The sequence below is a fragment of the Caretta caretta genome, chromosome 2 (genome assembly GCF_965140235.1).
Source record: "Caretta caretta isolate rCarCar2 chromosome 2, rCarCar1.hap1, whole genome shotgun sequence".
NCBI lineage: Eukaryota > Metazoa > Chordata > Testudines > Cheloniidae > Caretta > Caretta caretta.
Genome location: NC_134207.1, coordinates 157592662 through 157697383, shown reverse-complemented (window position 1 = coordinate 157697383; position 104722 = coordinate 157592662). Strand labels below are relative to the sequence as shown.

General features: G+C 42.3%; 1 protein-coding gene across 2 annotated transcripts; it reads right to left on the bottom strand.

Annotated features, from left to right (window-relative positions):
- Positions 1–11922: 11922 nt before the first annotated feature.
- Positions 11923–103629, bottom strand: LOC125631914 (palmitoyltransferase ZDHHC11). 2 transcript variants are annotated; one of them, XM_048839384.2, is made up of 11 exons: positions 103477–103629; positions 59405–59626; positions 50709–50887; positions 49652–49753; positions 46839–46963; positions 45211–45366; positions 38469–38590; positions 35311–35369; positions 27461–27569; positions 21079–21166; positions 11923–14081 (listed from the first exon to the last, which is right to left on the bottom strand). In XM_048839384.2, exons 1-11 carry the CDS (start codon positions 103510–103512, stop codon positions 13732–13734), a joined length of 1548 nt encoding a protein of 515 aa, XP_048695341.1. In that variant the 5' UTR covers positions 103513–103629; the 3' UTR covers positions 11923–13731. The 2 variants fall into 2 exon arrangements, with proteins under 2 accessions (XP_048695341.1, XP_048695340.1); XM_048839383.2 differs by lacking the exon at positions 103477–103629 and adding an exon at positions 84391–84726.
- Positions 103630–104722: the final 1093 nt, after the last annotated feature.

The following is a 104722-nucleotide window of genomic DNA, read 5'->3' as shown; positions in this document are numbered from 1 at the left end:
GGATATGCAGAGTGTATCACAGTGTCCCTTGGTTACCAATACCCTAGCAACTAAAATCTACAAACAGCCGCTGGAAAGCACATTCTTTCATCATTTCATTGAATTATTGATTTGTTTTTAACACAGAGAATACTGCACCCATTTACAGGGATTTTTTTTTCCCAGTGTAAACAAGTCTCATTAGAAAGCTCATAAAACAAACATTTCAGATATAAATGGGTAATTCGGGCTTGGAGCGTTGCCCTGTGCAGATGTCAGAGAACACAGGGCCTTATCTCCTTTGGATAAGGAATGATGTCAACAGTAGCTGTGTTAACAAAGAGGTCAATAATGACCAGCAAACGTAACCCAAACAATTGAATAACTGAGTGGAGCATCTGGGGGGAGGGGAGGCTGATGTTATCAGAACGGCTTTAAAACAAAAAACGTCATTGCTTTTGTTGTGAAAAACACAAGACCGGGAAAGGCTAAAAGGATCAAGTGAGCTACAGATTTTATCATGGCAGAGAGATTTATAAATCTCATGTATACACCATATCACATCTATTCCCAAATACTATTGAGGCTGAAGGCCTCACAAATAGACTCTCACCATATAAAGTAAGAGGTGCTGTGGCTGTGGTCAGGACCAAGATGTGCTGATAGGACTGTGTATGTGAAATCAAGTCACTTAGGAAAACACTAAGATCTAATTAGATCACAACCCAGATTCTAACAATAGTTGCCATTCATGTAGAAAAGCAATTCTGTCCTCACCCTCCCACCCCCTTTGTCATCAGCCAGTTCTTCAAACATTTCTAGGATTCCTCACCTTGTATTCCCCAGCTCATTTTTTCCTTTTCAGACTTTTCATAATCCATTCCTCTTTCTCCTAGGTTACATCTTCATGGCCAAGATCACACTATCCCAGGAGGCAGGTGAGCAAGTGGTTTCTTTTACAAACCGTGCTAGTAAGAATCTGGAAATCAGTACAAAGGTGCTCGGAGGAATCATCACTATTGTGCAATGCTGTTTAGTGCCACAATCCTGATGTGACAGGCTCACGGCCACTTGAGCCACGCATCAGTGTGCTGCCACCAAGCCATGTGGCCGGCACCTCTTGTCATCAAGTCAGAGTGAAAGATTATGCCCTTATTCTTGGAATTTTCTTGTTAGTTGGCTGAAACCTTAAAGAAAACTAATCAATCAAACTGGTCACTTACAGTAGTCATTAAATCTCCATTATTTGCCAGCAGTTACCACATACTGGAATCTGAAATCCTGCAGTCTTTCCCTATGGTAGGAGATAGTGTTAAGTTGGCAAAAGTTGAATTTTTAATGGTTTCCATTGTAGAAAACCCTTTTACAATCTATCTTCAAATTTCTGAAGAAACATTCAAGCACACCTTTAGCTGTTGAACATAACCTGCAGTTTTCTTCTCCCTCCCTTTTTCCTGTCCCTCCCAAAGTGATCTACCCTACATTCCAGTACCTCTGCAGGTTTAATACATCGGCAGCGCTGCTTTTACTTTGCACATGTACTGTACCACTGAAGAATATGTATAGTGAGATGTTTGTCTCTTTGTTAAGAGTTTTGAGAAGTAGCTAAAATGGGTAACCAATCTTTGATAGACATGGCACTGCAAAACAGAGTGGAAAAGGGCCATAGAATTATTTTGAGTGCTTTCAAAGGTGTGTACACTTCAAACCCAAATACTTCAAGCAGATGATTGCATGATGTATTTACTTGAGAATTTGCCAAAAATTTCTTCAAGTGGCTAGCCCAGTTTCTCTTTTATTGTTCTATCTAACTGCCTTCTAAAAGGTCTGAGTCAGGGCATACAACAGGGAAGAAGTCTAGAGGTTAGGCTGCAACTCAAAAGGCTAAACCCTCAAACAGGATTATGGATTTATTTCCTCAGTTTCTAACTGTTGAAAGAACTAGCCTTTTAAAAATAAAAATAATTAAGGCCTCTCTTGCAAACCCACTCCTTAGTCATTTTATGCATGACAGTAGTCCCATTAAACTCAGTAGGATTTCTCAGCTGTGTGCAGATACTCCTGTGTTTAACTGTCTGCAGGACTGAACCTAAGCAAATTGATGCCTAATTCAAGAGAGTATCCCAATTCAGGAAAGCACTGAAACTCACCTTTAAGTCCCTGTGACAGAATACATCCCTGTATTCACACCCAACACACTACTGTAATCATCTTTGTACAAGGTTTGCCTTGTAAGATATTTGAAAACTCAATTTGCTGGTCAGTATTGTCCTGATAAAATGGGTGGTAAACATTGTATGTGAAGTTATAAAAGTTCCCTGTGTGATGTTTTTAACGCATGTTCCAAACCCCACACCCGTCTAGGCAGAAGACAGGTTTGTCTTGAACAAAGGAGTGTATATTTACTGCTTAAATGCAAAGTAAGGCAAACAGCATAGGCACCGACTCCATGGGTGCTCCAGGGCTGGAGCACCCATGGGGAAAAATTAGTGGGTGCTCTGGTGCATCAGCAGCCAAGTTCCCCTCATCCCACCTCACCTCCTCCCCCTCACAAGTGCGCCGCGTCCCCACTCCTCTGCCTACCTCCCAGTGCTTAGGACTTTGCAGGAGGGAGGGGGGAGGAGCGGGGACATGACACGCTCAGGGGAGGAGGTGGAGAAGAGGTGGGGCAGGAGTGGGGACTTGGGGGAAGGAGTGGAATGGGGGTGGTGCAGGGCCGATGCGGGGGCAGGGCCAGGGGTAGGGGTGGGGTCAAGCACTCACTGGGAACAGTGGAAGTCAGCGCCTATGGTAAACAGAGTCATCAAGCAGAAAGGGAAAAACCAAGGAAGTTCAAACAGGTGGAAAAAACCATCACGGAACAGCCTGGTTCCCAGCTGGAAATGTTTTCAAGATGGGGGTTGAAACTACAAAAAGAAGGGGCAAACACCCCAAGACACCTTCCCATCTCTCACTTTTTGTCTCTGGCATTGCACCTAAAATGACAAAGGAAAATAGACATTGGACTCCGTGGTGGGGGGCGGGTCCTGACCTGAAGAATATCGTCAGTAACCTTGCTGGCAGCGTGTGGTTAGAAATTCTGCTAGACTTTAATGTAGTTTAAGTTGGGCACTAGTAAGTGTTTTATTTTTATTGTAACCATTTCTGACTTATGCCTCATTACCTGTACTCAAAATCTCTCTTTTTTAGTTAATTAACTTGTTTTATAGTTTCATCTAATCCAGTGTGTTTAAGTTGAAGTGTCTGGGTAACTGTATTTAAGATAAGATGGTATAACATTCCATGAAAGGAATAATGGACTTGAAATATTTGTACTATCCAGGAGAGGGCTGGGCAGTATAGGACATACATTTCTGGGAGAAGAGCCAGGACTGGGGGTGTGTTGGGGTCACCCTGCAGTATAACCAAGGCTGGTGAGAGGGTATAATTGGTAAGCTGCTGTTAAACACAGACACTCGGGCTTGGTCTACCCTACCAACTTATGTCGGTATAACTATGTCGCTCAAAGGTGTGGAAAATCGGGAGAAGCTGTTCCGTCGGCATCAGTAGTGTCTTAATGAAGCACTCTAGTGGTGCAATTGCACTATGCAGCTGCACCATTGCAGCAGTACAAGTGTTGACAAGCCCTCTACCTGTGGCTTTCGTGCAAGTCTGTCTGAGAGGCCCACATGGGAGCTACTTCAGCAATGCTTTGTAAGGCACCCAAGGTTACAGAGCAGAGTGATGCAGCCCCCCACTAGTCTGAATTGTATCCTGATATGTCACAGTCTCTCTGCTGCAGGTGTATAAGGTGCTTTAATGGTCAAATGCATAACTGAGACCTGTTGGCTGCACTTGTCTGCTGTATCCATCTGCCACACAGATTATAGCATGTGCAGGAATGCCTTAAGTGAACTCTGTCCCTCCCCTGTGTTTCATTCTGGGTCAGGCAGGACCGCAGGTAGGGCTGTGGTGGGCATTTAGCCTCCACCTCACTGAAAATGTCAGTAAGCATTAGCTAGGCAAGTACTGCAAATCATTACAGCAAATATTCACTTATATTTAAACAAGATAATTGAATTTGTTTGGCTCTTGTATGTGTACAGTTTCTATGACTATTCCAACCAATTAGCTTCCTGGCAGGAATGCTTGTCAGAATAGAGGGTTTTAAGCCTTTAATACAGAATAGTCACCAAAAGTACATTTCAAACTTGTAACCTGATTTTAAAGGTTAAACGTACCCACTCAGGGAAAAGCAACTTGAATTTTGAATGCTCAAAGCTAATTGCTCACAAACAACATACAGATCAAGAAATCATTCACAGACAGTATTGAGGGTGAAATTCATCCAGGATCTGCAAGAGGCCTATGTACCACTTATGCCCTCAGAATAGGACTTAAATCCAATTTAATTGGTGCATAGACCTTTGCACTAGGTGAATTTCACTCAGGAAGAGCGGCCACTACAGGAATTTTGACTTACAGTGAATCATTTCAAATTTGCCAATTTGCAACCAGAGTAAGGTTAGGGTGACCAGATGTCCCGATTTTATAGGGACAGTCCTGATATTCAGAGCACTTATTACCCCTCACACTCTGTCCTGATTTTTCACACTTGCTATCTGGTCATTCTAAGTAAGGTAAACAGTGAATACACTATTCATGTAGATTATTCACCAAGAGGACATTTTGAAATTCATAACTTTGTAGATGCTAAAAATCCTGGTCTTAGGCTGTAGTGTAGAGAGAGAGCCTATGTTGCTCATGAGTGTGAATAAACCACCCCCGAGCGACATAAGTTACACTAGCATAAGCGCTTGTGTGCCCAGTGCTATGACTCCCACCGACATAGCTTCTGCTGCGTGCAGAGAAGCAAATGAGTGGGCACCTGGCCAAAAGAGCCAATGGGAAGGTAGAACTTTTAAAATTGGAAAAGAAACTTTCCTTTTGTTGTTCTCTGGGCTGCAGGGATGGAGCAGCAATGCTGTGTATGGCTTGAACTAGGTATGAAAATTCATCTTCCATACCTAGAAGAAATTATTTGAATAGGGAATGTTTAGTTAGACACAATCAGGTTTATATTTTATTTTGGCTTGTGGATCTCCTCTGTGCTAACCCCTGATACTTTTGTTTGCTTGTAACCTTTAAGCTGAACCTCCAAGGAAGCTGTTTTGGGTGCTTAATTTTTGAAATTGTTTCTTTTAAGATCCAACAAAAAGCCTAAGTTCCAGATGTATTTTTTTCCTTTTTGTTTTTAATAAAATTTACCTTTTTTAAGAACAGGATTGGATTTTTGGTGTCTTAAGAGGTTTGTGAATATGCTGTTTGATTAGCTGGTAGCCACAGCTAATTCCTTTGTTTTCTTTCTCAGCTCTTCCCTGGAAGGGGGTGAAAGGGCCTGAGGGCACCCCCCAGGGAGGAATTCCCAATTGCTCTTTCCTGGGTTTAAAGGGGTTTTTTTGCACTTGGATGGTGGCAGTGTTTACCAGGCCAAAGTCAGAGAAATGCTGTAACTTTGGGAGTTTAATACAACCCTGGAATGGCAAGTATTAATTTTTAGAATCCTTGTGGACCTCCACTTTCTGCACTCGGAGTGACAGAGTGGGGATTCAGCCTTGAGAGTTGTACAGCACCACCTAGCAGAATGGTCCATGAACAGGGCTCCTAAGCCCTGTGGTAATACAAACAACAAATAGTTTCAGTATTGATTATGTGCTTGAAGTAAAATGCTTTAAAACTTACAGTTTCACATTTTAGAGAGTAATTTCCATCAGTAATGCATTACAAGAAGTCTTTGTACATTGTTTTTAGAGCAGAGTTTTAGAAAATATGCCATTCCCCTTTAATTTAATGGGTAGCAACTTTCCCATATCAACTCCTACTAAGCCAACAAAAAAGCGATGCTGTCACTAGCTGTAGCATATCAAACTATGAGAAACTCAGGAAATGACTGATATGATCATTCCAGTAGCTAAAAGAATTTTTTTAATAAATAAGTGTTGAGAAATCTAATACGTTTCCCAATAGAGGTGGAAATATTGCCTCTGGTTTCATTATTGAAGAAGCAGCAGCTAATCTTAATATCAGACTCTTCATTATGATAAAAGTTGTGTAAGTACTAGCCCAAAAAATGCAGTCTAGCTTATTCTGAAAACATCTACATTCATAGGAAGGCACCAACTTCTTGGTGGGGAGGATTGGTACTGTATTTACAAATTCCCAATATTTAAAAAAATAGCTTTCCTTATTAGAGAATAATTTATTTACAATGGTCAGTTAAAAACCCAACATTTGTACAGGTACCACATAGTAGGTATCTGACCTTACCCCAGCTTTTGCCTTTACTCAGGACAGGAAACAGCTCGAGAAATAGCTGAGCAAATTTCATATATGGCAGTGGGGTAATTGTTCCTAAATATTGGAAGAATGCATTCATTTATTATTTTATAAATGAGCCCCTAAGTAAGCCTCCAATCACATGAACAATAAAACACACAAACATCAGTTACACAGTTACCTCTGAATAGGGTCAAATGATAAGCTCAGGAGACGTTCATAATAGGAAAAGACAGAGACCAACGTTCCCTCTATTTTTTCCCACCCATGTGCGGAATGAATTTTGCTATGTGCACCGATATGGAGGTGTGGCAGGGGCGGGGCTGAGGGGTTTGGGGTGGGCTCAGGGCTGAGGCAGAGGGTTGGGGTTCAGGGGGTGCAGGCTCCAGGTTGGGGTGCAGGCTCTGGGGCAGAGGGTTGGGGGGGGTGGGGTGAGGGCTCCAGCTGGGGGTGTGGGCTCTGGGGTGGGGGTAGGGTGCAAGCTGCCCCGGGGGCTGCAGCAGAGAGAGAGGACTCCCCTCAGCCCTCTCGTCCCACAGCAGCACCTGGGCTGGGGGACAGCATCTCTCCCTGCTGCAGCAGCGCTGGGGCTGGGGATGAGGCGCCTCGCCCTGCCACAGCCCTGGAGCTGAGAGGGAGAGGTGTCTCGCCCCGTCGCAGCCCCGGAGCTGGTGGGAAGCGTGCGTCCTCGCCACACCGCAGCCGGGTTAAGTGCGTGGCCCCCTGTGCCGCTGCACAGGAACGCACCTCAGAGAGAATTTAGACAGAGACGTGATAACAAGAAAAAGCACAAAGAAGAATAAAATCAGAAGTACATAAAAATACATCCCAGCCAAAAAATTAAGTATCAGATATGAATGTGTAAGAGGCATGAGACAATTTACTACAACTAGGGTAGCAAAGCATTAGGGACATCAGTTTGACAATTTTCCCCATTTATTTTGCCTAGGAGACCCATTTCACTCAGCCTGGAGGCCAGAGAATAGGTATAACTTAGATACAGGTGCTGAGTCTTGGTCTTCTAGGATGGGGGGTTAAGTCCCCAGGCACAGAAACAAACCACTGACACAATACTCAAAAGGTTAAAAAGTGTATGGGGGGGGGGGAGATTTACAAAGCAGAGATCATCATTTTTAGTATTTTCCAAACTCTTGATTCTTCAATGTAAAGAAACATTATCCTGAAACTGTTTGGGCCTGGAGAGAGGCAAGTTTACTTGCTACACACACTCTTTTTGTAGGAAAAAAAAAAAATGGAGAATTTAGATAATTTCTTTCCCATGTTCCATAGGCCAGGTACAGAGGATGGAATCAAATCCAGCTTCTGTTCCATCTGAAACAAGGCCACGAGTCATTCAAAATAATTTTTTTGATTGACCCAAAGGGAGGTTGGGGTTGCTCGGCCTTCAGAAAAGCACTCAATTTCTATTCAACAACTGTTTAGAAGTTGTAAAAGACTTTCCCCAGCACCTAATGCAGCCGCTCCTTAAAAGGACACTGAAGACTCAATCTTCACCATAGGTCTGTACAGAGAATCCCTCTAGAATGGGTAATCCTCTTGGCAGTGACTTATTCCCAATTTAGAAGTTGCCCATTCCTGTTTGCACTGAACTATACTGGATGAGTGGAACAAGTTCTCTCTTTTGATACAGCACACGTAGACATTTCAAAACCACTTTCTTTTAGGAAAGACTGAACACCACTCATGAAATATGCCTTCAACAATGGATTACCAGCAGCAAACAAGCAAATTAAAGAACAAACAAAAGTTCATCACTCTTAAAGCTCTGTCTTCAGTGTACGATACAATGAAACGACTCCAAGGATTTAAAAGAATTTGATTTCTTGTTAGAATCACATAGCTAGATCATGTCATTTATTACTTTTTTAAATGAACACAATTTATTCTGAATATATGGTTTTGGAAAATCCCCAAGAGTAGTTATTGCAATGACCTCTCCACCCACCCTCTCATTTTATCCCACTGCTGTCTAAATCACTTTTATTTATTTAAAAAAAAAGTCTTATATGGTCTAGTAAAAGTGAAGTTGAATATTTATTCGTGTACCAGAGTAATTTTATTGTTACCGAGACTAGTGTAGTATAAAAATCCCTTAGTGAATGCATATGTTTATGGACACACGAACATATTAGTATATGCGCACAATTTCAAATGGTTTTGATCACAGTTGTGTATTGTGTATTACATTTTGTGCTTTTGGTTTTAACGCATTTCATTCAACTGTAGACCTATCTGTTTATCATGTAATGCTATCCTTCTAAAAATGAATCTGCTTTACATTTAAAGGAATACTAGTAGATCTAGGTTCAATCTGCTGCTAAGTTTAATTTCCCTCCATCTGATAGAGCTGACATATGGGAATTCTCTGTGACCACCTGGTTCCAGTCCCATAAAGGCCCTGATTCAAGAAAGCACACACTTAACTTTCAGCACTTGATAAATTCCCTTAGTCTTCAAGGTGACTTAATTTAAGCATTGATTAAGTACAATCCTGAGTGGGGATGTTTTCCAGAATCAGGGCCATAGTGATCAAAATGATTGGGAAAGCCCCCACAGCTGCAGCTCTTATAGAAACCAGGGAGAACATCTCCCAGGTATCCACAATCCCATACCATCTCTCAAGAAGAGGCGGAACCCTGGGTCACTGATTTATATCTGTGATGGGAGAAAACATTACCCAAGATTCTATCACTGCATTTGTTCTCATTAAGAAAAGTGGCCCATTAACAAAAGTGGAATTGGCCCATGTGCTTGCATTTCCAACTTGATGGACAGAAAGATTTTGCTGACATAGATCAATTTGCTGCCTGCTAAGAATCACGGATTTGTAAGTTGAAAGTAATTGTTGGAAGGAGAGAGAGATTCAAATATTTTTCCTGCAGTGGCAGCCTTACACAAAATTAGGGTTTATTAGGTTGCCGCAAAACAGAAGATTTTTCTATTCATTTAATAAAAATGAAAAATTGAATGGATCCAGAGAGCCTGGATTGCTGAGCAGGTGTACAGCGCTTTTGCTTTGTTGTGTGTCAGGGGTTGTTTCCATTGCAGGAAGTTACTGCAGTTTTTCCAGAATCATGATAGCAACAGAAAAACCTAACAGCAAGTTAAGATTTCTACTTGTATTATAAATACGCACTGCTTTTTCACTGTGGCACAATGACAAAGCTGCCATGAGCTCACCAGGTGTTTCCAACTAGGTGATCTTCTCAAACTGATACTGCATGAACGATTGGAGCAGGGGATCACTCCAATAGCTTCCCTGTTGTTAGCTTTAGATTAATAGATTTTTAAGGCCAGAAGGGACCATTACATCATCCACTCTGACCCCCTGTATATCAGAGGCCATTATATTTCATCTAGTTACCTCTGCATTGAGCACATTTGTCTATGTATCAAAACTGTTTTCCATGCAGCTGATGTGAAAGAAAAGCTATTATATTATTAACTTGACGTGTATTCTCCCCCTAAAGTGTTGAAAATACTTTTCTGTTCATAATATATACCTGATCATACTGCCAGGCACAACTACAACATACACTCACAAATCGTGGATAGACTAACAAAAAAACCTGAAGACACCATCCCAGAAACAACTCACCTGAATCCACCTCCTCAGGCCAAAGACTGAGTGAACAGGCATTGCAGTGGGCCTGCGTGCTACAAAGGGTGACGTTTCATCAGGAAGTTTAACCCTGACACACACCATGCAGGATGCTACAGGTATGGCTTCACTGCAGAGTTAACTTGGGTGCTTGACACCTGGGTCTGAGCATCTGGATCAGCCTAACCTGAGTGAGAGCAGCTACAGTGCAAAGCCATATCTGAGTTACGGAGTCCTCACTGGGGCTGCATTCAGGACTTCTGGGGCCATATCCCATGGTTCTTTGTGCTGCAGTAAATTGAGCCACTCTCATTCTCTCTCAGTGAATTGTGGAAGAACTCTTGTGTCCTTCTGGGCACACAGGCAGACTTATAGGTAGGCATTGAAGGATTATCGGCACTAAAGGAGTTAGCCCACATCCTCAATGCCAAGTGGGCAGGTTACTAGTGAAAGCTGAATCCAGGCTCTAAACCACATCCCCAGATGGGCCAGTGTGAGTTTAAGACATCACCATACTCTGGGGAGACTGTTTGTGTATGGATGGAAGGGAGATAGTGGCAATATCAGCATAAGAGCCCAAGTTAACTCTGCAGTGAAGACATACCCTGTGGAATGCCAAACTTCCTATTGGCTCTTACAGACTGACTATCTTACACATAGACAGAGACCAGTTGCAAAGACTAAGAGAGACAATATGGCTAGATAGATTATAGCAGTACTATTGCATTTATAAGTTATTTCTTGTTGTTCGTTAAATGAGTTATTTTGAAACCATGAGCTCCTGGAGACATATGAGTATGTGAGAATCTCAGCTTCCATTTTAGAAGTTTGTTTCTAGCCCTCCTGATTGCAGAGAAAAGCTTGAAAATGTGAAACCTAAAAGCTCAAGAACCTGAAGGCAAATAAATGGAATGCAAAATGTAATATTTTTAAAATATCATGATTTTTTGGCATCTGTTTCATGGTTTTTGAATGGTTGGAATTCACAATATTACAAATTGGGGGGGGGGGGTGTATTCTTTTAAGAATATGCCCTCACCAGCCCTAGACGTACAAACCTTCTATCACAATGTGGCCCTGATCCTGATTATGTTCCTGTAGTAGAAAAAATAATAATAATACTGTCAATCAACTGATCTTAACTATCAGGATGGAGCACAGGGACACAGATAATCAAACTCAAACCATACAGGATTAAACTAAGCCAACCCACTGAGCTGCAGCTGGAAATGAATTGAAAGCCAGTGCAGCTTCAGACCATCTAGTTTGGTATCTTAGGAGAACAAAATACTTGCCAGAAAATGTCCCTCTTTATTCCAGTGTCTGTGCAGGGATTTGAGTTGACAGGAGCATTTTTTTAAACTAGATCTGAAAAGGAGTGCAGGAAGTCGTTAGAGGGCATAGATGCCTGATCAGTGGTCATTTCCTGTTTTTATGCATTCTTCTGAAATCAGGAAGCAAATATCCCCCAAAGTACATAATAAAATATTAAATGAGAAAACATAGAACAACATTAGAATGAAATTAACCCATCTGTGACTCTACAACTCCATTAGTTGTTCACTCTGTGTTTGTCTTAAAAAAAAGAAAACAAAAAAGTGTCCTCAAAGCTAATAATAATGCCTAGCTCTTATAAGGGTACTTTTCATCAGTAGATCTCAAAGCACTTTACTACAGAGGTCAGCATCATTATCCCCATTTGACAGAGGGGAAAACTAAGGCACAGAGGAAGGAAGTGACTTGTCCAAGGTCACCAAGTGGGCCACTGACATAACCGGAAACAGAGCCCAGGTCTCCTGAATCCCAGGCCTTTGCTCTTTCTATTAAGTCAAATGGACGTAGAACAGTCAGGAAACAGTTTGGTTATAGCTGGGTTGCAGCGAGTGTGCTTGTGGCAGATGTGTCTAGTATTTTAGATATTACCAACAACATTTAAAAATGTTATTGCCCCCTATGTGTGCAACAAGAACGTTGTTTAATAAAATAAAGTTTGAACTTTTAAAACATTTTTACAATTCCTATGAAAAAACCTGAATTTATTGGATGACCATATTCCTTTAGAACAATTCACTTCAACTCACACAAATAATAAAAATTAAATAATCAGCAAAACTCCGCTGTATAAATAAAATATATTTTGCCCATATATAGTGAATTTCAAATATGCCCCTTTCCCTGTGAAAAATATAGGTAGATGTACATTTTCAAAATGAAGATTGATCTTAAAAAGGAAAACTGTAATTTAGAGACCACCACACTAATTGAGAGTTCATTAAAATGTTTCAATATCAAAAACAAATTAGGAAAAAAATCACTTTTTTGTAGACATAAAACAAGCCATTTGAGAAAATGAGAAATAGTTCAAAATACAAGTACAGAGAACTTCATCCATTTTCTTCCAAAAACTGGGTTTGGGAAAAGCGGCTACCTAAGGCAAACGTTTCTAACTGGAATTTTGGCAATTTGTAGCTGTAGTTTTGAGAAACAAGTTATTTTCTTTAAAGCAGTTTGAAATGTGCATATTGAAAACAGACTTGTGATATCTCGGAGACCTGTCATGTTATGCAAAGGCTGATTATTCATCCTGGCTGTCTTGCCCATCTGATCCCTCCAAACCCATCCCACTCTTTGGTCTAGTGCCCTCTCTCACGTCCTCTTCAAAATGGTCCTTGCCCCTTCAACTAGCCTCTCCTCAGCACAGAGGTGGGCAAACTACGGCCTGCGGGCCACATCCGGCCCGCGGGACCCTCCTGCCCAGCCTCTGAGCTTCTGGCCCAGGAGGCTCACCCCCGGCCCCTCCCCTGCAGCCTCAGCGTGCCATGCTGCAGGTGTAGTGTATTAAACTGCTCCGCGTAGGAATGTGCTACTGGTAGCAGTTACGGAGAGCAATTTACTACACTACACTGGCGCAACGCTCTGGGCAGCCGGGCAACACTCTGGGCGGTGCGGTTGTTGCGTCACCAGCCACTGGTGCTCTGTACTGTGTGGTAAGGGGGCAGGGAGCAGGGGGGGTGTGGATGGGGCAGGGGCCCTGGGGGGCTGTCAGGGAACAGGGGGGATTGGATAGGGCAGGAGTCCCGGGGGGGGGGGGGCCATCAGGGAGTGAGAAGCAAGGGGGGGGGGCAGATAGGGGGTGAGGGCATAGCCTCCCCTAACTGGCCCTCCATACAATTTCCAAAACCTGATGTGGCCCTCAGGCCAAAAAGTTTGCCCGCCCCTGCCTCAGCAGGTGAATAAGCTCATTCTCACTGTCCAGCTGCTATTGCCTATTGGCTACTTCTTCAGCAAGAGCTGCTATGATCTCCATGCCAAAGTCCTCTCTCAGTCTCTACAGCCACCCATCTGCTGTTGTGACAGGGCGGATGATGGGGTAGGGCCAGGCAGTAGGAGATGATTACTCATGTGAAGAGTGCAGGCAGGAAGACAGGGTGACTCTGAACAAGGGGAGGCAGAGCTGGATAAAAATTATCATAGGTAGTTATTCCACCTTGGCCCTCAAAGTGGCTACACCCCCTTCTGCCTCTTCTTTCAATACCCCTCAAACAGCTAGCATAAAATCGGGAATTCAGCCATTCCCCAGAAGATAGTCTGTATCAAAATTGTTCATCTCTCACAAGCCAATTGTAACCAGGATATCTGCTTTCCTGAAGGCCATCTCGTCTGCCTTTCTAGATGTGTACTTCTGGCTACTTCCCAATATGAAAAAGGTTCCAGTTGCTCAAGTCTTTATATTAGTATCGTGAATTGGTCTCTGAGAAGTCTGCCTTTCAGTATTTCACAGTACTGCTGTTTCTCAGAATAGAAGACGTGATGCATCAGACTGCAAGGGAACTGTGCGTTGAAATTGGCTCTGAGGAGTCATTTTGTTTTGGTGAAGAAAAAGCGGCAGTTTCACTTTGTGCCATTTCAATGCCTTCTTTTGCCAGTGCTGTCCTTTTGCAATGATTGGCAGATTCCTCTATAGAAGCATCTGGCCTTCCACTTTCAGGGGGACTCAGTACCTGATCGGAGACGGCCAAAGTGTTTGCATTCACAGAACACACTAGAAGAGTGCTGTTCCTTGTGGATTCCTCATGGAGATTTCGCGGAGATGGGATCTGCTTCATGGAGCCAAGACTTCCCCAGTGAGATTCCTCTAACGACTGGTTGCAGTTAGACTGTAAGTCTGCTCGGAAGCAAAGTGAAAATGAATTTTGAAAGTGCTCTGTGGGCTAGCTTTCAAAAGTGAGATTCAGGCCTTGAACATCATATAGCAGTGATTTACTTTTTACTGACTTTAAAAGCAGAAGAAAATACAGAGTCACAAGTGAATATTTTTGTTCTGTTTTAGTTGAAGTGTTTAAAGAAAAATATAATAGCATTTCAATTTAAGGTAGCCCAATCCAGTGATACTCAGACCGCGGCTCGTGAACTGCAAGGGGTGCGTTAATGTGTCTTCTGCAGCTCTTTGCAGCACATGATAGTAAAACACTGTGTGACTTAATTATTAACCAAAGTTATTAACCAATCAGGATGCTTTTACTATGTTATTAACCAATTAAGTTAGCAATTTGCACTCAGTTAACAACATATTTGCTGTAAGAATATATATATGTACACCCTAAGTATTTCCCCTGTCATACTGTTTAAGTATGAATAGTACTCTAGTAAATGAAACAATGAATTCATACTACTGAGGCTCTTTTGGGTAATGCTGATTGCTAATTTGGCTTCTGAACCACTTTGGGCTGAGTATCACCGGTCTAATCATATGCAAGGAGCCAACAAACAGCTGGAAACAGGGGAGTTTGAATAGGAATTTGTAGGAATTGGGGAAGGGGGGAAGAGGGGAGCGTGTGTGTGTGTGTGTGTGTGTGTGTGTGTGTGTGTGTGTGTGTTTTTCTCTCTCTATCTCTCGCCAGGAGCTTAGGCGGGAAGGCTATGACAGGCTACAGAGGCAGGAGTGGTAGTGACCCAAGGAATGGAAGAAACAATGTGGATAACTGGGTGTGGAAGCTGAGGGATGTACATTATCCTGGAGTGGGTACCTGAAAGGTGCTTTGTTTGGTGTCCAGTGCCGCCTGATAGATCTGATGGAAGAGAAGACTGGAGGCTCGGATCCAGGCAGAAACTATGGCTGAGTTTTGATGGGGACTTGAGCAGATGATGGAGGGAAGGCAAGTGGAGGCTGAACAGAAACTTCAGAACTTGCAGATGCAAGCTGGATGGGGGAACTTTGAGGGTGGATTGCTGGATGAGGAAAGTGGCCAGTGGAAGCATGTGATAAAAGTATCAGGCAGAGGAAAAAAGACAGGATAGTGAAGGAGAAATAGAGCACAGGGATAGGTTTACTGAGTTGGAATATTAAGAAGGGGCGCAGCAGGCGGTAACAGAAGGTGGAAGGGCAAGAAAGAAGAGAAAAGCGGCTAGTCCTAAAAGAAGAGGGGAAGAGTCAATGGAGACAGCCAGAGTTCAGAGGCCCAGAAGGACAGAGGATGAGTTGCAGAAGATGGCATGTGAGAACAAAAGACAAGGGGTCTTGCAGCCGGAAAGAACAGAAAGAGGAAGGCCAGAGAGCTGCACCAGGAAGAGTCAGATCTACATGACTGGGGACTCCCTATCAAGAAGAACAGACAGGACAGTCACCAGAGCTGATCTGAAGAACAGAAGGGTGTGCTGTCTACTGGGAGTTAAGATATGGGATGTGTACATGAGGCTGAAGAGGAGCCTAATTGGAGCAGGAAAGAATCCACTGATTATCCTTTACAAGGGGACAAATGACATAGCCAGATTCTCACTGGAACACATCAATGGAGACTATGCCAAGCTGGGGAAGACACGGAGAAACAGAGGCTCAGGTGATCTTCAGTGGGATTCTACCTGTCCATAGAGGAGGAGAATGAAGGAGAGACAAGATGATGATGATTAACAGTTGGCTCAAGGAAGTGGTGCCATAAGGAGGGCTTTGGGATGTTCAACCACTGGGAGGCATTCACCAACAGAGGACAGTTCTCATGGGATGGACTCCACCAGAGCAGAGTGGGAAATAGACTGCTGGGATGGAGGTTGGCACAACTGATTAAAAGAGCTTTAAATTAGGATCTCGGGGGAGACTGCTAGGAGATGCTCACGTAATCTCCACGCCCGATTCTAACGTGGAGCAGGAGGAAAATTAAAGAGAGGACCCAGCAATGGAGGAAGGAACGACAGAGGGTAGAAGAATGGACATCAAGAGGAAAAGATTGTTACTGTCAGTGGTATTGGCACTGTCAGGTAGGCGATACTGGCAGGAGAATGACTGTACCTAATTGGGCGAGGAATCTGGGTGAAGCCTAGTACAAACAGCGAAGATGTCTGTACACCAATACAGGGAGCCTGGGTAACAAAATGGAGGAACTAGACTACTGGTGCTTAAAACCAGATATTATAGGACTAACAGAAACACGGTGGAATAGTAGTCATGACTGGAGTACAGTTATGGATAGGAATGTGCCGTGCAGAAAAGGCAGAAATAAAGGTAATGGTGGAGCAGCAGCACTGTACATTAATGACAAGGTAGACTGTAAAGAAATTGACAGTGATGGAACGGATAAAGTGGCATCTGCTTGTGTCAAAATCACTTTGGGAAAGAAAGCTAACACAGGCTCCACTGTGACAGTGTTTGGAGCATGCTACAGACCCCCAGGATCCAATCTGGGATATGAATAGTGACCTTTAATGAAATAAATACTACGGTGAATTGGCGTGATTATGGATGACTTTAACTTCCCAGATATAGATTGAAGGACAAGTTCTACTAATAATGGTAGGGCCTAGATATTCCTGGAGTTGATAGCTTACAGATTTCTTCATCAAATCAACATTTTAGATTTAATATACGTAAATTGCAAGGTCCTCATAGAAGAACTGGATGTACAGAACAATCTTGGTTCAAGTGATCATGAGTAATTCAGTTTAAACTAAATAGAAAGAAACAAAAATAGGTCAGCAATTAAGGTCCTTGATTTCAAAAGGGCAAACTTAAAAAAATTAAGCAAAGTAATAAGGGAAGTGGAAAGGATCTGAATGTGGAGGAGGCTTGGAAGTCAAAGTTGCAGAAGCTATCTGAAGTCTGCATCCCAAGCAAAGGGGAAAAAAATTCATAGGAAAGGTTGCAGACCAAAGAGGATGAACAAGCATCTCAAACAGGTGATTAAGAGGAAGCAGAAAGCCTGCAAGGAATGGAAGATGGGATGGCTCAATTAGGAAAGCTCTCTCTTGAAGGTCATAAAAGCATAGGGTTAAAGTGAGAACTGCCAAAAGCCAAGCAGAGTTGGACCTTGGAACTGAAATTAAAACCAGTAGGTAATGAAGAGCTATGGGGTAGTGGCAGGGTGGCTAATGGAAATGAGGATGTGGAAGTAGAAGTTACTACCACATCCAAGGTTGAAGTCATTCTCAAACAGCTTAATGGGAGCAATCGGGGGCAGGGGGGCAGGAAAGGGGCAGATAATCTCCATCCAAGAATATTAAAGAAACTGGCTCATGAAGTTGCAAACCCAATAGCAAGGATTTTTAACGAATTTGTAAATTCAGGGGTTGTACCCAATGGCGGGAGAATTGCTAATACAGTACTTATTTTTAAGAAAGGGGGAAAAATGTGATCCAGGAAACTATAGGCCTGTTAGTTTGACCTCAATTGTATGCAAGGTCTTAGAACAAATTTTGAAAGAGAAAGTAGTTAAGGACAAAGAGGTAAACGGTAATTGGGATAAAATACAAAACGGTTTTACAAAAGGTGGATTGTGTCAGACCAACCTGATCTCTTTGACTATTAGCGCTAAATATGCCCAACGGCCTGTGATGGGATGCTAGATAGGGTGGGATCTGTATTACTACAGAGAATTCTTTCCTGGGTGTCTAGCTTGTGAGTCTTGCCCACATTCTCAGGGTTTAGCTGATCGCCATATCTGGGGTCAGGAAAGAATTTTCCTCCAGGGCAGATTGGCAGAGGCCCTGGGGGTTTCGCCTTCCTCTGCGGTGTGGGGCATGGGTCACTGCAGGAGGATACTCTGCACCTTGAAGTCTTTAAACCACGAGTTGAGGACTTCAATAGCTCAGACATAGGTCAAGGGTTTGTTACAGGAAAGTGGGTGAGATTCTGTGGCCTGCGCTGTGTGGGTGGTCAGACTAGATGATCATAATGGTCCCTTCTGACCTTAAAGTCTATGAGTCTTTCTTTGAAAAGATAACTGATTTTTTAGACAAAGGAAATGCAGTAGATCTAATCTACCTGGATTTCAGGAAGGCATTTGATACAGTTCCACATGGGAAATTATTAGTTAAATTGGAGAAGATGGGGATGAATATGAGAATTGAAAGGTGGATAAGGAACTTGTTAAATGGGACACTACAACAGATCATACTGAAAGGTGAAGTGTCAGGCTGGAGGTTACTATTGGAGTCCCTCAGGGATCCATATTGGAACCAATCTTATTTAAAACAGTTTTATTACTGACCTTGGCACAAAAAGTGAGAGTATGCTAATAAAATTTGCAGATAACACAAAGTTGGGAGGTATTACCAACAAGGAGGAGGACTGGAAAATGTAAAAAGACCTGGACAACCTTGAAAACTGGAGTAATAGAAATGGGATGAAATTAAATAGTGCAAAGTGCAAGGTCATGCATTTAGGGACTAACAACAAGAATTTGAAGTTGGGGACTTATCAGTTGGAAGTGTATTGGACAATCACAGGATGACTATGAGCCGCCAGTGTGATGCAGCCATGAAAAAGGATAAAGCAATCATAGCGTGCATCAGGTGAGGTATTTCTAGTAGAGACAGAGAAGTGTTAGTACCACCGGTGAGACCTCATCTGGAATACTGTGTGCAATTCTGGTCTCCCATGTTTAAGAAGGATGAATTCAAACTGGAACAGGTACAGAGAAGGGCTACTAGGACGATCCGAGGAATGGAAAACCTGTCTTATGAAAGGAGACTCAAGGAGCTTGGCTTGTTTACCTTACCTAAATGAAGGATGAGAGGAGAGATGATTGCTTTCTATAAATACATCAGAGGGATCAATAGCAGGGAGTTATTTAAGTTAAGGGTCCACGTTGGCACAAAAGAAAATGCAGATAAACTGGCCATCAACAAGTTTAGACTTGAAATTAGATGATGGTTTCCAACCATCAGAGAAGTGAAATTCAGGAACAGCCTTCCAAGGGGAGAAGTGGGGGCAAAAAAACTCCTAATTGGTTTCAAGACTGAGCTTAATAAGTTTATGGAGGGGACAGTATGAGGAGGTTGCATACAATGGTATGTGACCCATCTGCAACTGCTAGCAGCAAATATCTTCATTGGCTGGAGATGGGGCCCTCAATGGAGAGAGCTCCGAGTTAATACTGTTCAGTGAATTCTTTCCCAAGTGTCTGGCTGGTGGATCTTGCTGACATGCTCAGGGTCTAACTGATTGCCATATTTGGGGTCGAGAAGAAATTTTCCCTCAAGTCAGATTGGCAGAGACCATGCGAGGTTTTCACCTTTCTCTGCAGAATGGGGCCTGGGTCTCTTGCAGGTTTGAACTAGAGTAAATGGTGGATCCTCTGTAACTTGAAGTCTTCAAATCATGATTTGAGGACTTCAGTAACTCAGCCAGAGGTTATGGGTCGATTACAGGAGTGGATAGGTGAGGTTCTGTGACCTGCAATGTGAAAGAGGTCAGACTAGATAATCATGATGTTCCCTTCTGGCCTTAAAGTCTGTGTGTCTAATGTAATGTTTATTTCTCGACTGTCTATGTTATGTTTTTGAAAAAAGTTGTTCTGTTTTAAGTACAGTGAATCAGAGTAAAGCAATAATGGTGAAACTGACTTGTGATAGTTGATAGATTTTCAAGAATTATGGTAAAATATAAAGTTTTAATTTTCAGAACCAAAAAATGTCATTTGTGACAAAGTATACCATTGTGGAATTATTTTTATACAGAATGCTAAAATGCAGATTTTTGGATACTAGTTTTGTTACACACTCATAAATCTCACTGTTACAGTTGCAACAGAGCAAGTAGAATCATAGAATCATAGAATATCAGGGTTGGAAGGGTCCTCAGGAGGTCATCTAGTCCAACCCCCTGCTTAAAGAAGGACCAATCCCCAATTTTTTTTGCCCCAGATCCCTAAATGGCCCCCTCAAGGATTGAACTCACAACCCCGGGTTTAGCAGGCCAATGCTCAAACCACTGAGCTATCCCTTCCCTGTGTAGTGACGATTTTAGCAATGAAAATCTATTTGTCAACTCTAACCTCTCTGTGTTATATGATACACCTAAAAATATTTCTTATATTTACAATAGAAATAGCTTCAGTAACTTATCTGTTGGAAAACATTGACTTTAGCCAACAATAGCAAATTTGTACTAAAAATTGATTTACGAAAAAAAATGAACAAATCATACATGCATAGGAATTACTTTTAAAAAAGTTATCTTAGTAAGGATGTTCAAGATAAATTCAGCCCTGGTGGAAATCTATGCAACTCCAATGAAGTCAACAGAGTTGAACCCAGTTACACCAGGGCTGACTATGGGCCTCAAAATGTCTCCTAAAAATACCGAAAGTGATTACCCCACATTAGCCAACCCCATTTAAAGTTAGAAGAATGAAAAATGCATTAAAAACAATCCACTTTACTTTGACATTCTTACAAAACTGGATTTTCTACAAAGAAAAAATACTTCTTGGCTAAGCCTTATAAGAAAGGTGGTACCCCATAGCAAATATCATGGCCGTTATAAACTTGGTTTTCTATAAAAAACCCACACAAACCCTGAAAGATAATTAACTATAGTGTTGCTAGCAAGTCCCTCAGCAATGACTATAATGCTCAGCTGTCAAGCAGCACTGGAATACAGTATTTGCTGTGGTGATCAGGAGATAGTACAAGAATACATTATGTATATACATACATCAGTTATGTTGTCAGTATGTGTCCCGGTTAAGATTAGGTTAAATGAATATTTAGACCTTAGAGGGAAAAGCTGCACAGTAATTTTTCCACTGAATGCATCCGATGAAGTGATCTGTAGCTCACGAAAGCTTATGCTCAAATAAATTTGTTAGTCTCTAAGTTGCCACAAGTCCTCCTTTTCTTTTTTAGTAATTCTTCTGTAATTAAAATCAAGTGTTATAAAAAGGTCTTACCTCCAAAGTCTGCCATTTCAGTATCACTTATTTCCTTGTTCTGATGAATATTCTCACACAGAGTTTCTTTAGTCCTTTTTGGCACGGTCTACAAAAAACAAATCAGATTCGTAAATTAATCCCAGCTATAGATTGCCAGGTCACTTGGGCGGAGTCTAATGCCAATATAGCATGCCACTGCGGCTTTTCAGAATGATGAAGGCCTCTCCTCTAACAGCCTCTCAGAAGTTTTTCCAAGAGACTCACGGAGTATGGAAACCAGGAGTCACCTTGATTTAAATTTTACATTGAGCTTTTGCCCAGTATGCCCACTATCACTACTGTTTAGCACGATGGTGATCTCCGCAAGTTATAGCACAGCAGGTACATAGGAGCACAGGCCCACTGGTCGGGTCTAGTATGGGAATTCCTGTCTGGCAGTGGCAGGATACAGCATGCAGCAGTGAGTCTCAGAGCCCAGGTCGACAGATACGGGACTGCAGGGCTCAGGCCACCACTCTAAAAATAGCTGGATAGACACTGCGGCTCAGGCTTTATCTCCCATTCTAAAAGCCTAGCTAATGTACTGTCACAGGTTCTCATTACTAATATAAACGTCTTATCCTTTTTGAATCCTGCCCCCATCCCCTCTGGGCTGCTGTGAGAGGCAATGTGGAAAGCTCTCCACTGCTCCTCTGCCCTCCATTGTTTGTATCTTCACCTCCCAAGAACATCACCAGCATGGGCGGGGGGTGAATCGCAGGTTTGGAGAGGCTTGCCCCTGGCCATCTCCCTTCCCCCACCGGAGCCCAGAGCCCCCCATCCCTGACAGCCCCAGGCTGCCCGAGTGACCCCCCCCCAACAACCACAGAGCACTTGGTGGGTGGGCAGACAGCGCGGCCCCCCAGCCCGAGCCCCATAGCAGCGGGTGGGCAGGCAGCTGTGTGCGGCTCCCAGCGTGGCGGGCAGGCAGGCAGCATGGCCCCCAGCCCCGGAACGCCCGGCTCCCGCTGTTCAGAGTCCCGGGCTGCAGACTGGCTCCCAGTAGGCCCAAACTGGGGCAAGGGCGCTGGAGCCCTCCCAAAAGTCGGGGGGCAGGGGCCCCCACCCGAGGTGGAGGCAAAAGCAGCCCCCTGCCCATGTCCCAGGCCACCTGCCCAGGGCAGGTGAAGGGACCCCAGCTCCCCAAACGGTTCTCCCAGTGGCTGGGCTGTGGCTCCGAGGGCCCCCACGGCCCGAGCCGGGTCAGGGAGAGCCGCACGGGCAGCTGGTGTGGTGTCGCAGACCCTCCTCCTGCTCCAGGTAGCTGGGGAGCCTGGCAGATGGGGATACAGGCTGGGGGCTGCCCCACCCGCCCCACACATCCCGAGAAGGTGGAGAGTCCCGCTGCAGCTCCCCACAGCTGCCCGGGTTCCCCAGCCAGGTTCCATGCTGGCCTGGCAGGGGTGGAGCCTTGGTGGTGAAGAGGCCCCCAGTTCTGGTGCCACTGGCCCAGGGCCCCAGCCATGTGAGAAGGAAGAGCCACAGCGGAGCATGGCGGGAAGCAGGAGGGAGTCTGGGGGTGGAGTGTGGGCAGGGCTACGCAGGCCGGTTGGGTAGGCTTAGCCTTCTCCGCCTTTGATACCTACCGCCCATGATCACCAGTGTCCGCCTTTGCAACTTATCAGGGCTGTTCCCAGAAGCAATGGGAGGTCAACATGATTCATGACAGTTCTGACACTTTTGCCCACAAGAATCTAAATAGCAGAAGTGAAACTGACCAATGTCTTCTCATCTTTACACAGCTGCTGCTTACAAAGCTATGAGCATCAGTAGATGCACTGGGGCTGCTTGTGGACAGCATTGCATCTGTTGTATTCAGATGACATTTGGAAACTTATTTTCATTTTCTAAAAGGTCCTTATGGTTATGCAAATCAAGTTCTGGAAAAGGCATGGCAAGGGAATGAGTGGATTTTTCAAGCCTTATCAAGATATGGGGAATTTATCTATGCAAAGTTTTTAAAAAAATCAGAACTGGCACACACAGAATTAAGTGATAGTATTACTTGCATGATTACTACTTTTACTGTAATACTTGACATTTTTTTTTAGTCTTCACATATTTCCAGTAAAGAGCTGTCCACAGACTTCTACCTTTCCTTATCTCAACAGTCATCAGAAAAACATGTGGCTGCAAAAATAAATAGCTGTGAATAAATTAGTGAACAATGAACGGCCCTTTCATGCTAAGGTCTGGAACACTTTATGGTTTGCTTAACTGTTGGGAAAGGGACTATCTACAATAAGTTTGCTATGACAACGAACAGACTGTTTACTTATCCTTTCTTCCCTTTCCATTACTCTTCAATAATATTAACATCTGATAAGGATGAAAAATTAGAAACTATGTATAAACTAACACACCAGATTGTAAACTTTTCAGGGCAGCAATTGTGTGTCTTCTTCTCGGGTCTGGAAAGTGTCTAGCACCCTTTGGACACATCCACAATCTAAAATAATGTTAGGTGAAGATCAGCAAATCTCAAATGTAAGAACAGTTTGCAGACCCCAAGGAAACACTGTTCCCAGGCACTTAAATTCATAAATTTACCCTGTGTAGGAGGGAGCCATATAATTCCCCATTATTTAATGAAGACCAAAGAAAAGCAAGGCAAGAGAGCAGAGGAGAGTTCTGTGTTTTTTCCATCTTACTATCCACTTTGATACTGGTTGGAGTGTTTTCTTGTGGCCAGGATACTGACAGCCATTTGCTACTGAAACTTCTGGGTTCTCATCAGATCATGTTTACTTTTATGTCATGAATTTTTCTTTGTGCAACAAGTACCCCAGTGAAGGTGTCCAGTCAGTAATTTTTCCATAGTTTAGATGTTTCACCATTTCCTAGTCCTGTCAAGCATTTTCTGTTGGGTGAGGATTAGAGGCCCAGCGCAAGCCCTGAAGAATAGCCTCTATGTGCAGTGTGCCTTATTTCTGAATTTTCTAAAGGCTGTACCAAACAGCATGTAAAAGGTCCAAACTCTAATTCTATAAGCTAACCACCTCAAAGACAGTAGTTCTTTTCTGTGGCAAGAAGGGCATCCTCAACCACAGTTCCATCTCCTTTCCTGTCCTGCTCAACTCATATCTCCCATTTACCTTTGTTGTCTATAACTCTGGAAACATCCTTGACTCTGAATTCCCTTCTCCTGAAAATCTGTCTTATCACTTGTGGTGACTGACTGTCCAGTTACTCACCCCTTTTACAGATTGTTCCAGATCTTAAAAGTCGTTAGCTGCAGTTGGAGTTGGAGAATGAACGTAGGAATGGAGTGGACTTGCTGCAGTTTAGAATAAGGGCCCTAACGCTGTGCTAACTTAGTTCACTTTGTTACAACTGTTGTTTCTTACTCCAGCTGAAGTAATTTGCATTTACTTGAAGGCATGACTGACTTCTCTCGATCAGGAGACAAATCACTACCTCCACCACAATGCCTATGTATGCCACTGTCTCTACTCCACCTCTGCTGAAACCCTCATCCATGCCATTGCCATAACTACTGCAACTCCATTATCCATGGCCTACCCAAGTCCCAGATCTCCCGATTCCAGCACAGAGACGGCTGATGCTTTCCTAGTCTTCATGTACAAAGCAGCACCATTTCATCTCCTCACTTTCCTCAAGTAGTTCCACTGTCTCCCCACTCATTTCAGGCTCCAGTTCAAAATACCCATCCTTGCTTATTAAAAGCCTAACATGGACATGTTCCAATCTCTCTCTTTGCGTCTGCTTCAACACTTCAACACCTGCCTCCTTTTTGTCCCCTCACACAGCTGGGTCCAGGAGTCTCCTCTCCTGCAGCTCCTCCCATCTAGAGTAGGATTTCACACCACTCTTCATACCTCTTCTGCATTTCTCAATATTTTGAGGAAGTATAGGTTCTGCTGACCATCCCTGCCAGATCATGGTCTCTGTCCTCCTTCCTGAGATACAAAAGCCAGTGGCATGACACCCTGGTTACTTATCTGTTTACCTACCAATGAGAGCCAGCCACCTAGGCTCCAAAGAGATGCCACAGAGAATTTATGGTACAGAAAGAGCACAGGCAACATCTTACACATCTGTATTTTCAAAATAAACTACACATAATGCTCCTGCCTGTTGTACACCTTTAAGGCATAACTTAGAACACAGATGCATAAGGATGGTCATTATTTGTCTTCTGATGCACTTCCTGGGCAGATGGAGACACTCTGCCATAGTGCACCCTAGGTATTCACCAGCAGTCAAGTAACGTATGCTCTCTTGTATGTAATGCCTGAACTAAAATACTCATAGCCCTGCCCCCCGGGCTTCAGATAAGTCTTTATCTTCTTTAAATAATCCACAGGAAAATATAAATCAGTTTAAGACTCTAGAAGAATATTCTCCTAATCCTTGCTATTACACTAATACTACAACATAAAGACAGCTCATTATGCACATGTGCGTACACATGCAAACATACACCAACCTTCCCAGGTAAATCAGTGAGATCAGCGGTTCTCAACTGGGAGTCTGTGGCACCCTGGGGGTCCGCAAGACCTTTCAGGGGAGCCGCAGGGCCCCCTGGCTGAAACCTGGTGCCCCAAGCCCTAGCAGTGGCGTGGGGCAAAAGCTGGGAGCCCTGGCACCTCCCCCCAGGGCTGAAGCTGGGTGCAGCAGGGAAGCCCTAGTGTGTCCTCCCCCCAGGGCTGAAGCTGGGTGCAGCAGGGGAGCCCTAGTGTGTCCTCCCCCCAGGGCTGAAGCTGGGTGCAGCAGGGGAGCCCTAGTGTGTCCTCCCCCCAGGGCTGAAGCTGGCAGTGGTGTGGAGCAGAAGCCAGGAACCCTGGTGCCCCCCTGGTCTGAAGCTGGGAGTCCCGGTGCTCCCCCAACTCCCGCTGAAGCTAGGAACAGTAAGGGTGCCCCGGCATCCTCCCCTCAGGCTGCACCCCTCAGGCTGATACTGTGAGCAGTACAGCGCTGAAGCCCTGAGCCCCAGTGTTGCCCCCAAAAACTGCAGTGCCTTACCCAGAGTGGGGCAGTCCCGGGGGCATCTCCCCCCATCTCCTCTTCCCTGGTCCTCTCAGGCCCCACGCTCTGGCCAGGTCATAGGTCAGAAGTCAGAGCCAGGCAGTGCAGGGCAGCTGCTCCTCTGGCCGGTGGTGCCATGGAGCCAGCAGTTGTGGCATTCCCCCATCCGCTGCTGGTGCCCGGGGGTGTGGCTGCTCCTCAGCTCCTAGGCCCCTGTGACTGCTCATGGACCTGGCTCCAGGGCAGTGGAGCTTTCAGGACGTAGCCACCGCAGGGGTAATCCTCCCAGCACACAGCCCCTACCTACCCCCTCCCTGTACACTGAGCAACCCCTCTGCCCATGCCCTGCCCCAGCTACCCCCCTCCTTGCACCCTGAGTGGTTTTCAGACTTTTTGAACCGAGTCTCCCCTTTGAGTTCTATTTTTTGGTTGTGTCCCCCTTGGGTGGCCTGCTGAGGTGTGTCAGGGAGTGGAGGTAGCACTCCCTTCCTGGACTGCATTGTGCGGAGCTGGCCCAAGCCCTGCCTGCCCTTCCCCCACCGCCAAATAGAGGTTAAACTATGCCTATGCCCAAGGCTCCCCCTGCCGTCCCAGAGCCTGGAGTCCCCCTCTGCGACCCCTGCTGGGCCCTGGAGTTTGTATAGCATGTTGAGGGGGGCCTCAGAGAGAAAAAGGTTGAGAACCCCTGAGTTAGATAAAAGGCAAATGTCAATCCAAATAATGGAGGGATCAATTAGATGACAACTTTTCAATTAGAATCCCTTGATCTAAAACATTTAACTATAAATAAAAATACTACTGAAAGAAAATCTGCAGTTTAATTAGAAGGTTTACAGAAAGGAGAATGCTAGGAGGACAGTAATAGGTAACCTGAACAATACTATTTGCATGTAATCAGAGAATCTCATTACCCACCTTGCTCTGGTTAGGTAAGATTGTTTACTGGCTAATCAAGCTATTTATGGCTAATTTAGTTCATCTCTGCTTATTAGGATTTTTTTGCTGAATTACTACAATGACTGCCACTTTCTCCAAAAGCCTTCTGATGAAATTATGAGAGAGGATAATGACATTAAGGATTTCATAAGGAGACTCCAGTAATTTTATTAACTGGTTTTCATCTCTCTAATTAAAAGTCTTGTGTTCAGCTCTAAAGATTTTGAAAATGGAGGTCGGGGCAGTGGATTATGTGCTACATTTATACTTCTGACTATGTTAAAACTTAGTACAGTGCGCTCCTGCTCTTTTATCTCTGCAAGGCTTGCATCTGCTTCATCTTTTTAAGATGGTCTGAATTCTGATGGTGAGATTCATTGCTGATAAATTAAGATAGAACGTTTTTGCTTGTAAGTAATAAATGTATCATCATTACCTCTGGACCAGGAGACAAATTGGTAAAGGAAGCAATATCAGATGCTTCAGTACATATGACACTTGGGTATTTAATGGAGAGCTGTCCAGTTTCCTGATACCGTAGAGCACTAGAAAAAAAAGCAAGAGGAAATAAAAAGAAATGTCAGCTAAAGCAAAGTCAGTTAGGAATTGAATTTCACCCTGATTTTACAGTCTCTATACTCAAGCAATACTTCTATTGACTTTCTGCGCAGGACAAGACTTGATCCCTTATTTGTGAAAGGTGGCTTATGTGCAAGCATCTGGGTATTTATTACTTTTTAGCTAAAAGGTTCTCAGTGCCTACAGTAAAATTTCATTGGTATCCCAGAGTTGCATAACATTCAACAAGTCTGTAAGAACAAATGCCTTTTAAAACATGATTTAACAGAAACCTTCCTTTACCTCTAACTCATCATTAGACATATAAAACTAAGTTGAGAGAAAGTCAATTTCATCTTTTAAACCCAAAATTACAAAATATTTTTACTCGACTTTAATTTCTGAAATGGCTCATTTGAAAGGTCTTTGTCATGGCAAAATAAGTCACTTGATTTTCTCCATTTTCATTCTCTGAGAATATGATTCAATGGTCCAAAAAAGGTAAGAAGTTTTATGTGGAAACTGACCATTTGCTATAAATGTGAAAGAACAAGATAGGCTAATAGCAGAGCAGCGCCACAAGAGGCCACTAATTAAAATGATCATTTCTAGGGCCACTGCATGATGGATATACAAAAGAGAAGAGACGAAATTCTAATATTATGCAGAATACTGGCCAATATATCTAGAACTGGGTGCCTAAAGTTAGGCACTTAAATCCATATTTATGATCCCAGGTAAGCTGTTTGATTTTCAGAGGTGCTAAATACAAATATTTCTGCCTAAAGTCAGCAAGACTTGTGAATGTTTAACTATGAAAATCAGGACCCTTATGTATCTGGATAATTCAGGCAATTCAGTTTGAAAAATCTGGCTGCTTTGCGTTTAGATAGCATTTTTTGTCAAGTGATCGTGAAGTGCTTTGCCTACAGTCATTAAATTTCCTAACACCCTATGGAGGCATTCCATCTACTTTACAAATTGATCAACAGGCACAAAGAGTACCATAACATATATAGACAGTATCCTCTGCTGGCCTCACCACAGAGATATTCTGCCAGCAATTTAGAAGAAAGCTACAATTCCTATCTTATTGGAAGTAGCGATGCAGAACAGAATCTGGCAGAACAGTGGATTGTGAGAAGATCTCTGCAGTACCACATCTTAATATTATCAGTAAATATCTCTGCAGTTCTCCCACTTCCTTGATCAGAGATAAATTTCATATAATGTAATTTTATAAATACAGTTAAAAGTATGGTATCTTTACTTCCTTGATTGTGGTATACAGTACAGGAAGTAACATTTCTTTAAACAAGTGGTTTTGTTTGGGGCTCCATTACACATATGCCTCTCTCCTAGAAGAGAATACTTCATACCATTAAGATGCTTAAAACTGTAGCAGGGCAAATTTTCATAAACACTCAATTTTTGCAGTTTTTTTAATGTGTCTTCCCAATCATAAATATGTTTCCCTGATGAGCATGATTAGCTATCCACCTCTGCAAGAATTTAATATTTCTTCCTAATATGCCCTCTGTTTATTAATTGTTTAATTCATGGGGTTTTTTTTTATTCTCTTATGTTTCCTTAGCATCAGGTCTGCCTCTTTGACATTTTCTGTAATTCTGTAACAAACAAAGGTGCTGTTAATACACTTTTATATTTGCCTTCCCAAGCAAAACAAAACAAAGAAATGCAGGCTCCCATTTTAAAAATAGACCTTATTTACTAAATTTAGTACTGATTTATTGCAGATACAATAAGAAAAGCACAGAAAGCAGGAACAGAAAGCAAAAGCATCACTCTTGTTAACACAGTTATTCAACTGTCAATTTACGAGCCATGCCAAGGAGATACTATTTAATAAAAGTAAGAGTAGAACCAATTCAAGCAACCATGACGAGAAATTAAACTTAAAAGAAAAACTCCATGTAACAGAAGAGGAGGAAATAAATTTTGGCAAGACTAAAACTGAACAAAACATGTTGCAATTAATCTAATTACTTTAAAAAGTTATTTTAAAATTTACAATTAATAAGTGTGAACAAAAATAAGATTTTCCTCACATAGAGGGCCAGATCCTGGTGAAAACTTGCACCAGTCCATTGAAGTCTATGGAGTAATGCTAATTTACACCAGCTGAGGATCTGGCTTGTAGAAAAAAGTATTTGCCACTAACCGCCACTGTATTTCATTGTTCATCAGGCTGAAAATTTGTGTTATTTTATCACTGATGATCTGTTCATTCAATTTAAAGTTACACAACACTTTCCTGAATTAACAAGGCTACCCTTGTAATGTTTTCAGAGTTATGAGAAAGCAGTCCTATAAAACCCGGGAACCAATTTAGTTTAGTGGAGTAGTTCAAGGTTAGTTTAAACCCCCGTGAGATAGAATGTGCTATGAGAATACCTGGTTTCACAGCATTCTGCTCTTACATGTACTTTTGCTGCTGGAGAACATTACATCAGAGTTAACATTATAAAACTGCAGTCCTCCTTCAGTGTTATTCTCTGTTGCTTAGCTATAGCTTCAGTCAATTAACAGTTCAAAGGCAGCCAATACAAAATATTTGGATTTTCATTAATACTTTCCAAGCCTTAAGACAAAGAAAACGCCTTAAAAACAAAGCTTTAAAATAGCAGTTAAGTTTGATATTGACATCAGTGACGCAGAGATTACACATGCCTAATTACAGAGCATGTTTGCGCACACACCTCTGAACACCAGGCTGTTAGATAATTCACATTGTTAATGGCCTATTAGTTTTAATTTTTACAAGCAGCTGAAACAATAATTCTTCAAAATACTGATGTTATTTCATCCCCTAAGTATGCTGCTTCAGGTTTTGTTGCATCTTATCGTCGGAGAGTTAAATCAAGCCTACAGGAGTTATATTATTGGAGATTGTGGGTATATTTAGCATAGCACTGCAATAGTCAGGGCCAGTGGAAATTCAAGTGAATAAATGAAATCAAAACTTTGATTCTAGAATTTTTCCATATTTTTTCTGTTTTTAAATTAAATACAAGTTCCAATTCTTCTCTAAGCACAGAGAGCTATCAAAGGGAAAATACCATAATTTGTAGAACTTTAAATCAGATGTTTACTCTATAAAAGCACTGAACAATTACAAACACAAACCAAAATCCTGTTATTTCTTTCTGGTGGGGCTTCCCTCTCTATCTATTATTGCACCACTAAAATCAACAACCAGCCATTCAGTTTGTGTCATCCATAGATGTGAAAATATCCACAAAGCACAGGTAAGCATTATTATCCCATTATTATTATCTCCTTTTACAGATGAGGAAACTTAAGAGCAGCGTGGTTAAGTGGCTTGCCCAAAGTCACACAGCAAGTTCATGACAGAGCTTGGAGTAAAACCTATGTCTCCTAGCACACAGTCCAGTGCTATATCAACGGGTCCATGCTACACTTAGAATATAAGCTATTCAGGGCAAGGACTCCTTATCCATTTGACAGCACCTTACAACTGTACAGAGATATAGGAATTTAAGAGACTGCAAACGCAGTTAATAAGATCTACCATTCTACTTCAAGCAGAAGATCCAATGATTTCAGCTCTGCATTTGAAAGCATGATAAACGCAGAAGAGTCTGGAAACATATTTTTACATTCAGAGTGTTAAATTAATTCCTTTTACAACAACATTAAAAAAGAGAGAACAAGAGAACAGACATAGATGTTAAGTATTGTTGTATATGTTTTAATAGAAAAGATATTAATATAAATGTTAGGGCTCAGAATTTATAATTTATGGGTGAGTGCAGACTTGGCATTCATGGGTGAGTTTATTAATATAATGACTTAATGTTAGGTGGACGGACAATCAAACAAAAAGGAAAAGGGTATTCTGATCACTGAAAAAAGATGTTTCTAGTACAATCTATTTACAGGAAACATGAAGAAAAATTATAAATACCTGAATACTTCTTGGACACAGTTACTATAGGTCTCTGCAGGACAATCTAATAGAAGACGGGTGGCAATACTTTTTGCTAAACACTTCCCTTTTATTGTTTCAGCACAGCGCATAGATACAGAGAACAGATGTATTTTAATTAAGGGGTCCTTGAATGGTAAAACTTCTCAATTTAGCCAATGTATATGCTTTCTTTCTTTTTAAATCAATTTTTGGGAAAGAGCAATTATTCTAGAGGGGGTTTTAACAAGGTGTTTAATCCCACTTTGGATCAATCGAATATACACACAGGGCATTCAGGAGGAAAAACAAAAAGGCCTGGTGATTGAATAGAGCTTTGTTCTATGACCCCAGTTTAGAATTAAAAAGCTGGAATATTTCCAGAAATATATAGAAGAAAATGACAATGATGGTTATCAATTAAATGTTCTCTGGGATGCTGAAAGGTAATAATAAGGGGGATCCTTATAAATAAAGCATCAGACCTCTGAGAGCTCTTGAAGGAGAGAGTTTGGTTAAAGAACTTTCTGTTTTGGAAGGTAAACATAAGTCTACAGGATCTAAAAGAGTGTATAAAAATAATTTCAATAAGAGGGAAGATTAACCTGTTACAAACAGGCAAGGATGAGCAAACACTTAAAAACATTAAACAAAATCATGATGAAAAGGACAATAAAGCTCATAGACTTTTAGCCAGAAAGTTAAAAAAGAAACAGGATAAATCAGCCATCCCTCTGATTAGAAATAAAAAGAGATTTAGTAACTGGCATAAAACAGATTTATGAAACATTTTCCACATTTTGTATGTTTCAGAACATCCAAATCCTGAACTTATAAAAAACATATTTGAGAAGTGTGAAACTACTTCAGCTCTTGGGGATGATGTGGCAGCTCTTGGTACGCAGATTGCTGCAGAGGAAGTTGAAGTTGTAATTAAGAATTTAAAATCCAATAAAACTCCAGGTTTCAATTGGTTTTCTGGGGAGTATTATACAGCTCTAAGTGTTGTTTAATGGCATATTGCAGGGGAATGAGATATCAGATTCATGGAAAGGGGCAAAGTCTGTCATTCCTAAAGAAGGAAATGATCTTACCAATTGTGCATCATACTGACCTATTTCTTTAGTTCATGTGGATGCTAAAATTTATGCCAACGTACTAGCAAACAGATGGAGTCTCATCAGATATGTTCACTCTAACCAATTTGGGTCTGTTGGTGGCAGGCATCTATCTGATAATATCAGAAGAACTCTGAATTTGATCTATAATGTTAATTCTACCAGTTCTAATGTGCACGAATCTCTTTGGGTGCTGAGGAAGCCTTTGACTAGCTGGAGTGGGAGTAGTTCAGGCAGATTTTGGTAAGGTTTGGTTTTGGAAATCAGTTTTATAGGGGCACATTGGCCCTATATAATCATCCTCAAACGTCTGTTTTGGTTAATGGTCATCAATCCCCTCCTTTTAATTTGAAGAAGCTACAAGATAGGGGGGATAACCGGCAACCCTGATTGCTTTGGCAGTGGAACCATTTGCAATGAATGTGAGAAACAGATTCCCGGTAAAGGGTATCAAAACGCCTTTTGGATTAGAACACAAAATAGCTTTGTATGCTGATGATGTCTTGCTATATTTGCAGGATCCAAAAACCTCATTAAAAATGACAAAACAACTGACTTTGGAATCTGGGCCGGTTGAGGATTCAGAATAAACTACAAGAAATCTGAAATGTCAATAATTCATATTTCTGAAAAGGTATAAAAACCCCTATGTTCAGCGACATAACTTTAAATGGATAAAGAAATCTTTAAAATATTTAGGAATAAATACTATGGAAAAACATACAAATATTTTTAAGGCAAAATTACCCTCCAATATGGAATAAAATACTTGGAGGAATAGAACACATCTGAAATTTGAAATGTCCTTTCAAAGTTATTTTTGTTTCACTCTATCCCTGTCTGTATCCCTGACATGACATCAAAAACATGGCAGGATGTGCTATTAAAATCCATATGGAAAAAAAGAAAAAAGTGTGGTTCTGTATAAAGGTGTGTATAAGCTTACAAAATGGGGTGAAGTAGCTTTCCCTAATTTGGCTTATTATTATGCATCACAATTAAAAGATGTGATCAACTGGATTAATAACAGACCTTCCAAATACTGGGTGAAACTTGAAGACTGGAGCCCAAATATAACTATTCATAGTAATTCGTGGGTTAAAAAGAAACTTAGGTCACTAAGATAATAATTAAAAAATCACCCATTCATGCAGCTGACCATAGCAGCTTTGGACATTTTTTTTTTAATTTCTTGTTGCCAAGGGATTCTTCCTTAGCTACTTTAATTAATATTTCCTTGGAATAAATTCCTTATTATCAGAGTGATTATTCATTGTGAGTAAGAGCTAAGATTACTCAAAATCAAACAGCTGTTCCTGGGTCTTCAGCCAGGTTGTTTGAATATGAATCTGATCCTGAATATGTACAATGTTAATATTTTATTGTACGGTTGCCTTAATAAAAAGAGGGATGGTTTCTAGTTTCAGGCAAGCAAGATAAATCAGGAGTCATGGAAGAAACCAGTCTCAACTTGCCTTCTCTATTGCAAGAAGTCATTTACTCTAACCTGTGCACCCAGTGTGATCTGCCTCCCTCACTACTTGTACCAAATTCCTCCTCTAAACTGGGAACCACTAATGGGGAAGCTAGATTATATCAGGGAGGTCAGGCAGGAGAGAGGAGACTTGGGTTGAAATCCTGGCCCCAGTGAAGTCAATTGGAATTTTGACATGGATTTCAATAGAACCAAGATTTCACTATATGGTGTACGGAACGGGGAGATAAGGCCAACAGCAGATTGCAGAGAGCATGAAGAAGTCAATCACGTTGAGTGGGGAGAGTGCTAGGATAACAAATTGGTTTCTCATTTGGGAGAGAAAGGGAAAGGAAGATAGATTTTAAGCCCTCCAGCGAAGAGCTTTAGGGAGGAGTGTACTCTACTGGGCTTATCATCCTGGACAGCTACCCTTCTTCTATCTCTTCTGCCTCAGAAGTCCCTCTCTCATTGCCTGCCTTCTGAACAGCCTATCTTAGCAGGCTGTCTGTGCTGAGCACAGTTCTAGACAGGAAAGCAGGGTGACAGCATTCCAAGAATGGAGACCACCATTTCCACTAAGTTCCCATTGTGGAGAAGTAAATTATGAGAAAAAGGGAAAAATCTGATTATTTCTTTTAAATGCAGCCATGCTTGAGATGTTATCAAAGCTGTGTGTGAAGTCTGGAGTTGCCATGGACTCTAGGCTGTTAGATCTGAAGAGACAAAAAAGTGTTAGGCTCCCAGGACCACACGTTAAGAGGGGCCACTTTCCAATGCTTCCTTTTCAAATCTTGCAAGATGATTGTCTGAAAACGTCACAGAAAATTCAATTGTCCTCTAAGAAATTAATATGCTAAATTTTGGTGAAGCAATCTAATCTTTAAGGTATTTAAAAGAGGGATTTTACTCCTGAATTTCCTACAAATCACAGTGCTACCTTTACTATGAAGCTGCTACCACCACCTCCACGATTTGGCTTTATATGATACAAAGTCATTATTGCTAAATACTAATGATGAGTGTGGTATTACACCACACATGATCCCTGCCCCAGACATCACACACTGATTTGAATCGAACACCAATTTTTAAATTTTCAGATAAAAGTTGTTAACTGTAGTTATGCACAGCTAAGGTAGGCTTTAAACATGGATACATTCTATTTAATTTTGTATTTAACTTACCCAGATCGAGATGAAACTGAAACCTCACACTCCTTTTGTTGACTTGATAAAGACAAATCCTAAAAAAAACCCAAAAAACAAACAAACAAAACCCCCACCACCTGTTAGAATTTTGTGCCTCTAGACAGTCTCTAGACAATATTTTTGAAAGGTTTATATTGCTTTGAGCAAATGAGGTAAAACAAATATTTATATAATGCTATTAAAATACATTTTTAAAATAGTACACTAATTTATTAAACAAATAAACAAACTCTTTACTTGTTGAATAAGTCTCATTCTATGGGTGGGCAAAAATCTCCTGTTTTAATATCATTGATCTTATTTATCCAGCACTCAACAATATGTTAGGTATCTCTCTCTCTCACACACACACACACACACACACACAGAGTCTGTGCCCCCAAAAGCTTACAATCTAAAGGTCAGAAACCACATTACACAGAAGAAAACAAGAAATGGGAAGATTAGAGGAAAGCAGGAGGAATGGGTGTCAACATTTTTACAGTAGGTTATGCATTCTTCTTCTTCTTAAGATTGTAGATGTTGAGGTTTCATTTTAAATGTTCATTGGATCAAATGTTCAAAGCAATACTTGTACCTGAAAGTCAGAACACACAACATATAGTGGCTCTTTGAATATAAAGATGACTATTAAAGAAAATAGTTATTATGATGGACAACAGCATTTGCCATTTTTAAGACCAACAGAAAAGGCATTCTTTCCCACATGCTTCACTGATCTAGATAACCAATCTGGGGCACCAGGTTAGTCTCTCATTTGCACGGATGTTATTTATTAGGAGGTCAATATGCTGGTGTTCTTCAACATGAATACATTATTAGACAATTCACAGTCAGCTGCAAGATTTTGCTTTCTGGTGTTGTTGATGTTACAGTGTTGCCACTTATGATTTTAAACAGAAGTCTTATGATATTTGGAGCTTTTCTTAAATCTCCAGCTCTTGGACTCAAGTGATTGCACAAGTCAGCTTTCATTTAAGGGAAAAAAAAAAGTTGGAAATGCGTAGCCCTCAGGATTGGGAAGGAAAGCTTGAAAACATGAACCTGAAGAGCTCAAAAACTGGAAGGCAAATAAAAAGAACTCCACTTTCAAAACAAAACAAAATAGAATGCTCAGAATTTTAAAGCCAATTTCATACATTTTGGGGGCATGAATCAAGACTTCTGAATGCTAGGAGGTGGCAATATTGATGAGACAGAGTTTTAGGTTAAACTGCAGACATTCCTCATATCTTTTATAATGTTTGCCTTGTTTGCTTTCCTAGCTTCAGCTCAGAATATTGGCATTCTGTAGCCCTTCAGGTGCTAACTATTAACAATTTTTAAATGTGGACACAAAGCCGAAGTCTAATCATATGACCTCAGTGTTCATGGTCTTTCTTTGCTTCAGCACCTCAACATTGGTGATTTTGCACTGCCACTTAGCATATGCACTCTGGTGCTGGTGAAACTTGTCAGGTGGACATACTGAAAGAAAACACGCCCAGAATGTATATCCATATAAACGGGTGGTGAAGGCAACAGTCCAGTACACCATCAGCTTGTTTTTTTAATTTAAACCCATGCTGGATCCAAATTGTTTTTTGCAGGTGTTTTTAGGTCCATGGTTTAAGGTCCATCTTTCAATATGAGATAGCACTTAGTTGTCTTAGTCCAGCATTTATCAAGCTACCTACAGTAAAACAATTTGCTGGAAAAAAAATTCCCTTATCAGCATTGTGGCTGACTTGGTGAAAACTTTTCCTGAGCTCATAGAATATCAGAGTTGGAAAGAACCTCAGGAGGTCAGCTAGTCCAAGCCCCTGCTCAAAGCAGGGCCAATCCCCAACTAAATCTTCCCAGCCAGGGCTTTGTCAAGCCTGACCTTAAAAACCTTTAAGGAAGGAGATTCTACCACCTCCCCAGGTAACCCATTCCAGTGCTTCATCACCCTCCTAGTGAAAACGTTTTTCCTAATATCCAACCTAAACCTCCCCCCACTGCAACTTGAGACCATTACTCCACGTTCTGTCATCTGCCACCACTGAGAACAGCCTAGACCCATCCTCTTTCGAACCCCCTTTCAGGTAGTTGAAAGCAGCTATCAAATCCCCCCTCATTCTTCTCTTCTGCAGACTAAATAATCCCAGTTCCCTCAGCCTCTCTTCATAAGTCATGTGTTCCAGCTCCCTAATAATTTCTGTTGCCCTCTGCTGGACTTTTTCCAATTTTTCCACATCCTTCTTGTAGTGTGGGGCCCAAAACTAGACATAGTACTCCAGATGAGAACTCACCAGTGTCGAATAGAGGGAAACAATCACGTCCCTCGATCTGCTGGCAATGCTCCTACTTATACAGCCCAAAATACTGTTAGCTTTCTTGGCAACAAGGGCACACTGTTGATTTATATCCACCTTCTCGTCCACTGTAACCCCTAGGTCCTTTTCTGCAGAACTGCTGCCTAGCCGCTCGGTCCCTAATCTGTAGCAATGCATGGGATTCTTCTGTCCTAAGTGCAGGACTCTGCACTTGTCCTTGTTGAACCTCATCAGATTTCTTTTGGCCCAATCCTCTCATTTGTCTAGGTCCCTCTGTATCCTATCCCTATCCTCCAGCATATCTACCACTCCTCCCAGTTTAGTGTCATCTGCAAACTTGCTGAGGGTGCAGTCCACACCATCCTCCAGATCATTTATGAAGATATTGAACAAAACCGGCCCCAGGACCAACCCTTGGGGCACTCCACTTGATACTGGCTGCCAACGAGACATGGAGCCATTGATCACTACCTGTTGAGTCCGATGATCTAGCCAGCTTTCTATCCACCTTATAGTCCATTTATCCAGCCCATACTTCTTCAACTTGCTGGCAACAATACTGTGGGAGACTGTATCAAAAGCTTTGCTAAAGTCAAGGAATAACAGGTCCACTGCTTTCCCCGCATCCATAGAGCCAGTTATCTCATCACAGAAGGCAATTAGATTAGTCAGGCATGACTTGCCCTTGGTGAATCCATCTGTTAGCAATCAAAGAATCCTTCCTTCTCAGGTGATAGAATCCCTAGATTTCTGGCCCACCATATCAATTTCCAACACTAACTTTGCAGAACTCACAGGCACCAGAAAGAAGATGAATTTCTGGATGCAAGGTCCTACCTGTAGGGGATCCATTCTGACAGATGTATTTTCTGTCACTTCCACATCACTTTCTGGGTCCCTGGTATTCTGTGTGCGTCGCTGCTCTGTGATATAGTCAAAAGTACTCAGCTTCTTACCCACTGTTTACAACAAAGAACACAAACTACAATTTAATTTAAACTTATCCCATGTAGCTATGCAATTTACAGCACAAAAAACTAGCACCACATTTTAAATATATGGGATTATCCAACCTCTCTACACCACCTGAATCAAGGACCCACAATGTGTATTTCTTTTTTTCTGCATTTATATTTAGCACACTCGAAAGGCTGTGAAGTGGTCATTTTGTTTCATCTCTATCATCAATAGCATCTAATCATCGTAGCACTTGGTAGAATTATATTTCCTTATGAATATTCTATTGTGATAAACTTCAGCTTCATCAATCATCATCATGTGGGATTTGGCATTAGAAACTGTAAATCAACACACTTATAATGATATAACAGTGGAGAAGTGTCCCTGACATGTTCCATAGCGTGATTTGGCTGCAACCAGTTGTTACTGGCAGAATGACAGTCAAGTTTTCAAGAGGCTGCACTAATACTATGTTCAGAGCACAGGAAGTCCTGAAAAGATTAAAAGAAATTTTAGGTGCTCACAAAGAGAGAAACACAGAGTTAAAAAGCTTCCATCTAAGCTTTGAATAGCAAGTAGAGCTGTTCAAACTGAGCTATTTCATTCTGGCCATGTCTATGTGTGAAAGTTCTCTTCAATTTCAATCCATGCTGATGGAAACTTACGTTTCACTTTGGAATTTCCAGTTAGAAAGAACCCAGTATCACTAAGTACTTCTCCACACAAAGCATTGTCAACCTGTGGAACTCATTGCCAGGGGATGTTATGAAGATCAAAAGTATAACTGGGTTAAAAGAAGAATTAGATAAGTTCATGGAGGAAAGATCCATCAGTAGCTATCAGCCAAATTAGTCAGAGATGAAAACCCATGCTCTGAGTGTCCCTAAGCCTCTGACTGCCAGTTCCTGGGATGACAGGGAATGGATCACTCAATAATTGCCCATAACTGTTCATTCCCTCTGAAGCATCTGGCATTGGCCCCTATTGGAAGATAGGATGCTGGGCTAGATGTACCATTGCTCTGACCCAGTAAGGCCATTCTTGTGTTCTTAAATAAAATGCACTCAGAATGGCCAAGTTTCAACCCTGAAAGCATGCCAAAAGTCTGTAAAATTTTGATACAAGCTTAACATTTACCCCAATTGATTGTTAATCTTAGCAACTCTGCCTACATATATGATTGGTATTCAAGATGGTGATGGAACATGAAACCAGATGAGATTCATGTGGTTTTACACTTCAATAAAACTTTCTTTTGCCAATTTCTACCATCAAGTCTCACACAGTAACCGAATACTGGTACATTTCCACAAGAACAAGGAAAACGTAATGGATCAGGAGTCTGATTTCTTTTTCTCATCCCTTGTCTCTGATCAATACATTTTGAAATGGATACAGTTAAGGAAAAACAAGTGATTTAACTTTTTACATCTGCTTGCTGTACCAGTAGTTCTAGCAGATTTGGAAGAAAACCAAGCCACAAATTTCTTGCTCCCCCATTCCTAATCAACAGCAACAACAGGCCAAGCAGCCTGAAGACAAGAGGAAAAAAATCCCTGATACCTTTTTAAGAAAGTTCTTTCACCATTTCCTGTAGCAGATTCTGTGCAGGCTGAAGCATTGCTCTAGAGAAATAGGCTGTGTACACAGGCACCCCTAAAAATTTTTCCCAATGTACACACATCAAACCCTGTGGGGCCATGCCCGCTGCAGCTGATGGCCCCAGCACCTTGCCTGCCTGGTCTGTACCATCATCAGCCCTTGCCTTCTAGCCCGGCCCACCCAACTGCAGTGTTACTCCCCATCTTGAGAGAGGATGCAGGCTGTTGGAAGTGGGGCAAGGACGGGCAGGCCCCTGGGGTCGGGGGGAAGCCCTGGTGAGGAGGAGTAACACTGGCTGCTCCACTGCTCCCGGATCCTTCATCACGACAGAGGGGCTGTGAGGCCAGAATTGAGCGGCATTGCGACCCACACCCCTATGCATGGAGATCACAACACCATTCACACAGTTTTGGTTCCACTACCCCCTTGTCACAACAGAGACCTGGTGGGGCCAAACCTGAATGGGTAGTGGGTCAGCCAGTGTTGCTCCTCCTTTCCACTACCAGAGGTATGCATGATTGCAGGCCCCACTGCATGGGTACCCGGAGCATGGGACCAGACATCATGAAACCCCTCTTTTTTTCCCCTGTACCAAAGTTCTGTTTGTGTCAGGTCTGGGTGACCTCATTATCCTTAAAATGGACATTTCTACACAAGGATTTTCAGCAAGTACCTTTGCATTCCTTCTGGAAAGCAAGTACAACTGACTTGGTTAGTCTGTTTGGTAGTTCCCACCCCTGGACAATCCCTGTGCTTGACTTGTGGATGAACTGGAAGTGGTTGTAAAGATCTGCAGGAGCTTGATAGGAAATTACTGGGTAATTCTGCCAGGTGTTTGTTTGTTTTTTAAACCAGAGTATTTTCCTTTTTCCTGCACTTGCGGAATTCCTGAGGCCATTTTCACCGTTCCCTGTTGTCACTCTGTTGTTTTCTTTGAGCACCTCACAGCCAACTCAGCTGCCCTTGAGTCTAAGCCATGAGCCCAGTGCAGCTCTCCCTGGCTCCATGTCGGGGTCCTGGGAGGAGAGACATATGTGGGGGAACAGTTGAAGACGCAGCCCCACATTTGTCCCCTAACTTTGGGAGCAGAAAAAGAGGAGCTGTGGCAGAGTTTAAATGTGTGTCCAGTTCTGGGATGTTTGAAGGCCCAGAAGAGGCTGCCCTGCAGCAAGGAAAAGAGCCTCTCTGGGGGGCATGAGGTTCAGGTGACTCAGGAGGGGGCTTCCTGGCTTGGAAACATGCTGCCCACAAAAGCAGGAGTTAGAGCCATAAACCTGTTAATACCCTGCCCAGCTACAGGAGTCCTCTCCCATGAGTGACTCCAGGCCCATTTTTCTTTATTTCGGGGCACTGTGTAGCTTTCGATCCCTGCTTGAGAGAGAAATAGACCTGTGGTGAACAAGCAAGCCCCACATATAGAGGGATGACACCACCAAAAGCGTTCATTGTATTGTCTCCACCTACTGGCTGGGAGGTACTATTCCCAAACATTTGCATTGATTGACCAAGAATCAGCAAACTTCCCTCTAATCATAGCCTGGCTAAGAAAAGTAGATATAAATGCAAGTATACAACAGTGTAATCTTAAGTTGCACTAAAATATAAATGTTTTTTTCTTTGTTAATGCCTTTAACATATACTAGTTTATTCTTTTTGGGTGCATTGCAACAATTAAGTGCACATATCTCAGTGCTTCAAAACATTAGAGTGGAATTATGTAGTCTCAGTAGCAATTCCATAGTTAAGGTGTTAAGACTTTTTCATAAAGCTAAATTTTATACCATCTGTCCTCTAACATCCATCAGAAAGTGTCTTTCCACTTGAATTTTTGTATGGTTGATGTCCTGACAGAGAAGAATCATGTACTGTAAAGCTAGAGATGGACTATGGCCATTTAAGATCTGAAACCTCCAAAAATTACTAGTATTTCATTTTGCATAAAGTTTAACTTATTTGCCATCTCACATAAACAAATAAAAACAACAACGTTAACCTACAAATTCCAAATGTGTTGCATTTACTAATCCTTAAGGAGAGTTAGCAAACAAGGTTCTATTAAAAACTTTGCTGGGAAGTTAACTGAATACTGTGTGCACTGTAGGGAAAAACATTCCAAGTGCTTCAGAAATTCTTCACAAAAATTATAGCTTTCATCAAGAACCATGCATAGTTTTGAGCATCATAAGAACTTTTATGCATGGATAGACATTTATGACTAGATCATAAGCTACAGTGACAAATCCTGTATTGCAGAGAGTTCTATTTGATGACACAATAAGTCACTTCCATCTCTTCTACAAAGGAGAACTGACATGAAAAAATGAATCATAGCATTAGGTTTGCATTTATAGCAAGTGATTTCAAAGGGTGATTGTGGGAACGTACTATACATTTCCCAATTTTCAAACGTTTGTTTGGAATTCAGATGTTCTAAAAAATGTATGTTAAAATAAATAAATCTTTATTTACCAGCTTTACTAAATTAAAGGTTTTCTGGGAATAGAAGTTTTGTGGCTATTAAATTCAAAGAATATTTGCAATGGTGTGAATATCGTGGATATTTAATTATATCCTCCAACCTACCTACACAGTCCAAACAGTTAATTTTCAAGAGGTATGTGAATATCTGATTCAACAGGTATGGATAATTTTTAAACGTATCATGCTTTGCCAAAGCAATCAAAGGATGATTAAAAAAATATTATAAAGGTCAAAGTCTGATTTGTTGAGTAGTCGCATGACTATGGCAAAACATTGTCAAGAAGCACATTTGAAAAGGTCAAACACCTTGGTAATAATTATTTTAGTACTACCCCATACTCTGGACTTTAAAAAGAAAAACATGAAGAAAGCTAGGCTACCAGTGAAGTACTCTGGAACCTTTAATCTGATCAAATACAGTAAGAAGGGAAGAGAGTCACCGTAAAAAGCATAGAATGCTGTGGATTTCAATAAAGAGGCACCCATGTCACTGGTAATTAATCAATCGGTTTCCTTCGTGAAAAACAAGAAACACTCAAAAGCTCCCAATTTTTTTTTACTTAGGTAAAAATATCTACACAGAGGAAAAACATTACAATTAAAGTATGGAATGCAGCTTTGCAAAGCACGCTGTATAAGAGAACCTTTTAACGTTTAGTGTACTTCTTGACATGCCAATATCTAGAATGCTTTTCCAGCTCAGATATTTCATGGTGGTAAAAATGTCTTTGCTCTGGAAAAGGAAAGATTTGAAGCTGGTTGTGTTTACACCAGGGGTGAGATTCTGTGCTATGCCTCAAAAAGAGGTGCGGCACAAAACTTGCAGTCCAGGGTGAAGGTAGGCTGTGGTGGCATTAAAAGCCACCTTTGCGCCCTTCCAATCTGGGCAGATACAGGGTCTGGAGAAGCCCCTGGGGTAGTTAGATGGGCCCCCTTGGCTCTCTGCATTTTAACAGCAACGTCCCTGGTCTGCCTTCTGGGCCACAGTGGTGCTTGGAATTTCTGCAATTCAGTGTGTCGTGGCCCCACCCCCAGCTCATTCACCATGCCAGGGCTTGCAAAAGGGTCCTTGGAAGATGGATTCCTAGCTCTCTTTTGTAGTGTCTCCACTGGGAGAATTCTCCCCCAGCTGGAACCAGGGCTTTTAGGGCTCCTTTGTGCCACTCCAGTCCTTTTACCTGGCATAAGCAGGCTGGTTCTTCTCACCCCACATACTTGCAAAAACAGAAAGCACAACTGGCAAGATCAGTTGGCCATATGATCAAGATCAAAACGCCATTACATCTTATATATCACTTCAACTGAAGTGCATTTGTGGAAGTGAGGCAGGAAGAGGTGATGATCAGGAGAGGGGTGGAAAGAGGGAGAAATAACCATAAAGTGAAACAAAAGCAGCAGAGAGGCCAACCAGGCAGGCTCAATTCATAAGTTTTGAAATTACATGCCCTTCATATTATTTTGAAAACTAGTTAGGAAAACATATTTGAAAACAAAAAGTATAAATATTTTAAATGGAACTTAAAATGTATTTATTTGGTAACTGCAAGACGATGCGTTAAGTGATGCACCGGCACTGAATATACTCTCGATGTTCTCCTCTACCCCAGTCGCATATAGAAACTTTCAACTTCACCGTACCTAAAAACATACGTTGGATGCATTTGCATTTTATTGTTAATGAACTGCTATGCATATCCACCAAAGCAGTGGACAATTAAAAATGAAACAAACAAATATTAAAGAAAATATTCTTCCAACACTTCTGAATGTCTGCATGTCAAACAACATGCAAATAAGAATCAAGTTCTTCTCTTTGGAAAACTGAAAAGTTGAAGGGACACAAGATTACAAATATTGGTCCGTATTGACCAAAGGAAGATACTGAAAGATAGTTAGCTACGCGAAAAGTATATATTTGTAGATTAATAGATTTTTAAGGCCAGCAGGGATTATGATTATCTAGTCACAAACTATCGAATTTCACCCCATAATTCATGCATCAAGCCCAGAACTTCTCATTGAACTATCATATCTTTAGGAAAGACACAAACTTGATTTTAAAAATGCCAAATAAAGAGAATCTTTGATCCCTCTTTAGACCCTCTAAAAGTAAACCCTTTAAAAGGAAGCAGAATTATTTCTTTCCATTTATAGGAAGAGTATACATTTCATTTTGTATGCAGGATTTTCCACAGGGGTGATGTTCACTCTTTGATAATTAAGCTAATTCAAATAATCAGTCTTCGTCTTTTTCTGTTATTGGTACATTTTCTGGCCAAACTGCATTTGTGCATGCAAAATGTAACGTATTATTGGGGACATAGTTGCCCAACACTTTCTGTTATAACTCTCTGTTATCAGTTGCTTATCACCAATGAGCTTTGGCCACTGAGGCTGAAGTTTTCCATACGTGGGTTTATAGATATTTAAAACAAATTAAAAAGATGGAACCTTTATAGTTGTTGATCGCAACAGACTGAGAAGGATGTTCCTGAAACAATCATTGCCCACCTGCTTATCGAGAAATATTACATACAGAGGTAAAGATGAAATATCAACAAGTGTCCCAGTAGCAGGAGCGATGCAATTCCCAGGAGCACAGTGATCACCGCTATAGTCAGGATTCCAGCTGCTGCAGTCTCCGCAGGAGCAACAGGAAGAAAGGCCAACCATGTGTTGTTTCCAATGACTCCTACCAGGGCAAAGTAAAGGGGGAAAATAAAACACTTCATCCTTCTGGTAATGGAAATAGGAAAAACCAAGTTACCCACAGTCTCTCCTACAGCTCAAGTAACTGTCCCTTAACAACTGGGCTTTTTGACGGTTCTTTGCACAAGGCTATTCACCTCTTATTTGTTTTGATTTAAAAAACTTTCTAAAACAGAACCAGAAGGATAAATAGACTTCCTAGCTCTGTTTACTTGGACTACTCATGGGTCCTCAAAAACTGAAGATTGGGGAGTGCGGGAGTGTAACAGACCGGGGGTAAAATTTTCCAAAGCAAGTAAGTGAATCAGAAGCCTAAGTCTACTTCACAGTCAATGGGACGTATGAGGCTAAGTACTTCATCACTTTTGAAAAATGGTACTTAGAGGTGCTTTTGAAAATTTTACCCTAAAGCACTGTCCCAACATTTCTGGAGATCTGGATTCACATCTTGATTCAGGTCACAAATCCAGTGGTTTGAGCCAAACCCAGCTCACAAAGCACTGGCTAACCATGGCACAATTACTTTCTGCTCAAATTGAATCTCAGAAATGGAATGGTAGGAAGGTATTACAGATCAGGATCAAGGTATAGCTAGAAGAGTTATACGGGGAAGCTTTGCATCACACACATCTGGTTCCAGCAAACCCTCACTTGAATGAGTTTCAGATAGACTTATACTTCTCCCCCATCAACCCAACTAATTTCTGGAAGTCTAGAAGTCATACATCTCTCTAAATCTACTAAACATGTGGTAAATCATTTAAAATCGCCTTGTGTTTAAATCTCCATTTCCAGTGTTATGGAAGACAGAAAAATTGATATAAATATCTTTTTTAGATATTATGTATTTAAGAGTATTTCTCATAGAGCTAGAAACAAAATTTAGATTAGGCCAGTGGAATATCTGAGTAATTTAAGGGTATTTAAAAGCACTTTTACATTCTCTTTCTACATATCTACGTGTCTACTCCTAAGACATATGTGTGCAGTAAAATTCCTCTAGTTGAACGTGAAGACAGTTTAAATGTATATGCTTTACACAGTAAGTTAGTTGACTACATAGGCAAAACACAGCAGCCACTGTGGGACCCAGAAGTCCATCATATACAGGGACTTGTTTTATTAAAGAACCAGGTCAGGAATATGGTGGTCTGTACATAGGGGTTATATTTCCTAATCTTGGGAAAAGGTATGAAATCTTTAACTTTCACCAAGAAAACCATAAGAGAGAGGCAGAAAAGAACTCACTTTAATTTCTCATCTGAAGAATGACCATCTTTAACATCACAGCACCCTCCCAGCACTGCACTAGTGTCAACCAACAACCTTCTGACCAAGAAGTCCTATTGACATCTTCTTTCAATGAAGTTTATACATAACTGGATCTCTGGGAGCGTACCATTAGATAAACTACGTCAAAAGTACACAATATATTTTAAGTCAGTGGAAAAATACTTTCAAACTGAGGTGCTGTGCGTAGTTGTGCTGGATTCACAAAGTACTGGATGAAGACATAAAGGATCACCAGTATCAGGAGGAAGACACCAAGTACAGCAGAGGCAACAGCATTGAAGAAAAACCTATGTACATAAGAGAAACAAAACACTATACTCAGAGGATGACCAGGCATGCAGCTTCACAGAAATGAAGCTTTTGTGAACTTCCACTAATTTAAAAGAACAGTATTTGTTTATTTATAAAATATCTTTCAAGTAAAAAATACAAGAATGAAATTATATCAATCTCAGTTAAAATACTTCATTCACATCCCCAAACACACCCACCCCCACACAAATGAACACTTAACTCCCTCCACTCCTCACAGGCCATCCTCTCAAGCAAAAGCCTGTGTAACCTTATGCCTTTAGGCATCTACTGAAGGTAAAATAAATAATTGGGCTCTGTTGGTCCAGTGGTATGAGTTTCAGTATCTTTGGCTGCTCACCAAACATAGCCTGCCTCCAGCACCCAGATGTTTAAACCTGACAGCTCGTGTTTCTCAAATGACTTAAGCCAATGGAATAGAAGAGGCAAATTTGTAAATTAGCCAAGAAAGAGCCAAACAACATGGGACTTCCATAGATGAAAACAGACAATCTGGGTTGTACCGTGATAAGGGAACCAAGGTTCACCAGTGCTGTCAATTGTAACTTCAGTGGCTGTGATGGAAGAGAAGAAAACTTTTTTGTCTCCATTACAGCCATTGCATAAAACTTCAAAAGTGATTTATGATATGATCAATCAGATTTAGAGCTTGGTTTCTGTCACCAGCACTTAGCCTTCTGCTCTTCTCTTTCCATTACCTTTATCACAGGCTGCCTGAAGAAAAGGTTGACCTGTGAGGAAGGTGCAAAGCTGGGGGTATTAGAACTCTACTGACAGTAGAGGACAAATAAATCAGTGTCTAACCGGACCACAGAAAGAATAGCACACATGCACTGACATTGAATATTCTCCCTTAAAGAGCTCTGAAACCCTACTGGGCCACCTGTCTTTGTGGTTAAGCAAATAAAATGGTTCCACTGTACCAGAGAGAGCAAAGGGTAAGCCCTGATGCCAAACCAAAATGAGAACATTGACCACCCCCAACCCCTCCAAATCAGAGATAAAATCCAATGCAAGCTAGCTTTAAATTTAGTGCCAAAACCCATAAGGGAGTGCCCCATGGATGTCATGGTACAATATGACATCTAAGGTCACTCCTGAAGTATCATCCACATTTGCAGTGGAATCATCCAGAAGAATAAGCCTCTGACTCCAACATACGGTTGTGGTACTTGGTCACAGCTACACTCTAAATCCCTTATCCATCCACTACTGTCCAATAAACCGTAATCTGTCTCAATAGGGTATATTCCCCCAGAGTATTTTATAATGGCAACAAGACTTTTTTCCACCCAATGACCCCCAGGCCATCTACAACACACCTGTTACATCATGGGATTGGAAGCTTATACCCCAGAGCCATTTGCTACTAGCCAGGGTAATGGGACAAGGTCAAAAGATTGTTCCACTCACCGACCAAATTAAAATAAATCCCTCTAAACATAGCCCCCATTCACCTCTCTAACATACACTAAAGAACCTCACCTACTTGTCATTTTCTAGAGTCTGTTTTGAACTCTGGCAAAACAAAGAACCACTCGAGTTACTGTGGCTTTACTACAAAATATAGATTTCAGTCATTTCCCACTCACACTCCTTTTGCTACTCTTCTGTTCAAACAATTCATCTTTTTCTTTTCCATTCAGCTTGTGGCATTTTAAATGTGAAGAAGAATTTACACAATTTTCACCATAAATCATATTCAGGGGCTGAAGTAGCTCACATTTTGTTCTACTCTTTTTGTATGTGCTCACATATATATCTTTATATATCCATAGAGTAGGTAGCAGGCTCTCACTCTAGACCTTCTTTCCTCATGACCAATGGTGGGCTACTTTAAAATGGTGGGCTACTTTACAAACTGAAGATTGGCATGTAGAATTCAAAAACAAGGGGGATTTGGTAAAATAAATATCACATGGGTTTGCTTCAGTCTATTTTACCTTCCTTACAAGATATTAACTAGAATATTTCATGCCTAAGTATATTGTATGCATTTCTTTTCTTCACTCTGTTCTATATAGTATAAAAATCCAATAAAAGAAAAAAGGAAATTAATTTCTTTACTGTATTGTTTTTGGACTGATGCTGCAAATTTGAATAAAAATGAAATGCCTATAGTACAACAAAAGATATTTTTAAAAGCACAAGTTTTATTAATTACAGGATAACAACAATACACTTAGTACAGATCAAACAATACCAGCTAAGGACACTTATTTAACTCAAAGATCAAGGCCTGCAAGATAAGAATTAACTCTCAAATTGGTAGGGGAACATATATCTGCCATAGCTATTGTGACTAGAGATAGTGGTCAAGCAACTTCATGGCTAACACATAGATTGGTACAGTGGACTTATTAGAAACAACTGCAAACACAGTAAAAACTAGATGTTTCTGGGCCATATGGAGGAGGAATGGGATATATTTAAAACTGATTTCCCAGGGAGGAGTCATTCACTTGACTTCATTTTCCCACCATTGAATAAAAGGCTGCTGACATAGGAATGCTCCCTCCAAATCAGCCAATCTCTACCTAGCAGTTAAATGTCCTCAAAGGGGGGTGGGGAGGTGGAAAAAGCATCTGGTTCATTACACTTAGCTTCCATTGATTTCTTCATGGACAAATCAATATTATCAAAGCTAGCCCGTATTGGCTTACCAGTAATTTCTGCCTCCCACACAGTTATTGAGCCACTTACAGTGGTGATCGAAGTCCGCAATGCACTTATTACAGGCACTACAGTGTTTGGCTTTTGGCCCTCTAAAAACAAAAAGATATAAATAAAATGGAATAAGAATTAGTCAGCAAAATAGGCCACACTTATGGAGACATGGGTAGTCTCCAACAGACAGATGTCTTGTAACAGGTTTATATATTACCCCCAAAAAACAAAGAAATCACAAGCAGTCCAAAACCACATAGCCCTTCCCATCCCCCACAATTCCTCACCCCCTCGGCATTCTAATCAGGATTCCTCTGGCTGTCCTTCTACATGGCCTGTGCACCAGCAAGGAGAGAGGGTCTCCCTGCCCTCAGTTTGTGTCTGATACCCCAGGATCCCTTGGCGGGTGGGAGGAGCGACTGCAGATAAAGTCCCAGTAAGGCTATGTCTACACTATGTCTTATGTTGGCATAAATGATGTCGCTCATAGGGGGGTGAAGAAATAATCTTCTCTCCCCTCCTGCCCACCCCCCCAGCAACGTAAATTACACCTATTTAAGCGTTGGTGTGGACAGCATTATGTTGGCGGAGAGTTTCACAGGGATGGCAAAAAGCACACCCCAGGGCAACCCTCCTGCCAAATTTCAAGTCCCTGCTCTGAAAGGACAGGCCCTCAGCAAAAAAGTTTTTGAGAATTTTTTTTTTCTAAAAATCATGGACAGCACAATTCTCAGAAACAGCTGAATCATGTTAGCTGAAACATTAAAATCACCCTGGAGCAAACCTCTGGTATGGAAAATTTCAGCCTGAAAGGTGAAGTCTGTGACACTTAAAAGCAATTGAAAATAGGATCTTATAAGGGAATTGTCAGGCAACTTCAACTATAGATGGTGCAAATTCAAAGCCACAAATTTCTTACTAACAGGTCAGTTTCTCTCCAATCTGGCCAGCAGGAAAATGACTTCTCAACAGCAAAGAAAAATATAAAACATCTCTGGATTTAAAGAAAAACAATCCAGATCTTTTTGATATGTTTTTACTGCATAAACTTACACGTCAACTTCACAGAGATAACAGTGCTGGTTCTGAATGACATGCTTGTGCTTGCCTCTGTCAAAGACTGGCATGGGGCTGCTGTAGTTTTTCTTGGCCAGCACATTATGATCTGCTGGGTCAATGGTGATAGCAACAAGGTGAGCAACTAAGTGATGCGCAAAAAGGACACCGATCACCTGCGTTATTGTTAGTTAAGGAGAAATTAAGTGTTTAGGATAAAGAAAACATGCAAAGATGAAGATCTAGGACGTGCCCCTTTCAAAAACTTTTGCCCAACACGTGTTCCTGTGCCATTTTAAGGACTCCCCCGCCCCCCTTATTCAGTGGTTGTATTTTTGAAGACAAAGGAAGGATAAACTGCACTATGACTTGTAAAATGGAAGAAATGTAGGTCTAACTTCCATGGCCTATGTTCCTTCTCTCCCTCGCCTCCCCGTTGCCAGTACGCATTTTCAATATTACAAATTATTAAAATGCATTTCAGTTTTACTTTATCTTAACAGAAGGGACAACTACCTTCCCCCCTCTGCCCCCCCCCCGCCACAGTTTTAACTAATAAGTGGCATGCCACAGTATCAGAAGAGTTAGAAACAGAAACCACCAGGTTTATCTACTAAGGGAGTTCAAATCCCCCTGACAATACAGGATTGTTCTTGGCAGCGCATTTTTTTGGTGTTCCGTCCGGGCTATTTTTGTAAGTCCCATGGCACTGGGGCCACCATTACGTCCTTTGAGAAACTATTCTACAGCCGCATAAAGCACATCTTCAGATTCTTTCCCCTAATTCAGTATAATTTTGCCTCTGACCATTTCTATTCCTTGCCTATGAGTTGTGACAGATGCCTGTAATTACTGCCTAATATTTACAAATAGGCACTCCTTCAGACTTCAACATGAAGAAGTCCTCTGGACTTAACAGGGAACTAACTAACAAGGTTCTATTCAAGTTACTCTTGAAACCTTTTTAGACTCAATTCACCCCCTCCCAAGAAAAAAGCCACAGAGGAAATCTTGGGAGAAAACACCAAGAGGATTTCAATACATTGCCCTGATAGGAATCATATTTTACCCACACTCCAAGGTTACCAACTTTCAATTTGATCACTAGTCTTGTGATATTTGTTTTTTTCCTTAAAGCCTTAGCTCCTGGAGCCAGTTAATTAAGTGGGACTTTAGGAGAATGGGTTGGAAGCCACAAACCACAGACTATGGGACATGAACTGGCAGTCAGTAACTTACTGTTACCCCTTTCCTGAGAGGTAGTCATACCAGGCTTTGGAGTTACTTGTTAGAAATGAAGTTAGTGACAAAGATTCAGGGTATTTCTTATTCCCATTTATTTATTTACAAATGTTCACACAAGTCATGTTTACCTGGCATAGAGCAAACAGTTCCAAGAAGTTCAATTGCAAAAAAACCAAGTCAAACTATCGCCTGCAAAGCAGCTCCCTTTCTAACCCTTGATTGATCTGTGTCCCACTTTCCGCATACTGTCTTTTCCACATCTCCCTACACTCTCACCTGGTGAGCTTGTCATCCCCAAATCACATGGCATGACCACTAAAATTCCAAATACAGAGCATGAACACTCAGTCTCACCTGAACTAGCTAACCACTTTGTCTAGCTGCTTTGCAACATAAGAAAGTAGTTCAACTATAACCAGCTCCCCAAGTATTCCAACCTCTTGCTACAGAAGTTAATTGTGCAATCACTAAGTACTAACACAACAGCAAGAGGCAAATGGATTATCTTTTTGCACTGGCTGATTCTAGTGATGATTACCTCCCCACCCACACAATCCAAAAAAAAAAAAAAAAAGTCAAGACGCCCCACCCTTGGGCACCACACAGTTAATAGATTATTTTGTGCTAGGCTTAAGTCATAGAGAGAGTCATCAAACTGCTGTAGTTTAGTAAACGAGCAGAATTCATTTATGAAACATTGAGAACAGCTGCCACACCATGTTTTTGTTTTGTTACCATGGTAGCAATTACCAATACTTTTGAAGAGAATGAACACTGTGACATGACAGAGAAGGACAATGGGAAGGTGTGTTTTCTTGACCAGAGCAGGAAGTCTCATTGTGTGCCCCAAAGCAATAATTTCCTACATTGTTTAAAGTAGAATTCTTCTCTATTAGAAACAGAACAAGCACTGTATCACAGTGCTAGATCTGATTCAAGAGTAAACAAAGCCCAGAGAGCTAGAAAAGAAGTTACAAGACTTTGCCTCTTCACAAGTCTGCACTACAGTTTCAACTTGGAGAACAGAAGATAAGGAAACTCAGTGTAATACAGAACATTTTTTGGTATGATACAGAACAAAAAAATTTCCTGGATACAATATTTCTAACAGAGCACTAATTTGGGTTAAATCTTCTTTCAAAGTTTTAAATCTTAGTCTCTGAGGCTGTCTCATAGGCAACATCAGGATATATTACATGACTTTTTTAAAGTTATTTTGAAAATGATATAGTCACAGACAAACAACCAGCAGAATTCTAAGGTGTCCCTGGCCTGTAAGTCTTCCTGCCTCAAGAAGGAGATAATGAAAAGCCTTTGTGTATGCATAACTTGATCAATTTTTCACCCAGCAGTTCTTTAAATAGTAATTTTTATCAATGATGTGTTTCCCAGGTTCAGGAGGAAGTAGCTCTTCTACATCCAACTGGTGATAGGTATCATCTAAGCATTCTTCAAAAAGCAGAGAGATTGAACTCCGAGTGCATGGGCCAAGAAATATACATACAATATACTCTTTTTTTAACCCCAATGCAGAGCATGCCACACGCCTCTCACCCCCTCAATACACACACCCTTTGTAAGGCACAGTTTGAACTCTGGATCCACTCCCAAATGCAGTTTCTTATTCACTAGAAGGGAGCAACTGGGAAGCTTGTAGGAACAATTGCTGAGAATGACCTGTAACCTGCCTTAACACAAGTTGTTATTGCCACAAAAAGCTTGCCAAAATACGTGTGTGTACCTGAGATTCATGAAGTATGCTTTGTATAGTCACACTTTTTACATCTTAGATATGCAGAAAATGTCACATTATTAAGTGCTCAATCTTAAGATTTCTTCTATTGAAGACTAAAATATTAGTTTTCCTAACCCATGTTTTTATGGAATTGCAGCACTTTATTATATAAATGTGTATTTTTAATATAAAAAGTAATATATTCATATATATAAAGCATACATATATACTTCACACTCACACAGCTACATTATATATGTACACACAGATTTCCTTGCATGTTACATAACATAGGTTTTCCAGCTATCCCACTCATTGCATGCAAAATTCTTCTCAGAATGGTACATACAGTATCCAAAAATTTTCATTTAGATAACCATAAGCTACATTAGACTATGCAGTATAGCCTGACACATCAGAAAGATAAACCCCCATGAAAAAACTGACCTACCAGGGCAGTCATAGCAACAAAACTTCCAATGATACATAAAGGCTCAGATCCTCAGCTGAGGTAAGTCGTTGCAGGTACACATAAATCAAAAGAGATATGCTGATTTACACCAGCTGTAGATCTATCCCAAAATTCTTAGACCCTATAAGATTCTTTTTTATTCGAACATAAAGAGGGGCAAAAAGTTTGTTTTAATAAGTTTGAACTCCTCATCTGACCTACCACTTTCTTCCACAAATGCAAATAAACCAATTCAGTTTGAAGCTAAAACATTTCTTACTTCGCTGTCAAAAACTAAAAATATAAATTTTATCTTCCATTGTTTCCCAAAATTTGGCACCCATATTTGGCAGTTCTTTCATTAGAAGTCTGAAATCTTTTGTCCTAGTTTGCATTTCCTGGACCTCATCAGGAAACATAACAACATGATGACACTTAAAATCAGCCTTCTTTTAGTTTTGAACTTGTTTCTAAAACACACAAGTTTGATTCTTATTAGTTATTAGATTGAAAAACAATTAAAGTTCTAGAAGCCACTCTGTCTATGCACCCCTCTAAAATTTCTATATATTTGGAAACAAGAAGCTTTTTCTATGATTAAGAAAGGTTCAACTTTCACATTTAAAGCTGTTAATGATATTGACAGGGCCAAAAGAGGATTATCTTGATCAACTCCTCCTTAAAGTCTAAAAGGCAAAGGTTGGCAGTGCTGTATTTATTATGCAGAGGCTCCAAACTGATGCATAGCAACATTAGCTTGAACTATTGTACTGGAGAGGGTCTTATAAAAATCTGCATATTGGTTTTCATTTGATTGTGGTCTTTAAAGAGATCTGTATGATCTCTCTCAGTTTGTTCCACAGATATGCTGTAAATTTTTTAGTTATTATCTGAAATAAAATGCATAATTTGATCAGAACAACACATTGAAAATGTGATGTCCATGTGCTTAGTGTAACCCCTTTCTCACAAGATCTAGATGAACTAAATCCAGCCAGTAGATCATCTGCACAAGAGAAAGGACTCTTTTTTAGAGGAGGAAAAACCACTTCCAGACAGTCTTTCTCACCACTGCCCAGGTCACTGGGATTTAGCAAGCAACTCCTTCCTTAGTTCTATATTACCATGAAAAGGCCTTACCTTGGGAAGTCTTTCAGAGAGGGAATGACCCCCAACTTTAGTCAAATCAAGATTAAAAAAAGCTGTCAATTTATTGAAGTAACAGGAAAGCAGAGAAGGGAAGGCAGAAATACACTTCTGTCATACTTATTAAAAGAGGAGGGGAACCTTCTCTAAATGAGAAAAAAAATTCCAAGGATTCTCAGGCTCCCCGAACAGTCATTTATTTTTCAGATCTTTCAGGAAACACCCACCTGAACCTCAGGGCAGTAGCCCTTCCTTTTCCCCAAACAAGCCTTAAAATCCACTCTCTAATATGCAAGAATATCAATTTCCTTAACAACCAACCAACCACCACCAAAAAAAGCCCTCCATTGCTTTGTTCCAAGGACCCTCCCCCCAGCTATGACAGCACCAGCAGGACCCAGTAAGGACCGCGGCAGAGTGGACTTCAGCAAGGCTCTTATTCTTTTCAAACATGTGAACATGGTATGCAAACTGAATTTAACAGCTTTTTTTTTTTTTTTTTTTTAAAGGAATTCTTATTTCCTATGAAGTAGGAAAAAACAAAAAAATCTTTGTTGTAAGATTATATTGTGTTTCCCACGTAAATCTCATTTTGACTAGTAGATGAGATACAAGGCACCACTAATGCATTGTTTTCCATTATAAACACATTTGACTACACATGTATTTTATCCCTTACTGTAAGAGTTATCATGCTGTTATAAGAATACTGTATTGACATCATATCACTTCCTAGCAACAATCTGTGTTTAGTATATAAATAGTACATAAATTACTGGTGTATTGATGCTTTCCCTTTCACAACATTGTTAACTTCCACCCCCATCTCCACCCTTGCCATCTCAGTCACAGGAATTTCAAACCAGTTTCAAATGTCCCTGTTTGGAGATACTATAGAACTCAAGACCCCGATTCGCGATTTAATGAAGAGCAAGCACTGTGTAAAGTAATCTGATTAGAAGCTGCTACATGCTACTGAAAAGCTCACTATAAAAATGCTAGCATTTTGTAAGTTTGCTATCCATTCTGAGCAGTTACTCCTGAGTTGCGTTTTGATTCTGCAATGCTCAGTCAAGGAGCACTGCAAGTGAAAAGTACACCACAGAGTTGTGCCCCGAGTCTCTTTTGCATTAGACCAGTGGGGGGAGGGGGGGGCAATCTTTCCAGCCTGAGGATCAAACAGAAGATTTCACAAAGGTCAAGGGGGCTACAGTTGGTACTTGGGAGCAGATTTTCTTTTCTGTTCCACTCTCTTTGGAGCACGCAGGCCGTGGCTACACTTCAGAGCTCAGAGCGCTGCGGCTGCTTTGGACGCTGCTAGTGCGGACGCTCCAAGCCGGCGGGAGAGAGCTCCCCCATCCGGCCCCCGTGAGCGACAGGAGCTATGTCGGTGGAAGAAGCTCCCCTGCCGACATAGTGCTGTCCACACCAACACATAGGACGGTGTAATTTACATCACTGAGGGGGTGGCTTACTCACACTCCTCAGCGACATAACTTATACTGACTTAAGCTGTAGTGTGCACATAGCCTTAAGTCCCCAGCTGGGGATTTCTCAGCAGGTGTGGAAACAGTGTAGTGTGCTCCTACACCTCTCTCTCCCTACAGCCCCTGGCACAGAGGGCATCCCAGGGTCATGAGGGAACGGAGAAGGGATGGAGCACACAGCTTACTCTGCTAACATGTGAAACCTTGGCATCTCAGGGTGTCTTAGTCGGCCCTGGGACAGAAAGTCAGGGTGCAGTAACTAGCTGCTGTTTCTCAGCTTCTTTTTTCCTCCCCTTTCCCTTGGGCATTCTTGGGTGGCTGGGCCAGGAAAGGACTTTGCTAGGCACTTCCCCCAGGCTCAGGCAGAGTCAGCCAAGCACTTATTCTGCTCTTGCTAGGGCTCCCACTACCCTGGAAGGGAGCAGCCAGAACTCCTTTCCCCTTCCTTACCTCTGATGATGGATACGACTGTGTCACGGTAAAATTAGGCAAACTTCACAGAGCAGTCATGGTAAAAATGTACAGAGTCAGGGTATGGTCATGGTGGGTCTCAAGCCTGAGCCCCGTCATGGGGGGCTGAAGCCGAAGAAGTCCCAGAGATGTGATTTGGTCACAGAATCCGTGACCAAATCACATCCTTACCTATGACACAACAGATGCTCAGAGCATTCCCAAGCTGAGACTTGTGCTAGAGCTGGCCACAATTGTCAGCCAAAAAAATCCTTTCTTTTTGGTGGAAACAAAAAAGAATGCAGATTTGGTGACAAAACATTTTGCTGGATTATTCTGGTCAATAAAGTACCCTAAAAAATCCACCACCACCCCCATCAAAGTGTTTTGTTTTGATATGTCTGTAATGAAACTGACTTTTTGGCTTTTTGACGTTTTGTTTAGAGATTTCCTTTAAAGTTTAAAAAATGCCTGAAATCAAAACAAAATGTTTTGCTTCCAACTAAAAGTTTGACACACAACAAAGATTTCAGCTTTTTGATTGCTGAATATATATATATTTGATTTTGGGCCAACCCAAAACTAACTTTTTTTAAAAAAAGGTTGGAATTGCCAGTGAACCAAAAACTATCAGAAATTGACCCATCTCTAACCTGTGCAGATCCTAGGGCTGCAGAGGAGGGAGTGAGAGGCGGCACCCCTTGTGCCGCCTCCCCATAGTGACCAGGCTGATTAAAAACACTTCAGTTTAAAAGCCAGAGGGTGCTGCTCAAGGGGGACATCTTCAATTCAATCGAATGCACATTTTCTTCTTGATATGTTCACCTTCCAGGACCACCGTTTAGTATCTCAAAGGCCACACTTTCTAATCTGAATTTGTCTGGCTTCAGCTTCCAGCCATTGGTTCTTGTTATGCCTTTGTATGCTAGGTGAAAGAGTCCTTCAGTGTCCATTATTTTCTCCCTGTGAAGGTACTTATGTAATCAAGGCACCTCTCAGTCTAAGAAATTACACAGATTGAACTCTAAATCTCTCACAGTACAGTGTTTTCTGCAGCCCTCAAATAATTTTTTGGCTCCTTTTTGCACCCTCTTCAGCATCCTTATTAAAACGTGGACACTGAAACTAGACAGACTATTCTAGCATCTAAAGACCTCCCAACAGCCCTGGGTTTCATGGGACTATCCTGCTTTGACCATGGCTGGGCTTGGCTCCCCACTCCACATGTTGCAACCCACTTCCCCGCCTACTGTCTTGCAATCCTCTCCCTGTTCTCTAATTTGCTCCTTGCTCCCACCCCCACCTCCCACAGGCCTTACCCAGCCCATTTCCTCCTCGAGCCTGACACTCATTCAGAACTTTGGAGCTGAGCCCAGTCAGCCCCATAGGACAGGAGCCACCACTATAGAGTAAGTGCGGGGTGGGTTTGCTCTGCAACTCTTCCCCTTGGGCCTCCCATCCCATCCCATCCTCCCTGGGGCAGGATCTGTCCCCGTTAGCCACCGGGAATGTTGGGAGGTATGCATCTGTCTCACCAATGCCATCCATGGATGTAAAATTAGCTCCCTATTCCTACTCCGTACTCACTACTCCCCTCTTTATAAACCCAAGTATCACATTAGCCCATTATTCCTTTGCCGTAAATAGTTTTATGGTTCTTTATTTCCAATGTAAATAATTTTCCAAAAATAAAAAAAGTGATGGAACACCAAATTTCTGTGGAAGGTAGGTAACTCTGGGCTGAAGTGAGGTGTATGATTGGGAGTGTTTATCAATACACCAAAGAGTCCTTCAAAGCAGTAGAGAATATATAGCCCCGCACCTGACTGCTGAGCAGCTCATAGTTTAGAACAAGGCTCACATCAATGATCTGATCCAAGCTCACTGAAGTCAATGGATAGACTCACACTGACTAATGGGCTTGGGGTCATATCCAATATTAGCTGGCAAAGACATTTTTTTTTTAAATATGGTCTTTTGCAGGAAGTGAATTTTTTATATAAGAACTACTATAACAAAACCACCCTCACTAAGTGTGGTTAAATATACAATTGGGGAAACGTACTCCACTCCTCTAATGCACTAACCCTTATTTATAGCATAAGCAGTGTATATGTAAATTTAACCCAGAACCTATGCAGAGCATGTCTTGGAAGGAGAGGAAATAAAAAAAGGATACAGCATAGGCAGCATATTTCCATCCATGGGGAAGCAAAGGTATGTAGATCCCAAACCCTACAATGGCCAGGTATGTGTAAAACAGCAGAGCAACAAACTGAAAGGTGTGGAGTGGTAAAGACCAGCCGTTCACCCTGGAATGCTGGGGTGGAGAAACCAAGTCATTTCTACTGTTCAGCTGTTCAGGTCCTGTCCGCCTTAACTTCCTGCCATAGCAGTTCATCTGCAAGAAAGCAAACAGAACTTTATATTCCCTGTTCAAAATATCTTCTGTGCTTTTCAGAGTAACAAAATAAATGCTACAATGTAAAGGGTAAGGGACGCAGACAAAAATGCTGTAGCATTCTCTCAACATTTCTCTGTTGTGCTGCAACATTTTCTTGTACAACTGAGTTTATCTTCCACCCAGTCTCGAACCGGACCCAATTTGCAAATTACATTGCACTGATCCCCTTGTTTACAATGAGCCGTATAATACTCTTGTGAAGGAGTTCACTCAACAATTTAGTCATAAACCTTTGATAAGCAAAGCAGGTAAGCTGTAGCATGGTACCGATGGTAGGTATCTTGGCTGTACAGGCAAGGCTCTACAACTATTAGACAACTCCCAATCCTCATTGACACCAATATTGTATTTATATTCTGCTTAGTTTTGTTCCCTACCCTCTTTTTCACCTGCTTATTTCTTCAGCATTGCAACATATAAGTAATCCACAAATAGAAGAAATAAAAATCCACTAGTATTACAAGCGTGTGTTCAATATCCCTTCCATAGTCTCTTTGGAGCATTCTAAAGCTGATGGATCTCTCAACCCAGTGTACAGGTCACATTTAAGAAAGCTTTGCTGGGAGGCGTGAGGGCATTCCTTTACATTAGATGGCACTATGGGAAACATGCATTCACACATATGATACCACGCATGGCCTGTTGACATGTGTTGCCACCTATGTAGAACGGGTTAAGAAAAAAGTAAGGTAAAGTCCTAGTGAGTAAAACAAGCCTATATTTTTATACATTAAAACAGCTATTAAATGAAATGTCACAAAAGGAAGAAAGACATGAAGCTTCTATGATATGTATCAAATGTAGACTGAAAGGATGCTCATCCTAAAGTATGTGGTTAGGAGGCTGTTTGATTTTAATTGAAAAAAATAAATAAATCACAGAATAAGCTACCAAGCTAAAAACATTCCTATAAAGTCTGCAATCAAGTGTCCCTAGATTCTTAAAACACACATATATAAATTTTCCATTTAAAATATTCATATGCTATGAAAAAGTTAAATACATATACTAAAACATAAACCCGTAGTGAAAGATAGGCAAATTTGCTTTTCTTTAATAACCAGCTAATAACCAAGAATGATCTCTATGCTGACAAGAGTTTTGATTTGATTAAACAGATACAAATTCACCACTACTGACATCCAATGTGACTGAGGGAGAGATAGTAACAGATTATTTTCAAGCCTAAAAAAACCCAAACTTATCTAACCAGTATAAATAGATTCATACAAAACAAATGTAACTATCATATAAAGAGTACTCACTTCAACTATTTTTCCTTATCTTTACATCTGAAGCTTTTCTAGCTGAAGGCTGAAACCTTTCTTTGCAAAGAAAGAATCAAACCCTTTCAAACAGCATCAGGATTTCTCAATGATGGAAACAAAGTTTGTCTTACAGCATTCTGCTGCTGCTCACCAATGTACATTAGTGAATTTTGCACACAGATTTCAAATCACTGGTCTCCATTTATTTTAGAGTGTTACAGCATACAGGAAAAATCCCCATTAGCTTCAGGGAAGAAATTTTGTCTTAAAAGCAGTTTTGTCCTGGAGACTGCTAGCAAATGTCTGTTGAAGGATAATCCGGCACATTTAGAACCTGCAGTTATATAATGCTCGGCAGAACTGACATAGCTCAAGTACCAAATTCTTTGAATTATTAATAAGAGAACCTCCTCCAGGCACAAAGCTTCCCGATGCAGTGGCTGTACAACAAATACCCAATATTTTGAATACTCATCTGCCTGCCTGCACCAAGGAGTCTTTACAGCTAGTATAAATACCTGCTGAAATTCTGTTTGAAATCTAAGATAAAAAGGCAAACACAAACCAAAGTATTTTATTCCAGAATTGTGTAATTTCACAGAAATCTTAGTAAAACTAACTGAAACCACCACACACCTCTGGAGGAACATTTACTTCCTATTCTTTTTTTGTGGTGTTTTAGCCACATGGTAAAACTTTAGGGTGTGAGTCTAGAAAGTTCTAAGCTTTGGCTTAACAAATTTGACTTCAGCGGATGTATTACCATACGTTTCCATTCAAGTTATGGCATCACTAAACACTTTTGAAAAACCCCTTCCCGAAGGGCTTCTGGTACTTAGAGACCTACTCCTAGAGGATCACATCCAACTTACCGTAAACACAGTATTTCAATTGTATCTAGCTTACACAATTTAAAATGCACTGTACTAAAGGCCAGGAAGGCTTTTATTTAACTACAGCATACACACACAAATATGAATTTATCAAAAGTACACATCATGTTGTATATAATCATAACTGGTTACATTCTGCATTTAGGGCTGCCGACTTTCTACTCACACAAAACTGAACAACCTTGCCCCGCCCCTCCTCTGAGACCCCCCCTCCCTCTGTCGCTTGCTCTTCCCACCCTCACACACTCACTCATTTTCACAGGGCTGGGTCAGGGACTTGGGGTGCGGAAGAGCATTCAGGCTCTGGCTAGAAGTGCGGGCGCTAGGGTGGGGCCAGATATGAGGAGTTCAGGGTGCGGGAGGGGGCTCCGGGCTGAGGCAGTGGGTTGAGATGGGGGGGGGAGTAAGGGCTCCGGTGGGGGGAGCTCTGGGGTGGGGCCAGGGATGAGCGGTTTGGGGTGCAGGAGGGTGCTCTGGGCTGGGACCAAGGGGTTTGGAGGACATGAGGGGCTCAGATGCAGGAGAGGTGTGAGGGCTCTGGCTGGGGGTGCAGACTCTGGGGTGGGGCTGAGAGGGTTGGGGTGTAGGAGGGTGCTCCGGGCTGGGACCGAGGGGTTTGGAGGGTGGGAGGGGGCTCAGGGCCAGGGCAGGGATGCAGGAGGGGTGTGAGGGCTCTGGCTGGGGGTGTGGGCTCTGGGGTACAGGAGGAGGCTCCAGGCTGGGACTGAGGGGTTTGGAGGGCCGGATCAGGGGGTTGGGGCCCAGGAGGGGGTCAGGGTTGCAGGCTCTGGGCAGTGCTTACCTCAAGCAGCTCCTGGAAGCAGCGGCATGTCCCCCCTCCGGCTCCTAGGTACCGTCCCTGCAACTCCCATTAGCCACTCCTAGACAATGGGAACTGCGCCGGCGATGCCTGCAGATGGGACAGTCTGCAGAGTCGCCTGGCCGCACCTCCACCTAGGAGCCGGAGGGGGAACATGCCACTGCTTCCGGGAGCCGCACGAAGCCACGCCAGGTAGAGAGCCTGCCTTAGCCCCGCTGCACCGCCAACCAGAGTTTTAACGGCCCGGTCAGTGATGCTGACTGGATCTGCCAGGGTCCCTTTGCGAGCTGGTGTTCTGGTCAAAAACTGTACACCTGGCAACCCTATCTGCATTGCTACCCAGGAATGGTGGTTTCAGTTTTGCTGCCTAGATTGACAGAACTAAACACACTTTTGATCACATGTCTGGCAAATAAGAGGACCGCAAATTTTAAGGAGCTAGTACTCTTCAGACTTGTCTGTATAGCACCTAGACTGCTGTTGGTGCTATGTAAATAATAAGCAGGGCTTGAAAACCCACCTGGCTACTCTCCGCTGGTAAACTGGGAGCTTTCCCCAGTACTCATAGGGGCCTAACCCATCATTTTCTGTACAATTTAAGCTTTCATTTAAAAACCTTACAAATGCGAAGAGTGTAAACTTATGCACTGCTGTTCCTGAGTCTGCATAAAAACCCCTGCAAATCCTCTGCTGCAGGTCAGAGCTTTTGCCAAACAGCCGCAGATCAGAACACTTTATATTTATGGTAAATATAAGCTGTGATTCTTTGCTGTTATTCAGAAACATGTGGGCAGCAGTGAGTGTGTCAAAAAATCACGTCAGTTTCAAATTGCTGCTGCATCTGGCAGGGAAAAACTATGAGTAGAAGCACCACATGCAGGTACTGGAGTTATTTACAGGGGAGAAATTCCCCTAAATGCAAAGGCTGTAGGACTGATAAAGTATCAGACATCTTTTCCTCACACCTCCCAGTCACAGCAGCAATGAAACTCTGTGGGGAAATGTAATTTGGGTGAAAAGCAGAAGGAGAAGTGAGAAAAAAAAATCCATTCTTCCTTCCAGAAGCTAGAGAGGGGCGGGGCTTCAAGTGTGTCAGAAATCTACTAGTCAGCAGCTCATATGAAAGACGAAGCTTACAAGCAAGATCTAGACTGCACAAAAATAGAGGCATGCAAAAGATTAATAAGCGATTATAAGTTATAAACCCTCCTTCCTAACAGAAAAAAAAAGGAAAAAAAAGAGTGAGGAGTCCCTCCCCAACTATTATTTATTGCCACTTAATTCTAACAAAGCACTCAACTTTGTACAAGACAAAAGTGAACACTGACAGAAGTAAGAGACAAGAGTAGTCAGATGAAATCAGAGCTGGTTGAGAAAAATTCAAAACTGTGATGAAAAAAGCAGGTAAAAATGTTTATATTTCATCCCAGCCAGCATTTTCGTAAAGCTCAGCTCCATCAGAGACACTTAGAAAGAAGGGGCTGGTCTAGACTGAAAACTTACTTTTGCATAGCTATGTCTCACAGTGGTGTGAAACGTCCAAACCCTGAGAGATGTAGCTCAGCTGACCTAACCCCGGTGTAGACAGCGCTAGGTCAGGAAAGAATTCTTCTGTTGACCTAGTTATCATCCCCTTGCAAGGAGGCAGATTAACTAGAGCAATGGGAGAACTCCTCCTAGCACAATAGTGTCTACACTGAAGCACTACTGCAGTGCAGCTATGGCATTGTAGTGTTTTATGTGTAGACATATCTTAAGTATACACGTAGTACAAAACCTTGGAGAATGAGGCAAAGGGGGATAACAAGGATAGCTGGGCTCAGCATTGCTCATCTCCAGAGCTCAAAAATCATGGGACTTCTCCCCCACAAATGCAATTTAAAGCAATACTTATTCTGTGTTCTTTGGGCAGGACTTTGGACTTTTGAACGCATGATGGAAAAGTCCTCCTGACATCCTGCTCCCCATTCCTGTGCACACAGGTGCCAGGGTAAAACCTTAACCTGAAACCATCAGAAAACGCTCACAAAAATGGGGTTGGAGGCCACTTCCTCCAGAGAAGGATTTCATTACCTCTAATCACTGGCATATCATCCTTTCGGTATCTGACCCTCTACATCCTCATCATCCCCTCCAACATCAGTATGCTCCCCTTCATCCAGGGGAAACTCCAGTCCAGTCCTATCCTCTCTCGAGGCAGGCTCCACCTACCTGCCTGCAATAGGCAGGAGAAAAGCATAGGCTTCTCCTCCTGGGTGATCCCACCACCGCTACACAAAGGTTTCTCTCTGCCATTTGAAGAACGGACACAAAATAAATATTTTTCCAAATTTTTATTTACATCCTCTCAGCCCCATTCACTAAGGGCATCCAGGCTGCAGTGGGAACAGTCTCCAATCTGTCCAAGTTAACAGGACCTGAGGCTAGGCAGGTATGGGTTCCAGCTTGCAAAAAGAAATCGAACAAATGCTGCCTTGGCACAGAGCAGGAAAAGAGAGAGACTTTCCCCAGAGTGCTGCCTGCTCAGCTAGTTGGACAGAGGTCTCTGGTGGCCACTGTATGAATGGTAACAGCTCAGCTAAAATTCTTCAGCTGCCTTCAGTTTCTATCATGAGAAGCATAGAGAGGTTCCAAAACTGTGATGCTCAGAGTATCATTCCAAGGGCTCACAACGCTTCAAGATCCACAGCCTTGTGTTTTCCAGAGAAAAGGCCAGATCACCTGCCAATATCACATGTAAGCGCAAGTATCACAGAACGGATGGGGCTCAGAGTGCTGACCTTATTAACATGGAAATTTCCCATACCCAGCCAAATATTCCTGCAGGAAGAATCTAGAGCAGTAGTTCTCAGCAATTTTTGGCTCATGACTCATTTGTAAACTTTGATGCCCTTTTGCGATCCAATAAATAGCTTCAATGCAAGAAAACATCTGGTTTACTAAATATTTACTACCCACACTATATAATACACAGTAATGTAATAAGTACTCAGTAAGTACACCGTGCATACCATAGTGGCTGCTCCTGCCCTGCAGGGCTGGCGTGGCTCGGCTCCCCACCTCAGCTGAGGCGCTGCAACCCCAGAGGTGGCAGTACCACACAGCATTGGCCTGGTGGGCAGATTTGAGAGAGTTGTGCTGTGGCCTGGTATATGGGAGTCACTGCACCACTCACTCTAATTCTGGCCCTGCCGGCTTCCCCCTCTCCCCGTCGTCATTATGGAGGCACTGTGACCGTGCACCAGGATGCAATGCACAGAGCGTCAAGCTGAGCTCAGCCAGCCCAGCGGAGCCACTGCTGTGGAGTGAGTGCAGGGTGGGATCTGCAACCTCGCACCTCCCAGGGCCTAGTCCCCTCCAGGGGAAACACACACCCGGGCTCCCAAGTGACCCTTTGACACATTCTCATGACCCAATTTTGGGTCTCAACCCACATGTCGATACTCTGATTTAGAGGACCTGATCCAGCCAGCCTACATAGGTCTGTCTAAGAACGGAACCATCTCCACCTCCTCCCATGGAGGATTATTCTAAGAGCAATGAAGAGGGGAACAAGGCCAGTGAGTTTGAAGATGTCCTTCACATAACTTCCGACCGCAAATCTATCTTCCTTCCACCTAACCAAATAATATCCCTCTTCCAGTGCACTCAGTATCCTCAAATTGCTCCTCAAAACCAAAACCAACTTTTAATATTGATTTCCATTACTAACTTACACTCCCGAGTTGAGAGTCATCAGTGACAAGATATTTAACTCTTCACACCTTTCCCTTCCTTTATCATCTTCATTGTCTAAAGTTGTTTGATGTAGATTGTAAGTGCCTCAAGGACAAGACCATTTAGTTTTGGATTTGGGGTTGTTGTTTTTTCAAGTCTTTGTAAAGGTCCATACAAGGTTAGTGTGAGAGCCAGTGTGGTCTAGTGGACAGGGCTCTGGACTGGGAACAAAGAAATGTGTTCCATTCTAAGCTGTTCCACTGACCTGCCGTGTGAAACTGGGCAAATCACTTCATATCTGTTTGTTTCCTCTCCCACCTTTTGTCCAAGCTCTGTGGGGCAGGAACTGTCTCTCACTATGTGTTAGTACAATAACTAGCACAATGGGACCCTGATTTCCATTAGGTCAGTAGGTGTGACTGTAATATAAATACACAGCACTATTCTATCCATTGCAAACTATTCACAGTAATAAACAAATGTGCACACGAGCACGCACGTGTAGTTGATTATAGATTTTCAATATAATCAGTAATGGCACATTCATTCTCTTATCTGCAAGTCAAAGACACAGAGAGGGAGAAATCACTGCCCCTGTATTACAGGCAAATCTCACAAACACTTACTTAAGTGTGACCCAGATTCCTCATAGATCTAAACGTTATATGCAGGGCTGGTAGCGCCACCTATTGTTAAGGTTGCCTGCCACTTCCCATTACAAGACCTTGTTTGCAGTTACTTACAACTTTGCCAAACTTTAACTGTTTGGGCTGAAATTTTCCATGCCAGGTGCCCACCTCAGGCTGAATTTTTTGGGTTTTCAATGCCTCCCTTCTGGACTCTCGCAATATGGAGGAGGAAGCTGCCCAATTCAAATGCAGAGGGGACAAAAGTCACCAGAGGGGAAAGGTGGGGGCAGGGGAGTATACTGGGAGAAGGAGCCTGGGAGGAGGGAGACATCTTGACAAGGTGCCAGGATGCGGTGGGAGAACTGGGATTGGCTGGGCAAAAAGTCAGGCAGCAGGGGAAGGGACGAATGGGAGTGGAGAAGACCGGGCCTGGGACTACTCCTTGCCCAGCCAGAACAGATCTGTGGAGCCCGAAAGCTTGTCTCTCTCACCAACAGAAGTCGGTGAAATAAAAGGTATTACCTCACCCACCTCGTCTCTCTAATCTACTATTGCTGTCAGATACTCTTTTACTTTACAGGGCAGCAGTTGAAATGGTTGATCTAAGCGTTCCAACCGTGCTAATGACCCATGTGGGTGTCAGTTATGCCACATGATGAAACTTCTGTCTTTTCAGTTTCAGAAAACCAGGAAAATACAAAAACTGTGTTATAAGAACTTTATTTAGGTTGCAAAGTCAAACATTCAAAAGTTAGGAATTGCCTGAATTAAGGTTGCCTGTGCACAGATGATTTCATGGTTAAGGCAGCTGACTGCTGCCTTGGGGAATTGGATTATATCTCTGCTTCTGCCAGCTGGTTCACACAAGTTGACAATCAAGTCACTAGTTTTCCACAAGTACGTTTAAGAGACCACCAGAGGCCAAAACAAATAAGTAGTCACTAATTGTATGTTCCCCAGTTTCTGTGAGCCTGGCTTGAGTGGCAACTAGTGACTTTTTTTTAACGGTGAGGCACAAATCACAAAAAATAGTTATTTCCACCCCCAGCCAATGTATAATTTAATAGCTATGAAAAGCTTATCTTCTTTACAGTGAAGCAGCAGCAGGTGGACCTGGAGCTGCCACTGTTGGCTCCTGTGCACGTGTACAGGGCCCATCCCATGGGGAGTGGGCTGGGGATGCAGAGGGTGCAGGCCCCATCCCCGCCCCCTGACAACTCCCTGCCACAAGGGAGTAACTGCCACCATCCTTCTGTGACCTCACCAAGCCATGATTACCACAGCAATGCCTGATCAAGTGATTCCTGGGCATGGTAAATTGCCATAGTTACAAGATAGCTCCATGAAGCACTATTAGCTATACCAAGATTTGAGCCTCATGCAGAACTACATTCTTTGAACTTTCTGGCATTGTGTTTGGCTGCTGGAGAAGGCGATTTGTGACATTTAAAATCAAATCACAACAGAGGAGACTGGCTTACACACGTGTCTCCTATCAAAAAGTAAGGCATGACAAAAATAAAAATAAAGCTTGTCCATAAAAAGAATCTTAAAGACTTTTACTAAAGCAGAAACAAGTGATTTTTCTGTATCACACCTAACTGCCCAAACAAGCATTGCTCTTTGCACACCTTGACAAGCACGCAAAGAAAAAAAAATTTCACACCTCAGGGTAATCTGGAATTCACCTAAAATTAATCTGATGACCATTTAAGTATCAACATTAGCACATATTTCACCAACAGTTTTAGCAAAAACAGCCAGAGAAAGCACCAAAATGGATTGGATGATGAGCATCACACCAACTTCATTTGTCACATTAGCTGGATGCAATTTAATTCAAAAGAATTTAAAACAATGTGTCTATGGCAAAGAGTATTAGTATAGGACCATAAAGGTGCTCATTACATAAATACTAATCAAGAAAACATTAGTTGTAGAAGGTTATTTTTTTGGTTAGTTTTGTTTTTTTACACAGAGGGTATTGAAAGGAGGGGTGTTGCTTTTCTTTTGGTTCTTCCTTTCAAATATGTACGATACAATCTGTGTTCTTTGATCAATAAATTAGGAGGGGTTGTTAGAGAGTAGACAAAATTCTTAAGGGCACAGAAAAGACAGATGCTGTAAAATTGCTTCATTTAACTAAAGAGATCAGGATTAACTTGAGGTAAGGAAGGATGAAATACTAAGTGCTTGTCTACACAGGGAAGTTACTGCAAAATAAACTAGGGTGTGAACTGAAAGCGCACTAGCTATTCAACACCTGCTTTCTGTGTGGACTCTTTTTCAGCACTGAAAGTCATTTCCAAAGTGGATTAAACTAAATTGCGAAGTGTCCATATGGGTAGCTAGTGCAGAATAGCTATTCCAGGCTATTTTCCCTGTATAAACAAGCCCTTAATTTAAACAGAATGTCTTCACATACAGGCTAACATGGAAATTAGTGCAATGTGAAAACAGTTTATAGAAGCAGTTTAAATGCAGTTTTAGAAAGAGAACTGTACCTGCAAGTACAAAGTAGTATTTATATTTCAATTCCACATTTAGTGCATCTCTTTTCCATGCGATTTACAAACGATACACACAAAGATCTATGTAAAGTCCTGCTTGATAGTTCCTTAGTCTAAACTGTAATAAAATTTTAAAAAAAAGAAAAAGGATTTTTATGTAGTTTTTACTATTGGAGAGTATTTTTTATTTATTGTTGTAATATGGCAAATAGTTCTAATGGAAAAATGACTGAAAACCAAATGATCTGTTCAGAGGCCAGAGAAGAATCACACATTGATAAACTAGATACTAAAACTGCAGCTCTGTAGATAACTTCTATGCAGAGCTCTGAGTAAGTCAATCTTCATGTTAGTTAGCTTCAAGCTTTCCTGGAAGAGTTCACTATTTGAGAGAAATTTTAGCTGAAATCAAGTTGGTTTCTTGTTAGACTTCGTGCTGTTCTACATTCAACAATAAATGAACAGACTGTTTCATTCACCCAGTCACTGCATCAACCCATCCCATCCCCAATAGTTTGTAGCTGAAAAGAATTGTAAGAATGGTTTAGGGTTAAATGTTTACAAAAAAAGAAAATATGGAGGGAGGTTCATTTTGGAAGGAATGCACAATCTTTGTTCCAAATATTTCAGTATGTTGCAGTAAACTTTTAATGCACATAGAGGGCCTGATTTTCAGCCCCAATCAGGGATGTGCATGGGCCTGTTTTGCACATGCACTACTGTATGGGTTTTTGCAATCTGTATGCGCACAAACAGTGGCACATCTAGGCACGTGCACATAAATCAGGGATTACAAGGAATTATTTTGGGGATGTTCTATGGCCTGTGTTATATGCAGGAAGGCAGACTAGCTGATCACAGTGGTCATTTTTGGCCTGAGATTTTATGAAGTTGCTTAGAGCCATAGTTAATGCAAGTAGGTAAGAATGCAAGATAAGTGCAAATTTCAGAGTGAAACATCAGGCCTAGAGTGGATGAAGGAGTTATACCCTCTCTCTCTTCAGCTTTAGAAATCATGACGACTTTTAGATTATTCCTATTACCACAAACAGTTTTAGTCTGTTCTTGGAAGCATGTCCTTTATAATTTGTTTTTTAGGTGTGTGCCTTTTATACATTAAGAGATTGTCTACATGGAAAATGTATGTAATTTTACACCACACCAGCACGTGCCACACACTAAATGGCCATAACTTTTAGTGCACAGTAGTGGGGTCCTCATAGCCAATTAGCGTGTGGCATACCTCAACTTGCCATGCAATAAATCTCACTGTAGCCAACCCTTAGTTATTGCAATTCCATTGCCAAGACCAAGTGAGTTCTACTATGACTTCTTCATTGCACACCCTTCATGCAGCTACATCTCAGGTTCTTGACTTGTTTCCTTTCAACCCTACCTGCAGACAGATAAAACAGTCAGATAATTTCAAGATTGTCATGGCTGAATTCTACTTAACTATACTAAAAGTTGTTTCAAATCAGTTGCATCTCAGTATAGTTATAAAAAAGTCTTCCAGAGATGTAATCAGTAGATTCATTTGCAAAAAACTGTTTCTAAATGTTAGTCTGCAATAGTATGACATATCTGATTATATATCTTGTTTATATGAAGTTTATTAAAGAAAAAAATTGCACCTGTTTGTCACAGATTAGACGGTCTCTTTGCTTTATCTACATCCTGATTAAAGCAACAGTACTCTGTGGCAGATGCCATTCCCAGGAGTGGATTTGGGCCATACTTGTTATGCTTCTGTACTACAGAAGCTTACATCTGAACTACTGTACAGCACTGAGACACTTATGATCAGTTTACTAGTTTATTCATATCCTTTACTCTACAGCAAACTAAGATTGCACCCCCGTGACATCAGCAGCTGCATTCACATTTCATTTCCTGCCAATAATAATCTGTCTGTACCTTGTGATTACAGCATTAGTAAACCTCTAGCATTATGTACTGTAAATTGTTCTTTCCAGTAAGCTGTCCTAGGAATGAAATCCTGAAAATTAAGCTATCACCTTTTGAACAAATGCACATCATTCCATATACTCTTTTGATAATTTCCATTATATCCAGCAGAGCTGTGTCAGGAGCAATATGTAATTTTGTCAGGGGTTAACCGTGTCAAGAGAAACTTTAATGGATTTAAAAAACACTTTATAAACTAGACAGGAAAACTCAGAACAGCAGCCACACACTGGATACAGGACTCAATTTGAAAATATACTCTTTAAAACTTGGTCTTCTACACACTGGATCATTAAGTGGGGACTGTTGCTAAGAGGGGGCACTACTCCCCAGCTATTTCTCCCTCCCCCCACCATAGAAATAAGAAGTGTTCCAGATTTTCCCCAATTCCTTGGCACGATTACACTAGAAACATAAGTTGACCTATGTCAAGTCGACTTACAGCCACCGTAGCAATTATCCCAGTGGTTCATATCCACACTACCCTTCCTCTGTTGATGGTGCGGATCCTCACCACAAGAGCTTCCACCAATTTAAGAGGGGCAGTGTGGGGGATTGAGAGCCTGGGCTTTCAGCTCCACAAGCAGCTCCCTCCTGGGAGTGCCTCAGACTTGGGCTCCCAGCGGGGAGCTCCGCGCCCAAGCTGCATTGGGAAGCCAGGAGCCAGGGGGTGAGGGCAGCCAGGTTTCCCAGGAGGAGCCTCTAGGCAGCAGCCTGGCTGGCAGTGGGAAGCTGGGCAGGCACAGCCCAGCTTGAAGAGAGGAGCCCAGACAGCTGGTCTGGGAGTCAGGGGTAGCCATGCTCTGAGCACAGGTGCCAACTTTCCTTGGCGCCGTTGGGTGCTCGCGTCCCGTCCCCTCCGTCCCCGCCTCAACTCCACCCCCTCCCTGCCCCTATTGGACCCCTCCCCAAATCCCCACCTCGGCCCTGCCTCTTCCCTGAGCGTGCTGCATTCCTCCTCCTCCCCCCTCTCTCCCAGCGCTTGCCTCGCGAAACAACAGTTTCAGGGCACAAGCGCTGGGACGGATGGGGGAGAAGCAGGACACGGCGACGTGCTCAGGGAAGGAGGTGGAGCGGAGGCGAGCTGGGGCAGGGGGGCGGGGTGGGGAGGTGCCAGTGGGTGCAGAGCACCCACCAATTTTTCCCTGTGGGTGCTCCAGCCCCAGAGCACCCATGGAGTTGGCGTCTATGGCTTTGAGAGGAGCGGATGCAGCCTGGCTGGGAATGGGGAGCCCAGGGACAGCTGGGTTCTAGCTAGAGCACCCCACCCACCCTGGTGACAGCCCAGCTTTCTTGTCAATTTCACAGCTCCGTGAAACTGACAAGAATGACAGCCAACAGCCGATGTGCCTAATGCAGCATCTACACAGACACTGCGTCACCCTAAGTATACCAACATACTCCTTAACACCTTTCGTGCAGCTGGAGTTATTACATCGGTGTAGTTGGGCACTTACATCGGTGGGAGCAAGGCTATAGTGTGTACATTAACATAATTAGGTCGACGTAAGCAGCAGATATAATTTGAGAGCACAAGTCTCTATGCATAGTTTTTCATGGGCTTGAAGTGAACGTGCCCTATGAAGACCAGCACCTGCAAAGACTCATAGAAATGAGATGGACTGGTTACCTGAAAATCTTAGAAATAATCCTCAATAATTTGGAAGAGATTCAGAGTATTTGTCAAACTTTGTGAATGGATACAACAATCTATCCACTGGAGCATGAGGGCTGTTGAAAAGAATTTGGATGATTTGCCAACTTTCCTTAGCTTCGATTATAAAAACAGTTTTGAAAGTTTTTGCTCCTATGAACAATTACCTTCAAAAGGAATGGATGCACCTTGCTAAAAGGAGTTGAATCGATTACTGGTGCCTCTGAAGAACTTCAAATATCTCTTAAAAAAAATTTGTTTTCTTCATAGATTTCATCCAAGCACATGGTTTTGAAAGATCCATGTGACGAAGCATCAACATTAAGATGTGCCACTGAAAGAGCCAAAGCACTGCGCCCAAATTTTCAAGAATCCATAGTCACTAGCCACTTACAGGATTCCAAAATGTAAATTAGCATTAGTGGTCCAAGATTAATCATAAATTGATTGATCAAACCAGGGTGAATTCCAAAGGAGATTTTTGGAGAAGAACTCCAAGTTATACAAAAGCTTGTCAGCAATCTATTCCTCCACCTCTCCAGGCTTCTTGAAATTGGAACACTGCATGCTTTGATTGACTTACTTGGATTAGATATTGAGAAGATGAAAGTTAAAATGACTGTATTTAAACCAATGATAAGTAAGAGAAATTGAAAAGAATCTGAAGACGTTCTAGATCAGTGGTGGACAACCTGCAGAGACGTGCTGGCAGCCGCTTCCCGGCCAATGGGAGCTGTGGGAATGGCGAACCACAGCTACTGGGAGCTGCAGGCGGCCGTGCCTGCGGATGGTCAATGTAAACAAACTGTCTTGTGGCCCACCAGCAGATTACCCTGATGGGCCACATGTGGACCGCGGGTCGCAGGTTGCCCACCACTGTTCTAGATGCTGCCATGGAAAAGAGTCTTTCCAATTTGTTTCTGAAATGTCAATTGCGGTCTTGTTGTTTGGTGCATTAACAGCAGCTTGTGAGATTTCCTTTTCTTGTTTGAAAATAATTTTACCTCATCAAAGGATGAGCATGACCCATGAAAGTAAGAGGAAACAAATTCTCTTGTCATACAAAAGTGACTTCAAAACTGAACCTAGATATATCTTTGAAGAAGAATTCAGATGCCATTATCCAAGACAACTTCAAGTTTCTATGAACAATCTTTACATAACACAGCAATTTCATATTAAGATCTATACTTTTATATTTCTGAATCTTTGAATTTTTTGAATGCTTGAATATGTTACACTTAATGATCACAAATATGTAACTTATTTTTCCTGATTTCACAACCATAACATTTTTAGAGAGGCTTCTGGATGACACTGTTTTTCACTAACTACATGGACTTCTGAAGGCAAGCACAACTGCCCCTCTTGTCATGCAGTCTAACCCACCTGCTTTGCCCCATGTCGATGTCATAGCTACAGGGCTTTCAGCAATATCTTTTAAAAGGTTGCAATCCAAGAATATGCATTAGGGCAGAAAATATGAATTAGTAATCATTATTCATTTTATTCAGATCTACTGAGAAAGTGTGATTATTTTGACACATTCACAATTTGAGCTACACTGGACCATTAGCCCTTTTAGACACTTTGTTAAGATGCAGAAACAGAAGCAGAAAACTGATTATATTCATATACTGCAAAGTAGTTATTTTCAGTATTATTTTTGTTTCCCACAGGGTTTATTATTCATGTAGCCATAAGCACACAGGGCAGTTATTAATACTTATTCTGCAATACCTAAATATCCTGTTTACTCCGTGATGCTCATAATCAAGCTGTCTCACTATGAAGAAATATCTAAAAAGCAGAACATGTCATTTTCAGCTTCCCTTTATCATAAACACTTGCATTTACAGATCTGAAAGTCCTGGATTCTGGACTCCAATTTTCATGTTACAGAGAAACTGTTCGACTATTCCTCCTCCCCCATTCTTATGGTAGATTTCATGACAATACTTGCATAGCTTCTTAAGGTGGTCTCAAATGTGATCTCAGAAACAGATCTTCCCTCCAGTCATTCTTTCTCTCTTTCACTAACTTCAGAGTCTGCCTCAACCTTTTTAAACATATTCCTAAAAGCCAGTGAGATCAAACCATACACTGGTCTGTCTGCCTCTTTTTTGCCACACTTTGTCACGTTTCTTTCATTGGATCTTGCACAACAACCTGCCTCAATTAAGTTCAAAAGCACTCAAAATGACCTTGCGGAGCCTGTCTGGTAACCTACACAGCAGTCTGGTATAGCTGTGCAGAAAATCTAGCTAGTCGTCTTCGCTGTTCCCCGAGCAATAAAAGGTGGAAAAGAACACGTTACGTGGCCCAGCAGCAACCAATTGAACTAATTAAGAAGTAGGCTCTACCCTTTCCCTGGCTCCTCTCTTGATGTTATTAGATGAAGTAACAGAAGGGAGTTGACAGGAAGGTGGCCTTGACGTAAGGCAAGGATTGCCACTTTTTATACAGGTTTCAGAGTAACAGCCGTGTTAGTCTGTATTCGGAAAAAGAAAAGGAGTACTTGTGGCACCTTAGAGACTAACCAATTTATTTGAGCATAAGCTTTCGTGAGCTACAGCATCCGATGAAGTGAGCTGTAGCTCACGAAAGCTTATGCTCAAATAAATTGGTTAGTCTCTAAGGTGCCACAAGTACTCCTTTTCTCTTTTTATACGTTACCTGTTTTATGTTGATCCTCTCCAGATTGCTGAACTTCACTTGAAAACAAGTAACAAAAGGCCAACTCCCAAAAAATCCATCCACAATTTACACTAGCCATGTCGTATGTCGAGACAGGATCTTGTAAACTTAGTTTGTACTATAGATTCCAGTGCAGTGTAGACATGTTCAATGAAGCTAATAATTAAATATGAAGACTTGACTGAATGCAGTAATTAATAAATTCTCAGTAACCTGTACCCTATATTGGAAACAAAAACTATAGAACCTGTATCTTACCTAATTAGAATTAGGGTAAAGTGAACAACAACAACAACAAAAATCAACCAGAAACTTTTGTTTCCCCCAAGTGTAACAGAAAACAGGAACAGGTTGTGAAACAAAACCAGCACTAGGACAGAACAGAGACAACAAGAGCAAAGCTTACTCCAGGTACTATACACTGACTTGACATTTGACTTTACTTCCTCTCCTTCTACAGCATAGGAGTTAGACTAGCTTTTTCTTCCAAGTGCAAGGAACATGAAAATTGAGGGTGCCACATACAAGCCACTCACATGTGGGTGCTCTTCATTCAACAGTGTGAGAAGCGTGGCTGCACACCATGATTCTTCAAACACCATTTTGTAAAGTGAAACTGCAGGAAGCTTTTCACATCACTTCTAAAGTTCTTAAGAAATCACTTCAGCATAGCAAAAGCCAAAACAAACAAAAAACCCCAAACCCCCAACACACTCTACTTTGAGCAGTCACCAAACCACAACCTCCCAAATGTTTTCTGGAAAATTCCAACTCTACCCTTGGGCCAGCATTAGCTAGTATAATTAGTTAAACTTGTAATGATGAAATAAAATGAACCCTGCCACAAAGGCATGCTACCCTTTTGTACTTTGCTGGAAAAGGATACTATATACAGTAGAACCTCAGAGTCATGAACATCTCAGGAACGGAGGTTGTTCGTAACTCTGAAATATTGATAACTCTGAACAAAATGTTATGCTTGTTCTTTCTAAAGTTTAGAGCTGAACATTGACTTAATACAGCTTTGAAACTTCACTATGAAGAAGAAAAATGCTGCTTTTAACCATCTTAATTTTAATAAAACAAAACACAGAAACAGTTTCCTTACCTTGCCATTTAAAAAACAAAACCACTTTCCCTTTATTTTTCGAATAGTTTTTAAACACAATACTGTACTGTATTTGCTTTTTTTTTTTTTTTTTTTTGGTTTGTTTCTACTGCTGCCTGATTGCGTACTTCCAGTTCCAAACGAGGTGTGTGGTTGACTGGTCAGTTCGTAAATCTGATGTTTGTAACCCTGAGGTTCTACTGTGTTCAGGACACTGTCCAATACAGGAAACAACAGAGATTATGACGGAACAAAAGCGCCTCTCAAAAGACATCAAACCTAATAAATATGAACTTTGACCATTATATTGTCTGTGGAAGACATTTCAGCAAGAATGAAAAAATGTGGTATACGATTATACTGAATTAGAGTGTCTAGCAACTTTCTATGAATTTGTGGATGTCCATTTGAGGCAATAAAAATAGCTGCCTGCCAGACAAACTTAGAAAATGGAGTATATGAAAATCCCTTAATCCCACTTGTTATATTCTTATATATAGCTGATATAAGCAAGTATAGCAGGTATTCAGGCTCAACAGAATGGAGTTAAATAAAGCTAGTAATGAGACTGCCCTGACCATTCACGCGTAGCCCTTTAGTCTCGCTCACCTAATTGAAGTAAGGGTAGCCATACCATGCCATGCTACCCTTACTTCTGCACTGCTGCTGGTGGCAGCTCTGCCTTCAGAGCTGGGCTCCCAGCCAGCAGCCACCACTCTCTGGCCGCCCCAGTATCAAAAAAAAGCATTCATGAGGAAATAACTAAAAAGAGGTCTATCATCATACATTAGTAGGGCCCTACCAATTTCACAGTCATAAGATTTTAAAAATAATACATTTCATGATTTCAGATATTAAAATCTGAAATTTCAGTGTTGTAACAGTAGGGGTCCTGACCCAAAAAGGAGTTGGGGGGTGGGGGTCACAAGGTTATTGTATGGTGGGGATGTGGTACGGCAACCCTTATATCTGCCCTGTTGCTGGCGACGGTGCTGTCTTCAGAGTGGGGCGGCCAGAGAGTGGTGGCTGCTGGCTGGGAGCCCAGCTCTGAAGGCAGACCTGCCACCATCAGCAGTGCAGAAGTAAGGGTAGCATGGCATGGTATGGCTACCCTTACTTCTGTGCTGTTGCCTTCAGAGCTGGGCCCTTGGTCAGCAGCTGCCACGCTCTGGCTGCCCATCTCTGAAGGCAGCAGCACAGAAGTAAGTGTGGCATGGTATGGTATTGCCACACTTACTTCGATGTTGCTGCTGGTGGGACGCTGCCTTCAGGTCTGGGAGCCTAGCAGAGAACGGCGGCTGTTGGCCAGCTGCCCAGCTCTGAAGGCAGTGCAAAAGTAAGGGTAGCAATACTGTGATCCCCCTAAAATATTCTTGCAACCCCCCTGCAACTCCCTTTTGGGTCAGGACCCCCAATTTGAAAAACACTGATCGCTCCCGTGAAATCTGTATAGTATAGGGTAAAAGCACATAAGAGATCAGATTTCACGGGATAAGACTCAATTTCATGGTCCGTGACACGTTTTTCATGGCCATGAAATTTGTATGGCGCTGTACATTACTAATATCCACAATAGCCTGGGCAATCCACCAGGACAATAACAACAGAGTCACATGTAGAATCATGAGAGACAGTAGATGGGATCTGCTTTGGGATGGACAACTCCAGGATTTTTCATTCAAAAAAAAAAAAAAAAAAGTGTTTTATTTTATTACTTAAACAGCCTGCCTGCAAGCATTAAGTTAGTGGTCTCAACATAAGCTCCACCTACCAGGAGTTGAGTCTCAGTTTCCAATAAAGCAGAAAGTCAGGGGAGGAGACTTTGGCTCTGCGGCCTGAGCATGCATCAACTCTTCTCCCTCAGGATCAAATCTGTTGTCATTTTTGGAGCCTCCACACTTGGAGCCCCATTTACTTCCATCACCTGATGACAGAGTCCCTCTGCTACAGGACTCATTGTAGTACAAATCTCTACCAGCATGCAAAGAGTTATACCCTACGAAAACCATCCCCCATTCCCAATTAAGCAGGCAGCTTGTCCTCAGAGAAGTCCTATCCTGGCAAGAAGAGAAAGTGCTTAGCCAAGAGAAGACTAAGGAGAGACACCCACCACAGTTTCACAAGCCTACAGGTAAGTAAAATGGGGTGGGATGTGGAGAAAAGGAACTTTGAAAGGTAAGAGTCCTATGCAAAATGTCTCACTTATTCGGGGAAGAAAGAGGGAGGTCTTCACCTAATCACAGACCACTTCATTCTTGGGGACCACAAAAACAATAGAGCCTCACCCTGTTATTCAACCTACCTAGACTGGAGCCCCTTCTGAGATCTTGTGCTCGGGGAAGTAGGAGGAGGAGACAGGTGAAATCCAATAGTGCAGAAGGTCCTCCCCTTAATGCCTCACATGGGACAGGGTACAGTGGTGAATTGCAGAGAACTACAGGCATTACAACGGATTTGTTTTTCAGCATTTTTTTTTAAACCATTCAGGGTATGTCTACATGGCAACCAGATATCTGTGGCTGGACCGTGCCAGACAACTCAGGTTCGCAGGGCTTGGGCTGCAGGGTTGTTTCCTTGCTGTGTAGACTTCTTGGCTCAGGCTGCAGCCCAGGCTCTAGGAGACTGCAAGGTGGGAGGGTCTATATAGAGAGGAAACAGCCCCGCAGCCTGAGCCCCGTGAACACAAGTCAGCTGGCAAGGGCCAGCTGCAGGTGTGTAGTTGCTGTGTAGACAGACGCCGAGTCAAAACTCACCCAACCCAGGCATTACTTTTATTTAGCCTGAAGTATGCTAGACACTTTACAGAACACAGTAAAGGCATGAACCCTGCCCCAGAGAGCTTCCAATCCAAATGTACATTTATAACATTAAGTTATAACTAGTAAACAGAGGGTGGGAGCATGGAGAAAGAGCAAAGATTATGGTTAACACCATGCAATTGCTTGTTTATCTTTGTCTGCATGTTGCAATGAGCAGGGGATTTGATGCAGTGCAGAAAGCTGAACAAGGAGATCAGAAGGGTTAGCATAAAGGCTGTAATCCCACAGAGTGAAGGTGGGGACTGGAAGAAGAGGAAAACTGGGACATGAACCACAGCTCCCTATGTGCACAGAAAGCATCTAGCACATTTAAACAAAACAAACAAGTGAAAGAAGGAGGAGATGGCAGAAGTTGTAGGAGGGTAATGTGGGTCAGGAACATACAGAGTGAGACAAGAATCCAGATGGTGCATTCTCTTTCCTCTTCCTATTCCTTCTGAAGACTAAGAGGGGAAAACCAACCCGACAGCTTTCTTTGACAGGCTAACAAGCTTTGTGGATAGGGGAGGGGGTGGGGAAGCGGTAAACATGGTATATCTTGACTTTAGTAAAGCTTTTGATACTGTCTTGCATAACCTTCTCATAAACAAACTACGGAAATGCAACCTAGATGGAGCTAGTATAAGGTGGGTGCAAAACTGGTTGGAAAACCGTTCCCAGAGAGTAATCATCAGTGGTTCAGAGTCATGCTGGAAGGGCATTACGAGTGGGGACCCACAGAGATCAGTTCTGGGTCTAGTTCTGTTCAATATCTTCATCAATTATTTAGATAATAGTATAGAGAGTACACTTATAAAGTTTGCAGATGATACCAAGCTGGGAGAGGTTGCAAGTGCTTTGGAGGATAGGATTAAAATTCAAAATGATGTGGACAAATGCTTCCCGCAGCTCCCATTGGCCGGGAACGGTGAACTGCGGCCACTGGGAGCTGCAAGTGGCGGTATCTGCAGACACTCAGGTAAACAAAGTGTCTTGCAGCCCACCAGGGGCTTACCCTGAAAAAGCTGTGAACCAAGTTTGGGAACCCCTGGTCTAGATGAGTGCAGGGGACCTGACTAGATGACCTCTCAAGGTCCCTTCCAGTCCTATGATTCTATGAAGTCTGGAAGTAGCAGGATTGGGAAGGCACAATCTCAGTTCCTGTCTCTCCCCCTGTCCTCGTGGCAGAAGGAGAAAGCACTGAGAGAGGTCAGTGGCACAGCACGGGGGCCAGGTACCGGTCAGTTCTAGCACACACTATTGGGTAGAAGATAGAACGGTCAGATTTTTACTAGTTTTTGCTGATAGACTAAATATTTCAAAGAGCACAGAGACGAAAAAGAGTGAGGTCTGGCCATGGATTGCATAGGGTGACCAGGTAGCAAGTGTGAAAAATTGGGACGCAGGTGGGTGGGGGTTAACAGGTGCCTATATAAAAGACAGAGCCCCAAATATGGGGACTGTCTCTATAAAATCTGATCACCCTAGAATGGCGGGTGGGAGGGAGGGAAGGAAGAAGGCAGCAGGAAGGGGATCAGAGGTGAAAAGTAATGAAGGCAGGGACAAAGGGGCATGGGAAAGGGGAAAAAGAAAGTCACCAGAAGCAAGGGGGCAGATGAGATGGAGCAGTAAGAAATCAAACACACAGTTAAAAGGCACTAGAACGCAGTACAGAAATCAAGTGATGCAGGGAAGTGGGAAGTCAGTCTTTTATCTAAAATGAGGCAAGAGAATCATATGAGAACTCAGGGAATGGGAGTGAAGTTGTGTAGTGATGACAGAGGGACAAGTCTACAGGCTCTAGAGGTCATGTCTGCTGTTCAGTGGAGTCCCAGCAGCTCTTTGTAAAATCCAGCACCTGTTGTCTTGGTGTCTGGTGGAGAGCGAGGAGATGGGATCCAGGGGACGCCTGTCCAGCAGCTGCAGACTCAGGCAGCAGAGCAGGGTAGTGTAGCAGTTGGAGGGAAGGTGGAGTCTCAACTTATGGACAATATATAGGTCCTCATACTCATGGACGCCCCCTCTTACTCATGGATGTTCTGGTGTTAACTTGTGTTTAAAGTTGTAAACAAGTAATCTCTACCAGAGGCATCAAGCATTATCCCTAAAGAAGGCCACAGCCAATCTTCAGCTATGAGATATTCACCGGTCACAGATGTGACCAACTGGAAAAAAATCTCTATTATCTTTATGAATATTATGTGTGACTCAGTTTCCCTGTCCAATTTTGTATTGCAGCTTGGCTGAATCAAAGAAAGCTCTAAATACGATGTTACAGAACCTAGTAAGACAGATAAAACAAACACAGCCTCCTTTGAAGCTGGGTAACAATGGTTAGAATATCAAATGATGGGAGAATTTACCTTCTTGGCTCCATCCAGGTTAGGATACATTACTTTTACACAGGTAAAACCTGAGATCAAAAGGCCCTTACCAGTTAAAAAGGTACCTCTGCCAGATAGGATGGGGCTTTTTGGGTGATCCGAGAGAGGCTGAGCAGGGATGTGTCAATGAAAAGGCTGACAGACAGAGAGACAAAAAGATTAGGTGGCAATGCAAGCACTGTAAATTGGTTCTCCAAATTCAGAGACAGGGAATAAACCAGACCTACCTGAGCTACAGATAAAGGGAATATGCAAGTAAAAGCCTCTGTTATTTTACATCTACTTTTCTAAGCACTTTGCAAAACAAATCATACTTGGTTTTGAAGAAGTTGTTTCGGTCTCTCTACAAACGTATGCTGTCACACAGGCTCCCAAAGAGAAACCCTAACCAATAGTTTCAGTCTCATATGGATTATTCTTAAGTGGTTTCCTCTCTTTAGTAATTCCCTCCAACCCAGGAGCAAAAGATCCTTCTGTTCAGTTAATTCCACAGTTTACACTAGCAGTTCTCTTTTGTTCCCTTTAAGCAGTAGCCTTATCTCAAAAGCCCTGTTTCCTTATGAGATTTCCCAGCAAACAGTTGTAACTAATATCTAGTTAACTTCAGGCATCTGAAAAAGGCTATTTTATTGCTTCTCCACAGGTTCAATGCTTCATTACCATTACAAGTTGAAGCAAAGGGTTTATGCATATCTTCACATTATTTTATGTGCACACATCCTCTTTTATTGGAGTGGGTAGGGTTATGAATTTTCATAGGTTGTGCTATCAGTAGACCTCTCAAGAAGTTTTAGTCTATAAAGTGCTGCCACACCTATAAATGTGACAGGAAACCAAAGCTTGTTAGCCTTGACCAGTTACTGTAACTGTTTTATCCCGTACCTGGTGATCACGATACCACCTCTTCAAGAATTCTTCTAAAGCAAATAGTAACAGCAAAAGTAGCACACCAAACTGGCACTCCCTGTGCAGTATTCAACTAGTAACACAATCATCGGCATACTTTGAACTTAGTTGATGTCAGACTAGTGGACCCAGGAGAAATTCTGCCAGAAATAGACGAACAGAGCCATAAGTAACCCGTAAGGAAAACGCCCCTCTCAAGCCTACAGTAACACTGCCTTCCTTTTTCCATTTTGGTCAGGCTTCTTGTTTTCTTTTACTTCTATGTAAATACCACCACCTCAGGCAGCCACCATCTTACTTACTTACAATGATGCAGCAGCAGCAGGGCCATGCATAAAATGTTCAATGTCCCCCAAAACCAGTCACTGATGAAAGTGCAAGTCATTTGTGAAACGGGGCATTGCGTATCACAGCAAAGTTATTTGGGGAATCCAGAGCACAAGGTGCTCTAGACATGGATCATTATTTTGCTTTTCATGTAAAGAAAGAGGCTTTTTTCTTCGCTGGGATTTTAAAACATCTTCAATAGTTCTGCAGTGTAAAAAAATGTTTTTGTTGCTTAAAATGTACATGAAACATACAAGCTCGGCAGACATACTTATATAATTGGATTTTAAAGCACTAGTTTTTCTGCTTTGTGATTTGTTTTTTCTTATTTGCTGTGGCATAGACTTGAGAGTATTCAAAATGAGACCCTGAAAGTAATCAAGCAAGGCAAATGTACTACCTTGCCATATGATGCACCTTTATAATGAACCAAGATACAGTGAAATTCCATTTATAGTGAAATAGAATGAAAGTCCAAATGTTTAAAACTATTTCTGACAGGGCACTTTTGCAACTAGTCTGATCCCAAAGTTTATTCTGTTGCCAGTTCGGATACATTATGCTAATGGTAATGCAGGTCGTCCTCACAGAAATGGTGAATTGGTGAAAGAGCTCCAGCCTCTAACAGCACTCCTTGCCAACTACTGACTGACGTTAATGTGTAGAAATAAGAAAGGGGGTTTCAAGATTTCAAAGAGAGAATAGTAGGAGTACATATAATATTCCTATGTGTGGTCTTTAGAAATGTGGACATGCTACCTGTATGAAAATAATGAGTAATATTCATGCTCATCCTGGAGTTGCAAAGCACTAGCAACTTACTCTGGTTCCCCTGCCTAATTGCTATGTTCTAAATTTTACTCAAGTTTGATTTAATTTTTTTTTAAATTTTCTTTTTACTAAATTACTAAAGATTTGGGCGGGGGCGGGGGGGGGGGGGGAAGGAAAAAGGTTTCCAAGTCCAACTGAAACAAATCTGGGTATACATTACAACAAAATACAACAACAAATATGCAACTTACCCAGTACCAAAATATGCAGCAGCATTGACAATAATGATCAACAAGTCCCAAAGGTTTATAATGGTACAACAGGATGCTTTGATATCCTTTTGAGAATCTAGACCTTTGTGGATTGCAAACATTAGAAATGCAGCAAGTAGGTGAACTCATGTCAGACGTTGTCTTTAACAACGAAAAAATTAAAGGAAAACAATCCTCCTCCGCTTTCATTAAGTCTCTGACTTTTGACTAGATTAATACAAGATTTCAGCCGTCAATTATGTCAGATTAAAGGCTTTTCAAAGCACCAAGAGCATTTTCAAATAAGATGAATAGTAACTCCTGTCTTTCTCTGCTCTGTTTTAAAAGAGAAACTCAAGTTCTAAGCTTTTGAGTTGAAGAAAGAGGAAACCACAACGAGGAAGTGCAAACGGTTGGTGAGAAGGGTCACATCTGAGTAAAACGTTAGCATCGTCAGGAGAAAATTTAAAAAAAAAATTCCATCTTCAATGGCAGCTCTAATACTGTACTTCACACACATTACTTCAGTTTCTCTTCCCACACACACAGCAAAATCAATTAGAGAGTCACACACTTCGTTGCTTCTGTAGCTGAGTGCATTATACACACCAGGGACACCTTGCATCCTTACATTCCACTTTACAAGATTCCTGGTAGCCACCCTCCTCTCTGTATTTCAGCAACTCCTGAAACCTCCCCTCTAAATCCTCTTCTCACGCCAGGGGCTCTGTGTACCCCTCATTCCTCTTACCATACCAGGGATCCCCACTGTCTCCCCATCTAGGGTTCTATGTATCCCTCATTTACCCCTTCTCCCATCCTAGGTGCTCTGTGCCCACCCCCCATACTAGGGACACCATTCTCCCTCCCTGTCGGGCATTCTGTGCGCACCCTAGTCCCCACTATGCCTCCCTTACTCCTCCCAATCCCCATGCTTATTTTATTACACTGGAAGGTGTCAATGGCTGCCATCCACTGGTTCTTTGAGCTACAGAAATTTACAGAGCTGGCTGAAGCTGCTGGCTCTGCTAAACAGATGGAAGGAGAGGTGGGGTGCTGTGTGCCCCTCATTTCCCTCTTCTGGTTTTCCAATTTCCCCCAAAATCAACAGGATTCTGCCTGCTGATGCCTAGAACATTTTCTGAAGCTTTGGCTTTGATGGGATGCGGTGTTCAAAAAATTAGCACATTGCATCCACACAGAGAAATAAGAAAAGGAGTACTTGTGGCACCTTAGAGACTAACCAATTTTCTTTTTGCGAACACAGACTAACAGGGCTGCTACTCTGAAACACAGAGAAATATTACTGAGCTGAGTATATGGTCTTGCAAGCTTGGCCAGTAAGTCTTGTGAGAAAGAATTTGAAGTGCTTATAATGTAAGTTTTACTCAGTATGGATCTATTAATTTTTATTTTTTTTAAATCAGAGACTATGGGGAATTTAGATTCCTCCCACTCCCAACACTATCCTCTTCTTGGTTTCAGGCAACAGCCCCAATACTTGCTGATGAGTTAACCCTTTCAACTTCCTCAGGGCTGCAGAAGTGGCAACTGCAATAGGCTCCAATGCCTATCACAACCTACTACAACTATCACCCAGGTTTAATGGTGGAACTGGGACAGACAGGGAAGATACAGGGAAAGGGCAGTACTGTAGGAATCTGCATGTAAGGACCACATTCCCTGGATTCTGCAAAGCTATGCTCCAAACGGGACTCGCTGCACCATGGGCCGCTTAGGCATTTCTGCCTCTGTGCAAAGCCATCAGCCATTCCTCCCATCCACAGAACAATCATGAAATGCTGCAGATGTCACTGCAGTTCTGAAGTAGCAACATCAGCCATGGAATAGCTCCCCTGCCCCCAATTGCACAATGTATCACACCTCAATAAGACCCCCATGTACAGGGTGACCAGACAGCAAGTGTGAAAAATCGGGATGGGGGTTGAGGGTAATAGGAGCCTATGTAAGAAAAAGACTCAAAAATCATGACTGTCCCTATAAAATTGGGACATCTGGTCACCCTACCCGTGTACCAAGTTTGTCTAGTAGGACTTTGCATCAGGGGAGGGGGAGAGGGTCATAGGAGAAGGATCTGCCTTTATGCCGGCATATTACAGGATATACCTCTTAAAGGGTTCATTTATACCTAATGAAATTAGCAACAGGCAAGCAGCTGTTTATCTGCTACAACACTGCTCTCAAGGCAGTAGGTTTTATTTTACCTGTAGTCCCTTACAGTTGATATGAGTTGAAGAGAAATTAAAAACATTATATGCCTAGCATTCTGATCTTTTACTGGACCAAAATGCTTTTTATAACTGTATCTAGTATGGTTCCAACACAATAAATCTCCTCACTTAGTACAAAATTTGGCAATTAAGTACCACCTGTCTCCAAGACTAGTTGAAACAGACTAGAAGACTTACATTTTACATCAGTTCAGGCACATTAATTTTAATTCTTTAATGCCTTGGAATGCATTTGTCACAGTTCTTTAATTTTTGAAAGGAAATAATTTAGATCAAGTGTAGATAGCTTAACAAAATTAATGCAAATAAATGATTTGACCTACCTCATCTCTTTTGGTGGGTAATACATTTTTCTCATAAAGAAAACAAAGTTTATATTTTAGGCATTATATTTAACTGTTCTTACTTCATTGTCAGTGGAAGGGGGGCAGAAACACCTCCAATTCCCTAGAATGCAATGCAGAACACTGGGAAGAAGCCTTGCTTTCTTTTGAAACCACTGTTGCACTATGGATAAGTGATGCATATTATTTATTGGTACATTTCCAAGCACTAGGGCAGAGGTGGGCAAACTATGGCCCGCAGGACTGTCCTGCCCAGCCCCTGAGCTCCTGGCAGGGGAGTCTAGCCCCCGGCCTCTCCCCCGCTGTCCCTCCTCCCCCGCACTTGCACAGCAGCATGGCTTGCGCTTGCCCACCTCCCAGGCTTTCCAATAAGCCTGTCCTGCCACTCTGAGCGACATGGTAAGGGGGCAGGACGTCAAGTGTTGGATAAGGGGCAGGAGGTCCCGGGGGGTAGTCAGGGGACGGTTGGATGGGGCGGAGTTTAGGCGGGTGGGCGGTCAGGAGACAGGGAGCAGGGGGCGTTGGATAGGGGGTGGGGTCCCGGGGGGTCGGGTCCCGGGGGAGGTGGTAGTCAGGGGACAAGGAGTAGGGGGCGGATAGGGGGCGGGGGCTAGGCTGTTTGCGGAGGAACATCCTTCTCTATCCAGCCCTCCATACCATTTCGCAACCCCGATGTGGCCCTCAGGCCAAAAAGTTTGCCCACCCCTGCACTAGAGTCTCCACCAAAACTAAGAAAGTTAACATAACATTACACACTAATTAAGTTTTATATCAAACTTGATCAATTTTAAATCAAATCAATACTTCTATTAGCTGCCAGTATCTCCAAATTCTCAGCAACCCACAAGTAAGTTTCAAACAGCTCACCTGTAACCTAGTAACAGGCCATATGCACAGCAAAGAAGTATTTACACTGCTAAAAATCCACACTGGAATTTCCCCCACCTTTTTTAAACCTCAGCTTCATGCACCGGCAAAAGAAATCACATGACAGGATGAGAAATACAACCACCTTTATGAAATCCTTATATTTTAGAACTTTAAAAATCTTTTACAACAATTTAGCAGGCATGAAGCAACTCTTTAAGAGTCTGACCAAGATTTTCAGAAGTGACTAGTGATTTGGAGATTCTCGATTTTTGGGTGTCTGAGTGGAGACCCCTTTAAAGGGACTTGATATTCAGAGAGTAGATGTTCGGCAGTTTCTCAAAATCAGGCCCCTTTAAGGAGTCTCCAGTTGGGCACTCCAGAATCACTAGTTACTCTCTGCATAGGCAGGGGTCTGCCTGCATGGATTCACGGCAGGATCAGGGCCCCGGTTAAAATTATGAATGGGGATACGGAGGGTGGAGCGGAGATCAATCTGAATTTATAAATTAAACCAATTGGATACAGACAGGATGCTACAGAGAAACAAAAAACAACTATATTTAGTAGGCATGAGTTTATTTTAAGTCTTTGTGACCATCTTCAATTATTTTAACTGCTCAGCCACCAACCGAACATTGCTCAGACAGGAAATGTTGGGAAAGTGTTTGCTGTCAGACCACAAAGTAGTTGTGCAGTCATAACTTCAAGTAGTTGCACTAAACTAGGATTAGAACTAGGGCTGTCAATTAAATCTCAGTTAACTCATGCGATTAACTCAAACAAATTAATCATGATTAATCACGCTGTTAAAAAACAGAATACCAACTGAAATTTATTAAATATTTTGGATGTTTTTCTACATTTTCAAATATAGCTATTTCAATTACAGCACAAAATACAAAGTGTACAGTGCTCACTTTATATTATTTTTATTACAAATATTTGCACTGTAAAAATTATAACAGAAATAGTATTTTTCAATTCACCCGATACAAGTACAATCTCTTTATTATGAAAATGTAACTTACAAATGTAGGGCTTTTTGGTTACATAACTGCACTCAAAACCAAAACAATGTAAAACTTTAGAGCCTACAAGTCCACTCAGTCCTACTTCTTGTTCAGCCAATCGCTAAGAGAAATAAATTTGTTTACATTTACGGGAAATAATGCTGCCTACTTCTTAATTACAAGGTCATCTGAAAGCGAGAACAGGCATTCACATGGCACTGTTGTAGCTGGCATCGCAAGACATTTATGTGCCAGATGCGCTAAAGATTCATATGTCTCTTCATCCTTCAGCCACCATTCCAGAGGACATGCTTCCATGCTGATGGCGCTTGTTAAAAAAATAATGCGTTAATTAAATATGTGATCAACTCCTTGGGGGAGAATTGTATGTCTCCTGTTCTGCTTTACCCGCATTTTGCCATATATTTCATGGTATAGCATTCTCGGATGATGACCCAGCACATGTTGTTCGTTTTAAGAACACATTCACTGCAAATTTGACAAAATGCAAAGAAAATACCAATGTGAAATTTCTAAAGATAGCTATAGCTAGTGTGACCAGACAGCAAGTGTGAAAAATCGGGACAAGGGTTGGGGGGTAATAGGCACCTATATAAGACAAAGCTCTGAATATTGGGACTGTCCCTATAAAATCTGGACATCTGGTCACCCTAACTACAGCACTCAACCCAAGATTTAAGAATCTGAAGTGCCTTCCAAAATCTGAAAGGGATGAGGTGTGGAGCATGCTTTCAGAAATCTTAAAAGAGCAACACTCTGATGTGGAAACTACAGAACCCAAACCACCAAAAAAGAAAAATAACCTTCTGCTGATGGCATCTGACTCATGATGATGATGAAAATGAGCATGCGTCAGTCTACACTGCTTTGGATGGTTATCAAGCAGAACCCGTCATCAGCATGGATACATGTCCCCTGGAATGGTGATTGAAGCATGAAGAGACATATGACTCTTTAGTGCATTGGCATGTAAATATCTTGCGACACTAACTACAACAGTGCCATGCAAATGCCTGTTCTCACTTTCAGGTGACACTGAAAACAAGCAGCAGGCAGCATTATCTTCTGCAAATGTAAACAAACTTGTTTGTCTGAGCAATTGGCTGAACAAGAAGTATGACTGATTGGACTTGTAGGCTCTAAAGTTTGACATTGTTTTATTTTTGAATGAAGGGGGTTTTTTTGTACATAATTCTACATTTGTTAGTTCAACTTTCATGATAAAGAGATTGCACTACAGTACTTGTATTAGATTGATTGAAAAATACTATTTCTTTTGTTTTTTACAGTGCAGATATTTGTAATAAAAAATAAAGTAAGCGTTGCACACTTCGTATCCTGTGTTGTAACTGAAATCAATATATTTGCAAATGTAGAAAATGTCCAAAAATATTTAAATAAATGGTATTCTGTTATTGTTTAACAGTGCAATTAATCGCAATTAATTTTTTTTAATTGCTTGACAGCCCTAATTAGAACATAAGACCCGGACATACTGAGTCAGACCAAAGGTACATCTAGCCCAGTATCCTGTTCTCCGACAGTGGTTGATGCCAGGTGCCCCAGAGGGAATGAACAAAACAGGTAATCATCAAGTGATCCATCCCCTGTCACCCATTCCCAGCTTCAAGACTTTTGCCTTAAATTTTTTTAATTGCTAGACATCACAGGATTGGGAAAATGCAAGAGAAAAAGAGGCATGAACTATATGTCCATTCCTACATAGGAAACAGCTCAAAACTTCATAGTGTTACAAAATTTATAGGAACACATATCATGACAGTTAAGATACAAAAATGAACAGGCTATAGGAGCAGATCTCCATCCCCTACACCAGTTCTATCCTCCTCGGATTTTGCTTTCTGTTAGCCCTGTGTCCTATTGAGGTCTCAATCATGTCTGTCTCAAACAATTTGACTTGTCAGATCATCCTCATCCATTCACATATTTTAATTTCAATTGCTCCCTTGATGTCTCAGTAATGCTCTGTCCATTCCTCTCCATTAAAACAGGTTTTTTTCCCTGTTCTAAAGGAATCCTCACTCCGCCCCACTTTTTTCCAAACTTTCACCCTACTGCCCTCATCCCCTTTAAGTCAAAGCTCCTTGAGCAGGCTAGCTATTCCCAGTGTGTTGACTTTACCTTGTTAATCCCTAGTCAATGTTGCTTCTGCCTTCTCCGCAGCACAGTCCTCTTTCTTCCCAAGTCTAAGGGACCCTTCTCTATACTTTCCCTCTGTTTCTCTCATAGCATCATGAGAAGCTGCCTGCAGTGACTCCAGAGCATGAGTACCAACTTCAGGGCAGACTTAAGAAGCAGGACACAAAACTCAAATTGGTTTTGAGTTCTATACTTAGATTTCACCAACCTTCAAATCTAAACTCCTGAGGCAGTACCACAGCCTTCGCATGGAGCCACAGACAGACCAATCTGCCTTGCCACAGAGGTAAGGTTACCTTTGTGAGAAACAGTCCCTTACACTAAGCGTCACAACAATATTCAGGTTTCAGAGTAGCAGCCGTGTTAGTCTGTATTCGCAAAAAGAAAAGGAGGACTTGTGGCACCTTAGAGACTAACCAATTGATTTGAGCATGAGCTTTCATGAGCTACAGCTCACTTCATCGGGTGCAGCACACAGATCATGAAAAAATGGGTGTTTATCACTTCAAAAGGTTTTCTCTCCCCCCCACCCACCCACCCCACTCTCCTGCTGGTAATAGCTTATCTAAAGTGATCACTCTCCTTACAACCATCATACACATTGTAAGGAGAGTGATCACTTTAGATAAGCTATCTCCTGCTGGTAATAGCTTATCTAAAGTGATCACTCTCCTTACAATGTGTATGATGGTTGTAAGGAGAGTGATCACTTTAGATAAGCTATTACCAGCAGGAGAGTGGGGTGGGGGGGGAGAGAAAATCTTTTGAAGTGATAAACACCCATTTTTTCATGATCTGTGTGTATAAAAACATTCTCGCTGCATTTTCCACTTCGATGCACCCGATGAAGTGAGCTGTAGCTCACGAAAGCTTATGCTCAAATAAATTGGTTAGTCTCTAAGGTGTAACAATATTCAGGTTACTCCCAGTCCTGAAGGACCAGTCACTTACCCCAAGTCAATTGCACCTTCGATCTTACACCAAAACTACATTTGTAGCCAATTCTATAATAAACTATATTAAAAGAGTTATTAAATAGGAAAAGAACATAAGAACGTCTATCCTGGGTCAGACCAAAGGTCCATCCAGAGAGTTATTTACAAGGTTAAAGCAGGTAAACATACACACACTAATGAGTTACAATCTTAAGGTTCAAAAAGTAATACAAGTTTCTATAACAAGCAAGCTCTTGGGGATTTCTTGCATATGCCTAGTAACTTTGCCCACTAGAGTCCAAACAGCATTGAAAGCCAGTTCCTTCTTGTTAGGGGGTTTTTATTCCCCTTCTCCCTTGTGCTTGGAGCTGTAAACTCAATTGATGGGAGGAATCCATTTGCATGACTCATCTTTGGGGGAGCAGTGGGAGTGCAGAGCAACAAAGTCTTTTATACTGTTTAACATTCCACCATAGTCTGTCTGGTGCCAATGGGTCTTTCCTGTTGGGCAGGATGTAATACCTTCTGTTGCAGAGGGACTTTTCACACTAATCAATGTCTCTCTCTCCTGTCACAGAGGCTCACATAGTCACAGAGGCTCACCAGACAACCATTCAAATATTACCTTACAGCAGGGTGGATTTGATTTAAATCAGGATTTAAATCACTATTCAGGAAGACTCAATTTAATCATGGATTTCTACATAAAAGTGCATTCTTGGTGGTTGTTATAACCTTATTACATATTCTTCACAACTCAGAGACAGATGTAGGCTCCATTTTTAGAAGGTACACACTATACATTTTTAAGTGATTTATTTTGAAAACTTTTCAGATTAGTTTTACAGCTATATCAGAAAATGAATGATTGTTTGGTTATTTCATTTACCAAAGGTAATTGAAGCAGATATTTATGAAGTCATATCCCTAATCATTTTTTGTTACCTTTCTCTGTACTTTTTTCCAACTCTAATATACTTTTTTGAGATGGGGCAACCATCCAATATTAAAAAGTTAAAATAAACTCCATTTTTACTGCTTGATCATGTCACATTCCCTCCTGTCTCCCTGTCTCTTTCCACAGGAATTCCAGGTTTCTAGTCCCAACTGAAGGTTCTGCACAGCTCTCCCCTGGCCCCAGCCTTTTCTTCTTGCTCACTTTGTCACCTTCTCATGCTGCTGCCTACCTTGGAATGACATTCCTCTTCCGGTGGACCAGGCGCCTCATCCTTCTAATTCAAACTCACTTCTATATTCACTTCTTCCACATTATCCTCCACTGTTAACTTTGTCCTACCTAGGCTTGCCATCTTTCTAATTGCAGATAACCGGACCCCCCAGGCTCCACCAGCATTGCATGCTCTTCTCCCACCCCCCCACCCCCCCCGTCACTTGCTGGATCCTCTCAAGGAGCCTGCCTGCAGGTAGGAGGAGGCCCTGACTCAGCAGGGGCTGGCGTGGGTTAATGACCCTGTCCTCAGTAACCGGACTTTTGGTTTGGGTGCCATTTAGGGTTGCCAGGTCGCCTTTTTGACTAGACTTTTTGGTCAAAAACCAGGCATCTGGCAACTCAAAATGACACCCGGACACAGAAGCCAAAAAATTGACCACCTGGGTAAAACCCAGACAGTTGACAACCCGACTATTACCCCTAGGATTTAGATGAATGCTTATGGGGAATAAGTTATAATATTGTTTTACCAACAGGCAAACACTAAACAAAAGATTTGAGACAGTGCTAATTACAACCATCATGATCCTGCATACAGGCAAGCCTACTACAGTGTTTCCATTTGAGAAATTCATGCTCAGGATATTTTCAAGAGAAAGTGGGTGAGTTAATATCTTTTATTGGGCCAAGTTCTGTTGGAGAGAGAGACAAGCTTAGACAGAGCTCTTCTTCAGGTCTGGGAAATGTACTCAGTTTCATAGCTAAATGCAAGATGGAACGGATTGTTTAGCATAAGTAGTTAACACATATTTCAAAGAGGACCATTCAAGGTGAAGTGGCCAGTTAACACCCCTCCAGTCATTGGGGGGGAAGTTGTGATGGTGGAGGCTGCAGGGGATAGTGGGTTATAGACTGTTGTAATAAGCCATAAAAGCAATAAAAATAAGATATTACCTCACCCACCTTGTCTCTCTAATATCCTGGGACCAACAAAGCGACAACAATACTGCATAGAAGATATTTTCAATCATTTGTTTGTTCACTAGTTACATCTGTAGTTCAGCATTGGTCTATCTCAAGAAGGTAGGGTCTCTTAGAACATAAATAGCAATTTAGGTAAGGCAGCTCCAACCATTCATCGTAAGAAGTCAGACAACTAGAAGGCAAAGTTCTTAGCCAGGCTGGACTGTGGTTCCAATAAAAGGACTTGACCTCCAGTCTGAGTCTGCAGGACTAGGACTAGAAAAGAGAAAGTAACATTTACATTCTGAGCAAATTAGATCTAGAACTTATGGAGACAATATTAAGGGAACTCAAGGCTGCCATTTTTGCAGAGTTACTTTTCAGAGCAGAGGTACACTTTAAGGTACCACAAGTATGATCTATTTCAGAACAGCATCAGTTTCCGAACCCCTTGAAATCTTTCATTAAATGTTGCTAGTGTCCATATTGCATATTTGCTTCTCTAATGATCTCAGCTAGAATATCTGAGCTCCTCCTTTTGAGCAGAATTGTCGTTCAGCACAACGCTAGTAGAATAACTCCTGATAAGGCATGTGGTGGAAGTACAGCTTTACGATTCATTATGGTGAGAGTTTAGTCCAAACTGAATTCTGCAAGGGGCATACTGTGAAACTGAAAACGCGTACAGTAACTCCTCACTTTAACGTCGTCACGTCACTGATCAATTAGAGAACATGCTCGTTTAAAGTTGCGCAATGCTCCCTTGTAACGTCGTTTGGCAGCTGCCTTCTTTGTCCACTGCTTGCAGAAAAAGCAGCCCGTTGGTGCTAGCTGGTAGGGGCTTGGAACCAGGGTGGACCAGCAGCCCCCCACAGTCCCCCTGAGTTCCCTGTCTGGCAACTGCCCAGCAGGCTATCAATTGCCAGGCAGTTCAGCTCCCCCCACTGCCATGTGCTGCTCCTGCCCTCTGCCTTGGAGCTGCTCCCCAGAGACTCTTGCTTGCTGTACAGGGGGTGAGGGGGAATGTTGGATCATATTAAAGAAGTTCTGTATTAAAATCACAAATGAGTTTGATTCCCCATAGTTTAAATTCCAGGGTATTACTAATTAAGAGATCTCTTGATTTTTGGTACTGTTTCTCTCCCTCTCTGTGTGAAACTTGCAAGCTGCTAATTGTGTTAGTACAATAATTTTATTAAGATAATGTTGAAATAAAAAGAAAACGGTACAGAGTTCAAGCATAGAAGTTTCTGGTTATCAGGGAATAAGGTACAGATTATCAAGGGGTGTGAAATTCGGTTTAGGAGCTGGTGGCGTAAGGAATACATAATCTGCAATCTCCCCGATTGGGGGAGAAAGTTTAACCGGTCAAAGTACAGACATTGAGATATGGGGGTATGTTGTCCATATAATGGCTATGTTCAGGTGTGGAGTATAATGAGTGGATACGATGATGGGGATGGATCTACCCACATTTAGTGGGATTTAATGTTCAATGAGTTTATGGTTCCAGTTCATATGGTCCAGTGGAAAAAGCCTCTCAGTCCCTTTCCCATAGTGGATGCACTATGTCGTACCGGCTCACACCTCCTGGTACTGTCGGTGATGTGTTCAATGTAGATGTCCCTGGACCATCGGATGGTGTCAGAGACCATGAGGCGCCGCATGAGCCGTGCGTAGCGACGACCAATCCCACAGGTCCGCAGCACATGCTCGTTGTAGGCGTCCCAAGCGCCCAGGGCTCCAACGATCAGAGCATCCATCTGCACCTAGTAGCCCTTCACTCTCAGGGTGTCGGCCAGGGGGCATATTTTTCCAGCTTATGAGCCCAGGCTTCTCAGAAGGCCGGGGTCCTGTTCTCGAAGGATACCATGATGTCGACGAGGATGATCTTTTTCTGGGCCTCATCGGTGATTACCACATCGGGTCAGTACCGGGGATGGCGCAGTTCACGGTGACCTCCCCCAGGCGCAGTGCGATGGCTTTCACTAGGCGGTTCTGGATGGCGTTGTGGTGCAGCTGCCAGGCTCTGGAGTGGGGCTTGCAGCTGCACAGGACGTGGGGCAGGGTCTCAGAGTAGCTACACTTCCTGCAATGCTTGTCTCGGTTCCCGTGGCGGACGGCTCCGTTGAGCGGGACACAGTTGAGCCGAGCACGGAGGATGAACTGCCAGTCGGTGAAACGGGTGAAGCCACTCCCAGCGAGGAAGTGGTTGCTGGCATCCCACTTGCTGGTCAGTTCGAAGGCTTTACCCTGGTCCGGTTTATGCTTCAGGGCTTCCATGTACAGCGAGTGCATGACTGCCTTCAGGGTCCTCTCCAGCATGCCCCTGGAGCTCGGGGTGACAATGGTGTTGTCCTCAGACCTGATCTGCGGCACCAGGACTCCCAGCTCCTGGCGCTCCTCGCACCACTCCCAGCGGCAGCCGATGCACTTCCCCAGGCGACGCGAGGCATTGCAAGCGCGGGACCACAGTGAAGCGATGTCACGCCCGTCCCGTCCGAATTCGCCATCCAGGGAACCGCTCAGGAAGCTGGCGGTGTCTTGGTTGGAGGGGGCTCTGCCGATCCGCTTCTTTGTTGCGTCATGGAGGGCATTTGCTGCGATGTTCCTTACTATGGCGTCGGGACACGTCAGCAGCGGAAGGCGTGGTTGATCACCACAATGTCACACAGGTCACCCATGCGGGGGACATTGGCACCGCCATGCCTGTGGGCAATATAGACCAGCTCGTTGCTGGCTCTCTGGGGAAGGAACAGCCACGTCTTCACCAGCTGCCGGACGATCTTGTCTGCCTTGTTGAGGGGTACCTTCACCATAGCGGATCCCCTTAGGACGAACGAGATGCGGGGCAGAGTCTGTTCTCAAAGCAATTCTTTGTAACAACACCTACTCACACAGAGAGAGACTCAAAGCAATACTCTGTAACAACAGAAACAGCACCCAGAGACTCCCCGCCCTTTTGTTGTATTCATCTCGCTTTGTTAACAACTGTGATTAAAATAGAGATAGAGGATGTATGTGGATGGATGCTTGGTGTGGATAATAACTGAATGATCAGGGAGGTGCCAGCCTAAGAATCCAGTGTCCATCGGCTGAAGAAGGTGTCAAGTGGAAATAACCAGAGGACCCCCGGAGGGCAGACTGGAATCCACCCAACAGCCTCAAGAATGGGAGAACCAAAGAACAAGATAACATCTGGCAGCACGGAGCCATCAGGAATGTGCTATCTGTTGATTCAGCAACAGCATGATGAAGCAATTCCCACAGACTGGCATAGGAAGAAATTCCTATAAAAATGGACTCTAGAAAGTGAGAACTTTGGGGTCTGATTCTGCAAACCACACACCTGTTTGTGTGTGTGTATATGAATGAATGTGTGAATAAATATAAAATTGAATGGAATGTTATAGCTATAACTAACTGCTTACTATGATTCTTTCTGTATTCACAATAAATGTGGCATTTTGCCTTTTCCCCTTTAATAAGATCCTGCTGGTTTTTATTGTATTGGTATAACAGGAAGAGGGGTGCTGATGTCAGCATGTCCCCCCCCCGTACCCCATCTCCACAGATGGGGGGGTAGAGGGGGGATAGGACAGGGCTCAGGATGGAGGGAGCTTGCTGGCAGCACATGCTGCCTCAACTTGCTGATCTACTTAAAAAGGCAATGTACTTAAAGCAGGATCAGCATTCTTAAAGGGGCAATGTGTAAAGGGGCAATGCACCTCTCTCTCTCTCTCACACACACACACACGCAGTCCCCGCTCTGGCACTTTGGAAAATGGAGGGAGTTGTGCGCTCCAGTGGGATAGTATGGGTTCATCATCACATTCAGTTTCCACAGGGAATGTCTGCATGCACTGCCATGCTGTGTCTCCTCCCTCCATTCATGCTGCCTTGTAGAGTGTGAGGCTACATTCACAACAATGTGTTAACCCTTGAGAGCTCAGCCGAGTGCTAGTTCATCATTTGGCAATAAGGCATTCCCTGGGAAATATCCCACCCTCTGACTCCACCACCTCAATCAAGCTTCACAATCATCATTGCTGTGTATAGTATTAAATTGTTTGTTTAAAACTTATACTGTGTGTATATGCGCGCGGGTGTGTGTATAGTCTTTTGTCTGGCAAAATTTTTTTTCCTGGAACCTAACCCCCCCCATTTACATTAATTCTTATGGGGAAATTGGATTTGCTTAACATCGTTTTGCTTAAAGTAGCATTTTTCAGGAACATAACTATAACGTTAAGCAAGGAGTTATTGTACCATTTTTCTACTAAGTTTTAACACAAGGCTAAAGTGTCACAGCAAATTAAACAGCATTCAACCTCTAGACCATAATTTCACAAAATATATTTCCTAAAATAGGCGTACATTGTATGTCAAAGTTTGGGAGGCTTTCTGCAGCAGTCTAAGTTTTCAGAGATGTTTCTCTAGATGTCTGAAACTGTTTCTTTCTTTATGGACCTTGGCCAGTGCAGAAATGTTATGGTGGAGCTCTGTCTTGCCAGGCCCCTTCCATCTCCAGTAATGCATCTTCATAAGTGGGTGTGGGCACTCACAGGCACAGGGCCCAGCTACACTGCACATGTGCCAGCCGGGAGTTCCCCTCCAATAGGAATTTTTTGCTGAGAATGTGCAGCTTGGTTACAGTCCCTCTGTACCATCCACTTTGTGAATTCGGCCCAATATCTTTTCCATGTGTACCCAAAAATCAGAACTTAAGTTGTATTTAAAATTCAAAAAGTGATCCCTCCAAGAAAGCAGGCTCACTTCCCTTGCTCATCCAGCATTAGACATTTCTAAACCTAAACTAAGGGTATGTCTACACTTGCCGGTAGATCGACACTGCTGCAATCGATGTAGTGTAGTGTCGATTTAGCGAGTCTGGTAAAGACACACTAAATCGATGGGAGAGCACTCTCCCATCAATTTGTGTACTCCACCTCCTGGAGAAGACGTTCTCCCGTCGACACAGTGCAGTGTAGCAATCACGCACGGTAAGTAGATCTGACTATGTCAACTTCAGTTACTGAAGTTGGGTAAGTTAGATCAATTTACCGTGGTAGTGTAGACCAGCCCTAAGAATTGCTATTGTAGAAAGCAGATTGACAACAACAACAAAAGTGCACACAGATAATTCTAAGTAACAGATTTAATTTGCCTAATTTCTTGGTGGCAGAGAAAAGACTATATCTCCCCCTGTCTTCCAGTGTATCAGCACCAAAACTAAAAAACTTTCAGGAGTGGGGGGAAAAGAAGACGGGTGAACAGGGGGAACAACCGTGTAATGAGGATTCCAAACAAAGCTTTTAAACCTAATTGCTAGCAATAATTTATATTTCTTTACTGAAAAGAATGATACAGACATTTACATGTCCATCAACACACCAAACTTCAGGAGTCATTTTTCCTGGTAATTGCACAAAAATCTGTCAAAAATCAGGCGGTCTAGAAGGATCACATTTACTATAAAAGTTATTATGAAACTATGACAAAGTATTAAACTTTGAATTATATAACATGCTGGTAGGATACTGTAAATTCTTCAGGAAGTAAATAGACATCACTGCAGATAGAGCTTTACAAACAGAACACATAGTTTTGCCAGCCCACTAAAGCTTACACATCAGTTCTACAACTTAATGAGAGTGAAATAGGTGTTTGCCAGGTATGGGGTGGGGGTAATTAACAAAGCTACATAAAAGGAATTAAAGTAAGTCTGTTATCCTACTCAAACTGAGAGAGTTTAGAGAGAATCCCTGAGACTAGTCATCCTCCCTGAACAGCCAACCAAGTCTCCACCGGTGAAAAAGAAAATATCACCAAGCGTTTGACATAGAAAATAAAGGGTAGTGGGGGGAGCGAGGGTGGCAGATGGAATGGAAAAAAAAAATGTTTTTCAAAAACCACAGCACATTTGCAATGAAGTCTAGATACAAAACTTCTAAAGGTCAATGTATACATAACCTAATTTAAAATAAAGGTAGTTATGAACTGCCTAACAAAGTACTCCCCCTTAATTTTCGTGAAAGTACGTAGGTGTCCTTTGAATGGCAGAGTCTCTACATTTAGGTGACTTACTTATTCAGTGTTAACAAACAGCATCTGAAGAAAAATAGGCTAGGGATCTGCTGTGTGCATTAGCCATCAAAAGTTCTACAAGAATTAGATTTGATCTGGTGAAACTTGAGGGGTTAAGGACTGCCATAAAAAGAAAAAGTTGTGTCCAACAACATTACAGGACAATATTAACTGAATTTAAACAAAACCTGAAGTGCTTCCAATCAAGTTTACCAAGCCACATCATCTTCCTCAAAACGTTGCCTTTTTACAGTTAAAAAAAAAAAGTTAGCTTGTCTAACTATCAGAACAAGTGTGAAAGAGAAATACCACCCCAAATTTTTTCTTTAAGTCATGCTCTGAACGTGTAGTTTCTGGATCATTGTAATTTTATTTATTTATTTATTTGTGTTTCTCCCCACCCCCAATTACATACCAATATTTTGACTGAGTAGAAGAAACAAAAACATACCTTGTCCTCTGGTTCAAGCCTACTGAAGACTGAGAGAAAGGATGGTCTACTGGTTAAAGCATTGGACTGCGACTCACACCTTTAAGTGACTGCCGGTGAGATCTTGGGCAAGTCATGAGCAGTGTGCAGTCATGGTATGCTGTTGATCTGCATAGGGACTCTTTACGATGACCAGAATAAATTTTTTTTTTAGCAAGCCAAATCAACTGCAGATATATATATAAAATCGCTTATGGTCATGTCTTTCACTGTGCCTGTGATTGGCAGATCAGTGGCAACAAGCTATAGCGAAATCTGCCTACATACTTTTATAATGGATCCGGCTTACTGGCAGTCAGTCCTTAGAGAACAAACTTGAAAGACTTCCTGTTTGTTGCTGAGAATACTGGATTGATGCTATTAAATATGATATTACTGCTATTAATATGTAACTGTGCTCTTGTTGCTAGTAAGTATTATCACTGAAAGTTCCTCAGTTACTAAAGAACTGCTTCAGATAAATCTCTCATTGGCATATCATTCTTTGAGATAGTAGAGATTTTTTTAAAAAAAGTGAGATATCTTGACCCACATTGCTCAAATTAAAAAGCAAACATAAATAAGAATGATTAATTTGATTCCCAAAGTCTATTGTATTAATTATTATAGAAGTAGCAATATTAGATTGTTAGTCTATTATCTCGGTTATCTCTTTACAAGAACTTTTAGTATTTTGAGAACTTTTGGAAGAAAACTAGAACTTTCATGCATGTACAGCAGTTCAGACTTTTGCTCCTCCTCTTTAGCTCAAATTAATTTTGTATGTACCAGGCAACATATAGTCCAGCCAGGCCAAAGGGAGCTAGATTATCACTGTCCAACATATCCTGGTTGTGTCAAAATAAAAGTACCAACACTGTCTTTAAAAACAAAACCCTGATCTACACTATGGATATTTCTTGCCTAAAAAAACAAGACAAAAAACACATCTCAAATTGGTTAGAGGGGCAATATAGAAAAAGCTTCAACAGTCAGAACCATTTTTATAACAAATTTTGTTAAAGTTTTTTCAGGAACTTTAACTGAAATAGTTAAAAGAGCAGCTCTTGCCTATACCATAGCTCCAACCAATTTTAAAACTGGACTGAATTTTGGGGAAGATTATGCTAGTGCAGTACAGACATGGCCTCATGAGACTGGTTTTGTGAATGCACCCATGTGCAAAAATTTGGATACAAAAATTGAGATTCTGTGATCTGCCTCTCGTTTCTCCACAGTGTGTTTGAATTCAAATACATTTGACCTGTAAACACAGACACATATTCTTGTCAAGGTTTGGAGACATTTTTATACTAGTTGAGCAGAGACGCGTCATAGCAAATTAGAAACATCACTCAAATGTATCAATTGCTGTGTAGTTTAAGTATAAAAGTATAGTGTCTCAGCAAAAACACAGAATACCATAGTCTGAGTCAGATTAAGCAGTCTCTCTCAGAGCTTTTATAAATTTCACTTAATGAAAATAAAGTTTCCTCTTACTCTAACACACAAGCCGATTTCCTCTAGAGAAATAGATTTTCCATCAGGTCAAGATTACAAGGTTGTCAAATTGAGTGGTTTCAGTTTAATCACGAGAGTAGATTTTTTCCCACAGTAATTCTGTGTTACTGTGTGATTATCCCAACACGGGAATAGTTGACAGAACTGCTGGAAAGGAGAGGGCAACTTGCATCAGTGTTATTAGTTCATCACTTTCACATCTAAAGACTTTAACCCAGAAGCGTAAGATATAATGGCCATGAACAGTAGGCAATGGAAATTAAACCTAACCCCTCCTTCAAGGAAACCATGATTTGACAATTGAGCCATGAACTGAACTGTTTCTATAGGAAAACAAAAAGACACAGCTGGACTGGAAATGCCTCCAAAAGTTGAAAGAAAAGGAGTAAGGTGCCACAAGAACTCTTTTCTTTTTACGGAAACAGACCAACACCGCTGCTACTCCAAAAGTTGACTGAAGGAAAGTCACTGGAAATGTTTCTAGAACTGCTTGGAGAATCTGGACTTTAATGGGAGGATTGCAAAGAACAATTGTGTATCAGTTCAGATTTTCTCATGAATAAATTGTTCTTAATGGACTTTCTGCATGAGAATAGCAAATGTCCCTATCACTCCTTTCAGCACTCACATAGTTTGTTCATATTTAAGTAAAAACAAAAACCCCAATGTAAGCAGCGACAACAAGCATGTTTCCATCAGTCCATTCCCCACTAGACAGCACCTGTGCAGCCGGCTCCTGAACTCCCGCCCTTTCCTGCTATCAATTAGGCTCAACTCCTGTAAGAAAAAAGGAGGCAAGCTCTGACCGGGGCCGCCCCAAGATCTCCGAGGAGCCCGCAGCCTTGTTCCAACTTGCAATTGCAGCGCCAGCCCCCGGGGACCACCCGCCCTGGCCTTCCGCTGACTTGCCGGGCCCCGCAATGATTTCAAAGGCAATTTCTCCTCTACCGGAGACAGCCCCCAACTGGAAGCAGAGCCCAGCGTGGCTCCAAAGCGCGTCTCTCTCGCCAACACAAGCGCTGACCTCCCCCACCGCGTCTCGCTGAAGCCCCGGCCAGCGTCCAACACGCGCGAGTGGCCCCCCGCAGCTAGCCACCCCCCCCCACCGGGCCCCCCAGGCCAGCCCCCCGCTAGGCTCTGCCCGCACATAAGCCGCACTCCCCTTCCCCGGCGCCTGCTGCCGGCCCCCCGCCGCCGCCGCCTCCTCTCCTTGCGCCCAGCGCCCCCCGCCGCCGCCTCCTCCCGCCCAGGCGGGGTCCCCGCTGCTGCCGCCCCAGTCCCACCTGCCGGAGACACACCGCGCAGGCCGGGGGAGTCATGCCCGCCGCCGCCCGCCTCAGGGCAGCCGCCCCCGCTGCGGAGCCGTGGCCGGAGCCTGGGGCGGCCGGGCCAACTTCGGGGCAAGGCTGGTTAGTTTGCCTTGAGGCAGCAGCTGCCTTTGCAGCTATGGAAACCGTTTCAAGTGCTCTCCCCGGCCCGGGCCGGAGCGTCTCCCGGGTCCTAAAGCTGACGGCGGGCGGGGGGCGAGTCCCGCTCCCGGCAAGGAGCCGGTCCTGGGTGCGCGGCGCTGCGCATGTGGCCGGAGAGCAGTCGGCAGAGCAGGCGGGGGCGCGCCCAGGCCCAGGGTTCTCGTGTAGAAGAAGCCAGTCGGGCCGCTGGCCAGCCGTGCCGGTATGTTAAGGGCAGGGCAACATGCCCTCTGCTAATTGGCCCTGGAGCCAGCTTCTGAGTGGAGCACATGGACCTGCACTGCACTCCTAAGGGTGCTGGACTGGTGGCTGAGCAAAATCCCATCCTGCTGCCGCAGCTACAGAGGGGGTGACCACTAGCACGTGTGAAAAACCAGGACAGGGGCTGGGGGATAATCGGTGACAGTAGAAGACAAAGCCCTGAATACTGGGACTTCCCTATAAAATCAGGGTATCTGGACACCCTAGCTATAAAGGCCTTTAGCTTGTACAGGTTTCAGAGTAGCAGCGGTGTTTGGGTATGTCTACACTACGAAATTAGGTCAATTTGATAGAATTCGGTTTTTTAGAAATCGGTTTTATATATTCGAGTGTGTGTGTCCCCACAGAAAATGCTCTAAGTGCATTAAGTGCATTAACTCAGTGGAGCGCTTCCACTGTACCGAAGCTAGCGTCGACTTCTGGAGTGTTGCACTGTGGATAGCTATCCCACAGTTCCCGCAGTCTCCGCTGCCCATTGGAATTCTGGGTTGAGATCCCAATGCCTGATGGGGCTAAAACATTGTCGCGGGTGGTTCTGGGTACATATCGTCAGCCCCCCGTTCCCTCCCTCCCCCCGTGAAAGCAAGGGCAGACAATCATTTCGCGCCTTTTTTCCTGAGTTACCTGTGCAGACGCCATACCATGGCAAGCATGGAGCCCGCTCAGGTAACCGTCACCCTATGTCTCCTGGGTGCTGGCAGACGCGGTACGGCATTGCTACACAGTAGCAGCAACCCCTTGCCTTGTGGCAGCAGACGGTACAGTACGACTGGTAGCCGTCATCGTCATGTTTGAGGTG

Bases quoted from the DNA above. Each gene is read 5' to 3' on its own strand.
- LOC125631914 (XM_048839383.2), bottom strand. From the start codon at position 84,600: ATGAAAGCGGAGGAGGATTGTTTTCCTTTAATTTTTTCGTTGTTAAAG. The intron at 50,888-59,404 runs GTATCCTTTTTT...ACAATAACGCAG, and splicing joins GGAAATATGCTGCCTATGCT to GTGATCGGTGTCCTTTTTGC. The intron at 38,591-45,210 runs GTATGTAATATT...TGTTGTAAACAG, and splicing joins GATATTTCATCTTTACCTCT to TGGGTAAGAAGCTGAGTACT.